Source organism: Saccostrea echinata, unplaced genomic scaffold (genome assembly GCF_033153115.1).
Source record: "Saccostrea echinata isolate AGI-Se365-2 ecotype Australia unplaced genomic scaffold, CSIRO_AGI_Sech_v1 ptg000003l, whole genome shotgun sequence".
NCBI classification, from domain to species: Eukaryota; Metazoa; Mollusca; class Bivalvia; order Ostreida; family Ostreidae; genus Saccostrea; species Saccostrea echinata.
This window is the reverse complement of record NW_026889752.1, coordinates 6640621-6784799: the sequence shown is the minus strand read 5'-3', so window position 1 is coordinate 6784799 and position 144179 is coordinate 6640621. Positions and strand designations below refer to the sequence as shown.

General features: G+C 33.3%; 2 protein-coding genes across 2 annotated transcripts; both read left to right on the top strand.

Annotated features, from left to right (window-relative positions):
- The first annotated feature begins 31146 nt into the window (after positions 1–31146).
- On the top strand, positions 31147–70394 carry LOC133178544 (uncharacterized). The gene is made up of 4 exons (XM_061313247.1): positions 31147–31388; positions 45990–46094; positions 68408–68477; positions 69485–70394. Exons 1-4 carry the CDS (start codon positions 31244–31246, stop codon positions 69627–69629), a joined length of 465 nt encoding a protein of 154 aa, XP_061169231.1. The 5' UTR covers positions 31147–31243; the 3' UTR covers positions 69630–70394.
- Positions 70395–80126: 9732 nt separating this feature from the next.
- Positions 80127–131210, top strand: LOC133178786 (uncharacterized). Its single transcript, XM_061313483.1, has 6 exons — positions 80127–80553; positions 98122–98204; positions 113675–113915; positions 123824–123928; positions 125858–126095; positions 130894–131210. The coding sequence occupies exons 1-6, from the start codon at positions 80127–80129 to the stop codon at positions 130985–130987; spliced, it is 1188 nt and encodes a 395-aa protein (XP_061169467.1). The 3' UTR covers positions 130988–131210.
- The last annotated feature ends 12969 nt before the right edge of the window (positions 131211–144179 follow it).

Here is a 144179-nt window from a genome sequence, read left to right as displayed (position 1 = left end):
GTTAAAAGGCGGGAGGATTTATTCATTAGTTGAGTAATATTTTCTGAGCAATATAGGTTTATAGATCTTTGTTTATATTTTTAATTGTGATTTCCTAAGTGATTGGGTAGTTAAGTAATTAAGGGTAATCATTTTCATTTTACACGAGAGCAGCTCGTTCGCCTTATTTGTATAGCATTCTGGCGATTATTCTTGTATATGCAAGTACATGTCCTTTTGCCGTATTTGTATACTTTCATCATAAGTATTATTTTTGAGTCTCAATCTCAGTTTAGTAACTGGGGGATCCAGTATCAGAAGAGAACATGTTACATAAGATCTCTTAAAACAATATATATATATATATATATATATATATATATATATATATATATATATATATATATATATATATATATATATATATATATATATGTAGAACAATTTTTGTACACTGTATATGTTAAAAAAGCTTGTTTTCACAGACCAAGAGTGTTATTCATCCGTATTAAAAACGAAAAATTGCTAACAGTCAGTACAGAATCCCCAGAAACAGCATGGGTAATCATCTTTTACTCGATAGATCTTTTTTAAAAAGTCAAACGTATATATAATAAATGAAATAAAAACAAAAATTAAAAAAAAAACATGATTATGATAATAAATAATGAAACAATAGCGAAATAACCTTGTCTTTTATTTCTTTCTTGGAACAGAATGCCAGAGAAATCTGACACCAGCGTTGCAAACAGTTTGGTTAATTCAAAAATCATGAATCCATGTAGTTTTCTGTCACTAACAGTATTGTTAATTAAATATGTTTGAAGTCAAAAAGATATTACACTGAACACGAAATAAAATTATTTCGAGAAGAAATACTTAAAGTCAAATGTAATATTATGACAATTATTATTATTTATTCTTTTTTTTTTTTTTTTTTTTTTTTTTTTTTTTTTTTTTTTTTTTGCACATGTATGCTATCGGAATTTTAGTTTGTTCTTAATATGTACAATGTAAATGCTTTGTGAGAACTTTCTTGATATCCATACTGTGCTTAAAAATAGTGTGTATCTAACTTATATCCTTTTCCTGCCCTACAATATGCAAAGGATTAAATATATTCTACATTTTTCATTACTATTGATATTTTGAGAAGAAACTCTGAAGAAAATCGAAAACAAATTTTTTACCCCTAATGTTAATCATAACTTAATCATCAGTGAATTTAAACATTTAGTTAGGCAGTGAAGCCCAAGCTTTGATTTTGGTGCTTAGATCTGCCATAATACCGAGTACATGAGAAAAGAACAAATATGCATGTTATCCCCTATCTTTCATGAAGATCAAGTCTGATTTGAATCTTAATCTTTTTCAATAACGAAGATATTTTCATTTTTTTTTTTTTCAAATTTGCTTGTTAGACTCGTCTGCTGCAGTTGTTAAGTCTTGATAAATCGTGCGATAATAATGCAAGATTCCATTATAAGAATTTGCAGAAGAAGTGTCTTGCATGGTCTAATATTTACCCATCTGCATCATTTCCTCAGTTGACACTTCATTTCATTTCATAACACTTCATTTATATGCAAAGTAAAAGGAAAATCTAACTTGCCAGATTATTAATTTGGATAATGCATTTAAATATGTATTCATTTGGATTATTGATCTGATGAAATAAAAGTTGACATACAAGTCGCAATGGTATATTTTAAAGAAAGGGGCAAGGGAGATTTAAAAAGTTTACTTTAACCATTCTGATACATATGTTGCATATTTGGGTATTTTTCAAGAAAAAGGACGTTAATGGTAATCTAAAAACAGAGCTTTGTGATAGACGTGATGACTTCAACTTTTTCTATCGTCAACTTCCCTTATAAATTTTAGGCAGTAATATATCCCACATCGCCTGCATATGTTTCCCGGTTGATTCTATACGCAGGAGCATGCTGTATGAACGAACTATTTCTTAAACGAGGAAAGCGATTGACAAATATTTTGGCAAAACCAGAATTGCCTTGATTAAAGTAAATTACAATTCGCAAGTTCTATGGTCGATACAATGACCTTGTTAGCAAATACAATTTTTCATTATCGAATGCTAATTGCCGTTTTTCATACTAATTGTTAGGCCATTATTTACACGTTTGTGGTGGTTTTTTTTTTTTGCGTTTGCAGGATCATGACAAATAGGACACCGCGAGTGTAACCAGTCGACAGGGGATGCTTACTCCTCCAGGGCACCTGATCCCATCTCATATGCATTTAGAGGTCCATGTTTGCTCTGCTCCCGATGTGTATTGTTTCAATGGAATTTTGAGCTTGATTACTGTTTGTTATCTCCATAAGGAAGCCTATTATAAGTCATTTGAATATGCAAGAGATAGGATGAGTCGGTTGGTTGATCGTATTTTGTTGTACTGTGTTGCACTTATAAAGAGACGTTGTCGTTGAAGGTCTTTAAATGTAGACCTATGCTGGGTACTCAAATCCATTGAGCAGTGAAGGTTCTTAATTGTTCTAACAACTACCTTGAACAGGGACCATGAGAGACCACGACCCGTGTCTTTGAATTTAAATGCCGGACACTTGGCAAAGGAACAGCCACTATGGATGTTTTAGCATTGACGTTGCGAACGAAATTAGAATCATGACGACCAGACCACGAAGGGAGAGCCCTTCCCCTATCCTACCGCGATCGGATAAGATGTAATGACAGAAAAATGAGCATCTCTGAAACAAAGTAATAAAATACTCTCAAAATAATAAATTGATATTTAATATTTCAAAGGGTCTTCAGCAAAATACATGCAGATGTTCACACGCCAATTTCTTACAATTCAATGGACATTAGGCTTATTGTAGTTACATTTTAAACAGCAAAAAAATTAACTTTTTCAGACCAGGATAAGAATCTTGGCCCCATGATCTTTAGACAAGGCGTTTAGCAACTGAACTATTAAAGTCTGCCTGATCACCACACATACATGTAGATATAGACAGAAAAGAAGAAAGGTACTCATGATCAAAGAGAAGGTGTCAGACTCAAGACTTGAGACAACAAAAAGAAGTTCCTATTGCAAACCCGCCTAAAGAACGTTTTTTTTTCATTTATTGTCTAATTTATAAAAAAAAAAAAAAAAAAAAAAACCTGACTGCAAACTCCAGATTCCACAAACAACGCCAACTTTCACACTATGTCTCAGGTATACTGTTTCCAAAGATTACCAAATATACACTGCAGTGTATTTATTAAGGATTGTCATCATTGCCTAATGTTTGAGTATATTATAGCTACTTTTTGTAAGTATGGGACAAGCAATATATTACTTAGTTGATAGATATTGTTACATGTGATTCATATTTTAATTTTCTCAAGGCATCATTTAAAAAAAAAAATTAGGATTATAATTACTATAAAACGCCCATGGCTTATTTTCATTAGTACAATACGTCTTTCTTTTTGAAATGCAGAGCTAAATAATTTTCTGTGTCATATTTTTCTCTGGTAATATAAATTGTAAGTTTTGCAGAAAAAAAAAATACTATTTTAGTAAATTAATTCTTAAATTAAGGTAACGACATAAAATACGCTCAGGAATTCAAATGATATTAACATTTCTTATAATTTAAATATGTACTTTCTTTTTTAAAAATCTGTTCAAGTTAATAACCTGTCAAAAGCTGAATATCTGTGTATGAAATCTTTACCCCCACGATCATGAAAAACAGCATGGAGTTTACAAGGATATATAACAATTGTTTAATTTGATACTTGCTAATAATCTAAGGTAGGTGGCGGGTTTGCAGGCCTTTTAAAAGTGTCCGAAAGCATACCATGAAAATTATTTATATGATTCCTCTACCTTTGTTTTACATTCTCTGAAAATTTTATAAAATTCGTCTGCATCGTTTTTATGAAATTAAATCCCAAAGATGTCATTATTGTAGTATCATTTTCGACGTTATTGTATAGAATTCTATAGGAAAAACGTCGATTTCGGCTCGTTTTCAGGCACGATTTTTTTTTTCTCAGAAAATATCATTAACTTTTAAATGGTGCAGACGAAATTGTTCCCCCTTTGCTATCTTAAAATAGAATTGATTTGAAATAAATCTATGTGCAAAAATTAATATCTCTTCGGGTTTGTTTTCTCGTAATTCAAATATAGATAATTGCTTTTATATCGCAAAATTTAACTTTTTAAGAACTACGTCATAAAATATCGCAACGTCACGCTTGACGTCGTGAATATCGATCTTGTATACAGAGCAGAAAAACAAATTAAAATATTTTTAATTCACGTCTCAGTCACAACTTCTCGAGCCTATCTGCTTTCATATGACCCACGAATCGTATCATAATAATTCAATAGCAATGAAATGATTATTAGACATGTTTCTCTTCTAATATTCTTTGTGCGTCTCATATAAGTGAAAATTATCTCAAGGGACGTAAAACGACAATCAGTCCTTTAGATCCTTTCTTTATGTGTTGCGTTCATATCGTTTCTTTTCTTTTTGTTTGTTTTCTTTTCTTTTTCGTAAATTAGTATCCTTTTTTTATTTATTTTTACATACAGACAAGGGATAACTCAAAAAAAAAAAAATCTGAACTTGATTTTATGATTATACATATAAGAATAGAAAAAAAAAAACCAACGAACGAAACATTTTTAGAGGGGTAAATGAGACGAGAATCTAAAAATTAATTTTATCTGACGTACTCAACATTTTTTTTGTACTATATGTTATCGATAATGTAACCCTTTTGTCTCTATAAGCTGTTTTTAAGTATATCGTTTCGACTGATACATAAAAAGAGAGATTTTCTCGTCGTTTAACTCACTTCTTAAACTTAAACTTCACATGATTATTTATCTAAAGCATAAGAAAACATGAAATATGCAGACATCAATATTTTTTTTACACATTCTTTTTCCGTTTCATATTTCCATTTAATTTTCATGTGTCCCCGATTAGTAAATATTTCGATTAAATCATCCGCATCTAAGGGCATCTTTACGGCCTAAGGGTAAATTGTCGGTATTAGAAGACAAAAATAGGAAAAAGGTGACTCGACCCCATTTTAAAGAGAAAAAAAAAAATGGAAAAGGGGAATCCATATCCCAAGTGCCTGTGTTTACTTACAGAAGGTCAGTGTCGCTCAAAAAATGTACTAGTTTATGTTTCATAGTACCTTAGCAGTTTTTAATTTGTGATTAACCTTTCAAAATATTTTTAAAATGTCCTTTTTAAAAAAAAAAGGTTAAACTTTTAATGTAATAGGTGTATTTGCTATTGTTTATATAATGATTTCTTTATTAATTAAACAAACTATTAATTCAAATACGTTCAAAGGAAAAGAGGTCAGTTGAAACTTGTGCCTATATCGTTTCGCGAAACCATGTGATATCGAATCAATCGCAATTTCGCGGACCTTTCCGACAAGCCGAAAATTCCGAGCTTTCCGGGATGCGATTGATAAAACATAATGAAACGCTTTCTAATACTTCCAGTGTTGGATTCGAATCATAATAAGTCTTCATTATATTTGATAACTTCAGTTTGTTCTATAAATAATATTACACTAAACTACCATTTCCAACAAAAGTTATATCGAAATATTGTGCTGACTATTCAAATCTTAAAAAGCCTTCATTATTTGTGATAAGTTGTGCCTTAAATAATATAACAATAATATACCAATTCTTTTTCATTGTGACGTCATAATCAAATGTGCACAAGAAAGTCGCCCAAACCATATGAATTGCGTACCCAGTTTTAATGACGTCAGCAAACCCGCGACCTCGGTTAATGCAAGAAGGAAAAAGAAATACTTTATCAAGATTGCCGAGAGACAGATAATGAGCACTCCAAATGTCAGATGTATGCAATCAACATATACAGTTGCTGAAAATGATGAAATATTTTTTTCACACACTAAACAAGAAAACCTTTGACGAAAGCGTCAAACGGATGGAAAAAATACTATCTTCCATTCATCACCAATCGTTGCTAGAAAAGAAAATACAGTATATGAATCAACTAAATGTATAACAGTAGAAATGATTTATTTATGTGTTAATGGAGCAGGCGTACAAAAAGTTCAAAAGTCAATGAATATATAAACATTCTTGTTAAATTTTGATATATTTTTTAAATAATGGTGTGCATATGGAGTTTTAAAGTTCAGTTTCAATATAGGGTACCTGCCAGGAAAAAAAAGCCAATGAATATTAGTTAACGCAAATAAGTGTTGATTACTTGCATTGAGAAAATACACCCAAGTAATAATTTCAATCATTTATCCTTTTCTAATATAATTTTAAGAATGCTTCACAAAATTTCAGATTGATTTCCAGTTTGTGCCAAGGGCAGATAACTCTCGCTACATAAAATTTATATAGAACTAAGCTCTTCATGACCTGCACTGAACAGTGTCTAAAGCTTCCTTAAATTTTGAATAAGAATATATATACATAATAAAATGGAGTAAGAATCAGCACAGAGGAGATGCATTGTTTAAACCACAAAATGTAATGATGACGAAAATGTAATAAACTGAGATTATTACATTTTGCATTATTAAATTTTGCGTCGAGATCAACACAAAGTGATATAACGCAAAATGTTATAACACGTTTTAGATTATTACATTTTGCATTATTCAATTGCGTGTCTATGTCAACGTTTATTGTAACAAGGCAAAATGTGATAACACACTTTTCTGGATATCACACTTGCTTTTTTACAAATTGCCTTCAGGTTTAGACAAAAAGGGTTAATACACACTCTAGATTTAATATTAGAAATTAGACATTATTTGAGATATTATTTTGAAAGATTGTATTTCCTAATACTATACTTTCATGTAAATTAGTTGAATCTGATTCGTCGAGAAACATTTGTTAAAAAACACTATTACCCGCTGAATAATGAAGCCACGCCCACCAGCGTAGCAACAGTTAACATTGCTTGACGACGGGTGTTATTCCAAAAAATAGCGACTGCGCAGAATTTATGCGCGCAAGGTTCACTGTTATATGTATTTATATAAAACATTCAGTATAATATAATAAATATTGCATGTAGTTGAGTGTAACATTGAAAATTTTCACCCCTCGAAAACCATTGTCAACCTCGGCTGCGCCTCGGTTGACAATGGTTTTCTTGGGGTGAAAATTTTCAATGTTACACTCAACTACATGCAATATTTGTATAATGTTTTGAGAAAATATACATACATGTGAATTCGCAATTTGTTTTTCCTAAAATACTGTGTCGAAATTTACACAAAAATTTTATTTACGCCAATTGAAATAATTATTTGTGTTAGTTAAGGTAAAAATACATCCTTCAAAATTCAGGGGGAAAAATTTCCGGAAATGAAATATGTTGAATCTACAATAAAAATAAAACGCTTAAGCATATAAGCGATAGATAAAATAAAATCGTATTCAAAAATAATAATTTGAGGTAAAAATGTTAGACTAATGATTTTAAACAAAACAGCTTCCAAAAGTTCGAAAAAATGGTCATCGTTTTGTTATAGAAATTAACAAGGATTATAACGTTTTCTTTTAATAAACTCTTCCTCGGGATCAATGTATCATGGTCCTCACGATAACACATGGTTATGAATGTCGTTGACATCCCCGACAAGAAAAAGGGAGAAATATATTGTTCTAGAATTTTAAGGAAAACTTTTGACATCGTTGATGCACGTAAAAAAAGGAATAAGCATTCATTAAATATTCTTTGTACCTCTTTTTTCGCTTTCGTTCATTTCGGGAAATCCATTTTTTTAACGAAATACATACTAGTCTTAAATACGAATTGAATAATGTCATCATTTACTTTATTTGGCAACTAAACAAAAATTATATAATTATTGCTTCCAGGCTATATCACCAAATATCACTCTTTAAAAGGCTAAAGCCCCAATGTACTCAAATGTATAGTGATTAGCATAAAAAAAAAAAAAAAAAACAAGATGTGTTTGTGAAGCACTGATGCCCCCGTACTGCAGCTTATGGCGAAGGTTGAAGTTTCTTAAATGCAAGTCAAATTCCAGGTCAAGAAATCAGAAATGTTGGTACCCAAAGAAAGGTCTTGTCTCGAGGAATAGACTTGTGAAATATGAAAGCCCTCGTACAAACCGTTGAAAAGTTATGGTGAAGGTTAAAGTTTTTTTTAAGTAAGTAAAATTGCAAGGTCAAGGGCAAATGGTGCACAAGGGAAGTTCTTGTCACCAGTGATACACATGATCGTGAAATGTGAAAGCCCTAGAACCAAACGTTCAAATGTTATGGCCAATGTTAAAATGTTTTAAAAGTAGGTCAAACTCCAAGGTCAATGCCAAAATTGTTGGTATCCAAAGGGAGGTCTTGTCACAAGGAATATACATGTGAAGTATGAAAGCCCTAACACTAACTGTTCAAAAATTATGGCCAATGTTAAAGTTTTTCAGAAGTAGGTCAAACTTCAAGGTCAAAGGGTCAAAGTTGTTGGTATCTAAAGGAAGGTCTTCTCGAAAGGAATCCATATGTGAAGTATAAAAATCCTAACCCTAACTGTTCAAAAATTATGGCCAAGGTTAATTTTTTTTCAAAAATTGAAGTAGGTCAAACTCCAAGGTCAAGGTCAAAAGGTCAAAGATGTTGGTATGCAGTGAAAGGACTATTCACAGGAAAAAACACATGCGAAGTATGAAAGACCTGCCTTAAATTGTTCAAAAGTTAAAGCCAAGGTTAAAGTTTTCTTCGACAGTAAGTCAAACTCCAAGGTCAAGGTCAAAGGGTCAGAGATGTTGGTATCCAAAGAAAGGCTTTTTCACAAGAAATACACTTGTGAAGCTTGAAAGCCCAAGCTCCAAGTGTTCAAAAGTTATGGCCTAAGTTAAAGTCTTAAAGTTAAAGTTAAAGTTAAAAAAAAGTTAAAGTTTTTGCGGACAAACAGACAGCTAGACAGACAGACAGACGGACGAACAGGGCAAAAACTGTATGTCCTCGAATCTTCCATTACGGGGGCATAAAAAAAACAACATTTCTTTGCATAGTTAATTAAATGTTTTTAATTTTTGTTAACTTCATTACAGTTGATATTTAAGAAATATTCCGAAATAACGCAAAATGTAATAATTCAAAGTGTGAGTTATAAGATTAAGCGTTATTACATATAGCGTTGATCTCGACGCAAAATGTGTAGCAAAGCAAACTGAAATAATCTCAATTCATTATCTTTTTGCCTTGTTTTTACATTTTGCATTGTAACAATGTATAATATTTAAGATATATGAATAACTACATCGACAGAGAAGTTGTTCACTTTTGACCCTCATATCCAATTTTCTCCTTGTTCTCATAGAATTCTCCGAAGAAAATCAAAAACATTCGTACACTAGATGCAACTGACAAAGATACCTGGTTAGAGTGTATTTTAAGACTTGCATAAGGAAATTGTGTTTTTATCTCTGTATTGCTCGAGAAATACTTGAAGATACATATGTATATTTATCATTGATATCATGCACCGAAATAAACTTATTCGAGAACAGTGCATGTTAGTATTAGTTATCCTTTACATCTTTTTTCACATATTTTGAATGTGTCAAATATCTCTTGATAAGCCTTTCGTTGGGTAAAGGGCTATATTCTGCCACGACAAATTCCACCCCCCCCCCCCCCCAAAGAGCGGCAGTAGTTAGATAAGTACGAATTAATTGCACTTATTTTGATGATTTTCAGAAAAAAATTAGTGTATTTTAAGTTAATATTATAAGTAGAATTTATGTAGTGCAGGTCTGCACAGACTCAATCCTTAGATATAACGTGTAGAATTATAATATCATTGAAATATGTGATTATTGTACCTTGGCAAAGTTCGCTCTATGAGTACCATAATAACAGATTTCCTTCGTTCTGTCCTCTTTCGTAGACATACATGTAGCGAAAATTCCTCTTAGTTTGTGACGTCAAAGAAAAAATACAAAAAATACAACTACTTGAACCATTATAGCTAATATATAATCCGGTAAGATTCAAACCAAACAGAAATGTAAATGCAAAAGGTACAGCAATATTCACGAATTCAAAACTTGTATTTATTTTACTGTATACATATATGAAATTGGTGACGTTATTTTTGACTTCTGAGAACGGAAGAATGCAATAAAGTTATCATGCAGAGCTGAAGTGGCAAAACTCGTTGATGACTTTGCGTTCATGTAAATCCAAATATACTGGGTTGAGTTTAGCAGAAGACAAAATTAGTCTGTGCTGTTTCAAAGAACTACAATATGTTCCCTTCGAATGTTTTCATGTACAATATCATACAACCCATGTGATCTTCGCTGTCTCTTGATTCATCTTCCTGCACGTTTTCTAATGTTATATGCTCTCTAATCTTTTGAAACACAAATGTCAATATGTAGAGCATGAGCAATACGGTCAGTACCATAGAAAGACATATCACACTAAATAGCATTGACTTTCCATAGTACGGAAAATACATGTGTTTCCTCGAACCTTTCACGTCAAGGATTTTTGCTTTCGTTACATATTCTATGATGGTCATCGAAGATGACGTTAGGGAATCGTTGTTGAAATCTGCAGTCACTTCCACAGTTTTCAAAGTAGTGCTCACGTACATATCTGTCGACCATTCTTTTGAGGATAAAAAAAATGAAAACAAAGACAATTCTGTAATATATATATATATATATATATAGAGAGAGAGAGAGAGAGAGAGAGAGAGAGAGAGAGAGAGAGAGAGAGAGATTAGATTCTAGGATAGTATAGACACAATTATTTACAAATTGAAATGTTTTGAAATTGTGATAATTTTTCTGTATCCTGCCATTTATTTCCGATTTATTTGTACAAGTGTATTAAATGTTCACATTAATTTTTTTAGTCTTTAATCCGCCTAGGACTAAATGATAGAATTTTTTTTTTGGAGTGCTTACCTTTTAAGGTTTTATTAACACATCCCGTAAAACTGTTACAGTTCCGCTCAAGACATGTACAGTTTTCTTTGCATTCTAAACCAAATCTTGGATACTCACAGGCTGTTTCAAATAAGAAGAAAGAACAGAAAGAACAAATAATAGCATATTTTGTAAGTTAATTTTTTTGGTTTTCTTTGAGGATAGTATAGAAATATTTCATTTTTCATTCGAGTAGTTAACTTACGCGAACACAATTTTTTCTCCATGTTGTAAACAAATCCTCGGCAACATACCAGTGGACTATGAAGAGAAATCAAAGTATCTTTACTTTAATATTAATTATTAATCATTTCATAGCTTTTCGAAAATTTCATAACCATTTTATAGATAAAGTCCCTGAAACGTTCTACTTTCCCATTTTTCAGTTCGCTCACCGTTCGTTCACCGTTCGTTCTCCGTTCACAGTTTTGCGTTCACCGTTCACCGTGCGCTCGCGTTCACCGTTCACAAAGCGTTCAGCCTTCGCTCCCCGTTCGTTCAAATTGCGTTCACCTTGCGTTCAGCGTTCACTTATCGTTCAGTCTTCAGTGCCATTCGGAAACCCGAAGTGAAAGGACTTATCATTTTGTTAGTAAGGATTTACAGTTGTTTTTTTTTTTTTATTATTTATTTAATAATTAACATATCGTGTTGAAAGAATTATTATCTCATGGGAATAAAAATTATCCACAATATTCTTATTATTTTTTTATTATTCTAACTTACATGTAGCTGTAAGGTAATTTACTCTGGAAAAAAATGTTGTTATAAGAATGTACCTATGTAGAACGATGCTGAAAAAATAAATTTAAATACGGGCAATATTAACTAAAGATACTTCAAGTTGTTATGTTAAAGACGACAAAATAATCGTTAATGGATGGATAATTATCAAAGTCAATTAATTTACAAACTGTAGCAAAATTACGAGAATATTTATTTCTAACACGTTTTCTTTTTCAATTACTACAGAAATACATGATAGAACTAGTTCTGAGAATTATACATAGTGCTGCGGATATCCTGTTTGTTAAATATTTTTGGAGCGAATTGAATTGATAGTGTGGTTAATTTTTTTTTTTCTCTACTTCTCTACTATAATATATAAAGTCTATAGTTATAGAGAAAATAAATTCTTCCTTCACAGTAACTTTATATGTTTGCCATTCGATATGAGTAAGAGCCCCCCCCCCCCCCCCTAAATTGGTTACTTAGTCAGTATTTCCAGTATATTTTCATTAACATTTAAAAAGAAGTTAATGTGTTTTGTAGCACAAACATTGCAGTCTCAAAACAACATGCATCTAAAAAAGTCATTTAACAATAGTAGTGCAAAATATAGTGTCGGCGGTGGTATTTTAAATTGGCAGAGAGTATGTTTCAAATTCAAGTGTTTATGCCCAATGTATTTTATTTTATTTATTTTTTTTTAATGTTGGAATCAAATCTAGGAATGATAAAAAAAAAAATGTTAAAACTTGTTGGAAATACTAGCACTTCGTCTTCGGTGTGACGAGACTCTCACACCTGCACAGTGTCGAATGATTTTGATTGACAGTACAAGCACGTGGAGTTCGTGTGAACTTAAAAGAAAAATGAGAATGACTGTCAAACGAATGGATTTGTTGATATAAAAAAGTTACTTTCATTGCCTGATAAATTTAGAAAGAAATTAAGATTTTTTTGTGTTTGATATAGGTACAAACATTTGGTGAAGCCTGAAAAAAGGGCAAAAACGCTCTCTCTCTCTCTCTCTCTCTCTCGTTTGTCTGTTTAATAAACACTATTACAGCATATTACTTAAATATCAAGTTCTGAAAATTGAATTTATAACAAATAATATGAATATGCCTCTTTGTATTATCTTGTCTGAGTATAATCACAGGTACATGTAGATGTAGAAGTCTGCTCAATAATAGAAATGACACATAAATATTTTTACATAATTAAGAATTTAAAATACGAGTGTATTAATGCAAATACGTCCACAGACCTTTGTTATTTTTTTTTTTTTTTCATTATTTTACACGGAATCGCCTTGGCACGGAAATATATGAATGGATGTTACAACCGTTGTAATTCATGCTATAAATTAGAAGTTTCCTCTTATTTGTACTGGTTATTTATATCAAATAAGAATATACATATTTATTTTCCAACTAAAATAATTTTATCTTTTATACGACAGCGTTCGGTAACAATTACAATGTTTCACAGCGGTACAAATCGTGTGATAAATTTGAAAAATTGAATTTAAACATCATACAAGAAAGATACTTTCTTAAGAAAATTCTGTAGCATTTATTTATTTAATTATTGATTTGTTTATTTATTTATTATTTATTTATTTATTTATTTTTTTTTTTTTTTGGCATCTGACATTAGAATACAATAGAATGGTTTCAATGCAAGGAAAAGATCAGAAGCATTCCGAATAAATCGTTCATCTTGCGTTCACCGTTCGTTCACCGTTCACTTTGCGTTCGCGTTTGCTCTCCGTTCGCGTTCTGCGTTCGCTCACCGTTCACCGTTCACACATCGTTCAACAAGTTGCGTTCAGGGTTCACACATCGTTCACTCAACGTTCGCTCTGCGTTTGTTCAGCGTTCGTTCACCGTTCGTTCAGCGTTCGCTCACCGTTCAAGTGGGAAAGTAGAACGTTTCAGGGACTGTAGCTAAAATATACAATTAAAAATTTTGTCCCGAGATATTTTCTGCCAAAAATATTTATACAATAAAAAAAAATAAAATAAATAAATAATATTAGGGGGGAAAAAATTTTAAAAACCGATCTAAATCTTCTTAAAAATTTTCTTGTCTATACAACAGCTAAATTTATGCAAAATTACGGATATCATCACTTTTACAAGTTAATTAGGCATTATGATTGTTTGTTTCTTCGTTGTTTAAAGTCCATTTCGAGAATTTTTCTCTCATATGGAGACACCATTTGCCGGTTGAGGACTGCAAAGGCTGACCTATACTTGGCACTCAGGGCCACTGAGCAGTGAGGAATCTTTCTCGTTCCAGTACCTACGGGACCGTGGTTAATACGGTCTCATTCGAAGGACCTGTCTCCACGTCCCGCAGTAGATTTGAACCCGTGATGTAAGGATAAACTTCCTACACCCGAGACTCTAGAGTAAACGACTAACCACTGCGCCAGGTGGGTAACTCAGGCATTATGTGAGTTGTAATTAAAATCAATTAAATAATACCATGTTTTTAAATTACATACCCGTCACATCGACCGTCTTGTCCATTAATTGACCGAACACAAATAAGTGCAATTACTTCTATCAGTCTGACCATCATGATACATGAGATAAATGCATCTCTTTTAATCAATTATCTTGTACTCAGTGCAATGTATATTACATGGAGATATAATCTATAGGAAATACGTAATGCAATCTATGGTGGTTTGTCGGTGTTATTTTTAGCACTGTTGGAGGAGTTTCTTTCTAAGTGGCGGAAATTTATTTTCCATTCTGATTTATGACATGTAAATTGTTGCAATATTTAATGTTTTCCATTTATATTCCTTAATATTCTATTTGCGCTGTATATTTCATACCTAGACGTATAATTTTTGTTCTCCAGTTAGAGGGGGTATAGTATAAAGGGCGTGTGTGGGTGGATGAGAGTGCAACAGAAGTTACACGTTATAATTTGTAGCGGGGTCGATGTGCTCTTTGGCGAGGGAATGCTTTGCTTTGCAGTGCCCTTGTTTTCTTTGTATAAAATTATGACTTTATTGTACATCTTTTTTTTATTTATATATTATAATTTTCCAATTTTATTGTATATCTCTATTTGTACTCTATATACGTGTCTATTTTCTTTATTCGTATTCCATAATTTTTCCATTTGTATTGTATTTCATGTTTTATTTCCATTGTAAAGTATTTATCTGTATTCTATATTTCGTTGTATATATCGTATAATTTCCATTTGTATTGTTTAATTTATGCCAATTGCATTCCATAATGTTTCAATCTCGGTTGTTTTTGAATTCGATTTGTATTTAAAATGACGTTTAATACCGAACACATCGTAGTGGTGTGCTCTATATTTAATTACATTTTCAACATCGAAATACTTTAATTCATTTTCCTACCTTCACATAGAGTGTTGTAAAAATACTTCCTGACCTGTAAAAGATAGTGTAAAAGATAGTCTGAAAACCCATCTGGACAGAAACTAAAATGCCAAAGTTTCTTCAAAAACGTTGTTGAAATCCATGTATACAATATTTTCAATCTCACAATTGCGTAGCTATGACTTCTTTCGCTCAACTTTGACGTCACAGCCTACGAAGTTACGAGACAGAGGCAAGTGGAAAAGTTCAAAGTAAATGTTATTGACAGGAAATTCAAAATTCAGAAATTGAGAATTTATTTCACTGTCATACATTATTATTATTATTATTTTTTTTTGAATATCATTACTCGTGCTTCGATCTCGTGAAAATAAAAATAAATTTCAAAGCCAATCATGAAATAAATTCCTTACCCCACTATAAACCATTAAACATATTTGATATATATTATACAATGGAAGTTACAGGCCCGTGGGAAGTAATTTCACTTTGAGGGGCACAACCATACATTTTCAGTCGGGGGGGGGGGGGCCACTATCCACTAAGAAAATTCCTTGACAAGCAATAAAAAGGTCATCAGACGTTAATATTGAGGGGGGCACAAGCATATACATGTAGTAACTATGTTTTCTATAGTATTCTAGATATCGGCAAAATTATTGGGGGGGGGGGGCACGCCCCCTATGCCCCCCCCCCCCCCGGTTCCTACGGCCATGAGTTAGACACTATGAATATGTGAATATAGAAAAAAAAATAATGTATATGCAAATTTATATAACAGAACTAAAAGAGATTATACAATGCAAATGGAAATTTATACAAATTGAATACAAATGGAAAATATCGATGATGATACGTGTACATGTATCATATGCTTTATCTACTGCCTCTTTTTTCAAACTTCATAAATTCTGTGTGATCTAATTATATATCTTCTCATATTTAATTACAGATTCCGCTTGATCGATTAATTTTTTGATTTTTTGGTTAATCAAACACTTAAAATACAAAAGTATGCGATGACAGTATAGCCAGATTGTTGTCCTATACAATACATTCAAGTAAAAAAAAATATTTACTGCACATAGATCTAACTATTTACAATACTTCCTTGAATATTTTCTATTTTGTGTAGAATTTGATGAATTCATCAATCCTCTTAAGTGTCCTTAATTGATAGCAGTAAATCCAAGGAAGTTTTTTGAATTAGCACATAGTACAACGTATATATCTATTTATGCATATAAGTATACACTTATAATTGTGACTGTACCATTTGACATTTTCAACAATACTCTTAATATGTCCTCATAAAACTCTTTTGGAAAATATTAAATGAAACGGCAAAAGCACCTTCGTCTGATTCAGCTATAAACCTATTAAACCTATTTGACTGATAATAGTAAATATGACTTGTTAGATTTTATTTGCGTGAACTGCTAGTAATTATTCTGGATTATTTTAAACTAACGTATGCGTTAATCAAGTTGCTTTAAAAACCTGTAATTCTTATTCGTCATTTATAGTCGTTATTTTAAGTAAGATCTCTCTTCAAGGAATAAGACATTTCCCGTATTAAAATAGCAAAACTATAGATGGATCTCAAAGGTTTGACAAAATGTCAAGTTATTTTTTTTTCTTGACATGCTTTGGAATTTCCAAGCAAAGCATCTTTTTCTAGATTTCGGATTGATATTGCTCTTTCCTTCCTTATTTTCGTACGAAAAGCTTGTTTTTATTCCATTTTATTGTTTCCGATTCCGAGAAAATAAACAACATAAGTTATAAAAACTTAATCTTTGTCATCAGTCTTTTTCCTTCTTCTACCAGTTTTCTTTTGACTAACATATAATTATATATTTTTAAAAACCACTCAATATTATTGGGTCACAAGTAATAGCTTTTCAAAAAGCTTGCCTGACTAATCAATCAATATCTATGGAACGTATATGCAGGAGAGGTGCTAAACGTTTCCGTTATCAAGGAGCGACATAGTTGCGATACTTCATACAAGATGTACAGTTGACTTTCTCAAATTTCATAACCAAATACTACAGATTAACAAATATCTAAGACATGCCACTATTTGGTCATTTATTAGTTAGCCCACGGGCTGACTATAGTTACGTTGGGATGAAACTGCAAGTGCGTTAGCGTAGATTATAATCAAAAGCGGATCCATCACAGGCGCGCCGGGCGTGCCCCCCCCCCCCCCACACCCCCCGTTTGAATTTTTTGTATGTAGAACTTATATATTCATTATCCTAAAATCAAGGAAAAAACACCTCTTATTTGTAAGAATTCGTCAGCTTCCGGAGGCTTCGCCCACGAACCCCCATCAGAGCTTTGCTCTGCTCTGGACCCACTGGGGTTTCAATACAGCCCCCAGACCCCCTGCCTTCTACTGCGCCCTCCCGTTATGAAATTCCTGGATCCGCCACTGATAATTCTTGGAAAATAGATGATTCGTTTTAAAGAAATTCATATTACATGTACTCTCACTTGAGGGCGCACTTCTTCATGGTCAGTGATAGATTGATGAGACGGCCTCTATTTATAGACTGGTCTGTTTTCCGCCGTTCTCGACGACGAAGTAAATTATGAACAGTTTTAACTGGGAAAGTTGTCTTGAAGTGTTTGAGACAAAAACGCTTCAATGCTACTCTAGAAATCAAAGTAAATAACCTGTACACTTTATAGCTAGCGCAAAACAAGATACTAATACCCCCCCCCCCCCGGACAAAACTCACGCGATGATGGTCTTACCATATACAAGTACATGTATTATAAATGAGCTTAAAATACATCTTTATATACAGTTTTGAAATTGTTAGTTTTTCTTTTCAATCGATTCCAGGACCTTTCTCATAATTAAAATAACGTTCTTTTTTATGAAATGAAAACCAGTACAGATCATGATGTTTTCTTCATTTTGCCGATTCTTTACTTAGAACCTTACGGGAGTGAAGCCCATTCCTCTACGGGTACTGGCCTACACTCTTGTCACTGTATTAAAAGGAAACCCTTGTTCATAACAAAGCATGAAATAATATGCTACTCGCTGACTTTCTAAGCTTTTTTAAAAAAACCTTACCTTGTAACGAACATTATTAATAAATGTAATGTTGAAAGAAAGGCTAGGTGGAAAACAGAATCAAGAAGGGATGTCCCATTTACTGGGTGGAGGGAGTTTGTTATGATTAGACTAGTCCACTTACGGAATAAATAGTAAGAATAATCAGCAAATCCATTGCTTTAGTGTTGCCTGTCCATATACAATGTTTTCCCTAAAAAAAGAGATAAAATATACTGTGAATAAAAATCTGGAGCTTAAGAATCATGTTAAAAGAATAAACTTTATTTATTTCCATAGAAGTTATCACACCCATTCAATAGAACAACCCAAGAAAAAGGCGCGAAGATAATTGACATGTGACACTTGGCGCGAAATGATGTGTCACCCCTTTCGTAGAAGGCAAATGGACTGATCCAGTAGTTTAGAAACGCAGAAAAAATGTTACACGGACATGTTCGTACAAAGAATCGCAAAGAATAAATATGTGCATGCAAAAAAAAAAAAAAAAAAAAAATGAAGGAATTAAACACATCATTATTTTGCATCAGTTATATGATTCTTTCTTCTGCAAACTGCATTTGTTTAAATGCAGGTAACAAATTCCGATGTAATTCAGCTTGCAGAAAATTTAGTTCATTAAGAATGAACGCTTAGTTTCGGATCCCTGAAATATTAATCCTTATACTGCCTGACGCACGTGGCGTCAGGCAATAATTTACAGAGATGACGTCGTAGAACGTCAAGGAACAGCAACGGACGAAGCAATAACTCCAGAAGAAACGCAAAAAAAAAAACCAAACAAAAAAAAAAAAAAAAACAAAAAAAAAAAAAAAATGAAGGAAGCAGAAAATGTATCAAAAGCGAGTCGTGCATGCATGTGTATGGAAATGGTACAAGTGGTATTTGAATGATAGAGAATCTGTTTATGACGAGTACAATCTGTGAGAAAAAGATTTTTTTGTAAAACTAAGCATTAACTTGAAGGAGTTGCCTAACAATTAGTATGAAAAACGTCACAAGCATTTTACTTAATGATAGATTGTATTTGCTGACAAGGTCATTGTCTCGAATATAGAACTTTAGGAATGATGACTCCATACGAGACTCTTGATATCCTTGCTTCATCAACTTGTTTATCACTGGCTTTCCTCGTTTTAGAAATTGTTCGTACATGGAGCATGTTCTTGCGTACCGGGGGAAAAAAAAAAAAAAAAAAAAAAAAAAAAAACTAAAAAACTAGAAGCAACCCCATATCCAGGTGATTAGTGTTTATTACTTTTGAACAGTGAAATACTGTAATTTATTTATTGAATAAAAATATTTTGTCACAGTGTGAAAGGATATCAAAATGATATTCTTTCACAGTGTGACAAATATCAGATGTGCGGTAAAACTCGAAGTTTTCCTAGGCCTTCCCATAACGAAAAGTGATGTAAAGAAAAAAAAAATGTTGGCCTTATGTAAGACAGAGAGAAAGAGAGAGTAAATAAACCATTCTGACAGAGAATGAAAATGACAAAGTTCCTCCACATATGTTGCTGAAATTCGTTCACAATGTTTTCAATCTTATATCACTTAAATATGACGTCTCAACCGCTCAACTATGACGTCATGTAGCCTATGACACTGTATTACAAAAAGACAAAGACAAAAGGGAAAATCAAAGAAAATGTAATAAACAGAAAATTCAATGTTTTGTGCATATTTTGTTTTCAATTGCTGTTCTTGAGAAGAAGATTTTTAATGATTTTTCCTATATATTTCTATGTAAAGCTTTGATCCTCCATTGTGGCCCCGTCCTACCCCCGGGGGTCATGATTTGAAAAAACTTGAATCTACACTGCCTGAGGATGCTTCCACATAAATATGACTCATCATGGCTTTGCTGTTCTTGAGAAGAAGATTTTTAAAAATGTTTCCTATATATTTCTATGTAAAGCTTTTATCCTCCATTGTGGCCCCGCCCTACCCCCCGGGGCTCGATTTGAACAAACTTGAATCTAAACTACATGGGGATGCTTCCACATGAGTTTCATCTTTCCTGGCCCTGTGGTTCTTGAGAAAAAGATTTTTAAAAGATGCTATTAGTTTTTCAGCAATTCTCTATTATCTCTCCTTGAAAGAGGGCGTGGCCCTTCATTTGAAGAAACTTGAATCTCCTTCACCAATGGATGCTTTGTGGCAAGTTTGGTTGAAATTGGCCCAGTGGTTCTGGAGAAGAAGATGAAATTGTGAAAAGTTTACAACGACGACAACAACGACAACGACAGACAACGGACAAATTTCGATCAGAAAAGCTCACTTGAGCCTTCGGCTCAGGTGAGCTAAAAAAGCGTAAACTGTTCCAACCCATTTTATATCGTATAAATTTGGTACATGTAGCTATTCATTTCATTCCTTATAATTTAATTTTTATTCATTTAGTGTAAGAAAAAAAAGATGATTGCCTCAAAAATGACTTCAAATTGTACAAAATTGAAATGTAACGTCAGGCGGATCGATACGTTTTTGACGTAAGTCATTGTGATGTAGGCAACCCAATTTATACGATATAATGTAAATTTTTTATCCAATCAAATACCGCGTAATAACTGTAATTAATTGATAAAACGCCGTCGATATATCTAAATGTCGAGTTGAAGGCCACACAATGAATTGAGTGTCTTCTTCTTCTCATGTATAAGATTTTGAATAAATTATTCTGCTTCATATTTATACAAGTAAATGTCTGCTAATAAGGGGGCGGAATTGGTACCCACTGAAATTCGGACAGATTGTTGGGAAACCTGATATCCAAAACCTATATAGAATGAGAAACTCAATAATTTTTTTTAATATCAACTTGAGAGTACTTGTGTGTACAATCAGAATGTTTTTTCAACAAAATAATTTTAAAATGACCAATGACAAGGTACATGTACGTAAATTTACGAGTTCCATTTTTATTGGACTTAAATTTATCGTGGGGAATGGTTGTATAAAGTGTTGAAAAGTCGCACGTTTTGATGTTATTGATTTTTGTAAAATTTTGTGATATTTCAAATTTTCTGAAGGTTCCTTATAGTTTTTAAGCATCCACATCTGATTTACACTACTTCTCGAATATATTCTTGTACTCCTGAAGTTTCTCCTTCATTGCTGTTAATACATGTATTTTAGTGAGGAGTAAAAAAAAAGAGGCTTGGTAGAATTAATTTAATGGAACCTGCTATGCACATTTGTTTGTAAGGATTTCTATGCATAGTTTAGGAATCCAGTATAGGTATGGTACATGTATTTCAAATTCAGTTTGATTGTTGGGAATATTAGAAATATTTAAAACTGACATGATCTTGAAGAATTTCCTCCTTAGAAAGGAAAATATGAGTACATATATACATAAATTATGTTGGATTACCACTTGCAGAACTAATAAATCCGAATTCCTCTAAAATACAATTAAAATAATTAGCCTTACAAACAAAGACTATATTGTTACATGTACCTGCTTTGTCAGCTGGGACAGTACATATTGATCAAAAATAAAAAATAAAAATGTTCATATTAAAACAGCCAAAAAGCCGGGAACCCCCCCCCCCCTCCGCATAGTACGGACCTGCTATGAGCGTTCATATCACACTGACAGGCACTTGTCGCTGTAATAAAGTTCCTAACCCATATATAATAATAACATGTTATTATCATATTATGGGTTAAGAACAGAAACAAAATTTAAATTTTACATGTAAGTGCCCGTGGTTCATACTATAAATAGGCCTACTTGGGTTGTGTATACACAGTATTTGGCCATCGCATGTGTATATCGTTCTGGAAAGAAAAGAATAAATAACATTCATGATTGTGCATAAGATAAGGAATACTGGTTTCTATCTGATTTACATCGGTACCAAGTGTGATAGGGTGATTTATTTCATATATTAATTATTATATTTCAGGATTAAATTAATTCAGTAAAATCATCATATTTATTTCTTTACAGCATTTCATTTATTGAATAAATCCACATGGAATTATTTACATCAATCTGTGTTTATTTATTATTTATAAGTTATTTATTAGTTATTTATAGATGTATGACATCACAGTGGTCATTTAAACCCTGTCCCTTTTCTATATATATCTTGTGTAGTGTCCAGGCCAACTTGGAGTTCATGGGTTGGTTTAAAAAAGTTTCCCTCTCTTTTGGTTTTTACTTAGTTAATTACTTTTGTTGGAGATATATTAGCGTTATCGTCGTTGTCGTTCTAAAGCTACTTGTAAATTTTTCTCATTTTTATCTTATCAAGAACCACTGAGCCATAACAACGAAAATTAACATAGAATATTTTTGGTAAAGTTTTGCTCAAATGAAGGGTCACATCCTCTTTTAACGGATACATGTAGTAAAAATTAGATGGGGTCCAGGCGCGGATCAAGGATTTTTTTCCACGGGGAGGGGGGTCCCAATAAAAAAAAAATATTTCAACCCAGAAATTTCTTGACGAGTCCAAAAAATAAACTCTTTTCCTAAACGTGAAAAACCTATTTCGTGTGTGTGTTTGTGTGTGGGAGGGGGTGTTGACTTAAAGCTTCATACCTAAGACTTTTCATACCATTTTAACACAGATCCGCGTTTTCGAGGAAGGGTCCGCGTTTTATAGGGGCGGGGTTCCATGGTCACTTTTACTTGGTTTAGTATATACATTTCACTGCCCCAACCCCCTCTAGATCCGCGCATGGGGTCATTTGAAAATAGTATTCTCAAGAACCCCTTGACTAGAATGAGAAAATTTCCAACATAGCATACATTCATTTTTTTTTTTCAAATCTTGATTCCGGGGAGAAGGTTTGGGCCGGAAAGAGTGTTCATAATTTAACATAGGAATTTATATATCCCACCAAACGAAGTGTGTGGGTTTGGGGAGGGGATGTTTTGAGTCTTTTGGAATCACACTGTCCGTCTGCCTAACTGTCCGTCTGTACGTGATAGTTTGCCCAGGATATAACTTTGTTATGAAGAAACTGGAAGGTCATACTTGGTACAAAAGTTACTAATAATCCGAGGGTGTGTCATGGTTTTGATCCAACATCATTCCGGTAAGTTCAAGGTCACTGGAAAAAAAATAGCAAAGTTTTGTCCGACCCATTTATTTGTAATAGAGAGTCACTGGAAGCTCATACTTGATACGAATTGCTTATGACAAAAGGGTTTGCCACGACCTTCATCCAAGCTCATTCCTGTAAGTTCAAGGTCACTGACAGAAAAGTGTAAGATTGCTGTATGTGCTATAATTCTGGAATCTCATACTTGGAACAAAGATTGCTTATGATCCACCGGTTTGAGATAAGTGGCAAAATTCGTGCCTGGATTATAAATTTCTAAGGGGTGGAGGAACACAGGAAACTTTTTCACAGATTGCTAGAGATGGGTTTGTCCTGACCTTGAACAAAGGTTTTTCCGGCAAGTTCAAGGTCACTGGCAGATAAATATTATTTTTTTTTTCATGCTATAACTTTGTAATATAAAATCACTGGAAGCTTTTACTTGATACAGAGATTGCTTATGATCCAAGGATGTGTTTTGACCTTGATTCAAGGTCTTTCTGGCAAGTTCAAGGTCACTGACAGAAAAGTGCAATATTCTTTTTTAGGAATATCTTTGTCATTGAGTACCACTGGAAGCTCATAATTTGTTCAAAGGTTGTTTTTGACCTAGCATAGGTCATTTAGGCAAGTTCAAGGTTACTGATATAATAAGTGTAAAATTCAAAAAGGTCTAGTCGCCCACGTTGCGCAGTGGTAAGAGTGTCTGCTCTAGAGTCGTGGATAAAGGAGTTGATCCTTACGTCGTAGGTTCGAATCCCACTGTGGGACGCAGAGACCGATCCTTCGGATGAGACCGTATAAACTGAGGCCCCGTCTGGCAGTAGGTGCTGGCACGAAAAAAGATCCCTCACTGTTCAATGGCCATGAGTGCCGAGTATAGGCCAAAGTTTGCAGATCTCCATAGGCAAATGGTGGCGTCTCCATATGATTGAAAAATTCTCGAGAGGGACGTTAAACAACATTCAAACAAACAAACAAAAAGGTCTATAATTTTGTAATAGAAAAAATTGCATGCATTTGCATTTCACTGAAAAGATGATAAATATATCATCCAGAGTGTGTAATGGCCTTGACTTAAATTCGAGATCACTTAGAATATGATGTTTTGGATGAATAGTCTGAAAGAATACATCACTGAATTTTTTATGTCGGTGACATAAAGATGGTGTTTGCTCTTAACCAGCTGCAGAATGTGTCATGGCTTGACGCAAGGTTATTTGGACAAGTTCAAGTTCACTGACAGGAGAATTTTACATTCTTTTACTGTCTTTCTACTGTTAAACATTGCAAGTTGATGCCCCTTACAGGATTGTTTATAACCTTAAAATGTTGCATGACCTTGACTCAAGGTCGCTATGTTCTGTCCGGAGCTCCGACGGAAGACCTATTCGTTGCATTGCAACGAGCTCGGCTCTAGTATAATTATATTATTCTGGAAGAGTTCAGTATAATTTGATCTCATTGTTTTATCTATATATTCCAGACTGTATATACTTTGTACATATTATTGATTAAGAAAGATAATTCTTAATGTTTTATCTATGAGCACAATTAAAGGGAAATGACTCTTCATTTGACCGTGCTATCTGGAAAGTGATCTACATGTATGTTTTGTTATAAAATATTTATGAATGTTTATATATATTTCAGAGCTGTGATAATACTGATTATACTGAGAGTGAATATATTTATTCACAACGACAGCATGATGTTTGTCTTTCTTTTCCTATAAACGAACCCCATTTCATAAGTAAACGACTTGACTTAAGATTTTCCGTTTCCGTTCCGTGTTTTCATGGTTTTTAGCAACACCCGACGTACATAGGCTACCTGCCTTCTAAAGACATGTTAGACCTAGATCGTTGAAATGTAGAAAAGAAAAAAAGACGGTAGGTGATTGTTAACATTTGATTGTCCTGGTAGTGTATGCCAGTAATTACGAATGATATATTCAGTTTCAGTATGTAGACCAGATGCAGCGCTTGAGTATTATCTCCATATTTAGCCTAATCATTAGGCTAATGATACAAATGGTTCTCCATGTTAACTGTTTGCATGCGCGGATCTAGAGGGGGAATCGAGAGAGGATGGGGTCGGCCCCCGATTTTTGCAAAGTTAACAGATGTATTTAAATATATATTCATAGTAAAGAAACTAAAAATAGCCCACTCACCACCAGAAAACGCAGACCCCTGTTGGCTTGGTAGGAAGAGCAAGTATAAACAGGTCCAGCACAATCTCTTGATTTAGCTATATAGCTTGAAAAAGCTATATAGCTTTATTAAGCTATTCAAAATAGCTTGATAAAGTTATTTATGTGCAGTTTTTCAGAAAAATGTTTTTTGTAAGAAATAGACAAAAAGTTGCAAGTATTTGACTATTTACATGTATATATATCTACTATGCGCTATCAAAACAACAACCGAAATCAAAGATAGTTCTAACATTGCAGCATTTGAATACTTTTAAGCAAAAGATGACTTTCCATTGTTTGAGTAACTGTACACCACCTTGTGTGCGTTAAGGTGTGGATAAGTATGATTGCTTCTCATTGTACTGAATTACTACCAATCAATTACATGTATCTTGTTGACCATAATTGGCTTCTTTTATAATTTCAATGAAGAAGTAACTGTATCAATTACTTTATTTAGCCCCTGGCCAAAACTTTTAGAACTTTGAGTACAAAATCTTTTAAGGACATACGCAACGTACCTTACCTACTGATAATTTTTCAAGATATTCTTAATTTAAGGTAATACTGTCATCAGATGTTTGTAGACAAAAAATCAGCCTGCATTACCAGAGGTTTTGAAAAGATATCAATTGATGAAAATTCTTGTATGATTCAACGAAAAATATACAAAAATTACTAAACATATATTCTAGATGTTTTGTTTATCCAAACTTGTTTCAGAAGAAGTGTACAACAGCGTATATAGAAATTAAAATGTAGCACACAGTTCCTTTAAGTATTGGAACTCTTCAACTCCAGGGAAAAAGACAATAATGTTCAAAGTACGTTGCGTATGTCCTTAAGGAGACGTAATTTGATGAGTGAGTTTTACATGCATTATTTTCAGAAGAGTTCAAGGTTGAATATTATCACTGCACCAAGGTGCGACTTTTAGTGCATGCTGAGAAAATAACACATCTAAGAAAAAAGTGTGATAAAATAGCTAAATCAAGCTATTCTGAATTGCATATTAAAGCTAATTCTACTACGATTATTGCCGAGATCAAAGAAATGCCGCGGACATTATTCTCCAATAAATCACGAACGTCATCAAAAAATTATCAGATCAGAAACACATGTCAAATCTGTTCAGTTGAAATAAATATTTTACTGTATAATCTAATACTTATTTAGACCACATCAATGTGTCGTCTTCCGCAGTCTAAACGTGTGTATTGCCTGAAACAGCTGATAAATATCCGTTTTTATAGCCAAGTGGGGCTGTTCTACGGACCTCCCCACAACATTTACACTCCCGTGATTTTACTGATAAATCAATGAAATAGACAACTGGTTTTATTATTTTTCATTCATAAAAATTAATCAACATATGTTACAAGCAAATTTATAAATAATTAAAGGATATTTTTAATCCAACAAAAGCTGAAATCGTCTGCATTTTATGCAATCGATTGACCCTTTGGTGTTAAATGGAACAGCGAAATTGCGACATGGTGACCTAATTCGTTTCTCTATAGAGAAAACGATCAACTGTATTTTAGAGCCGTTAGTAGAATAGAAATAAAGTCCTTGTTGTCGTGAATGATGCAGGATAACCTCCTCGGTCTCGAAATGTTGTCTGAAATATAAAAGCCTCGGCTAACGCCTCGGCTTTTATATTTCAGACAACATTTCTCGACCTCGGAGGTTATCCTGCAACATTCACGATAACGCGGACTTTATTTCTTAAATAGCTAAATCAAGCTATATAGCTAAATCAAGAGATTGTGCCGGACCTGATAAATGAAGGAAAATGGCCCACCACCAACCCCTAACCCCGAAAATAGTTTTTTTTAGGGGAGGGGGGGGGGGGGGAGAGCTTACATATTTGTTTGTTTCTTTTCTTTTTTTTTTTTTTTTGCTTGTCAACAAAAAATTTTCGGGTTTGATTTTATTTTTGACTGGGTTTGAACCCCCCTCTCTCCATGGAAAAGATTCTTGGATCTGCACCTGATTTCACTTTCCACACTCATGACACTGATATTTTAAAATTTGTAGATATGGTTCAAGGTGAATGAGATCGAACATTATAGATGACACATTTACAATGTTGCTTCTACTTATTTCTGGACTTGGACAGTGTTTAAAATATTTGTTATTGGTAAGTATAATGGACGACTTTCACTACAAGAGTTATTTCCCTCTACCGGGTCAATCTGGGCTCAATCGGTGTAACCTGTATCACTACAAACTTTATGGGGCAGTGTACACTAAATCTATATATATACATGTACATATATATAATTATATATAATATATACATGTTCATAATGTTTTCTATATTGCCCGGCCCATACATGTACTATGGCAATACATGAATGTACAAAATTGCCAGAAAGTGTAACTGTTTGAAAGATTAAAATATTTACAGTTATGTTACAAAAGATATATAGTGAGAAAAATGATTGTTAAGCTGACAAAGAGGGATATCTCTTAAGATTTGAAAGTTGTATATAATGTACATTTGTAATTTGTCAGTGTTTATGGTGCTCTGCAGGGCTTAATTAATAACCCTTGCATCCAGATCCTTTAAAAGGGTCCTAGCTGTCCCAACTTAAGTATGACTCTTTTCCCCCAAAATTTTGGGAAAATTCTCAAAATGACAAAGCAGGTTGAATTTTGCAGTGTTCTTTCTATTAAAAAAAAATTGAGTTGAAAATTGAAATTTAAATGATTCATAAAGATGTATGGAGAATAAGCCTTCAATGTTACTCTCTTCATTCAACAGTAATAATTAATATATATATTGTCTGCAACTCAATATTTCCAAGTTTTACCTTTTTTTCGATTTAAAATTCCAAATTGAAAGGGCACAGGACTCTTTTTTATAAAGAAAAAAAGTCAGTAATTCTTAATTACTTGTACTGGATAATAAAAATGTCTGTGTAGAGATTGTCAGTTAAGTCAGCCATTAAAGTTTTCTTTGGAAGATCTAAGATATGATTTTTGCTTATGTTAGCAATGCTGATTTTCATTGAATACTTGTGCACTTGCTTGCTTTTAAAATCAATTTCATGTTAATTCATGCTATATAGTTATACATGTTACAGATGTATGTTGATCCTATGCTGATTTGATCATGTTGATAATGTGCCAATGCTAACATAGAATCATTGATGCTTGGAAGACTACAGAAAGTACATGTAGAATGATGCAATAAATTTTAGCATATAGCATGTTTAGATATTATAACAGTTTTTAAGCACAAAAAGCTCTATAGATTAATGTGTTAAAACAGATTTAACTTATAAATCTTTAAATTGATTGAGCAAATTTTTATATATAAACATCTTCCAGAATTCCCTGAGTAACATAAATCCTTGCTATTATATATAATGATAGTGGACGAAGCATATATATGCGACCAAATTTGAATTCTTGTCAAGAGCTCAAAGGAACAACAATAATCGTGTCTTCTCTTAAAGACATGCACACCGCAAAGGCCTTTAATTGGTAAAAATTGCATTTTTTAGACATCTCTTTGGACTTCATGTTGGAAATACAACTTCTAACATGTGACAAGTGATGTGATGTCACAGTCTAGACCAAATGCCTATGGACATTCATCTGGATCTTTGTAAAGCTAAAAAGGGTATTATATACCGGAAAACCTGTCTAATCCAAATGTTATGTATAATTCTAAAATCCTGCTTGCCCTGTATAATAATGAAAATTTCCAATCTCTTTTGCTAAAGTCTATTGTTTTAAATGTTGTCTGTAATCATTTATTTCAATGGAACCAGTGTTATCCAGAGTAGAATGATACAACGACCTTGTCAGCAAATACAATCTATCATTAAGTCGAATGCCGACTGACATTCTTTGTACTAATAATTGGCCATTATTTAAACACTGAATCATCTATGGATTTTTCCATTTGCCCCATCGTGAGAATGAGCACATGGTGGGTATGACCAGTTGATAGAGGATGCTTAATCATCCATGGCACCTGATCCCACCTTGATGTTTTTTTAGAGGTCTGTGTTTGCTCTGCTCCCGGTTTGTATTGTTTCTGTGGATTTTTAGCTTGATTTCTGTTCATTATCTCCACATTCTGAAATATAATATATAATCTAAAATAAAAATAAAGTATTCAGTTAAAAAAAAGAAAAGACAAAAAAAAAAAAATTGCAGTCACCCAAACAGTTTTCTGTCACACTGTCAAGCATTTAAGGGAGGACCTATGTCGCAGAAGTCTTTGTGTGAAATTTTTGAAACTTTGATAATTTATTCTTTTCACATACTGTTTCGAGCAGTGTTATTGTGTTAATACAATGTATATATCATCAATGAACCATGCCTTCATGTGCTAAGCAACTCTGAGCTCTTAATACATGTAATAATGGATCTTGCTCTGAACTTATTGTGTAAAGAAAACATTCTAACCATTGCCCCATGCAGGCAACTTGTAAAGATGAGCAATGTGATAAATCATTGAAATTTAAGGTAGTATGGGATACCTCCACGTCATGACGTATTTCCGTTTGAAGTATTGTTTTGATTTGCATGAGTGCTTATTATCGGGTCAAAATTTGTAGATACACCGTTGAAAAGAACACTCTGAAGCCTATTTCAATGCAAGTTCTCACAAGTCGGTATTTTAAGTAAAAACAGACAAAAAAATCGCAAGTATATAAATTTACTTATAATTGTACAACGGACATTTAAAAAAGCAAACCCCTGTAAAAGGTAGTTTCAACATTGCTGCTTTTGAACACTTTTAAGCAAAAGCTGTATTTCAATTGTTTGAGTAACTGTACAGCACCTTGTGTGCGGTGAGGCATGGATAAGTGCGATTACTTCACATTGTGCTGAATTATCACCAATCAATTATCACGTTAACCAGAGCTGGACTTTTTTGTTATTTAATTCAAGAAGTAACTGTTTGGTCACAAATCAGCTAGCTGTTGTATATAGTCCCAAAACGTTCAGATGAATGCAATTGCTCTGAACAAGACACGTCCTGGAAAGCGATTGTCCATGCATTGTTTTCAAAACCGCTCAAAGTTGAAAACTATAGAGTGCGATTTTTTTTATGGTTGGGAAAAATGCTCATCATTTCTAAAATAGCACCCAGGTTTTTTCAACCCTTGGAAAATAAAGAAGGATAACTCTTCCGCTCGGATCTTTTAATTCAAAAAATTTTAAATGCATTTTATATTTTCCATTTATATATATATTTTCAATTTGTTTATTTCACTTTGCTAACATATTAAGATACATTCTTATTGTAGACTTTCATGAAATGTTATCCGTCTGTTTTCAAGAAATAAAGTTTTCCCAGTTTTTTACGCTTATTTTTTGTTGAAAATTAAAAAAATACTAAGACATATTTCTTGTCATTTTTGTTTTTATAAACACTTTATATTAGCAAACGCCTGCCTATAATATTAAGCTTATGAAAAAAGAATTATGCAAGAAAAAAAAATCGTTTTTGTATTTCTCATTAAAATAATAAAAAAATTATTAAAATTACACTTTAATATACTGAAAGGTGGGGGTATTTCAAATCCTTCTAATTTGGGTACATAAATATGTAGAAGAAGTTTCGTTTGGTATCCCATACCACCTTAAAGGAAAAGTATGGTTGACTAATCAGATTTAGGAGCTATATAGGTTTATTATCATTTATGGCTGTTGGCTTATTTGTGGATACATTTGTTTTCACATTTTCAGATTATATGTGTGCCACATGCACATTCTTCAGTGTTGGACTCTGAGTTTTGTGAAGCATCACAAAGTACACGGACTGAAGTTCTTAATTGCCCTACAGACAAAATGAAGTGGAGGGAAGCGGCAGAGATGAAGAACTGCTCACATTATGAGCATGCATGTAAAGGAAAACTTTCATATCATTGTGTCATAAATCCATGGCAGAATGCCACAGTTGAAGTGTGTGCACCAGAAACTCAAATTAATGCAGGTAATTTTAGACTTCAATAGAGCAATTGGACTAATTTCAACCAAACTTGCAAAAAAGCACCCTTGGGTAATTGGGATTCAACTTTGTTCTAATAAAATGCTAGGCCCTCTTCAAGGGGACATTTTTAGCTCTTCTGAGCCAAAGGCTCAAAGAGCTAATGCTATGGCCATTTGTGCGGTGTGCGTAAACTTTTTAGAATATGGGCCATAACTCAAGAACCCCTTGGCCAATTATTGTCAAATTTGTCACAGGTATCCTTGACCCAAGGGCTCCCTTTTGTACTAAAAATAGGGTTGTGACCCTTTAACAAGGGGAGATAATTAGGAAAATAGAAACAAAAGTACTGGTTGTTAAAAATCTTCTTCTCAAGAACCACTGGGCAGATTACCACCAAACTTACACAAAAGGATGAGGATATGTTGTAGATTAAAAATTGTTCAAAGCATCACCCTGGGGCAAAGGGCGTGGTCTCAAGGTCACTTCAAAGTTGACCAAAAATTACATTTTATTAAAATGTTGATATTTTGCTTACTATAAGGACTAGGATCATCAAATCTTGTCAGTGGATGCATCTAAGGACTTCATATCATGTTGACTCAAAAGTAGTTCACGGTGACCTACTTTTTAAATTTTGGGGCCATTCTTTTTCAAAATGATTTAGAGGCATATTTTGAACAATTTAAGGCCTATGATCATCAAACTTTGTCAGTTGATGCATCTTGGGTCCTCAAAGTAGGTCAACTAAAAAGTAGGTCAACTTGACCTACTTTTTGAATTTTATGGCTAATCTTTTTCGAAACAATTAATGTCATTAATTCGAATACCGAGAGATTTAGAAACATTAAATCTTGTAAGATGATGCATCTTGGGGCCATAAAACACATTTATTAAAAAGAAGATCACAGTGACCTACTTTTTGAACTTTGCAGGCATTCGATTTCAAAGCGTTTTAGAGGCATAATTTGGACATTTGAAGGCTTATGATCATAAAACTTTGTAAGTTGATGCATCTTGGGTCCTCAAAAAACGTCAACTGAAAAGTAGGTCACTGTGACCAACTTTTGAAAATTTATGGCTTTAATTAAATATTTCAGGTACTAATTGGCTTAGAATCATTAAACTTTGTCAGTTGATGCATCTTGGGTCTTCGGAGTAGGTCAACTGAAAAGTAGGTCAGTGACCTACTTTTGAAAATTTATGGCTTTAATTGAATATTTTGATATTAATTGGCTTAGAATCATCAAACTTTGTCAGTTGATGCATCTTGGGTCCTCGGAGTACAACAACTGAAAAGTAGGTCAGTGACCTTTTGAAATTTTATGGCTGTATTTTAATATTTTCGCATACTATTTCACTTAGAATCATCAAAATTTGTAGTTGATGCATCTTGGATCCTCAGAGTAGGTTGACTGAAAAGTAAGTCACCGTGACCTACTTTTGAAAATTAATGGCTTTAATTAAATATTTTGGGTACTATTTGGCTTAGAATCATCACATTTTGTCAGTTGATGCATCTTGGGTCCTTGGAATGGTAGACAGACACCTCGGCCCAACAACACCTCGGCCCGTCACGTTTGACACCTCGGCCCTGCCAGGTCGGCCCAAAAATATTGACACCTCGGCCCATACTGAAGACACCTCGGCCCAAGGAATTTTTTTTCAGAATTATTATCTGTATTCACTATGGTAATATAAATATATGTATGTTTATAATGACAATATGTATACAAAAAACAGAGGCAAATAATTTCAAAATAGATTAATGACATATAGATCTATGTCAGCTGCTGTATCTATTGAGTGGGAGATAGAAGGTCTATTTATTTATTTATTTTGTTGCTTATGAAAATGCAACCTTATTCATTTCATAATGTTAAGAATTCTTTTACTTAAAAATCACTTTTTAGTAGGGGCGTATTCTACACATGTTAACCTCACAGATAGAAATTACGTTAAAGCGACAGTACGGCTGCAAAATGTGTGCTTTTTCATCCAAATTTACCCAATATGTCATTAAGAAATAAGGTATAAAGTTGATGTAAGCAGTTTGAGAAACAGGAATATTCTCTACTCAATCAAAATTAACGTAATTAGAATCTGCCGGAAAATCAAGGATCGTACAAACTGGAGCAATCTTAGATCTGTTTATTTGTACCACGTGAATTCTAAAACGGCACGTGCCTACACTGTAGAGTTTACAGTTATAATGAACATGATGAATATTACGTGAAAGCAATTATCAAAAACACAAATTATCATAACATCCTGATAAAACAATCTAAAATAATAATCGTAAAGATTTTAGTCTGCATTTTGGCAAATTTAACAGAATTAAAAGTACAAATGTTGACGTTTTGTGTATTTGGGTCCGAGAAAGGAAAAACCAACTAATCATACGTTATCGCAGCAAATGTCAAACGAAATATGCTGAGTTTACACAATTTTTTTTCTTTGAAAGCGACGGAAAAATGAGAAATGATAACAAGTATCAACAAACCTGTCGAATAGAACCGTCGAGAGCCCTGTGTGAGTGTCGCCGAGTTCCCGTTTCTTCCTTACCCAGCGATTATATTAATCCCCAAACTAAATTTTAGTCAGGAAAGTTGCTTTTTCAAGTTCTACTTTCAGTTTCTTTTTATTTTTAGTCGACTTTGTCAATGTAGCAGGCCTACCGGGATTCCCTCTCTAACCATGCTGTTTTGTTTATGAAAACTACGCATGCGTGCACAGCATGGAATGTGGAACCCCGAACACGTTGCGATGTATATATTTACGTCCCATAAATAACTATTAATTTTAATGAGATAATCCAAATAATTTAATTGTAAAAGTTGTAATTTTCTGAATGTTTATACATTTATGAGTAGTAAAAAAATTCCAAATCTTGTCGGAAAATTTTATCTAGTCAGTTTTTTGATGAGATGCGCCGTACTGTCACTTTAACCTGATAGATCTTCGTTGCGTAATATTAGAGCATAATGGATATATTTCCCAAAACCAACCAAGGTAGATATGTGGTTTGTACCCAACAATTGGATTAATTTAACTCCTAATTGTCACCACCCCGTATGACACGCGCTTGAGACGCCAAAGGATGCACCGTGTCTTCTTTTTTTAATTACCGTCAATATTTACTCTCGGAAGATTATTCATTTATTTTCTTTTTTATTTCATGGATATATAATAATATACTCCGTCGCATTTAGTCCCTATAATAATAAAATACTTCAGAATATATTAAATAAATATGTTTAAAATAATACATTTTTGTTTGTGCCGAGGTGTCTTTTACGTGAGCCGAGGTGTCTCAAATCTTGGGCCGACCCGTCGGGGCCGAGGTGTCAATGGGCCGAGATGTCGTTGGGCCGAGGTGTCGTTGGGCCGAGGTGTCTGACATTCCTTGGAATACAGCAACTGAAATGTAGGTCACCAAGACCTACTTTTGAAAATTTATGGCTTTAATTAAATATTTTGGGTACTAATTGGCTTAGAATCATCAAATTTTTTCAGTTGATGCATCTTGGGTCCTTGGAATACAACCACTGAAATGTAGGTCATTGTGACCTACTTTTGAAAATTTATGGCTTTAATTAAATATTTTGGGTACTAATTGGCTTAGAATCATCAAATTTTGTCAGTTGATGCATCTTGTGTCCTGGGAGTACAACAACTGAAAAGTAGGTCACTTTGACCTACTTATAAATTTTATGGTTATAATTTTAAAAAATATTTTAGGTATTAGTTGGCTTAGAATCATCAAACTTAGTTGATGGGTCCTCAGAGAATGACAAATGATACGTAGGTCACCTGACCAACTCTCAGGTACTAGTTGTCTTAGAATCATCTTTGGTTCTCGGAATGTGAATTGGAATTTCAAGGGTTTAACTAAATATACAGGATACTTACAGGCTTCAAATAGAAGTGATAGGTTGTACAGTTTATCAGAAGAGTGATTCAAGGCCCTTGGGCCTCTTGTTAAATAAAAAGGATGAAGATAAGGTATGGTCATTTAACGGTGAAACTTCTGAAAATTATTTAAAAATCTCAAGAACAGCAAGACCATGATTAAAAATATTGCCTTCCATGAGCACTAGGCTTAGGGATATTAAATCTTGAAAGTTGATGCATTTTAGGACTTCCAGATTTGCTGACCTAAAAGTAGGTCACAGTGACCTACTTTTTGACTTGCAGCTATTCATTTTCCAATTGTTTTAGATGCAGGTCTTGGGCACTATGAAATCTAGGATCATCAAACCCTGTCAGTTGATGCTTGTTTGGCCCTTGGATGTGGCTTTCTGAAATTTACATCTTTGCATTATTAGGCCTAAAATCATCAAACCATGTCATTTATTGGGACCCAACTCCTGAAGTTTATTTTCAAAACATATTAATAGCTAAAAAACAGATATGCATGACAATAAGATGCTTAGAATCATCAAGCCTTTTCTGTTTATACATTTTTATGCCTTGGTGTTTCAAATAAAAAGTAGGTAACATTGACCTATTTCTGAGTAGGGTCACCAATGCTAAATTATTGATTCGTCTTGTTGCCCTGTTATGTTTTAATTCAAAAGTAGTCGACAGTGTCCTACTCTTTGAATTTCATCATTACTATTGTCAGATCAGTTTAACTTCAATACTTAAAGGACTTGGATCATTGAACCTTGTTAGTTGAGACATTTTGGGATATTAGGACCTATTTTTCAAAAGTAGTTCACACTGACTAACTTTTTAGCTCACCGGAGCGAAGGCTCAAGTGAGTTTTTATTTTTTTTTTTATCAAAATTTGTCCATTGTCTGTCTGTGTTGTAGTTGTGGTTGTTGTCATTGTAATCTTTTTTTCAATTTCATCTCAAATAACCACTGGGCCAATTTCCACCAAAATTGGCACAAGTATCTTTGGGTTAAGGGAAGTCAAGTTTGTTAAAAAAATTTGCTACACCCTCTTCCAGGGGGGAGTTAATTAAGAAATAATAGAAATTGGGTTGGGCATTTAAAAATCTTCTTAGGCCAATCAAAAAAATATGTGTGGTTCCGGTTACACCTCCAAAAAAAATTAGGGTAGGTAGGTAGGATTTTTTTTTTTTTTAACAAAATGATTTCAAAATGATTTTCTTAATTTTTCTAAATGATACTTATCACTACTTTGCAAATGATGTTTAGATGTGGTGTGATAATATACTAGACAATATTGGTAGGGGACACCTACATGCTACCTTGCTTTGGATTTAACACTAATAAACACTTGCAAGGGGGCCGTCATTGCTGAAACTAAAACTTAAACCGGAGCCATTGATGGAAATTGGGGAAAATTCCGGAAAAAGTATGAAAATTGCCAAAAAAAAAGTTTAGGATCGGGGGTATAAAATAGGGATGGTCGGGTAACCGGAACCACACATATTTTTTTATTTGGCCTTATCAAGAACCACTGAGCCAGAAAAGAGGAAATTCATATGAAAAACTCCTGAATAAGCGTAGATTCAAGTTTGGTGGGACCACTGTGGGTGATCAAAGTTTTATATGGGTATATATAGGACAAAATATTTTAAAATCTGCAAGAACAGCAAAGCCATGATCAGTCATATCTATATGGAAGCTTCCTTAGGTAGAGTAAATTCAGTTTTGTTCAAATCATTACACCTGGGGTAGGGTGGGGCTACAAATCAAATTTTTACATGGATATGAAAAGGAAAAATCTTTAAAAATCTTATTCTCAGGAATAGGAAAGCCATGGTTAGTCATTAATATAAAAATTTGGAAACATCTTCAGGTATTGTAAATTCAGTTTTGTTCAAATCATAATCCCTAGTGGTAGGGTGGGGATACAATGGGGATCAAAGTTTTCCATAGGAATGCATACCCTGGTAGAAAAAATATTTAAACATCTTCTCAAGAATAGGGAAAAGCAATGATTAGTCATATTTATTATGGAAACATCCTCAGGTAGTGTAGATTCAAGTTTGTTCAAATCATGACACCCCCCCCCCCCCCCAGGTAGGGTGGGGCTACAATTGGGATAACAGTTTTCCATAGGAATACATGTACAGTACCCGCATCGTTATTCTTTACAATTCTATCGTGTCCTATCGTGCGTTTATCCTATCGTATCGTGCGTGTATCCTATCGTATCGTGCGTGTATCCTATCGTATCCTATCGTATCGTGTTTTCCGTTTATCAGGTTTTGCGTTTTCTATCGTGTTTTCCGTTTATCAGGTTTTGCGTTTATCGTGAAGATCGTTTATCAGGTTCTATCGTGTATCGTGTTTTGCGTTTATCGTGTGCATTCGGAAACCCTCGCTTTTTATCTTTACTTTGAGAAGAAACACCCGAGGTATCCCGAGTTCATTTTTCGTTTTGTTAATTTATTTAGGATTAATTTAACTGTTGAACAGAATCACAAATTAATACTCTAACTCTGGTATATTTGTTTAAGAAAATAAATAAATAAATAAATAAATAAATAAATAAATAAATAAATAAATAAATAAACGTCTACTACCGTGACCAAGCAGAGAGTGTAAATCGAAAGCCAAATTCTATTTTTGGACATGAAATAATCCATCTACTAGTCTTTCGTTATTTTTTTGTCTTTAATTTGTCGATTTGTAAGAAACATTTTTTGTCAAAGATAGAAATATTATACTTCCTTTACACAGAGTCACAAAAGCAAGACATTTATTAACTTTGCTTTGATAATTATAGAAACATAAAGCAGTAGATATGTGTGTAAAAATAAACTATAAATAAAAAAAATATCAGCATCATTATTACATGTAAGTCAATCCTTTCTATCAATAACGGAAACATAAATTTTGTCTATGCGCGCAAGTTTTGTTGTTCCTTTTTATTTATTTGTTTCTCTGATGTGTCAACAAGTTAAATTACAATTTATTTTACATGAACATGCTCAAATTCAATTCATCATATGATAATTATATATTTTAATATAGATGTTTGCCATTCATATTTGACTACTGCATTTAGAAGATGTAAAAACAAAAAATAAATAATTAAAAATAAACAAAACCATACTAATTTTTATTATACAACTTACCTCATGTATATACCGTAATTAAGTGACAGGTGGAAGCGCTTCCGTGACAAGAGAACTGACACCTAAACGTACCTGCCTAATCAGTACACTGTCTTCTTGTCAGGTCAAGAATCCACCCCCCCACCCTTTTCACCCTACATGACCGGCCCTTGTGTATTCAACGTAGACATACCTGAACTCCTCTCTCACCTGGTGTCAGGTATTTACCTTGAATCCTACTAGGTTTCAATGAAATGCATCTTCGTATTTTCTGGATATCGTTTGAACAACACTTAATTAATAATTGAAGATTTTATACTAAGAAAATTGGTAAATGTACACTTCCGTTACAGATTAAAAATTTAATAAAAGAATCAAATAAAATATAGGCGAGTTTTTCCCCCAAACTCCGTTGATTTAGTTCATTCGTATACTTTTATATAATTTTTATAGGTTTACAGTATTAAACATTATTGGTGTGATCAAATTTAAAAAAAAAATGCGCTTGTGGTACTTCCGGATCTTCGGGTTTTCTATGTAAAATAAAAAAGAAACATTCTATTAATCAAAAAATATGGTAAATAATTCTTAGCAGAAAAATACGAACTTTGCCTCGCACGATTTTTTTTTTCTTATTAAAAAGGCGCCTCAAAGATACATGTAAAAAATTAAAAGAAATCACCCAGATCTGCCGTGATACACACGGCGAGTAAATACCTTGAATTTAATATTAATGTTTATCGATTGCATTTAATACTTGACTATGTTCAAGAAGTCAATATATATTCTTATTTATTTATTTATTTATTTATTTATTTTGCTCTTTGAATTGGATCTTTTTTTTGAGTGGTTATGGAACACCCCCCTTCTTCCCCGCTGACAATGCCTCAAGTGGGATTAAGACTTTCATAATTTATTACAAAGCTTTGTCTAATTTTGCCGATGTAGTTCTATATAAGATAAATTTTGTAACAATTAATACAAAGTCTAATAGCAATAATTTACAATTCTTCAGTCCGAAAATCCACTTTTCGTATTGTGGAAATTAATTTATAATTTTTTTTGTGTGTGTATGTTCTAATATGTTGTATACAAGAGTATGTAATAATTCAATGTTATTATTTAATACAAAGTTTAAGTACCCATAAAATATATTCACATACATTGTAAGCTTAGCATACACGCGTCTATAGTAGATACAAATTCTGTTATTGTAAATGTTTATAACACAGGCATGCGTAGAAAGCAATTTCATTTCTTTGGGGGCGGGGGTCTAAAAAGAAATGTTTTGAAAAGCAAACAAAAGAGGTTGAAGACATTATTATTGTTGATGGGCAATATTATCATTATATTTCTACTGTATACTACACATGTTGGTACACTGTAACTTTTTTAGGTATACGACTGCATGCTCCCTTCTTAATCTTACATGCCTATAGTATAAGAAATACCAGAGAATAAATACAAAAGAATGGAAATGCGGTATTTTTTTCGGATACTAGATGATGACAGATCTAGTGACGTTTATTAATTTTATTGAATTCGATTTCTTTCGGCCGGCCTCCTTCCACAGATATACATAATTTTATACAATGTATGTAGGAATACGTATATAAATACTTTCTATGTGCACGGGATATGTGTAACATATATATTTATATATAGGAGAGATTATTTAATCACAGTCCAGTGCTCAGTCTGTGTCAATGCAACTAGCAATTTCAGCAAGTCATGTGTTCAAAACGTAATAAAAATAAAAGTAATTTATATAAAATATAAATTTAAGTTCGTAAAAACGTTGAGGAGAAAGCATTAACATTAAATAATAATAATGTTTTTTATTGTTTTTTTTTTTCGAATCCCCCTCCCCCTTTAAAATTATGACAAGTAATTTTTTTTGTAAGATTTGAATTATTAAATACAGATTATTAAAGGCGATTTTGGATACATCACAAACTTCTAGCACAAGATATTGAATCTAAATATTTTCACTTTTTACATGGAGTTCTTCCGTAAAAATAATCAATGTTTGTTATGAATTTCACAAGGTTTTATTTGTTAAAATAATGAATATATTTAAAGCGTTTCGTGAATCTATTGACATGGGTGTAAAACTTTGCTTGTCTACCGAATTTTTGAGCCACCTATAAATTAAAATCTCCGTAATTAAACGATTCAAAATTCAAATTTAACGATTCGATGGAATTTCGACATTTGTATAATTACACAAACAATCGCCTAATTTCCATCATAGATTGGAATTAATCTTAAATAATTACAGTTTGAATTTGATGACGATCAGTTTTATTGACGGAAAAAATGTATCTTTTACAAAGCATCATTACTTCAGATGTTTTATCACGATAAAATTAATATATTTTATCATTTAGATATGCGGCTTGTAAGTAATTAAAATTATTATACTACTAAAAAGGAAACTTTTCGTCTTGTCAAAAAACGTTTCGCATTTTGAAACAATCCTATCAGGTTTTGCGTTTATCCTATCGTGAAGATCGTTTATCAGGTCTATCGTGTTTTGCGTTTATCGTATTTTGCGTTTATCGTGTTTTGCGTTTATCGTGTTTTGCGTTTATCCTATCGTGCGTGTATCCTGTCCTATCGTGCGTGTATCCTATCGTATCGTGCGTTTATCCTATCGTATCGTGCGTGTATCCTATCGTATCGTGTATCCTGTAAAGAATAACGATGCGGGTACAGTAAATAGGAGAAATCTTTTAAAAAAATCTTCTGATAACAGCGAAGCCATGATCACTCATATTTTTATGTAAGCATGTACAGGTAGTGTATGATCAGTTGAGTTCAAATCATGACCTCAGGGGTTAGGGTGTGGTCATTATGGGCAATAAAAGTTTTACAAAGAAATTAATAGGAAAAAATCTGTAAAAATCTTCTCAAGAACAGCAAACCATTATCAGTCATATTCAGATAGAAGCATCACTGGGTAATGTTTAAGTTTCTTCAAATCATGACTCCTGGGACAGGGTGGTGTCACAATGGGTGATCAAGGTTTTACATAGGAATACAAAGAAAAAATCTCTAAAAATCTTTTTCCCAGGAGCAGCAAAGTCATGACTCTCTGAGAGTCATATTAATATAGAAGCATCCTCAAGTAGTGTTGATTCAATTTTATTCTAATCATGACCCTTAGGGTAGGGTGGGGCCATAATTGGTGATTAATGTTTAACATAAGAATTCACAATATAAAGGAAATATCTTAAAAATCTTTTTGTCAAGAACAGGAAAGCCATGATTATTCATTTTTATTATATAAACATCCTCAGGAGTGTTAGGAGTAGGGAAGGGCCACAACAGGGTATCAAATTTATACATAGCAATATAAAGGAAATATTTAAAAAATCCTTTTCTGAAGAAGACCAAAGCCATGTTTAGACATATTTATACAGATAGGTCCTCAGGTAGTGTAAATTCAAGATTATTATTGTTGTAATCATTCAATGACCCACAGGGGTAGGACTTGGCCAAAATAGAAGATATAACTTACAGGAAAATTATCTCTAAATAACTAAAGACATGACTAGTCAAAGAAATATGCAAGCATCTAGACGTAGGACCATGTACCGAATATACGATACATACCGATATTTACTGCAGTTTACAATACATGCACTGAAATGCACAATACACAAAAGACTTATCAAAAAATTATAAAAATGAAAGTAGTTTTATGAAAATTGGTGACTTGTAAATGAAGCTTATAGATGATATTGATATTAAAAACAAGTCTTGCACTAAGAAGACATAGACATTGAAATGTTTTATCTTCTTTACAACCTCCAACTATCAAGATACGTATGATGTCTCAAGGTCTGTGTATCGTCCCACTCCTAGAAGCATCCTCAGTCACTTTAGACTCAAGTTTGTTCAAATCATGCACTCTCCCCCTCCCTACTTCTTAATAGGTTGTGATCACTTACATGTATATAAACTTTTCAATACTGAATTGATTTCTGCTTTTTCCTTAAAAAAATAGCTTGCCTAAGTGCTCAGGTGAGTGATGTTGCCTAGGGGTGCAACGATACACTAACCTCACGGTACGATACGTATCACGGTATTCAGTTCACGATACGATACGTATCACGATACATGACAAGGTTAAAAAGTCTTTCAAGTTTGTCACCATATTTTTTTTTTAAACTGGACAGGGTTATATAAAATGTTCATATTTTTTTGATGATAATTAAAATAAAATTTTGTTAACATGGATTGGATTGTTGGGTTGTTTGAGTTTTGACAATATTCTAAACCAATGATCAGTCTAGACGAACTCCAAAAACAGCGTTTCCGGAAGTAAGAAATTGAGACTGAAAAAGACTCCGAAAAAAGAGTCCGCGCATGCGCACCCATACAAAAATGGCGATTTTTCGGCAAAAATGATGGGTCTACAAAAACTGTCTGTGCAAAGTTTTGGAAAGTATGGCAATTATGACAGTACTCAGAAATGCTAAATAAAAGACTTGGGAAGAGATCGTATTTGTCAGATTTTTTATTTTATTTGCAAAAAAGAAGATATTTACTTTCAAAGTTGACGCTTGAAGTCAGATCAATCACAGAGAAAATGATACGTTTGAGAAGTAAATATGCATGATAAAAGGGATACAGTGCAGGAAACTAATTTTGTTACAGCATCGATGCTGATTTGAATGCTTCCTTTGCTTGCTGATTTAATGCTAGTAATCCTTATCCTGATGCTGTTTTATAATTAGGTCAGTCCTACCGGAAGTAGCATCATGCTACCGGAAGTAGATAAAGAATTTCAGCATTGCTGTTTAAAGCAATAAAAGTGCCTTTTACAATTATTTGATCATAATATCTCACTATGTATCAATAATGTGAATACTTTAACCAATATTCTTTCTTTCTTTTTTGATTTTTTACTGAATTAAAACTCATTGATTTTCTGATGCTAGTAGGATAATGCTGATTTTATGTAGGTCAATGCTGGTTTTATCCTTTGCTTGCTGATGCTGATCCTGGTAATGCTGTTTTTTAAATGCTGATGTTGATGCTAGCTCGATCCTGATGCTACTAATGCTTATGCTGATGCTGGTTTACGTAACAAAATTAGTTCCCTGCACTGTATATATGCAAAATGGAACAATATATATTGTTACTGTTAAAAACTTGACTGAATTTTACACATAAATTAGCAATCCGGCGTTTTATTTGAGTACGATATCTGAATTGAACACGTAAGTTATTACCATCGTTATTTACCGATTTTTTATCATATACGAACAAATATTATTGTGAAAACATTTTTTTTAACTATAATCTATCAATATGAAAACTATAAAAACCACTCTTATACAAATTAAGGTCACAACATGTCTTCTAAAAATGAACCTGTGAATATCTCTGCTCCGTGGTGAAAAATGCGCATTTTCTGATTAAAATAAACACAAGCTGGGTGTCTTCAAAAACAAATAAAAGCACCTGTATTTTAGGAATGACATAAAATTTAAATCAAGGGGACAATAAATCAAATAAGAAAATAATTCTTACCGGCAGTACTGAATTCGATGTCGTATATCCAATTACTATTATGCAAGAGTTTGAAGCGATAGATACGTAAGTCAGTATCCACAAAATAATTTAATAATGTATCCATTCGACAAAAATTAAAATAAAGTCACAATGCACTAAATACAGCCATTATGCAGCGTATATTTGGAGAAAGCGAACGACAATCCATCGTTTGTTTACATCGGACGCCATTTTATCGCAATGCATGATGGAGCCAAAGACTTCGTTTTCAGAGTTCATGCCATTTTTGGAGTTCGTCTATACTGATGATGAACATTTACAGGGAACTACGGGGACCTTTCCTTATAATCTTCCTTTTAAATTGGAATGAAAAAGGAAGACATTCATTCTTTTATTCCTTTTATTTACGTAGAAAACCAGTTGTCATATTTTTCGTGTTAACACGTTTTAGTCAACAAGACAGTGAATTTTCATCGAAATACACACGTGATGAAATATTGTATATTACCAAAGAGTACGTTTAGATCTAAAGGGTTTATCATTTGTCTTAACATCTATAACTTATAATCACATTAAGTCCTTCTCAGTGTTAAATCTGAGGTCTGTAACATGCTGGAGATAAGTTTAACTTCCGTTAATGCGTTATCGGCGACCTCACGTTTTGCGCGGTAGCCATTTTGAAATTGTAAAAAAGGAAACAAAACGAACGATTCGCATAATTCTGAACCGATTGAACCGAAACGCGATATCAGTTTAGGGTATCGTGAATTGAACCGTGGAAAAATATACCACGATATACCGTCAAACGGTTTATCGTTGCACCCTTAATGTTGCCCATTGTCCTTTTGTTTTGGCTTGTTTGAATTATAGTAATGTTAAAATGGTTTACTTTTGTCATCTTAAATATGTTTAACTTTAGATAAATACCTGGCACTTGTGCAATTGAGGTTTTTTTTTCTTTAAAAAAAAGTCCCTGGGAAAACGAGCTTGTAAAAAGATACACCATCATGATGATGTTCCTGGGCAACCAACAGACTAAAATGCTATAAAATCTCATTCTTCTTTATCTTAAAGTTTTAAACTTAGTTTTAGGATGTATCAGTATCCACACTGTCAATCATATATCTCTTCATAATTTAAAACACACCCACAAACGAAGAAAATCCAAAAAAAAAAAAAACTTTTAATCATGAAGATTATCTTGACCAATGCTTTATCATTTGTCACAAATATGCATTAGAATTTCATAAATACAAACCTTCTCATAATTTTTCTCTACTGGATGAAATTTGATATCAATGTGTGACTTACTGTTAGAAATTACAGGTAAAAAAAGTTTATTTTGATACCTTTCTTATTTTAGATAAGCCTACTTCCAATAAATAATGAAAAAAAATGTCATATTGCTTGGATATTTTTCTATAATTTGATTTCGTTTGTATTCTAGCCTCTGATTGGTTAATATCCAAAAAGGAACACAAATTATTTCTGTATAACCTGGTTTGGTATGGGGACCCCCCCCCCCCCCCCCCCCCCCGACAACCAGCTGAATCATCTGTATCCATACAATCCTCTCATTTCCAGTCCTCGGGATTCATGGAAAATTCCAGATTTAATAAATGTACCTTTAACTTCAAACAAAAATTCGATCTTACCACATGTAAACAAACAACAAGGCTGTATCAGTTTTTACCTCCCCTCGCTTCCCATCACTTCCGTTACTACAGTTGTATTATTGAGCGGCAAATTTGAACTGGTAAAAAGCAACGAAATTTTACACCCATAGTTATTTAATGATATTAAAATTAAATTATAAGGAATGACTCTAATTCTTGGCCAAATTATTCGAGTATAACCTGGTTTGGGTCAGTTTATGCTGTTTTATAATCTGCTTCACGGATTATAAAGCGTAAACTGACCCAAACCAGGTTATACTCGAATAATTTGGCCAAGAATTAGAGTCATTCCTAAAATATGTCAGATCTAGGTATTATATGGAAATGTTTTGAAAGACATGATATTGCTCAGATTTATATTACAGGATACTGTGCAGAATACAATCGAAGAGGTGGAAAAATACAGGAATTTTATAAGAAGTCCTGTGAAAATTGTGTGAATGAATACATCTCAACAGAAGCTTATAAATGTAAGTTGAATGCTTTTTATGCCTCCATAATTGGAGATTCGGGAGGAGGTGTATATATATACAGTACCGACCGGACACAACCTAACACCAGAGCGAACCCAAAGCGCACCCCGGGTTCGCTTTCTGGGTTCGCTCGGGGTCCGCTACGGGTCCGCTTTTAGAAATTTTGGGTGCGCTCTGGGTTCGCTCGGGGTCAGCTCTGGGTCCGCTAGAGCGAACCCGGCGTTCGCTTTCTGGGTTCGCTTTACGCACTCATGTGCGAAGCGGACCCCGCTTTAATCTTGACGCCAGTAAGCTCCGCCCCTTGTTTATTCCAAATACAGCAGTGAAATCGATCATTGTTGTTTTTGTGGCGATCGATACATGTGCATGTGCAGTGGCTGCAATGTTATTTTTGACAACATACACGAACGATCACGTTTTACACAAAATAGTTAAAAATATTTAGGAGTGGATATTTAAAAAAAAAAACCCCCAAAAAAACCCAAAAAAAAAACTTATTAATAGATATTTTAGATTAAAAATATTTACTGCTGCAATTAATCAACTTTGGAAAACTGGAAAAAAAAATTATATAAAAAAAAATATTTTTGAAACTACATGTAAATAAGATTTAATAGGTATTTTAGATTACAAATAAACATTAATGTAATTCTCCGACTCATGTTCTATCATATGATATAGATTGACTGTGAGTTTTGATTCTATTGGATTTTATAATATGCAGTATGGGGGTAAAAAAATTTTAAAAAGTGGCCTAAATAATGAATGAATACTTATATTCATCTTTCCATTTATGAATTCAAAAATCAGCATTTTTTTTTTAAATTCATTCATCTGCAGAAATTAAAATTATTATAAGTATCACGGATAAAAAGTAACCCCGACAATCATGTCGTGTACATTTGTCGACTAATTATTTATGTAAGTATTGGGAATTAATAATTTTTTTGTAAAAATGTACATTTCTGATGTATTGATATAAAAATATCATGACCACAATAAGCAGTTAACGTGACCCATCATCAGAGAAAAAAAAATCGTTAAACATCTTAACTATACGCTTAATCATTTAAAGTTACGCTATTTAAAAGAATACAATACTGTACGACTTATTATATTGCTTATTTACTACCGATAATTAGTTCGTTCAATAATGTACATGTAAATCGCGCGTTGTTTTTTTTTTTCCTTTTTATTTCAGTTCATAATAATAATAATAACTAGATGGTTCTCGTTGCGAGCAACGAGTGGGTCTTCCGTCTGATTCTGGATAAGATTAGTCAAGATCTTGACTGAGATATTCATCAATAAAAAGTAAAGGGATGCATAATGTTTAATACATTATTCTGAGCATCTTTTGTTCAATGTTGCTTATCAAAATATTTCCCCTTTTCGAGATATCAAGTGTCAAAGATTTTGCATTCTGGCCCCTTATGGCCCCTTATTACGTAACATATGATCAAAATTTTATAATATATAGCTGCAGAATGTTAAGATGAACATTTTTGCTTCAGTAATTCATAACAAAATATTCATCATTAAAAAGTTATAGATGAAAGACGTTTGGCCCTTCTGAGCCTCTAATTTGAGGGGTCAGCCCCTTTTTCTTGATATCAAATAAAAGGTCTTGTGATTTTGAACATTTTTTATTCAACAACTATTCAGAAATTTCCTTTCGTTTTAGAGATATATAGAATAACAATATTTAGGGGCCAGCCCTCCAAGTCCTTAATGGGGATGTCTTGCAAAAATTAAAGGGGTGTATATTGTTTAGAACATTATTCTGAACATCTTTTGTTCAATATTGCTTATCAAAATATTTCCCCTTTTCGAGATATCAAGTGTCAAAGATTTTGCATTCTGGCCTCTTATGGCCCCTTATTACGTAACATATGATCCAAATTTTATAATATATAGCTGCACAATGTTAAGATGAACATATTTGCCTCAGTAATTTATAACAAAATATTGATCATGAAAGAATTATAGATGAAAGAATTTTGGCCCCTCTCAGCCCCTAATTTGAAGGGTCAGACCCTTTTCCTTGATATCAAATGAAAGGTCTTGTGATTTTGAAGACTTTTTGTTCAATAACTATTCAGAAATTTCAATTCGTTTTAGAGATATATAGAATAAAAATATTTAGGGGCCAGCCCTCCAAGTCCTTAACGGGGATGACTTGCAAAAATTAAAAGGGTGTATATTGTTTAGAACGTTATTCTAAACATCTTTTGTTCAATATTGCTTATCAAAATATTTCCCCTTTTCGAGATATCAAGTGTCAAAGATTTTGCATTCTGGCCTCTTATGGCCCCTTATTACGTAACATATGATCCAAATTTTATAATATATAGCTGCAGAATGTTAAGATGAACATTTTTGCTTAGGTAATTCATAACAAAATATTCATCATTAAAAAGTTATAGATGAAAGACTTTTGGCCCTTCTGAGCACCTAATTTGAGGGGTCAGCCCCTTTTTCTTGATATCAAATAAAAGGTCTTCTGATTTTGAAGATTTTTTGTTCAATATGTTTTAACAAAATACTTCTATTTAAAATTTTATTATCAGAAATGTCTCTAAAATTCACTCATAACTCACGTCCTAAATTTTGACCCCTACCGAGCTTCCATACTTTGCACTTCCGGAAAATATGAAAACCAAGGTGCACATCTAGAACATGTCCTCTATCACCACTGAAAGTTTCAACACTCTAGCATTTGTCGTTCTTGAGTTTTTGTGCAGACACAAGGTCTATCTAAAAATCGATTAAAGGGCGATAACTTCTGACCGGAAGTGATTTTTCAAAAACTGACAAGCCTTATAAACTTCAGATACCAACGCATTAACCCTGAAAATTTGAAGCAAATTGATCGAGAGATCTCCGAGAAATCTTCTGCACAAAATTGGTAAGGAAAAAGAAAAAAATAATAATAATAACTAGATGAGATCTCGTTGCGAGCAACGAGTAGGTCTTCCGTCCGATTTTTCGATAAGATGAGATATGATTTTGACTATGATCTTTGTTAAAAGATAATTATATATATAGACTTCCATAATTAGATTTCAATCCTTTGATTTATATACATTATCAAAGAGCTATCGATGAATTGATTTTGGCCCCTCTGAACCCCTAGTTTGAGGGGTCAGCCCCTTTTTCTTGATATCAATTGAAAGGTCTTGTGATTTTGAAAACGTTTTGTTCAACAACTATTCAGAGATTTCTTTTTGTTGTGGAAATATGCTGAATGGAGATATTTAGGGGCCATCCCTCCAAGTCCTTAATGGGGCCGTTTGACAGAAATTGAAAGGGTGCATATTCTTTAAAACATTATTCTGACCATATTTTGTTCAGTATTGCTTTACAAAATATTCCCCCTTTTCGAGATATAAAACATTAAAAATTTAGTATTCTGGCCCCTTGTGACCCCTTATCACAAAAAAAATATGATCAGAATCTTATCATATATTGTTGTAAATCGTTAAGATAAGCATCTTTGCTTCAGTAATGTATTACAAATTATTGATCGTTAAAGACTCATAGGTTGAAGACTTTTGGCCCCTCTGAGACCCTAATTTGAGGGGTCAGCCCCTTTTTCTTGATATCAAATGAAAGGTCTTGTGATTTTGAAGACTTTTTGTTCAACAACTATTCAGAGATTTCCTTTGGTTGTGGAGATATGCTGAATGAAAATATTTAGGGGCCACCCCTCCAAGTCCTTAATGGGGCCGTTTGTCAAAAATTGAAAGGGTGCATATTGTTTAGAACATTATTCTGACCATCTTTTGTTCAGTATTGCTTATCAAAATATTCCCCCTTTTCGAGATATAAAGCGTCAAAGATTTAGCATTCTGGCCCCTTGTGACCCCTTATTATGTAACATATGATCAGAATCTTATCATATATTGATGTAATTAATTAAGATAAGCATCTTTGCTTCAGTAATGAATTTCAAATTATTGATCGTTAAAGAGTTAACGATGAAAGAGTTTTGGCCCCTCTCAGCCCCTAATTTGAGGGCCAGCCCCTTATTCTTGATATCAATTGAAAGGTCTTGTGATTTTGAAGACTTTTTGTTCAACAACTATTCAGAGATTTCTTTTCGTAGTGGAGATATGCTGAATGAAAATATTTAGGGGCCACCCCTCCAAGTCCTTAATGGGGCCGTTTGACAAAAATTGAAAGGGTGCATATTGTTTAGAACATTATTCTGACCATCTTTTTTTCAGTATTGCTTATCAAAATATTCTCCCATTTCGAGATATAAAGCGTCAAAGATTTAGCATTCTAGACCCTTGTGACCCCTTATTACGTAAAATATTATCAAAATCTTATCATAAATTGATGTAAATCGTTAAGATAAGCATCTTTGCTTCAGTAATGAATTTCAAATTATTGATCGTTAAAGAGTTAACGATGAAAGAGTTTTGGCCCCTCTGAGCCCCTAATTTAAGGGGTTAGCCCCTTATTCTTGATATCAAATGAAAGGTCTTGTGATTTTGAAGACTTTTTGTTCAACAACTATTCAGAGATTTCTTTTCGTTGTGGAGATATGCTGAATGAAAATATTTAGGGGCCACCCCTCCAAGTCCTTAATGGGGCCGTTTGACAAAAATTGAAAGGGTGCATATTGTTTAGAACATTCTTCTGACCATCTTTTGTTCAGTATTGCTTATCAAAATATTCCCCCTTTTCGAGATATAAAGCGTCAAAGATTTAGCATTCTGGCCCCTTGTGACTCCTTATTATGTAACATATGATCAGAATCTTATCATATATTGATGTAAATCGTTAAGATAAGCATCTTTGCTTCAATAATGTATTACAAATTATTGATCGTTAAAGAGTTAACGATGAAAGACTTTTGGCCCCTCTGAGCCCCTAATTTGAAGGGCCAGCCCCTTTTTCTTGATATCAAATGAAAGGTCGTATCATTCTGCACAACTTTTTTTTCTATATGTTTTAACAAATTCTTAACATGTATGAAGATATGAAAGAAAAGGTGTAAAATTTTGTGAGATGTTTCTGAGACATTTTTTGAGCCCTATCGAGCTTCGGCGCCTTTTGTGCTAGAGAGATTTGGACACCTGCCTGCAAATCTACAAACCTTCCCCTACCTTCACTGAAAATCTTGACTCAATATCTTTAGTCGTTTCAGAGGAGTTCCAGGACAAGCCGACCCTCTGAAAATCAGAAAATCCTAAATATCTCGAGATGGAAAGTGACGTCATCAACGAAAAAAATTTCCAACAAGGTTCAGATCAATACCTATCAGATCTGAAAGTTTCATGAAAATCGGCCAAGACGTTACCGAGAACTTGCGTGCACAAAATCGGTAAGAATAATAATAATAACTAGATGAGATCTCGTTGCGAGCAACGAGTAGGTCTTCCGTCCGATTTTTAGATAAGATGAGATATGATTTTGACTATGATCTTTGTTAAAAGATAATAATATATAGATTTCCATAATTAGTTTTCATTCTTTTGATTTATATAACATTTTCAAAGAGCTATAGATGGCATGCTTTTGGCCCCTCTGAGCCCCTAGTTTGAGGGGTCAGCCCCTTTTTCTTGATATCAATTGAAAGGTCTTGTGATTTTGAAAATGTTTTGTTCAACAACTATTCAGAGATTTCCTTCTGTTGTGGAGATATGCTGAATGGAAATATTTAGGGGTCACCCCTTCAGGTCCTTAATGGGGCCGTCTGACAAAAATTGAAAGAGTGCATGTTGTTTAGAACATTATTCTGACCATCTTTTGTTCAGTATTGCTTATCAAAATATTCTTCCTTTTCGAGATATAAAGCGTCAAAGATTTAGCATTCTGGCCCCTTGTGACCCCTTATTACGTAACATATGATCAGAATCTTATCATATATTGTTGTAAATCATTAAGATAAACATTTTTGCTTCAGTAATGTATTACAAATCATTGATCGTTAAAGAGTTATAGATGAAAGACTTTTGGCCCCTCTCAGCCCCTAATTTGAAGGGTCAGCCCCTTTTTCTTGATATCAAATGAAAGGTCTTGTGATTTTGAAGACTTTTTGTTCAACAACTATTCAGAAATTTCTTTTCGTTGTGGAGATATGTTGAATGGAAATATTTAGGGGCCACCCCTTCAGGTCCTTAATGGGGCCGTCTGACAAAAATTGAAAGAGTGCATGTTGTTTAGAACATTATTCTGACCATCTTTGTTCAGTATTGCTTATCAAAATATTCTCCCTTTTCGAGATATAAAGCGTCAAAGATTTAGCATTCTGGCCCCTTGTGACCCCTTATTACGTAACATATGATCAGAAGTTTATCATATATTGTTTTAAATCGTTAAGATAAACATTTTTGCTTCAGTAATGTATTACAAATTATTGATCGTTAAAGAGTTATAGATGAAAGACTTTTGGCCCCTCTCAGCCCGTAATTTGAAAGGTCAGCCCCTTTTTCTTGATATCAAATGAAAGGTCGTATCATTCTGCACAACTTTTCTTCTATATGTTTTAACAAATTATTAACATGTATGAAGATATGAAAGAAAAGGTGTAAAATTTTATGAGATGTTTCTGAGACATTTTTTGAGCCCTACCGAGCTTCGGCGCCTTTTGAGCTAGAGAGATTTGGGCACCTGCCTGCAAATGTACAAACCTTCCCCTACCTTCACTGGAAATCCTGTCTCAATATCTTAAGTCGTTTCGGAAGAGTTTCCAGGACAAGCCGACCCTCTGAAAATCAGAAAATCCTTAATATCTCGAGATAAAAAGTGACGTCATCAACGAAAAAAATTTCCAATAAGGTTCAGATCAATACCTATCAGATGTGAAAGATTTATGAAAATCGGCCAAGACGTTACCGAGAACTCGCGTGCACAAAATCGGTAAGAATAATAATAATAATAATAATAATAATAGGGAAAAAGAAACCGAACGAAAACAATAAGGTCTTCCGTTGGAGACGGAAGACCTTAATAATAATAATAGGGAAAAAGAAACCGAACGAAAACAATAAGGTCTTCCGTTGGAGATGGAAGACCTTAATAATAGGGAAAAAGAAACCGAACGAAAACAATAAGGTCTTCCGTTGGAGACAGAAGACCTTAATAATAATAAGAAAAGTGAAAAATCAACAATAGAATAATAGAAGGGTCTTCCGCAGAAGACGGAAGACCCTAATAATAATAAAAACTAGATGCGATCTCGTTGCGAGCAACGAGTGGGTCTTCCGTCCAATTTTCGATAAGATGAGATAAGAATTTTACTGAGATTTTCGTTAAAAAATAGTTATATAAATAAATTGTTAAGAAAAACAATTTCCCTTCAGTAATGTGTAACAAAATATTGATCAATAAAAAGTTATAGATTAAATACTTCCGGCCCGTCTTGGCCCCTTACATGAATGATCAGCCCCTTTTTCTTGATATCATCTTAAAACTCTCATGATTTTGAACACTTTTTGTTCAACAACTATTCAGAAATTCTTTTTCGTTTCCGAGATATATGCAAAAGAAATATTAAGGGCCGGCCCTTTAAGTCCTAAATGGGGACGTCTAGCAAAAATTGAATGATTGCATATTATTAAGAATATTATTTTGAACGTCTTTTGTTAAAATATTGTTTATCAAAATATTCTTCCTGTTCAAGATTTATTGCGCCAAAGATTATACAATCTGACCCCTAATGATCCCTTACTGCATAAGATATGACGTAAACACCATGTTATATACTAGCTAAAGAGTGTGAAGATGAACTATTTCGCTTCAGTAATATATTACAAAATATTGATGATTAAATAGTTATTGATTTAAGACTTTCGGCCCCTCTCGGCCCCTATTTTGAGGTGCCAGCCCCTTTTCTTCATACCACTTTAAAGCTCTTATGGTTTTGAACACTTTTTGTTCAACAACTATTCAGAAATTCTTTTTCGTTTCCGAGATATATGCAAAAGATATATTTAGGCGCCAGCCCTTCCAACTCCTAAATGGGGACGTTTAGCAAAAATCGAAAGGTTACTTACTGTTTAGAACATTATTTTGAACACCATTTATTCAATATTGCTTATCAAAACATTTCCCACTTTCGAGATATAAAGTGCCAAAAATTTGGACTTCTGGCCCCTTAGGGCCCCTAATTATGTAACATGTGATGTGAATATCATAATATATAGTTGTAAAATGTTAAGATAAACATTTTTGCTTCAGTAATGAATTGCAAAATATTGATTGTTAAAAAGTTATTGATTAAAGACTTTCGGCCCCTCTCGGCCCCTATTTTGTGGGGCCAGCCCCTTTTTCTTCATACCACTTTAAAGCTCTTATGATTTTGAACACTTTTTGTTCAACAACTATTCAGAAATTCTTTTTCGTTTCCGAGATATTAGCAAAAGAAGTATTTAAGGGCCGGCCCTTTAACTCTTTAATTGGGACGTTTAGAGAAAAATGAAACGTTGTATACTGTTTAGAACATTATTTTATACATCTTTTGTTCAGTATTGCTTATCAAAATATTTCCCACTTTTGAAATATAAAGCGTCAAAGATTTTGCATTCTGGCCCCTAATGGCCCCTAATTATGTAACATATGATGTGAATATTATAATATATAGTTGTAAATTGTTGAGTTAAACATTTTTGCTTCAGTAATGCATTACAAAATTTTGTTCGTTTAAGAGCTATTGACTAAAGACTTTCGGCCCCTCTCGGCCCCACATATGATGAGTCAGCCCTTTTTCTTTGATATCGTATAAAAGATCTTGTAATTTTACACAATTTCTATTCAATATGTTTTTAGAAAATCTCATAGTTTTAGAGATATGATAAAAAATGTCTCGAATATTCACTCCTGATTCATGTCCTAAATTTCGACCCCTACCGAGCTTCCATACTAGGTACTTCCGGAAAATTTGAAAACCCAGGTGCAAAACTTCAACATGTCGTTTATAATCGCTGAAAATTTCAGCGCTCTAGCTTTTGCCGTTTTTTAGTTTTTGTGTCGACAAAATGGTTATCTGAAAATCGATTAAAGGGCGATAACTTCCGACCGGAAGTGAATTTTAAGGATTTGAACAAAAAAGGATCATCTTCAGATCAAAAGGCATTACCCCTGAAAATTTCATGAAAATCGATCGAACCGTTTGCGAGATATCTTCTGCACAAAAATTGTAAAGAAAAAGTGGAATAATAATAATAATAATAAAAGTGAAAAAGAAACAATACAATAATAGAAGGGTCTTCCGTTGGAGACGGAAGACCCTAATAATAAGAAGCTTGAAAAAGAAACATAAGAATAATAGAAGGGTCTTCCGCTGAAGATGGAAGACCCTAACTAGATGAGATCTCGTTGCAAGCAACGAGTAGGTCTTCCGTCCGATTTTTCGATAAGATGAGACATGATTTTGACTATGATCTTTGTTAAAAGATAATAATATATAGACTTCGCTAATTAGATTTCATTCTTTTGATTTATATAACATTATTAAAAAAGCTATAGATGACATGCTTTTGGTCCCTCAAGGCCCCTAGTTTGAGGGGTCAGCCCCTTTTTCTTAATATCAGTTGAAAGGTCTTGTGATTTTGAAAACGTTCTGTTCAAGAAATTTTCAGAGATTTCCTTTCGTTTTGGAGATATGCTGAATGGAAATATTTAGGGGCCACCCCTCCAAGTCCTTAATGGGGCCGTTTGACAAAAATTGAAAGGGTGCATATTGTTTAGAACATTATTCTGACTATCTTTTGTTCAGCATTGTATATCAAAATATTCCCCCTTTTCTAGATATAAAGCGTCAAAGATTTAGCATTCTGGCCCCTTGTGACCCCTTATTACGTAACGTATGATCAGAATCTTATCATATATTGTTGTAAATCGTTAAGATAAACATCTTTGCTTCAGTAATGTATTACAGATTATTGATCGTTAAAGAGTTATAGATGAAAGACTTTTGGCCCCTCTAAGCCCCTAATTTGAAAGGTCAGCCCCCTCTTCTTGATATCAAATGAAAGGTCTTGTGATTTTGAAGACTTTTTGTTCAAGAACTATTCAGAGATTTCTTTTCGTTGTGGAGATATGCTGAATGGAAATATTTAGGGGCCACCCCTCCAAGTCCTTAATGGGGCCGTTTGACAAAAATTGAAAGGGTGCATATTGTTTAGAACATTCTTCTGACCATCTTTTGTTCAGCATCGCATATCAAAATATTCCCCCTTTTCTAGATATAAAGCGTCAAAGATTTAGCATTCTGGCCCCTTGTGACCGATTATTACGTAACATATCATCACACTCTTATCATATATTGCTGTAATTAATTAAGATAAACATTTTTGCTTCAGTAATGTATCACAAATTATTGATCGTTAAAGAGTTAAAGATGAATGATTTTGGCCCCTCTCAGCCCCTAATTTGAAGGGTCAGCCCCTTTTTCTTGATATCAAATAAAAGGTCTTGTGATTTTGAAGACTTTTTGTTCAAGAACTATTCAGAGATTTCTTTTCGTTGTGGAGATATGCTGAATGGAAATATTTAGGGGCCACCCCTCCAAGTCCTTAATGGGGCCGTTTGAAAAAAATTGAAAGGGTGCATATTGTTTAGAACATTATTCTGAACATCTTTTGTTCAGAATTGCATATCAAAATATTTCCCCTTTCCAAGATATAAAGCATCAAAGATTTAGCATTCTGGCCCCTTATGGCCCCTTATTACGTAATATATGATCCCAATTTTATAAAAAGGTAGTTTTAAATTGTTAAGATAAACATTTTTGCTTCAGTAATTTATAACAAAATATTGACCGTTAAAGAGTTATGGATAAAAGACTTTTGGCCCCTTTGAGCCCTTAATAGGAGGAAGCAGCCCTTTTTTCTTGATATCAAATGAAAGCTCCTATCATTCTGCACAACGTTTGTTATATATGTTTTTACAAAATATTTACAGGTATAAAAATATAAAAGAAAACGTGTCAAATTTTGCGAGATGCTTTTGAGCCTATTTTTCGAGCCAAGGCGAGCTTCGGCGCCTTTTGCGCCGGGAAGATATAGATGCAAAAAAGCAAATCTATAATCCTTCTTCCACCTTCACTGAAAAGCTCAACTTAATATCTTGAGTCGTTTAGGAGTGATTGCCAGGACAAGCCGACCCTCTGAAAATCAGAAAATCGTCCATATCTCACGACCGGAAGTGACATCATCAACGACGAAAATTTCCGACAAGGTTCAGATGAATATCTATCAGATGTGAAAGTTTGGTGAAAATCGACCGAGCCATTTCCGAGAACTCGCGTGCACAAAATCGGTAAGAAAAATAATAATAATAATAGGGAAAAAGAAACCGATCATACAATATGTTTTGAAATCTCTCAAAGGTCAAATAGAGTGAGATTTAAAGGATTTAAATTTTTCAAAAAATTTAAATTGCTTCCAAATGTTAAAACAAGGACTATCTCTGTATTTTGAAAGATGGAGAATATCATACAATGTGTTTTGAAATCACTTAAAGGTCAAATAGAGTGAGATTTAAAGGATTTAAATTTTTCTAAAAAATTAAATTGATTTCAAATGTTAAAACAAGGACTATCTCTGTATTTTGAAAGATGGAGAATATCATACAATGTGTTTTGAAATCTTTCAAAGTTCAAATAGATTGAGATTCAAACGATTCAAAATTTTCAAAAAAATCAATTTGTTTCCAAATGTAAAAACAAGGACTATCTCTGTATTTTGAAAAATGGAGAACATCATACAATGTGTTTTGAAATCACTCAAAGGTCAAATAGAGTGAGATTTAAAGGATTTAAATTTTTACAAAAATTTAAATTGCTTCCAAATGTTAAAACAAGGACTATCTCTGTATTTTGAAAGACAGAGAACATCATACAATGTGTTTTGAAATCACTTAAAGGTCAAAGAGAGTGACATTTAAAGGATTCAACTATTTCAAAAAAATTAAATTGAATCCAATTGTGAAAACAAGGACTATCCCTGTATTTTGAAAGACGGAGAACATCATACAATGTGTTTTGAAATCACTCAAAGGTCAAATAGAGTGAGATTTAAACGATTTAAATTTTTCAAAAAGTTTAAATTAAATCCAAATGTTAAAACAAGGACTATCTCTGTATTTTGGGAGATGGAGAACATCATACAATGTGTTTTGAAATCTTTCATAGGTCAAATAGAGTGAAATTTAAACTATTAAAATTTTGCAAAAAAAAAAATAAATTGATTTCAAATATAAAAACAAAGACTATCTCTGTATTTTGAAGGATGGAGAACATCATACAATGTGGTTTGAAATATCTCAAAGGTCAAATAGAGTGGAATTGAAACGACTTAAATTTAAAAAAAAAATAAATTGAATCCAAATGTTAAAACAAGGACTATCTCTGTATTTTGAAAGATGGAGAACATCATACAATGTGTTTTGAAACCTCTCAAAGGTCAATTAGAGTGAGATTTAAACGATTTAATTTTTTCAAAAAAATTTAAATTGCACTGAAATATTAAACAAAAGTCAACTTACATATTTTGAAGGAAGAGAACATCATTTGTTGCGTTTTTTATGTTTGTGGAAGCAATTTAAATTTTTTGAAAAATTTAAATCGTTTAAATTTCACCCTATTTGACCTTTGAGAGATTTTAAAACACATTGTATGATGTTCTCCATCTTTCAAAATACAGAGATAGTCCTTGTTTTAACGTTTGGATTCAATTTAAATTTTTTGAAAAATTTAAATCGTTTAAATTTCACTCTATTTGACCTTTGAGAGATTTCAAAACACATTGTATGATGTTCTACATCTTTCAAAATACAGAGATAGTCCTTATTTTAACGTTTGGATTCAATTTAAATTTTTTGAAAAATTTAAATCGTTAAAATTTTACTCTATTTTACCTTTGAGAGATTTCAAAACATATTATATGATGTTCTCCATCTTTTAAGATATAGAAATAGTCCTTGTTTTAACATTTGAATTTAATTTAAATTTTTTGAAAAATTTAAATCGTTTAAAATTCACTTTATTTGACCTTTTAGAGATTCAAAACACATTGTTTGATGTTCTACATCTTTCAAAATACAGAGACAGTCCTTGTTTTAACATTTGGATTCAGTTTAAATTTTTTGAAAAAAATTATATCGATAAAATTTTACTTTCTTTGACCTTTGAGAGATTTCACCTCATTGTATGATGTTCTCCATCTTTGGAAGCAGTTTTGAATTTTTTTTAAAAAATTTAAATCGTTTAAATTTCACTCTTTTTGACCTCCAATAGACTCCAAATCACTCTCATTCATGTTCTCATTATTTTAGATGTCCTTGATTTCATATTTTAAGGCTTTTAAATTATTCCAAATTTGAAAATTTTTGAAGTTTTAAATGCTGGAATAAAAATTCATCAAGTAGGAGCTTACCGCTTTAAACATTAGAGGATATATCAAAATCTTACGATTTTAAAGGTTTTAAAATTTGAAATTACAGTATTCAAAACTTTCAATGATTTAAATTGAATACACAAATTTTCATAATCACAGGTGCATTATGAAATCACTATCTCAGACTTAATTGAATGTCCTTGCTTTCTTCTAGGTCACTGTGTATTAAACGTCGCTGAAGAAAATCGATAACTTATACATGGGCCGTCAAAATTCTCTAACACACCTGAGCTCATATTTTCTTTAAAATTGCACCTAAAATTAGAACAAATATACTGTAAGAAAGGTCACAGGAAGACCTATCAGACGGTGTAAAAAGTTTTAAAATCGGTCAAGAAATAAAAGAGTAAAGATTTTTTAAAAATATAAGGATATCCGCCAAAGATGAAAGAGTACGGTCATCCACAAGTGTCCTTGATAATGAGTTTGACATGTCCTGTCAAAAAAAAGCTAACATACCTGAGCTCATATTTTCTTTATTAGTGCATTTACAAACAAAAGAAATATATTGTTGGAAAGGTCTCGTAAAGATCTATTTGATGGTGTATAAAGTTCAAAAATCGGTCAAGAAATAAAAGAGTAATGCTTTTTAAAAGAAATCAAAGGATATCTGCCAAAGATCAAAGAGTACGGTCATACGCAAGTGTCCTTGACAATGATTTTGACATGTCCTGTCAAAACAAAAGGCTACCTTACCTGAGCTCATATTTTCTTTATTAGTGCACTTACAATAAAACCAAATATACTGTTGGAAAGGTCTCGTAAAGATCTATTTGACGGTGTAAAAAGTTTTAAAATCGGTCAAGAAATAAAAGAGTAATGATTTTTTAAAGAAAAGTTCTTAAAGTACACTTGCACTCAAGTGACCTAACACACCTGAGCTTATATATTGTTTATTAATGTACTCACATGCAAAACAAATACATTTTTGGAAAGTTCTCGCCAAGATCTATTTGACAATATAAAAAAATTCAAAATTCGATTAAAATTTTTTTTTTGAAAAATTTAACTTTAAAATTTGAAAAATTTAAACATCTTCTTAAAATTTCAAAAGTCAGGTGCACATGTCAAGGTCACAATTCTATCATTCCTGAAAATTTCAAATTTCTATTTTGCGCAGTTTCTTCGGAGTAGGACAGACCGGAATTGCAGAAAAAAGTCAAAAATACGTCATATTTCGCGACCGGAAGTGAGATCATCAAAAATGAAAAAAACGTCCTGAGGGAACATCGTTCCCTATCATCTCCGAAAGTTTCATAAAAATCCACAAAACCGTTACTGAGATACCGGTGTAGAAAAAAAATAATAATAACTAGATGAGATCTCGTTGCGAGCAAAGAGTATGTCTTCCGTCCGATTTTTCGATAAGATGAGACATGATTTTGACTATGATCTTTGTTAAAAGATAATAATATATAGACTTCGCTAATTAGATTTCATTCTTTTGATTTATATAACATTATTAAAAAAGCTATAGATGACATGCTTTTGGTCCCTCAAGGCCCCTAGTTTGAGGGGTCAGCCCCTTTTTCTTAATATCAATTGAAAGGTCTTGTGATTTTGAAAACGTTCTGTTCAAGAAATTTTCAGAGATTTCCTTTCGTTTTGGAGATATGCTGAATGGAAATATTTAGGGGCCACCCCTCCAAGTCCTTAATGGGGCCGTTTGACAAAAATTGAAAGGGTGCATATTGTTTAGAACATTATTCTGACTATCTTTTGTTCAGCATTGTATATCAAAATATTCCCCCTTTTCGAGATATAAAGCGTCAAAGATTTAGCATTCTGGCCCCTTGTGACCCCTTATTACGTAACGTATGATCAGAATCTTATCATATATTGTTGTAAATCGTTAAGATAAACATCTTTGCTTCAGTAATGTATCACAAATTATTGATCGTTAAAGAGTTATAGATGAAAGACTTTTGGCCCCTCTAAGCCCCTAATTTGAAAGGTCAGCCCCCTCTTCTTGATATCAAATGAAAGGTCTTGTGATTTTGAAGACTTTTTGTTCAAGAACTATTCAGAGATTTCTTTTCGTTGTGGAGATATGCTGAATGGAAATATTTAGGGGCCACCCCTCCAAGTCCTTAATGGGGCCGTTTGACAAAAAATTGAAAGGGTGCATATTGTTTAGAACATTATTATGACCATCTTTTGTTCAGTATTGCTTATCAAAATATTCCCCCTTTTCGAGATATAAAGCGTCAAAGATTTAGCATTCTGGCCCCTTGTGACCCCTTATTACGTAACATATGATCAGACTCTTATCATATGTTGTTGTAAATTGTTAAGATAAACATCTTTGCTTCAGTAATGTATAACAAAATATTGATCGTTAAAGAGTTATAGATGAAAGACTTTTGGCCCCTCTGAGCCCCTAACTTGAGGGGTCAGCCCCTTTTTCTTGATATCAAATGAAAGCACTTATCATTCTGCACAACTTTTGTTATATATGTTTTAACAAAATATTTACAGGTATAAAGATATGATAGAAAACTTGTCAAATTTTGCGAGATGCTTGTGAGCCTATTTTTCGAGCCCAGGCGAGCTTTGGCGCCTTTTGCGCCGGGAAGATATAGACGCAAAAAAGCACATCTACAATCCTTTTTCTACCCTCACTGAAAATCTCAACTCAAAATCTTGAGTCGTTTAGGAGTGATTGCCAGGACAAGCCGACCCTCTGAAAAACAGAAAATCGTCCATATCTCACGACCGGAAGTGACGTCATCGACGACGAAAATTTCCGACAAGGTTCAGATGAATATCTATCAGATGTGAAAGTTTGGTGAAAATCGACCGAGCCATTTCCGAGAACTCGCGTGCACAAAATCGGTAAGAAAAATAATAACTAGATGCGATCTCGTTGCGAGCAACGAGTGGGTCTTCCGTCCGATTTTTGATAAGATGAGATAAAAATTTGACTGAGATTTTCGTTCAAATATAATGATATAAATAAATTGTCAAGACGAACAATTTTGCTTTAGTAATGTTTAACAAAATATAGATCATTAAAGGGTTATAGATTAAAGATTTTCGGCCCTTCTTGGCCCCTAATGTGAGTGGTAAGCCCCTTTTTCTTGATATCATCTTAAAGCTCTCATGATTTTGAACACTTTTTGTTCAACAACTATTTAGAAATTCTTTTTTGTTTTCGGGATATATGCAAAAGGAATATTAAGGAGCGGTCCTTCAAGTCCTAGATGGGGACGTCTAGCAAAAATTGAAAAAGTACATATTGTTCAGAATATTATTTTGAACGTCTTTTGCTCAATACTGTTTATCAAAATATTCTTCCTTTTCGAGATATATTGCGCCTAAGATTATGCAATCTGGCCCCTAAAGACCCCTTATTGCGTAGCATATGATATCAACATCATGTTATTTAGACAAAAAGTGTGAAGATGAACTATTTCGCTTAAGTAATATATTACAAAATATTGATCATTAAAGAGTTATTGATTGTATACTTTCGGCCCTCTCGGCCCTTAATTTCAGGGGTCAGACCCTTTTCCTTGATATTGCCTTTAACCGCTCATGATTTTGAAGACTTTTTGTTCAACAACTAGTCAAAAATTCTTTTTCTTTCCGAGGTATATGCGAAGGATATATTTAGGGGCCGGTCCTTCAACTCCATAATTGGGACTTTTAGCAAAAATCAATAGGTTGCATATTGTTTAGAACATTATTTTAAATATCTTTTGTTCAATATTGCTTATCAAAAGATTTCCCACTTTTGAGATATAAAGCGTCAAAGATTTAGCATTCTGGCCCCTTATGGCCCCTAATTATTTAACATATGATGTGAGTATTGTAATATATAGTTGTAAATTGTTGTGATAAACATTTTTGCTTCAGTAATGCATTACAAAATATTGATCGTTAAAGAGTTATTGTTCAAAGACTTTCGGCCCCTTTCAGCCCCTATTATGAAGGGCCAGCCCCTTTTTCTTCATATCACTTTAAAGCTCTTATGATTTTAAACACTTTTTGTTCAACAACTAGTCAGAAATTCTTTTTCGTTTCCGAGATATTTGCAAAAGAATAATTTAGGGGCCGGCCCTTCAACTCCTTAATGGGGACATTTAGCGAAAAATGAAAGGTTGCATATTGTTTAGAACATTATTTTGAACATCTTTTGTTCAATATTGCTTATCAAAATATTTCCCACTTTTGAGATATAAAGCGTCAAAGATTTAGCTTTCTGGCCCCTTAAGGCCCCTAATTATGTAACATATGATGTGAGTATTGTAATATATAGTTGTAAATTGTTGTGATAAACATTTTTGCTTCAGTAATGCATTACAAAATATTGATCGTTAAAGAGTTATTGTTCAAAGACTTTCGGCCCCTTTCAGCCCCTATTATGAAGGACCAGCCCCCTTTTCTTCATATCACTTTAAAGCTCTTATGATTTTGAACACTTTTTGTTCAACAACTAGTCAGAAATTCTTTTTCGTTTCTGAGATATTTGCAAAAGAAATATGTAGGGGTCGGCCCTTCAACTCCTTAATGGGGACGTTTAGCAAAAAATAAAAGGTTGCATATTGTTTAGAACATTATTTTGAACATCTTTTGTTCAATATTGCTTATCAAAATATTTCCCACTTTTGAGATATAAAGCGTCAAAGATTTAGCATTCTGGCCCCTTATGGCCCCTAATTATTTAACATATGATGTGAGTATTGTAATATATAGTTGTAAATTGTTGAGATAAACATTTTTGCTTCAGTAATGCATTACAAAATATTGATCGTTAAAGAGTTATTGTTCAAAGACTTTCGGCCCCTTTCAGCCCCTATTATGAAGGGCCAGCCCCTTTTTCTTCATATCACTTTAAAGCTCTTATGATTTTGAACACTTTTTGTTCAACAACTAGTCAGAAATTCTTTTTCGTTTCCGAGATATTTGCAAAAGAATAATTTAGGGGCCGGCCCTTCAACTCCTTAATGGGGACATTTAGCGAAAAATGAAAGGTTGCATATTGTTTAGAACATTATTTTGAACATCTTTTGTTCAATATTGCTTATCAAAATATTTCCCACTTTTGAGATATAAAGCGTCAAAGATTTAGCTTTCTGGCCCCTTAAGGCCCCTAATTATGTAACATATGATGTGAGTATTGTAATATATAGTTGTAAATTGTTGTGATAAACATTTTTGCTTCAGTAATGCATTACAAAATATTGATCGTTAAAGAGTTATTGGTTAAATACTTTTGGCCCCTCTCGGCCCCTAATATGACAAGTCAGCCCTTTTTTCTTGATATCATGATAAAGATCTTGTAATTTTGCACAAATTTTGCTCAGTATGTTTTAACAAAATAATTATACTTTAAAAGATATGATACAAAATGTCTCAAAAATTGATTCATGATTCGTGTCCTAAATTTCGACCCCAACCGAGCTTCCATACTAGGCACTTCCGGAAAATATCTAAACCCAGGTGCATAATGGCAACATGTCCTCTATCATCACTGAAAATTTCAGCACTCTAGCTTAAGCCGTTTTTGAGTTCCATCACAGACAAGGAGGTCCTCTGAATTTTAATAAAAGGGCGATAACTACCGACCGGAAGTGATTTTTCAAATTTTGAAAAGCCGGTACAAACTTCAGATGATAAGACATAAACTCTGAAAATTTGAAGTAAATCGATCAATTCATCTCCGAGAAATCTTCTGCACAAAATCGGTAAGGAGAAAAAAAAAGAAGAATAATAATAAAAGTGAAAAAGAAACATAAGAATAATAGAAGGGTCTTCCGCTGAAGACGGAAGACCCTAATCATAGGGAAAAAGAAACCGAACGAAAACAATAAGGTCTTCCGTTGGAGACGGAAGACCTTAATAATAATAGGGAAAAAGAAACCGAACGAAAACAATAAGGTCTTCCGTTGTTCAGTATTGCTTATCAAAATATTTCCCCTTTTGGAGATATAATGTGTCAAAGATTTAGCATTCTGGCCCCTTATTACGTAACATATGATCAAAATTTTATAATATATAGTTGCAGAATGTTAAGATGAACATTTTTGCTTCAATAACTTATAACAAAATATTGATCATTAAAAAGTTATAGATGAAAGACTTTTGGCCCTTCTGAGCCCCTAATTTGAGGGGTCAGCCCCTTTTTCTTGATATCAAATGAAAGGTCTTGTGATTTTGAAGACTTTTTGTTCAACAACTATTCAGAAATTTCCTTTCGTTTAAGAGATATATAGAATAACAGTATTTAGGGGCCAGCCCTCCAAGTCCTTAATGGGGATGTCTTGCAAAAATTAAAAGGGTGTATATTGTTTAGAACATTATTCTGAACATCTTTTGTTCAATATTGCTTATCAAAATATTTCCCCTTTTGGAGATATAATGTGTCAAAGATTTAGCATTCTGGCCCCTTATGGCCCCTTATTACGTAACATATGATCAAAATTTTATAATATGTAGTTCCAGAATGTTAAGATGAACATTTTTGCTTCAATAACTTATAACAAAATATTGATCATTAAAGAGTTATAGATGAAAGACTTTTGGCCCTTCTGAGCCCCTAATTTGAGGGGTCAGCCCCTTTTTCTTGATATCAAATGAAAGGTCTTGTGATTTTGAAGACTTTTTGTTCCACCACTATTCAGAAATTTCCTTTCGTTTAAGAGATATATAGAATAACAGTATTTAGGGGCCAGCCCTCCAAGTCCTTAATGGGGATGTCTTGCAAAAATTAAAAGGGTGTATATTGTTTAGAACATTATTCTGAACATCTTTTGTTCAATATTGCTTATCAAAATATTTCCCCTTTTGGAGATATAATGTGTCAAAGATTTAGCATTCTGGCCCCTTATGGCCCCTTATTACGTAACATATGATCAAAATTTTATAATATGTAGTTGCAGAATGTTAAGATGAACATTTTTGCTTCAGTAATGTATAACAAAATATTGATTGTTAAAGAGTTATAGATGAAAGACTTTTGGCCCCTCTGAGCCCCTAACTTGAGGGGTCAGCCCCTTTTTCTTGATATCAAATGAAAGCACTTATCATTCTGCACAACTTTTGTTATATATGTTTTAACAAAATATTTACAGGTATAAAGATATGATAGAAAACTTGTCAAATTTTGCGAGATGCTTGTGAGCCTATTTTTCGAGCCCAGGCGAGCTTTGGCGCCTTTTGCGCCGGGAAGATATAGACGCAAAAAAGCACATCTACAATCCTTTTTCTACCCTCACTGAAAATCTCAACTCAAAATCTTGAGTCGTTTAGGAGTGATTGCCAGGACAAGCCGACCCTCTGAAAAATCAGAAAATCGTCCATATCTCACGACCGGCAGTGACGTCATCGACGACGAAAATTTCCGACAAGGTTCAGATGAATATCTATCAGATGTGAAAGTTTGGTGAAAATCGACCGAGCCATTTCCGAGAACTCGCGTGCACAAAATCGGTAAGAGAAATAATAATAATAATAGGGAAAAAGAAACCGAAAGAAAACAATAAGGTCTTCCGTTGGAGACGGAAGACCTTAACAAGGTAAATCAAGCTTTACATTATTTTTTGTACAAGATAAATCAAAATAATACCATAGCAGTTTACGATTGGACATACTGTACATGTACATTTATGCTGTTCTTTATTCATTTTTTTTTTTTATGTATTTATTTTTTTTTTACTTTTTTTCAATTAAGAAGATTAATAATTTTGATGTTGATCTGGATTTAAACAAAAATGTAAATTAGAATTATAAAAATAAAATAATTGAATGAAAACACGTACATATACATACTCTTGTACAGTATCTTGAGATAATGAAATGTTGTAATTTGTCAAAATTCTTTTTTTTCTTTTTTTAGTAACAATTGTGATAACCATTATTTTCTTTTATACATTAAAGAACTTTTTGTCTGATAAATTTACATTGTACAATGTACGATTTACTGTTGGTCGTAATTAATTAGCGATAATTAATTCGTTCAATTATGTAAATCACACTTCACCAGAGTACACCCGATAGACCAGACGCAATTCATAGCGCTCCGGATTTCTTTGTTCACAACTGTTTATAAACTCCAAATTAAACATGTAACATTGTAAATATTTAGTGTTTGGTAGTTTAGTAGTAGTGCTAGTTGTTTTTGCTTCTCTATTTCCTTTGTTTTTATGACTTCTTAACTTTTTTCTTTGTCCTGAGGAAGGGACAGGTTGTCCCGAAAATTTGACAATTATTATTGTTCGTGTCGTTGGTCATTTTTAGTGCTTTATATATATATATATATATATATATATATATATATATATATATATATATATATATATATATATATATATATATATACATATATATTGGCCTGTCAAGCTGTTCTTGCTGCTAATCTGTTTGTTTGTTTGTACACCAAAACTTTAACTGTACCCATAAGTTTTGAACAGTCACTGCTAGGGTTTTCATATTTCACTTGAATGTGTATTCCTCTTGACTTTGAATACCAATATTTTGGACCTTTTGATCTTTACCTTGGTGTTTGATCTATTTTTGTAATACTTTAACCCACTTTACCATGTTTGATGTTGGCCATAAATCCTGAACAATTAGTGCTAGGAATTTCATTTTTCACATTTTCACATTAATATTCCTTGTGACAAGGGCTTTATTCGGGTACCAGTATTTTTGACTTCCTTACCTTGACCTTTGTGTTTGACCTACATTGGAAAAACTTGAATCTTTCCCATAACTTCTGAACAATTGGTGCTACATGTAGGGCTTTCATGTTTCACATTTTTATTTCTTGTGACAAGGGTTTTCTTTTGGAACCATATATTTTACCTCATTGCAACTCTTTTTTCTGAAAATCCCAGCAGGGTGTATTTGTCCATTCTAGACAGTTCTAGTTAGATATTTTATTTGTATTTTCAGATCAAGAATGTTACAGAGCAGTCTATAAACTCCGTGCAAATAAGACAAAAGATATGTTCAAAAGTAACAGGTAAAATATTTTATTATTTATTATATGAGAGCTTATTTTTTTTGTTTTCAGAAGTGAAAAACTTCAATTTGATCGTAACAATAAAGAATTTATTGATCTTTATATTCATCGATCACACCATTCAGTGAGAACTGTGCCCATGGAAGTATTGTAATTGATAACTGTGTCTTAAAGTAAGTAGAGTTATTCTCCATTATCTATTAGTTTGCTTTTACATGAAATATTAAATTATGGAATACTTTTTATTTCTATAAACTTAGTAAGTAAAAAATAGATGTCAAAGCAGTTTGTGCTTTTCTCTCCCTTGAACTAAAGGCTTAATTAATTTACTAAGTTTCTCTGAGCAAAAAGTGTCCTTTGCCAAAACTGTATTAAAATGTATAAATAAATATATATATATATATATATATATATATATATATATATATATATATATATATATATATATATATATATATATATATATATATATGGAGATAACGAACACAGTATTCAAGCTCAAAAGTCCATTAAACAATACAAAATAGGAGCAGAACAAACACGGACCTCCGAAACATCAGAGGTGGGATCAGGTGCCATGGAGGAGTGAGCATCCCCTGCCGACCGATCACCAGTCCTTGTCATGATCGGGAAATAATGGAAAAAACTGTCAACTTCAGTGTGTAAGGTCAAGGTCATTGTATCGACCATAGAATCTACGAAATGATGACTTAAAATGAGACTGCTGATATTCTTGTTTCATCAACTTGTTTTGTTTCATCAACTTGTTTGTCATGAAATGCAGGAAGTTTTGTACATGTAACATTTCAATAGGGACACAAGGTGTTTTTTTTTTTTTTTTAATTTTCAAAAGTTAAATAAATTTGAAATTCTGTTCTCAGTTGATGGTAAAATCTTCCTTATCTGTTCATCACCATGGTGACTCATGTGAATGTTGTGTCTCACATTTGTGTGTGAACCTCTTGTTAAATAATCATTTTATAAACAAAATATTCTTCTCTTTCCAGAATTCTTGATTCTAATAATGCAACGCAAGCAATGCAAGAAAAAGATGGATCAGAACAAGCTTTCCCCAGCATAGGCAACTACACTGGTGGACATTCTTTCCACGTGATTTTACTTGTCTGCTTTCTATTTGTATGCTTATGCTAAACCTTCACTAAAAATATTTATAAACGCAAAATTTAAGAGACTTGCAAATATTTTTGCCTCTGTTTAGTTCTATTAACAAAGGAAGACACAAATCAATATGTTTCAGTGTAGATTTTTAGCTCTACTGGTCAGAGACCAGAAGAGCTTATGCAATTGTAAGGTGTCCGCTGTCCATCCGTCTGTCTAGCTGTCTGTCTGTCCATCCGTCTGTAAACAATTTTTCAGAACGCTACTCCTTCTACAGTTTTGGTCTGATTTCAATATAACTTGGCATATACAGTCCCTGAAATGCTATACTTTCCAATTTTTCCATTGGCTCACCGTTCGTTCAGAATGTGTTCACCGTTCTTTCACCGTGCTTTCACCCTTCACTCTCCATTCACAGTTTTGCGTTCAGCGTTCACCATGCGCTCGCGTTCACTCTCCGTTTGTTCACTTTGCGTTCACCTTGCGTTCAGTGTTCACTTATCGTTCAGTCTTCACTGTCATTCAGAACTCCAAAGTTAAAGGACTTATCGTTTTGTAAGTAGACTACACTAAGATACATAATTCTCTGTATCGATTTTTGATTTCAATGAACGGTGTCGCCATGGTTACTAAAAGTAGAGATTACTGGGAAATCCTTTAAAAGTGCTACTCCTCCTACAGTTTTGGTCTCATATCAATATCAATCAGCACACAATTAGACTATACTAAGATACATAATTCTGTTTATCTGTTTTTGATTTCAATGAATGGTGTTGTCATGGTTACTTAAAATAGAAATTTCTGTGAAAAACTTTCAAAATCACCAATCCTCTTACAGTTTTGATCTGATTTCAATATAACTTGGCACAAATGTGGACTACACTAAGATACATAGTTCTATATATCAGTTTTTGATTTCTATGAACAGTGTTGCCATGGTTACTAAAAATAGAAATTTCTGTGAAATACTCTCGAAATGCTACTCCTCCTACAGTTTTGATCTGATTTCAATATAACTTGGCACACAAGTAGACTATACAAAGATAAATAATTCTGTTTATCGGTTTTTGATTTATGTATGATGTTGCCATGGTTACTAAAAATAGAAATTTCTGTGAAAAACTTTCAAATCACTAATCCTCTTGCAGTTTTGATCTGATTTCAATATAACTTGGCACAAAAGTAGACTATACTAAGATGCCTAATTCTATATATCAGTTTTTGATTTCAATGAATGGTGTTGCCATGGTTACTAAAAATAGAAATTTCTGTGAAATACTTTCAAAATGCTACTCCTCCTACAGTTTTGGTCTGATTTCAGTATATCTTGGCAAACAAGTAGACTACACTATGATACATAATTCTTTGTACTGATTTTTGGATTTCAATGAATAATGTTGCCATGGTTTCTAAAAATAGAAATTTTCTTGAGATACTTTGAATTCAAAATGCTACTCCTCCTACACGTTTTTTCTGATTTCAGTATAATGTGGCATACAAGAATACTACACTGAGATACATAATTGATGTTATTGTTTTTTGATTTTGTTGAATGATGTTGCCATGGTTACTTAAATCAAAATTTCTGTAAAATTGTTTTAAAAAGGCTACTCCTCCTACAGTTTTAGTCTGATTGCAATAAATCTTGCCACAAAAAGAGACTAAACCAAAGATCATTATTCTATTTATTGTTGTTACAAAGTTTCAAGTCCAAGTGCTACTTTTATCTTCCTTTATAAGTACAACCAGTAGAGCTACAGTTTTGTCAGAGACTTCTGGTTTTTAATTGACTCTAAGACTTATTGAACTGCAACTTTTTTAACAACTTCATTATCATATGACTTGTATGTTTGTTTTCCAAAACTACATGAAAAAATGTATGTTATGTTAAATTTATTATCTGAAAATTGATTTTTGTAGTTAGTAAAACTGAAAGGTGCATAGTAAACGTTTGTGTATCAGACTTACTGGCCTTTTAATATGGCATATTTCGGAGCTGACAAAGTTTTTAGGTCACATGAGTTCACTCAACTGCCCTATTGCTATTGCTTTTTGTCCACTGTCATGCAAACTTTTTCACTTGCTTCTGTGGAACCACTGAACCAATTCAACCAATTTTGGCATATAGCATTTCTGGGTAAAGGGGAATAAATATTGAGAAATTCATGGCCCCTGCCCCCTGAGGCTTGAGGGGCAGGGCTTAAACCATCAAAATTTATTGCAATTTTTAAAAATCCTCTTCTTTACTCCTGAACATCAAGAAGTCAAACTATTGGCATGATTGTAATAAGCATTGGTCTCTATACCAAAATTGTAAAATTCATGGCCTCAGGATCAGGGCTTCTTGTGCTAGGGATGGGCTCTGTTGAATATAAAGTGCAAATGCATAATTTATGAACAAAAATGTTCTCCTCGCCTCCTGGGTATTAAGCAGATGAAATAAATGCATAATTATAGAGAACAAGGGTGTCTCATCCAAAATTGTGAATTACGTAGCCCCTGGGTCGGGGTTCTGATGTTAGGGTCTGGTGTTAGGGTGGGGGTCTGTTGATTACATAGTGAACATGCATCAATTTTTGGAAATCTACTCCTCTGCTGAGGAACTAAGGCCACAGTGATGATGAGGAAGGGTGCAAATCTGTGAAAGGTGTGCCCCCTGGGTCAGGGGTTCCGAGGGGGGGGGGGAGGAGGGTGAGTGGGTTTATTTCTCATATACTGAAAAAGTAATAATGCTTTGAAAATCATCTCCTCTGCTCCTTGGTATGAAGCAAACAAACTAAATGCATAATTATGATGACCAAGAGTGGTTCTTCCAAAATTCTGAAAGATGTGGCCCTTGGGTCAGGGGTTTGGGGGGGGGGGGGGGGGGGTTACTTATAAGCTCTTCTGAGCCAAAGTCTTAAAGAGGTTATGCTGTGGCCATTTGTGCAGTGTGCGTAAACGTTTTGGAATGGGTCATATCTCAAGAAACCCTAGGTCTATTTTTGTCAAAAAACGAGGTCCGGTTTCAGTACAAATCTTGCCCTGTGTTTCTTCTTAAAAATAAAAGTGACATAAAATATTAAAACTCATGTTTCTGAATATTGAACTTCCATGCACAAAGATAATACAAATCATTTTTCTCACATGACCTTCTAAATGCTAATTGTGACATCATAAACTTGTGCATTTTCCCATATTTTCTTAAAAAATTTCAGAAGACACCAATTTTCTATGGAATTTTCTTTCAGATAATATTGGCCACAGGCATCACCCAAGATTTTGAGATATGTGATTATTAGCTCTACTGGTCAGAGACCAGAAGAGCTTATGTGATAGTAAGGTGATCGTCGTCTGTCCGTCTGTCTAGCTGTCTGTCTGTCTGTCTGTCTGTAAACAACTTTTCAAAACGCTTCTCTTCCTACAGTTTTGGTCTGATTTCAATATAACTTGGGACACAAGTAGACTACACTAACATAATTCTATGTATCGTTTTTTGAATTCAATGAACGGTGTTGCCATGGTAACTAAAAAAGAAATTTCTTTGAAATACTTTCAAAATGCTACTCCTCCTACAGTTTTGGTCTGATATCGGTATAACTTGGCACATAAGTAGACTACACTAAGATACATAATTCTGTATATCGTTTTTTTTTAATTCAATGAACAGTGTTGCCATAGTTACTAAAAATATAAATTTCCTTGAAATAATTTCAAAATGCTACTCCTCATACAGTTTTCATCTGATTTTAGTATAACTTGACACACAAGTAGACTTAACACTATGATACATAATTCTTTATACCAGTTTTGGATTTTGATGAACGTTGTTGCCATGGTTACTAAAAAATAGAATTTTTTTGTTTTGTCTGATTTCAGTATAACTTGGCATACAAGTAGACTACACTGAGATACATCATTGTCATTATTGCTTTTTGATTTTGTTGAATGATGTTGCCATGGTCACTTAAATTGAAGTTTCTGTAAAATTATTTTAAAAGTCTACTCCTCCTACAGTTTTATTCTGATTGCAATAAAAACAGACTAAACCAAGGATCATTATTCTATTTATTGCTGTTGCAAAGTTTCAAGTCCAAATGCTACTTTTATCTTTCTTTATAAGTACAACCAGTAGAGCTACAGTCTCATCAGAGACTTCTGGTTCAAAGAATTATACACAACATATCTGAAAATTAAAGTAGGTGACCGCTGTGGACGCTATTTTCTGAAGAAAATAACCCTTGAAATTGGTCATTTGAAGCTTTTTCTCTTTAAAATAGAGATATCCATCAAATTAATGACTTCATATTTCCAAATGATACTCCTTCATGCCATATTATTTCCTGATTTACCAGTCATGTACTCAAGTAATATTTAAGGCAGTTATATAACTTTTTGATGCCATTAAATTTTAGGGCACAATAAAGCTAAAACCGTACCTTCTTCTTTGTCACAGGGTATCCTTGGCCTAAGGGCCTTCACTTTATACTAAGAATAATCGTCGCCCGCATGGTGCAATGGTTAGAGTGTCTGCTCCAGAGTCGCAGAGTAAGGAGCTAATCCTTACGTCGCGGGTTCGAATCCCACTGTGGGATGTTGAGACCGGTCCTTCAGATGAGACCTTATAAACCGAGGTCCCATGTCACAGTAGATGTTGGCACGAAAAAGACCCCTCACTGCTCAAGGACCCTGAGTGCCAAATATAGGTCAAAATTTGCAACACTCCAGCGACAAGGGTTGCGTCTCCATATGATTGAAAAATTCTCGAGAGGGGCATTAAACAACAAACAAACAAACAAACAAACAAACAAATATACTAAGAATAGGGATGTGACCCTGAAACAAGGGGAGATATTTAAGGAAATAAAAACAAAAGTAATGTTTGCTATAAAATCTTCTCAAGAACCACTTGGCAGATTATCACCAAACTTAAACATAAGAATTGGGATATGTTGTAGATTTAAATTTTTTCAAGACATCACCCTGGGACAAAGGGAATAGTCTCAAAGTCACTTAAAAGTTGACCTAAAATTCTGTTTTGTTAAATCTTTGATACTTTGCCCACTTTAACAACTAGGGTCATCAAACCTTGTCAGTTGATGCATCTTAGGACCTCACATCATGTTAAAAGTAGGTGACCTAGTTTTTGAATTTTTCAGGTATTCGTTTTACCGCGGTAATTTGGTTTTGATGGATATCTTGGACACTTTGAATCCAACGAACATCATAACTTGTCAGTTTATGCATCATGGGCCTTTGATATGCGTCAACCAAAAAGTAGGTCACTGTGACCTACTTTGTCTGAATTTTATAGCTATTCAATTTCAAAACATTTAACGTCATTATTTCAGATACTTGGAGATTAAGAATCATCAAACTTTGTAGATTAATGCATCTTTGGGGCCTTGAAACATACTTGTCAAAAAGTAGATCACAGTGACCTACTTTTGAAATTATATTGCTATATTTAAATATTTCAGATACTAGTTGGCTTAGAATCATTAAACCTTGTCAGAAGAAGCACCTCGAGCCCTTTGAGTGTTTCAACCAAGAAGCTAGTCACCATGACCTTCTCTTGGAATTTCGTAACTATATTTAATTATTTCAGATTCTAATTGGCCTAGAATCAACATACAATTTTTGAATCCTCTAAGTGTGTCAACTAAAAAGTAGATTTTAAATAATATCAATCAGTTTGTCAGTTGATGCATCTTGGTTCTATGGATATGTTAGTCAAAAAGTAGATGATGTTGACCTACTTTTGGAATTTCAAGGTTTTATCTAAATATTTAGGATATTAAGAGGTTTAGATTAAAAGTGAGAGGGTTGTACAATTCATCATCAGAGCAATTCCAGGCCTCTTGTTTATTATATACTGAAAGGAATTTATACTTTTAAAATCTTCTCTGCTCCTTGGTATTAAGCAAACAACTAAATGCATAGTTATTATAAGCAAGGGTGTCTCTTCCAAAATTGTGAAAGATATGGCCCCTGGGTCAGGGTTTCTATGGGGAGGGGGCTTATTTATGTTATGATGAAAATGAATTAATGCTTTGAAAATCTTCTTCTCAGCTCTTTGGTATTAAACAAACAAACTAAATGCATATTTATGATGAGCAAGGGTACCTCTTCCAAAGTTGTGAATTTCATGGCCCCTGGATCAATGGTTTTGGTGTTAGTTAGGGTTCTAATGATTATGTAGTGAAAATGCATTAATTCTTTGAAAATCTTCTCTGGTCCTGGGTACTGATGTACTGAGTGCAGGTTTAGGATGAGCAAGGGTTCCTGCTCCAAAATTGTGAATTTCATGGCCCCTGGGTCAGGGGTTCTGGTGTGTTGGCGAGGCTCTATTCATTATATAGCGAAAATGCATTAATGCTTTGAAAATCTTCTCTGCTCCTGAGTATTAAGCAAACAAACTAATGCAATACTATAAATATAAATAAATAAATAAATGTGCCTCTTCTTTGCTCCATGGTATCTAGGGCCAAACGGAGTACAAAACTGTAACTTATTTGATTGATTGAGAATACAAGAAAGAATGTTATAGATTTAGGATTTTTGCCTGTAAAACAATATTAAAAAATTGACATCAAGATGATTCATTTAGCAGAATATCCAATTGTAAAATTGTACAGAGTACGGGTTTACTGTGGTGTCCTGTTTGACAATTGACTATGTTTTACTCTCAGGTAAAGTCATGGAGACCACGGGGTAGTTGGTAAGAGTTTGTATAAAGTTGTTTTACATTTTATCAAAGTAACCAAGTGATCACAGAGAGCCAGGATGACTAAGGGATATGCTGTAGATTGTGACTAGTGGCAAATAGCCTAGTGGTGAGTGCTGGTAACAATAATTACAAAGTAGTTTGTATAGCCAAGAGGCAGTGTTGGTAACATGTGTTACCAAGTGGCAAGCAGCCAAGAGGCATCACCTCGAGTAAATATACATGCATCATAGATTTATTTTTGTGTACTTAATTGTAGCTAGGCGAGTGACAAAGACATACCTGTATATATTGAATACCTTACACCCTAAGCCACAGGCCCTTAGATCGCTTTAAAAAATTAAGGTGTTAAAAAAAATAAAGGTATAGAACTCCTTACATAGGGCACCCACATTCGGCAATAAAATACTTTTAAATCAAATGATCTAAAACTTTACTTTCTATTCATAACAATTCACATATAAACAATATACGTTGCTACCAAAGTTCTTTCCGAAATTCCGTATACTTCCCGAGATATGCTGAAATCATATTCCAAAATTGACCTTATTTTTTTACTCGACATTAGCTAATTGTAAAGCAGGAACGACGGGATGAATTCTTCCCGGAATTTATTCTATACTCTCTGAATATTTGTTTATTAGCACTCAGTTTCTACAAAATTTTATCTGATTTGATTATATTGTCTTATTAAGTTACCACAAGATTTTTAGCGGTATATTTTTTAATAAAATCAAAAGGTATATTATACATTCCGGGAAAATTTTGTTCAACCATCTTTCAATCATAGTTCTTTTAGCATTAATTAATAAACGACATGGCTGTGAAGTTGTTGAAGCAAACGTTTTCTATTTTTTTTTTTTTTTTTTTTTTTCGCGAAAGTAATCAAAGGAATTATTACTGGTTTAACCTTACGATCTGGAGTAAAAAATCAACTTTAAAATGTTGAAAGATTGTGCAAATACTATTCAGCCAGGATTCTAATTAACGTTAGTCCGTTAGTCTCCGACTAATACATTTTCATTCGGACTAATAAAATCGTGACTAGTTAGTCAGAACGGACTAATAAGAATTTCTGGAGAAAAAAAAAATCAATAAATTACTGAGGTTCGATTCTCGACACTTTCACTGGAAAACACCGCATGTATTTTTAGCTTTCTAGCTTCTTGGTGGGAAGTTGGGTTATTCCGAGTCAAGTCAATTCAGCGCTGAATTAAGGTCTTTCGTCTTCAACGGATTTTTGTTTGTAGGTTGTTTAAAGTCCCTCTCGAGAATTTTTCACTCATATGGAGACGCCATCACTTGCTGGTGGAGAGCTGCAAATTTTGTCCTAAACTCGGCACTTACGGCCATTGAGCAGTGAGGGATCTTTTTCGTGCCAGCACCTTCTGTGACATGGGACCTCGGTTTATACGGTCTCATCCGAAGGACCGGTCTCCACGTCCCACAGTGGGATTCGAACCCGCGACATAAGGATCAACTCCTTACTTCGCGACTCTAGAGCAGACGCTTTAACCACTGCGCCACGCGGGCGACTCGTCTTCAACGGAAGACCTTCTTATTATTCTGTTGTTTCTTTTCCACTATTATTATTATTCTTCTTACCAATTTTGTGCAGAAGATTTCTCGAAAACGCCTCGATTAGATCTTTATGAAACTTTCAGCATTGATGGGAAATTAAATGAACTGGTGTCATTTTTAATCGTTTTGAAAAGTCACTTCCGGCCGCGAGTTATGGCCAAATTTCAATTTTTCAAATGAAGTTTTGTCTGGGCGTTTTCTCAGAAATGATTAAATATAAAGTCATGAAACTTTCGGGGATGGTAAGTCTTGATTTGTATATGTGCCTATGTACAAGGGGTGATCAAAAAGTTCGCGAACTAATTGAATTACTTCCTTAAAAGAAATAAAATGAGGTTTCAGTGCTCATTATTTTTTAAAGTAGACCTCTCTGATTATAATGCACATTTGCCATTGTTCTGCCCATGCGTGAATCACGCGATCAAGGCGGTCACGTGACATGCTCCGTGGCGTTCTGTTCACAAGAGTCTAAAGATTTGTCCGAGTCTTATATTTCTTACCATGCAAGCTATTTTTCATAAGAACAGACCATCTGTCAGAAATGGCCAAATCTCGGAAATAGGATGGGTGGATAAGGACATCCCTTCCCAAAATTAGCATGGTGATCATCAAAACCCGAGTCCTCTGACCCGGGAGCGTCGTTTATTTATTGTGGATAAAGTATGGACGACCTCTTTTTATCATATCTCATATGTTTAAAGTCTAAAGTAAACGATATTTTAGGGATTTAATAATTGTATTATTGTTAAGATATTCAATTATTTTTCAAATTGTAACTTGGCGTTCTTTCATGACAAATTGCCCAACTAAGGACACATCTTTTCCCTGGCTTGCTTTTGCTGGCAAACATCATTTCTAACCATCTCCCTGCCTTCACTAAAACAATCAATCCAATTAATGATTGAACTTCTGTTAAGTCTTTTGTCTTCATAAACCTTGTACAAATTATCATATTCTACTGCAAAGGAATTTCCAAGATATACGTTAAACTTTACAGTCGTTCGTTTCTCGAGTTCGACTGAGTCAACCATTTTTTGTCACAAGTCACCTACAATCTGACGTCATTTTCACATTGTGACGTCACAAACACGGAGCAAAGCATTATATAACACCTGCTATTTATAGAAAATGTGTATGACTATATGTGTGCCAAATTTCATTCTAATCTGAATTGTGGTTTTGTAAATATAGAGATAGTTCGCGAACTTTTTGATCACCCCTCGTAGCTAGCGTGTTTCATTTTTTCCGTCGACACTTCCGTTGTCAACCGGAAGTGGTTTGAAATATTTTTTTTAAGTTTCTAATGAATGTAAGTGTTCATAATAAAGTTTGAAAAAATGCTTCACGTCTGACCATTTCCACCGAAAGTATGTTTCGTCCAAACCGGAAGTGGTCGAAAATTGAGTATTTGTCAACGAAACTTTCAAGGATAACTCCTACACGCTCGATGTGGAAATTTAAGTAGTTTTGAGCACTTCCAGTCACACAGGAAGTGAATTATAAAGATTTAAAGTGTACTTCCCGTCCAACCATTTCCACTGGATGTATAGTCATTTAACCTATACGTGTCTTTCACACTCAATGTTTTGTTAAACATAACTAAAGCAAGAACGATCATCTACTCATTGCATAATGATAGATTAAAATTTTTTTCATGTCTTCCATATAGTGGGTCTTAAGGGTCTAGAATAGTAAGTGTTATTTCCCAAAACTGGAATTATTTTTAAAAGTAATATTGAACAAATGATATTCAAGACAATGCAATATTAATACAACTGAATGAAAGCTAAGGCAGTTTATCTATCAATCTAGTTAAGGTCATCCGTTTCCAACGAAAGACCTTATTGTTTTCGTTCGGTTTCTTTTTCCCTATTATTAAGGTCTTTTGAGTTCCTTCGGAAGACCTTACTGTTTTTTCTTCTGTTTCCTATTATTATTATTATTATTCCCTTTTCATAGTACACGCGATTTCTCAGAAACTAATCGACCAATTTTAAAGGTTTTTTTCTGGGATGATGCATCATTATAACATCTCCAGGCTTGGATTTCTCGAAAAAAAAATTAAGTTAAATCTCAGACTGAAGTCTTAGTTTTTACTCAAATTTCTGAGAAAAATCTCAAATTTGAGAAAACTCAAAATATTGCATTTCTCGAAAAAACTTAAGTTCTTTTTCTTACTCAAACTGAGGAAAAACTTAGGTAACCTTCATAGTAAACTTAAGTCCTTAAAAAAAATCTCAAACATGGCGGTGAACAACCGACGGCAGCGTCGTAGACGTCGACATAGACAGAGAGTTGCTCACAACAGGCTTGTTGACCGTGAAAATCCTTTAGAATTAATGCCAGAGAAGGAGATTTTCAAAAGGTATCGTTTTCGCCCGAACACAATTTTGTTCGTGGTGAATTTATTAAGACGATTTCTCGAGAGAGATACTCTGCGAAGCTGTGCCCTCACACCCCTTCTGCAGGTTATGGCCACACTGAGATTTCTCGCCACCGGAGCTTTTTATTCCTTTGTAGCCGATGCATTTGACAGCCTGTCCCCATCCACTGTGTGTAGGGCGGTTAAGGATGTTTGTCATGCTTTGTGTCAGATGTCATGGCAATTTATAAGGATGCCAGCAAGACATGCAGCTGATGGAGTGAAAAAGCATTTCTATTCCATCGCAGGTAAACAACAAAACAAGGGAAGTAATCACAGAACAAATGGATGCAAGTTACATCGTACCATAAATCCTTCGAATCAATAAAACAATCAAGCCGTTTTGTTTTCGCATACATCTTATACTTTGTTGCAATAAAACTTTAAAAAAAAATACAAAAAGAAAGAAAAGATATGGAACGATTTCTATTTATGCCATCATGTACACATAATTGGCCAAAAAAAAAAAAATAAATGGGAAAGGTGGGATTCACAGGTACCTGAAATGTGGACCCCCCTCCCCCCCCTCCACCCACACATACAATTATTTAAAAAATCGTAAGAACTTATACTTTCTCAAATATATAATATTTCCCCATCAATCACACTCAATCACGACCTATGCCGTTTCATGCAAGCAGATTGTACTTCTTACGTTTAGAGATTGGCCATGTACACTATATAATAAAGTTTATTATAACGTAAATGTATGTATACATGCATGGCCATTCTCTAAACTTAAGAAAATGTACAATCCTGCCTGTATGGAACGAAAAATGGGTGTGATTGACTGAGAAATCTCATATTCTTGAGAAGTTGAAGACTCTTACTTAATTTAAGAAGGGGGCATCCACACTTCAGGTGTTGGGGGGGGGGGGGGGGCACTACCTCAATAACAAAATTGAATGCAAATTAAAGAAAATAATTAAGAATACTCAAAGCCAAAATAGTGGATAATTTCAAAACTTTTCATATAGAAGATGGTTATCATTTTCCCTTATTAGTTGCAACATGCTTGATGGGTTTTTTTTAAATGTGTTCACATAGTTACTTATTTCATGGTCCTAGGTACTTCATTTGTAAATTAAAGTTTTGTTAAATTGAATAATTATTGAAATCAATATATATACATGTATATGGAAAGAAATCCCATTTTACGACAGCGGTGAATTCTACAAAATTCTATAAAAGTGTGATGCTAATCATCGATATTTCCCTAAGAGTGGCAAATTGGAGCAACTTTTGGGGTTTGGATCCAAAGGTTTTAAGATCTAATGAAAAAGATGAAGATAACGAACTGTGATCGATCTCATAAAAACTAGACTAATACAAACAATACAATTCTGTGAACAGGCATAAACAAAGAGTTGTACAAACATCAAAGCACCTGACATTTGACCCAAGTATTTGAAATGTCATTGTCATTCAATATATACCACATACGTTATCTATTTTATTACCGAGTGCATATGTTAAGGACCACCCCCCCCCCCCCCTTTCCAAGGTTGAAAAACCATTCTTTACTGCTATTGACATTAATTGCCTGGGAGCACTACCGTGGAAAATCACCGATTAGCGCTAATTGCACTTTTATTGAGTTCACTCAAAAATTAGAATAGTATTTTTTTTTTTTTTTTTTTTTTTTGCTAAAGTTTGATTAAAAGAGGGGGGCACAAATATGATAATTTCAAGTAATCTTATACCATTTCTTTATATTTAAGGACAATATCCAGGACTACTCTTGGGGGACTCTGGTTACTCTTGCAAACCCCACCTAATGACACCGTACCCCGTCCCTTCAAATGATGCGGAAGCAAGATTCAAGAACCAGAGTTGTCATCGAACAAACCTTTGGCATCTTGAAGAAGAGATTTCCATGTCTCCATAGCGGCTTGAGAACAACTCCTGAAAAGGCGAGTGATATCACTCTGGCCTGTGCAGTTTTGCACAATATAGGGATATTGATCGCAACGATATACTGGATATTGATGATGGTGTATACATACTACGTTCCATACTTGAACGGCTGCTGTTTGGACTTGCATACCGTAAATCTGGAAATTTTTACGTCGATTTATTTTTGCGAATTTGGGTCAAAAAGCTGTTGATTAATTTTTACGTTTCAAAATTTTGCGAATTGTCATTGGGGCTTAAATTAAATAGCGCTTAAAATTTTCATAATACTTTATAAGTTACGCATGTACATGTACATACAATATTAAACGATGCCAATGTTCAATAATCAGATTATAAATTACCCATGTGCATACAATAAATTACGCATGTACATACAATATTTAACAATGTCACCGTTCATTAATCAGATAAAAATATTAGAAGAAGTAAAACATCTAAACTGTTTAAAGTTTTCTTACACTTTATTAAATCAAATCTTGTTAACAATCTGTCGTAAACGGGTTTCTTAAAATGACCACTGCTTACGAATACTTGTTCGCCGGTTTGAAAATAGACACCCGCTGTCAGCAAAATTTCCGTTTACATATTTTGTTGCTGATTTATTTTTAAGAAAAATATTTTTGCGAATGCACTGCACGCGCAAATTCGCTAAAAATTTATCTACAGTAAAAATTTCCAGATTTACGGTATTCATTAAGAAATGTCCTTATTTTTTTAACAATATTTTTGCTCTCTTACCCTAAACCTTGGAGTTTGACCTTCGTCAAAAGCTGTCATACAGGGGGCATCAGTGTTTTAAAAACACATCTTGTTTTTTATTATGTATGCTTTGCAACCTTTTAGGTTATAAGTGGTAATAATAGTTTATTATGGCATTGAAATATAGATTTTTAAAAGTAAAAATTTTCAGTACAACGATGAACACTTCTAAAAAACATTTTTGAACTACTTAAAATTTACCAGTAATGATATACCGGAAATCAATAAAAGAAAACACAAGTAACTAATTATATAATTGTTTATTATATTATATTTATATACTAGCACTTCATTGACTTGTAATTATATATTTTTATGGAAAAATAAGACAGATACACTACATTGACACTGAACTAAATAAACTCAGTATGTACAACTTTATATAATACTGTTTTCTTAAATAAAAAAAAACAACATGTTTTATTAGTGTTCAGACCTTCCTTAAAATCATTGTAATGTGTAAAATAATTTAACAAAAATCAACATTATAGATTCGATGAAAACATTTATTAAAGAACTTTCACTTTGATGTAATGAAACACTGATATGATATTAAAGAATAAATCAATATGTATAATTTCTGCAAGATGTAATTTTCTGTAAAATTATTACAATATTCTTTTGACTCTTGTGTGGTATATCTCAGGAAGAAAATTTCCTTTTGTATTGCATAGAAAAAACTAATAAGAAGAGTTAATGAATAGGTGTATTAATTTGGCTAAACTGTACGTGGCTTGAAAATATTTACATATAGTACGTGGTTCGGATTTACATACAGGCATTTATGATAACTTTAATAAATATAATAATGTTTGTTTCGAATGATGCTTTCCTTGTCATTATTTCAAAATAACTTCAGTCTTCAATAGTTTACATTGTCAATTTTTTTTTCTCAAATGGAAGTTTGTCATACTTATAAATTAATAAATGCACCAGGTTTTAATGGCTACAATTTTTTGTTCATTCTTATTTCAGAAAATAATTGAAATTTCATTAAATTTCTCAAATGTTTGGTACCAACAATATCCCAATTTATAAATAACATATACATAAAAAAATTTAGTCTTCAAACAAAGCACTGATACATATATTAGTGCATATTTCAATTAAATAATTCATATTACTTTTGAATTACATGAAGTGTAGCATAAATCAAGTTTCAAATGTCTTAAACAGCTGATTTATGAAATCAATCTATTATCTGTAAAAATAGGCTTCTCTCACAGTAAAATCCAGATTTCAGAAAAAATAACTTTGCATATGAAACAGAATACAAAACAAGAAGACCATGGGACTTAAAGTGGATGTAAAATACTGATACAAGTATTTAGAACTCGAAGTTTATATTACATATATTTGTGTAAACTAAACTAGTTACTGCTTCAATGAAAAGACATGTGTTGCTTTGTAATTTTGCGTAATGATTAAAAAAAAAACTAGTTACTGTATTTCTTGTTGACACAACAACAGGTGATTCCACAAAGAGTGCAATGTCCATGAAATTGAAAAATACAATTAAAATATTTAATATTCAAAGTTAATTAATATCTGTAAATTTGATTAAAGACCATGAATGACACAAATTTATCAGAAATATTCAGTAATTCTTGGAAAATTGTACCATCAAATTATCACTCAGCAGCAATAATAATTTAAAGTCAGGTACTTGTTCACTTGCATTTAGAATAAAATGTACCACTCTAAATAAATCTTGAAATGACCTACTTGTATTAAATCATTTCAGAATATAAAGGCTCATATGGACAAATGAAAGAAGGAATAAGTGTCATATGTAAAAGACCTTGACCTGCAAAACAAACCTCAAGTAACTTGCTTATTATTCATGCATAGAATAAATTGAACTATTGAAAACTATTGCAATTTAGAAATGATTCCTACAAGGCTCTTATTTTCGGATATTTCAAGAATATCATGATATACAAGATTAAAATACTTGCTTTGTGTATCTGAAATTTTGGCAAGAATGGTCAGTATCTTATCGAAGCAATGAAATATTTTCAAAAAATTTAATTTTGTTTTTAACGCGTCATTTGTTTGGATAAAAAAATTAATCTAAATGGTATAACCTGTGTTGCCTACGTCACAATGACTTATGTCAAAACCGTATTAATCCGCTTGACTTTACATTTGAAATATGCACAATTCGAAGACATTTTTGAAGGAAAAATTGTCTTATTTTCTAAATTTAATGATGGAAAATTAAATTACAAGGAATGAATTTAATATAGTTACCCAAGTTATACCGATATAACCTGGGTTGGAACAGTTTACATTTTTTTATAAACCGCTTCACGGTTTATAAAGCGTAAACTGTCCCAACCCAGGTTATACAGTATAACTTTGGTAGCTATTAAATTCATTCCATTTCCAAATATATTCCCCGAAGATTCCTTTCATATACGCAAACAATTCATTTTCTCATGTACTACTACATGTACCATGTATGATTCATATATTTGTCGTGGACAAAGATGTATGACCGGGACCAAGATTTCATCTTGAGCCCCTGAATCACAAGTCATGGGGCTCTACCAACTGAGCTATCTGTCCAGTGACAATAAAATCTGCCGAAATGCCACAATGTAAGTGGAATGACCCTGGTCTTTGATTTTATATTTTATCTGAAGAATGTTTCAATTATGATACTTATTCCTTAATGAAATGGGAAGAAACACACTGAACGACAGACTCATTGTTCAGAAACCTTGTTCCTGTGAGACAATTTCATCTTTAGATACATAGTTTTAACTTTGTAATATTCTGTTTCTTCTTTTAATTTTTTTTACTTCCTGATTGTATTTCTCTCTCTCTCTCTCGGCAAGAAGAGTAAGTATTTCTTCATCCTCCATAGTTTTCCTTCGCTTTGATGTACTTTTACAGCTGGAGGATGAAGGGACGGATATTGGCTGCACATTGCTCAAGTCCAATAGGGTAAGAGTGGTGTCATCTATCAAATAAATACAGACACATTATTTTTTTTGTTTGTAATAAAAATAAATTTCTAAAATTTGTCATAGTCATTCTGATACGGACTCATTTTCAGACTGTGTAGATTCAAGTTTGTTCAAATAATGACACTTGGGGGTAGTGTGGGGTTCCAGTTGGGAATAAAAATTTTACATAGCAATATACAGGAGCAATATATAGGAGAAAATATGCTGATGAAAAAAAAGTCATGTTATCACAGGTGAGCATTGTGGTTCACAGGCCTCTGTTGAATTTATCAACATGATCAATTGTTCTAAATTTACGTAGATGCTGGCCTATATTCAAAAGTTGAACAGAACTTAAATATGTCATTCATTTTTTTCACAAATTGTAACCCGGACCCCATCCACATTGAAATTGGTTTTCCATGCCCTGGCAAAAGTTTTGAATGCAATATCAAAATATATTCAGATAAATTACAAATGTTATACCATTAAAATTTTCTTCATTGTTGGTGGCAAGTGAACAAGTACCCGCTACACCAGTGGCAGTACTGCTAAAGTCTAATGTCGATAGTACAATGCCAAGATTACTGAAAATGAATATTACATTGTTTTTAAAAATTTTGACATTCATTTTTGAAATATTAAGACAATTCATCTTATAGTAACATTAGTTGCACACTCTTTAGTTCTTATTTCTCATGTAAAAACTTAACTGTTTAATAAATCTCTGAACAATACAATATATATATTTTATGCAAATTAAAAATCAAAATTTATGACAGTTCTTGTTCCAAATACCTTCCTCTGTATCATGACCAGAGGAAAGACCACAAAGAGTTGGTCTGTCATCCATGCTGTTGAGCAACTCGGTCTCAACTGGGGTAGGCGAGGGAGGTTTAGGACCCCCTCCAGTTGATGGACGGCTCATAGCATCCGACTTCTCTTTTGCTGTAATTATGCATTAAAAATAGATAATTTTGTATAATCATCTCATATACTGGATATTCATATACTGTAGGGAGAAAACTTTTTGGTCGGAAAATTGTGTACATCACTATGATATGCTAAAGATAACACAATTCTTGAGATATCTGATAAATCAGTCTATTCTTTTTCTTGTAATATATACTTGGAGATTGAGTACAAAATGTATTAGTTTTTTTTTTTTGTTCAGTAGTAATGATTATTTGGGAAATATTTTTTGCGTCATTCGTATATACGATCATGTGCCGATATAATTGGTGTTGGGGTTGACATTTTTAGATCACCTGAACTGGAAATTCAAGTGAGCTTTTCTGATCACATTTTGTCTGACCGTCCCTCTGCCTGTAAACTTTTCACAATTTCAGCTTCTTCTCAAGAACTACATGTACTGGGTCAATTTCAACCAGACTTGCCACAAAACATCCGTGAATAAAGGATATTCAAGTTTGTTCAAATGAAGGGATTTGTACTCTTTCAAGGGAAGTAGATAAGAATTAGAGAAAATTAATTTAGTAACATCTTTTAAAAATCTTCTCAAGAATCACAGAGTCAGAAAAGTTTAAACTTATGTGAAAGCTTCATTATGAAGTGTAGATTCAGTTTTATGCTGATCATGTCCCTCGGGGGAAACGTGTGGCTACAAAAGGTGATCAAAGCTTTTCATAGAATATTTAGAAGAAAAAAATTATCATTTTTTTCAAGAACTATTGGGTCAGAAGATATGATTCTTATGTGAAAGCTTCATTACATAGCGTACGTTCAATTTTGATGTCCTAGCTGGCACGAAAAAGATCCCTTACTGCTCAATGACCCTGAGTTCCCAGTATAGGTCTTTATTTGCAGTCCTCCACCGGCTAGTGGTGACGTCTACATATGAATTAAAAATTCTCTCGAGATGGACATTATATCAACCAAAAAACAAAACAAAACAAAACAAACAAAAACAAAATATTTTTTTTTTTTTCAAATCATGACCCCAGGGGTAGGGTGGGGCCACACTGGGTGATCATGTTTCATAGGAATATATACAGAAAATCTTTAAAAATCTTCTTGAAAGCCGGACAGATGTAGCATCGGCGCTACACCCCTCCTTCCCCCCCCCCTTCCCGCCTGGTGGTTTGATTTTTTTAATTTAATCATTTATTCGATTTTATTTATTTATATATTTATTTATTTTTTTGCTTTGGCAAATTCTGTTTGTCAAACAGATCAACTTGTGAAAAGCTTCATTACATAGCGTATGTTCAATTTTGATGTCCTAGCTGGCACGAAAAAGATCCCTCACTGCTCAATGACCCTGAGTTCCCAGTATAGGTCTTTATTTGCAGTCCTCCACCGGCTAGTGGTGACGTCTACATACGAATGAAAAATTCTCTCGAGATGGACATTATTACAACAACTACAACAAAAAAACAAAAACAAAAAACAAAAAACAAAACAAAACAAAACAAAACAAGACAAAAAAATAAACAAACAAACAAACAAAAACAATTTTTTTTTCAAATCATGACCCCAGGGGTAGGGTGGGGCCACACTGGGTGATCAAAGTGTTTCATAGGAATATATACAGAAAATCTGGACAGATGTAGCATCGGCGCTACCCCCCCCCCCTCCCCCGGTGGTTTGATTTTATTTTTATTTAATCATTTATTTATTTATTTTTATTTTTATTTTTTTTTGCTTTGGCAAATTCTGTTTGTTTAACTTGTAAATACTCTGAATTTAGTCCACAGGTAAGATTTCATAATTTACTTAACATATACAGTAACACATCATTACATACAACTTTCATTTTTTTGGCTTGTCAAAAACAAAATATTCTGAACCGCACATCCCCCTCCCCACCCCTCAGTTCTGAAATTTCTGGATCCACCACTGAAAAACAGCAGTAAGCCCGTGATTAGTGATGTTTATATGGAAGCATCCTCAGGTAGCATAGATTCAAGTATCTTCAAATCAAACCGGGCCTAAGGTGGGGCCACAATTGGCGATCAAAGTTCCACATAAGAATATATGGGAAAATTCTTTAAAAATTATCTCATCAAAAATAGCAAAGCAATGATTAGTCATATTTATGTGGAGCATTGCTGTGCATTGTCTTGCGACATGTTCTGATGGACGACAATATGCGCAGTGAGGGTAGGTACACATTGTCGTCGACGACAATATGAACAGGACGACAAAATGTACCGTCACAATCACGCTGGATGAAATGGCATACGAGAAACGTCTGTGTGATTCACGCACCAATTACATTCACAAAACTACCAAAAACAACAAAAGAAAACTTTAAGCTACAATATCTGTGGGGCGACAATATGTATAGTGAGGTTGAGGTACATAATGTCGCCAGCGACGATATGTGCATGTGTAATTTTTCAGACGGCGACAATATGTTCCGATGAAAGACAATATGTGCAGTGAGGGTAGGTAAATATTGTCGCCGACGACAATATGTACAAAACGACAATATGTACCGTCACATGGGTGTCCAAATCTTTCTAGCGCAAAAGGCGCCGAAGCTCGGTGGGGCTCGAAAAAATGACTCCGAAACATCTCACAAAATTTTACACGTTTTCTTTAATATATTTTTACCTGTAAATATTTTGTTTAGACATATATAACAATAGATGTGCAAAATGTTAAGAACTTTCATTTGATGTCAAGAAAAAGGGGCTGACCTCTCAAATTAGGGGCTCAGAGGGGCCAAAAGTCTTTCATCTATAACTCTCTTACTATCAATAGTTTGTTATCAATAACTGAAGCAAAACTGTTTATCTTAACGATTTGCCACTTAATATTACAAAATTAAGATCATATTTTGCGTAATAAGGGACCAAAAGGGGCCAGCATGCTAAATCTTTGACGCTTTATATCTCAAGAAGGGGAGATATTTTCATCAGCAATATTGAACAAAAGATGTTCAGAATAATATTCTGAACAATATGCACCCTTTCAATTTTAGCAAAACGGCCCCATTAAGGACTTGAAGGGTTGGCCCTTAAATAGTTCTATTCTACATATCTCGAAAACGAGAAGAAACTTTTGAGCAGTTGTTGAGCAAAAATGTTAAAAATCACATGTCCTTTCATTTGATATCAAGAAAAAGGGGCTGACCCTTCAAATTAGGGCCTCAAAGGGGTTAAAAGTCTTTAATCTATAACTCTTTAACTATGAATACATGTATTTTGTTATCAATTTTTGAAGCGAAAATGTTTATCTTAACAATTTGCAACTATATATTATAAAATTTTGATCATATATTGCGTAATAAGGGTCCAAAAGGGGCCTGTATGCTTAATCTTTGACACTTTATATCTCGAAAAGGGGGAATATTTTCATAAGCAATACTGAACAAAAGATGGTCAGAATAATGTCCTAAACAATATGCACCATTTCAATTTTTGTCAAACGGCCCCGTTAAGGATTTGGAGGGGTTGCCCCTAAATATTTCCATTCGGCATATCTCCACAACTAAAACTTTTCAAAATCACAAGGACTTTCATTTGATATCAAGAAAAAGGGGCTATCCCTTCAAAAAGGGGCTCAGAGGGGCCAAAAGATTAATATGTAATTCTTCAATGATCAAGAATTTGTTATAAATTACTGAAGCAAAAATGCTCAACGTAAAAAAATGCAACAATATGTTGTAAAATTTTGATTCTCTAGGGGCCATAAGTGGCCAGAATGTTAAATCTTTTACGCTTCATATCTCGAAAAAGGGAAACATTTTGAAAAGCAATGTTGAACGAAAGATTTTCAAGATATGTTTTATAAATCAAAAGACTTAAATCTAAGGAGGGAAATCTTTATATTATTGTCTTTTAACGAATACTTAATCAAAATCACATCTCATCGAAAAATCGGACGGAAGACCTACTCGTTGCTCGCTACGAGATCTCATCTAGTTTTAGACTGATTGGTATATAATTAAACATTTTAGCGATTATGATTTAGTATGACACATAATGAAAGATGTCGGACGTTCGGATGCAATGTATAGAGAAAAACGAACGAGATCGGAAATACTATCGTAGTTCCTGATAGCGAGATTTCAACGAATCTTGGAGTAAAACATTTCACGGATATGCTTTGTTTATTTCAAAAAAAGTATAAAAGGTACATTGCAATGTTCATTTTTAAAGTAGCCGTTACAAAACATTGTTTTTTTTTTTTTTGTTTTTTACGGACTCATAAAATCGCGTGCGGACTAGTAAAAGTAAAGAAGCACTAGTCCGGCCGGACTAAAGCCTAAAAATGATAGTGTCGAACCCTGGCAGCTGTTCGCTGCAGGTCAAACACCGTCTGTATACATGTGAATAATCAGGGCCTAACCCAGAAGCTAATGTCGACTTAAATAGTAGGTTAATTTTGGAATTGATTTCATCATATCTCGGGAAGTACATGAATTTCGGAATGAACTTTGGTAGTAATATAGATTGATTATATATGAATAGAAATGAATAGAAAGTAAAACTTTGAGCATTCGAAAATATTTTATTAGCAAAAGTGGGTACCCTATGTATGGTGTTCCAGACCTTTATCTAAAAATCTTCTTCACACTGGTCCAGGAATTATAAAACTGATGTGGAAGCATCGTGAAGTAGTGCAGATTTAAATTTGTTCAAATCATGACTCTGAGACTCCGAGGTGGGATGGGGTAACGATGGGCTTTCAAAGTTTTACACATGCAGGAAGATTCTTTAAAAATCTTCTGCTCAAGGACAACAAAGCCATAATTGGTGATATTTATATATAGAAATATCCTCAGGTAATGTAGATTCGAATATCCTCAAATCATGACCCCCTATGGTAGTGAGGGGCCAGAAAGGACGATAAAGGTTTTACATAGGAATACATAGTAAAATATTTAAAATAAATCTAATTCTTCTCAAGAACATCAAAGTCAAGATTGGTCATATATATGTGGAAGCATTTTCATGTGGTGTAGATTTAAATTTGTTGATATAATTACCTCCGGTTGTAGAATGGGACAATAGGTGATCAAGGTTTTACTTAAGGAATGAATTTAATAGCTTCCCGATTTATACGGTATATTTACTGGGTTTGGGTAGTTCATGCTTTAATTATAAAAATCGTGAAGCGGTTTATTAAAAAAAGCGTAAATTGGGTAGCTATTAAAACCGTAAAAGCGTAAACTGGGTAGCTATTAAATTCATTCCTTTTATTTCATTTTCATTCATTTAGTGTAAGAAAAAAAAAAGATTATTGCCCCTAAAAATAACTTCAAATTGCTCAGAATTTAAATGTAACCTCAGGCGGATCGATACGTTTCAGACGAAAGTCAATGTGAAGTAGGCAACACAGTTTATGCGATATAAAGTAAAATTTTTATCCAATGAAATGGTGTTTTACAACCAAAATTTAATTATATAGGGATGCATAGGAAAATTCTTGAAAAATCTTTTTCTCAAAACCAGCAGAGCTATGATTGATGATATTGATATGGAAGCATCCTCAAGTAGTGTTGGTTCAAATTTATTCAAATCATGACCCCTTGGTGTAGGAAGGGGGCGCAGTGGGAGATCAAAGTCTTACATGTGAATGCATAGTACAAATTAAAAAAAAAGTGTTTCAAATGATTAATTGATGCTTCAAATCCCTTCCAAAGGCTTTGACGTTTACATGAACATGCACATTAAATACATTTTGATGACACTCAGTAATTTTATAAACATTAATTGCGTATTTTGTATTGATGTCTAGAAGAAAGAAGGATAACTTTGATATAATATAAAATATTATTTGAAATCCATGAATAGATAAATGCACTAGGACACAATAGAGATGCTTTGCGTCTTGTGTGTCAAGACTATCGTGTATTTTTTTTTTAATTTTTAATTTTGGTTTTAATTCACGCGAAACATTTCCATGGAAATAAAACTAAAAGCATCTTAGTTGCTATAATAAGCAACCTTTGAAATGTTATTTAAATGTATGTACAGAATACTATTACCTAGAAACAAGATGTATCTGTGAAACACTGATGCCTCCGTATGGCAGATGGTGAAAGTTAAAGTTTAAACCCCTAGGTCAAGAGATCAAAAATGTTGGTACCTCAAGAAAGGTCTTTTCTCATGGAATATGCCTGTGAAATATGAAAACCTTCACACCAAACGTTGAAAAGTTATTGGGAAGGTTACAGTTTTTCAAAAGTAGGTCAAACGTCAAGGTCAAATGGTAAAAATTAATGGTGCCAAGGAAGGGTTTTGTCACAAAAAATACACATGTGAAATATGAAAGCACTAACACCAACTGTTCAAAAGTAAAGACCAGTGTTAAAGTTTTTTAAAGGTGGTCCAAGTACATCACGATAAATATAATTTTATCAAGTTTTTTAAATGTCTGTGAAGTTGGTTTGGTATGTTATTCAAAAATTGATTTAATCGTGTATGTTTACTTACAATAGTAACAACGCTCATATATTAAATACACATTTGCAATTGATACAGTATACCTCTTATAATGTGGTAAAAAAAAAAAAAAGACGCTGTCATAAAATACTTTTGACACATATGTGATCGTAAGTGACCTAGTCCGTCAAAACTTAATAGTTTTAACAAGATTGAATGCATACCATTGTGGCTTTCACTTTTCATCCAATTACTGTCACATTCATAATGTATCACTTAAATGATTATTGTCAAATGCGATTAGAAAAGTGAATTTTTTATGCACTATACACTTAAAACTGTTGAAAGTGACGTGGACCGGATCTACTAACACAAGATAATGATACGTCTAATAGATTACTGATTAACAAATATTCATATTGCATAAAATTTAATTATATATCTGAAATTTAAAGATAAAAGAAAAAAAACCCAGTAATTTATATCAGTAATTTACGTTCCATCGGATGCGTTCAATTTTTTATATTTACATTTGCTGTGTTTTTCTACTAAGCCAACTGTGAAATTGATTTGAAAGTCATTTTTGTGTATACTCACGCGTAGAAATATACCCGGTGAAACTCGTGCTAATGTGACGTCACAATGAGGCTACAGAGATGTAAATAAAAATGTAACGATATAGGACAGTAAGAAATTTAAATATTGAGTATATTACTGGTGCTTTTAAATTTGTAAAATGTAAATATAAGGAATGTTTTTAAGTTTAGTGTGAATTATTGGTGTGTAAATCACACAGACTTGCACGTAGGCATATTTTTCATGAAGCGCTAGCGCGCTTCATGAAATATGCCTACGTGACTGATACACTGATCAACGGAATAGCCCCCCCCCTCTCTCTCACACACACACACACACACACACACACGTGGGCACGCACGTTTCTAATTTGCAACAACTATGATTTGAATATCAACTTATTTTAAATGGCCGATGAAATCAATATAATTATGATGAAATCAGATCTAATGTGAGAATTTGCATATGTTTATTTTTCTTTTGTTTTCTTTTCTCTCCGTTTATTTTCTTCATACATAACTCTGTTGAAAATTATTCTCATCTGACTGATCAAAAAGTGTGTTAATACATCTTACCTTATTGCATTTTGCTTATTCTCGACGCAAAATGTAACAACGCAAAATGTAATAATCCAAACATAGTGTTATTATCACTTTTTGCGTTATTACATTTTGTGTTGATCTCGACACAAAATGTAATACCGGAAAATGTAATAATCCTAATTTTTTTTTTTTTTTTTTTTTTTTTTGGGGGGGGGGGGGGTTGCGTTATTATATTCTACGTTGATATCGACGCAAAATGTAATAACACAAAAAGCAAAATTCCGGGTTTATTACATTTTTCGTTGTTACATGTATTACATTCCGTGTTGTAACAGTGCGGAAACTTACCAAAGTTTTTGAGTCCTGGGTAACAGGAAAGATAACTCTAAAAATGAACTTTGTTTCAAAGATTTTGAATTTTTTTTCTAAGTCACAAAGTCTGATTTTAATTCATTTTTTTTTTTTGTAATTTAATTCAATATATGTTTCTTCTATGCTATCGGGAGTCTTCCTTTTTTTTTTTCTCCATGTATGTTAAAGAAAATGAGTTATATTTATTTTTTTATCGCTTTCATTAATTTCTTTAAAAAATATGATGACTAATAAAATAAGATTTTTGGTTCTTTTCTGACCTTAAGGAGGGATTCTTATCTGGTTTCTGACTAGATGAAATATTCGAAGTGTCATATATATTTACATGTAAGTAATTTAAAAAATCATATTTTTCTTTCCTCATCATTGTTGTACAACTTTAAATAGAAATGGTAAACTGAGTTTGAAATCTAGGAGGGACTATATTTTTGGCGGAATGACGGCGTATGAAAAAATCTCCTTTTCTGCTTCTCAAAATTACTACATAACAATGAATTTAATAAGAATTTTCAAGCAATCAAAGACTTCCAAAAAATTCAAATGTAAGCAAAATTAATAATAATGGACTGAGGTTTTAAAATACATCAAATAAATTTGATTTTACAAACAAACGACAATTTTATTAGCTTTAAAAAGCTTTCAATCTAAGTAAAGATTTGAGCAAAAAATCTGTAAAAAGTGTTTTTCTCCCTTAGTAAATGGAGAAACTTTTTGTTTTGTATCAATTTGTATCTTTATATGACTGCTTTATCATATGTAAAAATATGAAAAATTTAAATATACGAAGCTTATAAAATGACTAAAATATCCTAAAAATTTAAGAAAAATTTAGGAAATTTGGATTAGCCAGTATCTATTTTAGTTCAATTATGCATGTCAATTTGGTAGTATCGTCTGAAAGAACCTATATGCTAGTATTTTTTTACGCAAAAAAGAAAAAAAAAAAAACTTTTGAAGTAGAAGTAGACATCGCATGTTTGGAAACAGTGTTTTCTTTATTGTTAAAATGAAGGAAAAGATATGACATTGACCTGACCTTGGATCTAAAATAATACGGTCAAATTTAATCTTAATGATACCATCACTTAGTGATTATGTCTTCTTGATTCTATGAAAATTTCATCAATTTTTAAATACAAGAAATATGAGAAGAATCCCTCCTTAATGATATTAGCAAGGGAAAAAATGTTGTGCTACTTATAAAAAAAGGTGGGAAAAAGTCTTAAAACTGATGAAATTAAATTTAAAAAAAATTATATTTCAATTCCTTGCCAGTTTTTAATGGTTGATTTGCTTGTTAATGGTAATGCTCAGTAATATGAGAACATGATTTGGGTGTGTGTGGAGGACCCTTAAAACCTTTTTTGTTGCCTCATCTGGTCCGTCACATTTTCTTCCTTCCTGTTAGAGTATATTCGGTTTAACTGGAAGTTAAAATTTTTATTTTCCAATTCTGTATGAGAATTATTCTGTTTCAAAGTCATCAATGTTTAATTATATAAAATTTAACTAATTTGCTGTTTGCTAAACATTCACACTTTTTATTTCTTTTCTTCCGTAACATTTCAATTTTGAAGGATATCAGTACTGGGAGAGTCTGTTCACTACTATCGGACTGCCAAAGGTCAAGTTTTAGACTGCAAGAATAAAGGAATGACATCACAACAATGATATAAGTTTTAAGATATATATTCACTCCATATGTATTTTGAGCTTATTTTCGTCCCCTTGAATTTTATTTTTAACTTAACAGAACCCAAGCGCATAAACAACGTAAAATTTTGACATGCGTGATAAAGTCAGTTATAAAAGTGTTTTGTGCTGATAATAATTGCATGAGTGAAATAAGCGGAAAATCCCTTTCACAAAGGAAGTGTTTTAAGTAACTCTTAACTTGAAAAATTTAAAATTCAGTTGAATTTGTGTTTGTAGTACTTCAAGTATATTAAAAAAAACCTTAAGTTCATGAAGGTAAGACAAATATTATATAAATCAAAATTTTCTAAAACATTTAAAGTACCGTTTTTAAAACATATCATCAAAATGTTCTAATTTAAATAAGTTTATTTACTGCCTTTTTGTTTAGTGTTGGGAGTGTTGTTTGTAAGCCCTTCCTAATAAACTTCATGTAATTACACACAGCTACGTGACTGTTTCCATTTCAAAAACTTTTAAATACCAGGAGTTTATAAACAGATTACAAAAGAACGAAAGTTAAATGTTGAAATAAAATGTTAATTGGTACTTATACTTCCCATGCAATTAATATCTTAACAGATGGGCAGTTTTATGATGTGTTCAAAACTCGTTTGAAATTTCTTAGATACTATAGTACACTGTAACAAACATGTTATTGTGATGCATTTTTAAATCTTTTTGTGCTGTGTAATTTGCTTCTTTACTTTAATGACATTGAACTCATTTGAATTATCATCGAAGTAAACTTTCATATTTTACTGTACCTGCAATTGTTATATAAATTCGCCAAAACTGAAAGTTTCAAGGAATTCATATATATAACGAGTTTTTATCTTTTTTCAAGGTCAGTTTGTTTTAGTGATCATATTTTACTGATAATTCTACCAAAATTGACTCAATCTATCTTAATGCAATATCTTTTATGTGGGGAAAAAAGGTGTATTTTCCCCATATTCATAGGAATTCTTCGTCTAATTTGGATTGATAATAGAGCGATGGCGTTTAGAAGTACAGCAAGGAAATAACACATCTGTCAAAACAGTTCACATGCATATGAAATTTTTCCTGAATATTTTAAAAATCAAAGTTCTTCGGGAGAGGTTAGAAAATTCTCAGTTTCGTAAAGTAGAACTAGGGAATCAGAAATTCCTTAAAACGAAAACATGGTAGATTTCAATCAAATACTTATGACAGTTTACGATATATATCTTCTAATAATAAACATTCAGATTTGTTCATTGCACACAGAGCTGGATGGTTTCATATTACAGGTTCAAATTCTTACATAGAAATCGTAAAGAAGAAAATCCTACGAAATCTTAATACAGTAAGAGTTAAGACTTATCAAATATGCATGTAACCTGTACATGTGGTGAGGCAATGAAGATGTTCTAAATTTTGCTTCAAGATTTACCGCAATTAAAGATACAGGCCTTTCTTTTAGAGAACAAATCTATATCTTGTATGTGTTCAAAACATGAACTGGGTCTGTAATGTTTTTTTATTGGCATTCTATACATCGCATATATAATTCATCTTTCTTTGCGTTTTACATTCGATGCTTGTAATCTGATAACAACTTATGGAAAGCCTTCTGATTACATTTTTGATTTCAAAAAAATAAGGTGTTATTTTTATAGGAAAAGAATCAAAAGAGGACTCAAAGATGAAAGAAAAATGTGAATTGATATCGTATCTCCTAATATATTCAACACTTTTACAGGTAAGCACTCCCTCCACAACACACAAATAAAAAAAATATATATATAATTCAAAAATATATTCATATCCTTGGCCTTCAAACAAGGCGTAATCAATGAATGTTTTTTCCTCAGTTTTATTTTATTTTGCCTTGGACTACCCCTTAATTCAAACAGTCATTGTCTTACTTCGACTGAGGATATAATATAGTGTAAATTATTCATCATTATTTGTAACTTCCTTCGAGGTCATACTTGGATGGTCTCTTGAATCATATACTACTTTCCAGTACGCTTGAGAGGGATGCTCAAAATTAACATTTAAGATTTCCAGAATCAAAAAATAAAAATATATTGTTTGTTTTAGGCTCTGTGTATCTAAGTTCTCTTAACTTACTAGAAACAAGATGTGTTTGTGAAATGGCAGCTTATGCCGAAGGTTAAAGTTTCTCAAATGCAAGTCAAACTCCAAATTCAAGATCAAGAGATAAAAAAATAAATGTTGTTACTCAAATACGAGGGGTGATCAAAATGTTCGCGAACTAATTGAATAACTTCCTTAAAAGAAAGAAAATGAGGGTTCAGTGTTCATTGTTTTTTAAAGTAGTCCTCTCCGATTATAATGCACATCTGCCATTGTTCTGCCCATGCGCGAATCACGTGATTCAGGCGGTCACGTGACACGCTTCGTAGCGGTCTGTTCACAGAAGATAAGAGATTTTTCCTAGTCTTATATTTCTTACCATGCAAGTTATTTTTTAAAACAAGAACATTTCTTTCAGAAATCTCGGCAATAGGATGGCTTGATAAGGATATCCCTTCCAAAAGTTAGCATGGTGACCATCACATACCGAGCCCTCTGTCTCGGGGGCATCGTTTATCCAATGTGGAAAAAGTATGGGCGCCTTCTTTTTGTCATATCTGACATTTTTAAAGTTTAAAATAAACGATATTTTAGGGATTTGATAATCAATTTATTGTTCAGATAATCAACTATTTTTCTAATTGTAACTCGGCGATCTTTTCAAACAAATTGCTAAACTAAGGATACATCTTTTTACCGGCTTGCTTTCGCTGGGCAACAGAAAAAACCCCATTATTTTAAACCATCTCGCTGCCATCACTAAAACAATCAATTCAATTAATAATTGAACTCCTTGTAAGTCGTTTGTCTTCATAAACCGTGTACAAATTATCATATTCTACTGCAAAGGAATTTCCGAGATATATGTTAAACTTTACAGCCGTTCGTTGCTCGAGTACGACTGAGTCAACCATTTTTTTCACAAGTCACCTACATATTGACGTCATTTTCACAATGTGACGTCACAAACACGAAGCAAAACATTATGTAACATCTGCTATTTAAAGAGCATGTGTATGACTATATGTGTGCCAAATTTCATACTGATCTGAATTGTGGTTTTGTAAATATAGAGATAGTTCGCGAATTTTTGATCACCCCTCGTACAAGTCTTTTCTCAGGAAATATTACTGTGAAATACAAAATGCCCTAGCACCAATTTATGGAGAAATTTATTTTTTTTATTTTTTTTAATTTTTTTATTTATTTATTTATTTATTTATTTTTTTTTTTTTTGAAAATCAAATTAAACTCAAGGTCAAATTAGTCAAAATTAATGGCGCAAAAGGGAAGAACTTGTTGCCCTAGCACAAACCAATCAAATATTATGCCCAAGGTTTAATTTTCAAAAGGAGGTCAAACTTCAAGGCCAAGGACAATAGGTCACAATTGTTGGTATTCAAGTGAAGCCTCGTCACAAGAACATCAAATCCCTAGCACAAAACGTTCAAAAGTTATGACCAATGACTAAAGTTTTTTTGAAATGTACGTCACACTCCAAGGTCAACCCCAAAGGGTCATAAATTGGTCTTGTCACAAAGAATACGCATGTGATTTATGATAGCCCTAGCACCAACTGTCCAAAGTTATGACCAAAGGTTAATTTAAAAAAAAAATACGTCAAACTATGAGGTCAAAAATATTTATACCCATGGAAGCAGCTGCAATAATGTAGCCCTCTCCATTTTTTTTTTTAAATCCAATTTATTCATATGAGGGCTACAATTACACAGCATCTCCGTAATGGTGCAAATATATATATTTTTTTAGACACGGACGACCGCAGGCAAAATGACTTTGTTTTTGCATTCAAATAATTTCCAAAAAGATATTCATTCATTATCAACAACATAGCCCTTTATACGCAAAACCGTGTAAATTAAATCTGCGTGTTTACCAGTTGTTATCCTCAGCAGCCTTGACAGTTCTTGCATGTTGTACTAAGAACTTGCGCTTGAAATTTAGAATAACCTGATTAAGTAAATTTCGGTGTTGGTTAATGATTACGTTGTATGGTATCACTAAATATCGATAAAATAAAAGCATTCCATGTGATATTTTTCTTTTATACAGCGATATTTATGCTTACAATAAGGGAAATCTTAAATAGATCCGCTCCCTATACCTCAAATTCTCATTAGCTGTCCCAAAATAAAATCGATCAAGGTCAGTAAACATGGCGGATAAATTCAACTTGTGATATTGACATACACGAAAAATAACCAGTATATGGATTGTTCTGTATATATTTGGATAAATTCATGTCTTGCATAACATCATTTTATGAGTTCAGGTAAGAAATGATAATAAAATAGCCATATACTGATAATTTGAGCCGAAATCTGTGCGGGAGTGATTCACTCCCGCACTTGCACCATTACTTAGATCCTTAAAAAATTGGAGAGGGCTACATTATTGCAGCTACTAAGGAAGGGTCTTACCAAAAGAAATACAGATGTCAAGTATGAAAGCCCTAGTTCCAACTGTTCGAACGTTATGATCAAGGTTAAAGTTTGCTAAAATTTTGCAAAAGTGGTTCAAACTCAAAGGTGAATGTGAATGTCAAGTGGTCATATATGTTGGTACCCAAAGAATTGTCATCACAAGGAATACACATTTGAGGTATGAAAGCCATGGTTTATTCAAAAATTATGGACAAGGTTACACTGTTTCGCAGACAAACAAACAGACAGCCATGAGCTACATAATTGAATTTAAGACTCTGAAAAAAAAAAAAACAACAGAAAACAAGAAAATCAGTAGAAATGATTATGGGGAAGAATAATAAATATAATATCAGTCATGTTCTCCTTATTTTGCTATTTTTAGGTCACCTGAGTTTACTGAGGTAACCTATTGTTGTCTCTTTTCGTCCGTTGTCCGTCATGTGTTAACATTTGAACATTCTCAGCTTCTGCTCTGGAACCACTTTCAACTAATTTTGGCATATAGCATCTATGGTTGAAGGGGAACAAAAATTGTTAAATTCATGGCCCCTGTTCCCGAGGGACCTGAGGGGTAGGGCTAAAACCATAAAAAATAATGCAATTTTTAAAAATCTTTTTTTTTTCTCCTGGACATCAAACAGTCAAACTGCTGGCATGATTGTAATAAGCATTGAGTCCTCTACCAAAGTTGTGTAATTCATGGCCCCTGGGTCAGGAGTTCTGGTGCTAGGGCGGGACTCTGTTGAACATATAGTAAAAATGCATTATTTCTTTTTAAAATCCTCTCCTCTGCTCCTGGGTATTAAGGAAACAAATTAAATTCAAAGTTATGATGAGGAAGTTTACTTCTTGCAAATTTCTGAATTTCATGGTCCCTGGGTCAGGGTAATGGTTATTTTAGTAAAAATGCATTAATTCTTCAAAAAATCTTCTCCTCTGCTCTAGGGTATTAATGAAAATAACTAAATGCATTGTTATGATATGGAAGGATGCCTCTTCCAAAATTGTGAATTTCATGGCTCCTTAGTCAGGTGCTCTGGAGATAGGAAGGGGCTCTAATGGTTATATAGTGAAAATACATTAATTCTTTGAAAATCTTCTCCTCTGCATCTGGATATTAAGCTAATGAACTAAGTACATAATTATGGTGAGGAAGAGTGCTTCTTCCAAAATTGTGAATTTCATGGCTGCTTGGTCAGGGTTTGGGGAGTTAGGGTGGGGCACTAACGGTTATATAGTGAAAATGCGCTAATTCTTTGAAAATGTTCTCCGTTGCTCCTGGGTATCAAAGAAAAACTAAATGTATAGTTATGATGGGGACAGATGCTTCTTCCAAAATTAAAAATTTCATGGCCCCGGATCAGGGATTCTGGTGTTAGGGAGGGGCTGTAATGGTTATAAAGTGAAAATGCATTAATTCTTTGAAAAATCTCTCCTCTTCTTCTGGGTATTAAGGAAACAAACTAAATGCATACTTATAATAAGGAGGAGTGTCTCTTCAAAAATTGTGAACTTCATGGCCTCTTGATCAGTGCTTCCCCGGAGGGGGTTGGGTTATTTAATACATACTGAAAATAAAATAATGTTTCATGGCCCCTGAGACAGGGGTTCTGGTATTTGGACAGGGCTCTATTGAGTAAACAGCAGAAATGCATTTAATACTTTGAAAATCTTCTCCTCTGCCCCAGAGTATTAAGCAAAAGACTAAATGCAAACATAAAAATGTAAATGATTAAATTCAAAATAAGTAAATGTGCCTTTTCTCTGTTCCTGGGTATCTAGGAGGTAGAGTACAGAATTGTAATAAGTGAAGCAAATGAGAGTTACTTATATATATATATATATATATATAATATATATATATATATATATATATATATATATATATATATATATATATATATATATATATATATATATATATATATATATATATATAATTCTTTCTTGTATATATATATATATATATATATAAAGCACTAAAAACCAACAACACTGTATATCCTTAGTGTCAGATCTACTAAGTAGATACAAGGTCACGGATGGAAATTTATATAAAGCACTAAAAATGACCAACGACATGAACAATAATAATTGTCAAATTTTCGGGATGATCTGTCCCTTCCTCAGGACAAAGAAAAAAGTTAAGAAGTCATAAAAACAAAAGAAATAGAGAAACAAAAACAACTAGCACTACTACTAAACTACCAAACACTAAATATTTACAGTATTACATGTTTAATTTGAAGTATATAAACATTTGTGAACAAAGAAATCCGGAGCGCTATGAATTGCATCCGGTCTATCGGGTGTACTCTGGGTAAGTGCGAGTTACATAATTGGACGAATTAATTATTGCTAATTAATTACGACCAAGCAGTAAATCGTACATTGTCTTATTCTCTCAAAATAGCGTAACTTTACATGATAAAAAGAAATTAAAGATAATATGGAAGGGTAATTTTAAAATATGAATTTGGATATATTATAAATTTGGAAATCTGATAAAATAAATAAACAAAAATGTAAGCTGTAAATATTTGGTAGGTTGTTCCAGAATTGCTAATGCGAATTAACGGTAAAGTTTACACTATATAGAGAGAATGAACTTGTTTGTTACAATCCGGGATTGGGTCTAGTTTATGTTCATCCTGGTGAAGTCTAAGCTTGTTAATACCTTAAGGGCGGAATGACTTCAGCCTGTTCATCCAGAACTGTTCCTTGCCTTTTCTCTGAGCGTCTGTCCATCTTGGATTATGGTCAGTAACCACTACTGTCATGTCCTCCCATTTGTGACCTTCAAGGTTGAAATGTTCCCCAACGGGTTCATTGAGTTTTTTGGTCCTAATGGTAGAACGGTGATTATTGACTCTCCTGCGGAGATCTCCTGTTTCACCAACATACTGTTTGGAGCAAACTTTGCAACTGATGAGATAAATGCAGTTGTCTCACTACTGGACGAAAAATGTGCTGAGAATCCCAAATTTTACTGATAATGTTTGATAATTACTGATACGGTGCTGTTCTTGCTGATAAATACTGATATTTACTGTTATTATTACTGTCGTTGCTGATAATTTTAGTTGTTTCTGATAAATACTGATAATTACTGTCGTCTTTACTGTGGAGTCTGATAAATACTGATAAATACTGTTGATGTGCTGTCGATGCTGAGATTTACTGATAATTACTGTGGTCTTTGTTCTTAAGCTGGGAAGGGCTAAAGAAGAACTGAGGGCTGTAAAAACCTTCAATTATTTCTTTCTTTTAATTATAAATTATCATTACGACATTTTCATATTTCTTTAAATGTTCTGCTAGTGACAAAAATTACGCTGATCTCATTTACTTCAATACGGTTGTGAAAATGTTGACAATAAATAAATGAAACATTCCGCGTATATTTAGCATATGTTTTCTACCAATCTATGAAAATAGTATAATTTATCTGTAAGCAAGATAGATGGAATTTTAATAATGTACTGTAAACAAAAAGAAAATAAGGCTATCGTTTAAAAAGATTCATCGCCGCCATCTGCCGACTCCAAGATATTTGGGTAAGGAGGTCGGGGATGTTTTGTTTTGTTTTGTTTTTGTTTTGTTTCTTTTTTTTTTTTTTTTTTTTTTTTTTGTTTTTTGTTTTTTTTAATAATAATAAGAAATAGTTCTTAATGGGTGGAAAAAAATTCGGGATAAAAAATATTTCCTGCAGGTTAGAAAAGTTTGATTCGCACGGTTTCATTCCGTCAACTGGTCAAGAGAGGACGACATTTTCTTTTTAAAGATGACCTTTCATATAGCTCTCTCTTTTTTTCTTTTTCAAAGACATTTTTTTTCATTTTTAAATGTTCGGTTTTCTGGTCTCTGTCAAGATATTTGAAAATTTGTTCGAAAATTAGAATTTTTTTGCATTTTTAAATTTAATAAAGAGATGAAAATAGAGATGAATATGTTCAATCTGGAGGCACAGATTATTAATTAATTTATTTATTTATTTAATATTAATTTATTTATTTATTTATTCATTTATTTATTCATTCATTTGAACGTAATACAGGCATTCTAGATTCTTCCAGAATATCTCTTCTACATCTACATGTACACGATACATACATGTGCAACCGGCAGATTGGGGGCTGATTAAAAATAAGTGCATGGTCAGAATCCCAAGTGTCAGAGCGAAGGTACACATGTGTTTATGTTATTTTGACGGTGGTCTCTTAAAATTTCATGACACGAAACATTTTTATTCAATAAGTTTTAAAATCTCATTAATTTAATTTTTTTGGAATGTGAAATAAGAAATGAGACCTAATATAATATGTTTACTTAGTAAAGTACATGTATATGATCAAATTGATCGATTTTAATCTATTGTGGTCAAAATTTGCATAGAATAAATTGATCTTCATTGATCAAAAATCGAAGATCAGTCTGATTTGGCTGTATTGTGTACAAGTCTTCCGCCCCGGGGTAGAACGGGGTAAAACTTGTATATTCCATGTAAATTGTAGGGGTCAGCGTAACAATGGGCACTAATTACCTATTGTTCCTCGTCTGCGGCCACCGGTGTACATAATAAACAAACTACCTACACTGTACATGTACTTTCTTCTTTGAGCAGGAAAATCTTTACGGTCGCACGGAAAAAAAAAATTATCCTGTAATATTCAATTTCTTGACGAATAAAATTGAAAATTGAAAAAAAGAAAACTATTTAGCAAAATAGGACAATGCAGTACTAAGATAAAAAAAAAAGAAAGAAATGAAGTTATATACGTTTACTTTGTACAGACTTAATATTCAATAATTATTTTATTTCACATAAATCTATCTTTGCTCAGTATTTAATCTTATTTGTGAGTTTTATGCACATTTCTTGACATGCTTGAGATAAATTTAAAAGAAAATCCCGGGGAGGGGGCTACATGTATTTTCAATTCTGAATCTCGGTTAACGATGGTTTGGGGCCCGTGAAACGGAGACGAGAAATTGATACGGAGCATTTGACTTCATCTTATAATTAAAACATTATGCAATATATATATATATATATATATATATATATATATATATATATATATATATATATATATATATATATATATATATATATATATAATAGATGGTTTAGTGAAAGCAATTATTGAAATTATTTTAGCACTAACTGTTCACAATTCAGAAACAAGGAATTAAACTCCACATCGCTCAGATTCCGTGAAGGATCTTTTATGAATTTTGAATGACAGTAACATGACGTTGTTTATCGCACTCATGAATAAATGTTATAGTTCTGAGTTTGGTATCGTTCACTGATTCTCTAAAATAATTTTATTCATGTATATAAAAAATATGCAATAAGATATTAAAACATGTATGACTTATTAAACATAAAACTAAAGAATCAACCTTGCGCATATCAGTTTTAAGTTAACAGTATCCCCCCCCCACCCCTTTTTGTGCTACAATAAAGCATTATCAAGTCGGTAAGCGCCCAGCCTGTACGTTCGTTTATACAAAGGTCTCCGACAAGGAGAAAATGGAATAAAAAACATTATAATCTCTGTACAAAACAATTTCTAATTTTATAAAATTCATGTCGCACGATACACAGAATGTACTAATGATTGACCCGATTCTCAAAACGAAAGTAGAACTTTTACACGTGGTTGACATGTGTGTTCCAGAACAGCAATTTAGCTAGACGGCATTAATGGACGGAAGTAACTTCAAGTTTTGTTTTATTTTATTTTGTTTTTTTTTAACTGACTGACCGCGTATAACATGTATAAGCAGTTATTTATTGATCTCCCTGATACTGGCGTATGTCCATAGACCTAACGCAGATTTATGTACTATTATCAAAGAATTAAAGAAAGACTGTAATTCATTGATTGAAAATCACACTGCATAATATTTATAGTGTACGGATGGCTTAACAAATAAAATAAAAAAAAAAACGTAAGATAGAAAGCGTCGATACCACACAATGATATCAAATTCGCATCCAGGACATAATCAGAGAACTACAGCGCACTGGCTATATGTATATAAAAGAGATTATTCTACAAATTAAAGATGTTTTATTTTTATTATCTAAACCTGTCACATTCTTCAATAAAAGGACAAAGTGTACACAACATAAAATCAGAATAGATTTTTTTGTGAGATATATTTAATACTGGCCAAAGTGTCTTCTTAAAATGAGAGTTGTATGTAAATCGGGTGGGGGGGGGGGGTCTCAGCTTATTGAGCCCATACATGTTCAGTTCTCCACACGAAAAAATAAATTGACAATAACAACCATTGACTATATTAAAGATGCCCTCTAAAAGCTTTTGATGACAGTACAAATACAGGTGGAAAAATATGAGATGGGATTTTTTTTTAACGTTTAAAAATAAAAACTTTTCCGAAATGAAAAGGTAAAGAAAAACACAAACATTTATGATCTAATTTGAACATTATGATGTAAAAATGATTATAATAAAATTAATACATGAAATATGAAAACAAATAAAATGTGACTTTTTTTCTAGAATAATTTTTTTTTGTTAGAATACTGTAATGATTTTGTTGATAAAATACTTTCTTTAAAACAAATAATCATTTCTTAGGCTATTTTAGTTCCTTCCCTGATTAAAAACAATGACCACAGTAATTATCAGTAAATCTCAGCATCGACAGCACATCAACAGTATATATCAGTATTTATCAGACTCCACAGTAAAGACGACAGTAATTATTAGTATTTATCAGAAACAACTAAAACAGTAATAATAACAGTAAATATCAGTATTTATCAGCAAGAACAGCACCGTATCAGTAATTATCAAACATTATCAGTAAAATTTGGGATTCTCAGCACTCTTTTCGTCCAGTAGTGTCTGTTTGACAGGACAAATTCCCTAGTATTTTGAAGCTGCGGTCTGTAACGGGGCTGTTAAAGCTGTCTGTGTCAGAGCTGTGCTTACAGAGAAGACATCTTCTGATAGAGCAAGTTTTAAAGCCCCCGTTAGGTAATGGATTGTCCAATCTGGTTCTTACTACCATGTCCTTTAGGTTCCTCGGGCGTCTGTATGCAGCCAATGGGGGCTCCCTAAAGACCTCTGCCATTCGTTTATTTGAGTGGAGAATTGGCAGGTTCTTTTGAAGGATACCGCTGAGGTTCTTAAGGACGGGATGGTATGTGGTTACCAGAGGGACCCTGCCGCTATTGTCTTTTTCCTTGTAGCGTAATAGGTTTTGCCTGTCATGTCCCGCCATCTCATCAATAGCAGTTTGTACGGTGCGGGCATTGTAGCCTCTCTTGCATAAGTGGGACTTCAGGAGACCGCTTTGTTCCTGATATAAGGCAGGGGATGAACAGATGCGCCGAATTCTGGTGGCTAGACCCACAGACACATCCTTAAATGTGTGTGGGGGATGACAGCTAGTTGGCATAAGATGCAGATGGGAATCTCTGGGTTTCGTGTGGAGACTGAACTCGATTTCACCATCAGTCAGGGTAGATGTAGTATCTAGGAATATGTTTTTCGAATTAGATACGTCTACTGTAAATTTGATAGACTGATGAAAGGTGTTGGCAAACGAAATGAATGCCTCGAGGCTCTCGCGACATTCCACCCACTTCATCTCTATATCGTCAATGAAACGCAACCAGCTAAGGGGCCTAAATGGTGCTTGAAGTAGCAAGTTGCGTTCAAGTCTGCCCATGAAAATATTGGCATAAGATGGTGCCATTTTCGTACCCATAGCATTGCCATTAACCTGCAGGTAATGTTCTCCATTAAACATGAAGTTGTTATACTTGAGAACATGTTCAAGGAGCTAGGCAAGGGACTCGGTAGAAGGAATTTGTATGGATCTACTATCCCAGACTTCTCTACAGGCTTCGATACCCTCATGGTGCGGAATATTGGTGTACAAAGATGTGACGTACATAGTCACGAGAAGGGTATGATCTGGAAGGCCAGTAGAGGGCGTCTTGTTAATGTAGTCCGTGGTGTCCTTGAGATAGGATGGTAAATTCTCTACGTGTGGACGGAGATGTAAATCAATGTATTCAGAAATTTTCTCCGTGGGGTGTCCAATTGCGCCAACTATACGGCGGCCTGGCATACCTTCTTTGTGTATCTTAGGAAGCAGATAAAATTGTCCTGGTCTACAGTCAATAGGATTGAGTGTCTCATAGACGTTGATACCAATCTCGTTTTTCTCAAACATTTCGTCAAGAGTTTTGGTGATGGCGGTGAAGAATTCTTTAGTAGGGTCAGAGTCCAGTTTCTTATAGAAACGTTCGTCTGAGAGTTGTCTATGGGCCTCCGCCATGTACGTCTCTTTAGCAAGTACTACTACTGCCTTTTTCTGCTTTCTTGATTACTATGTCACTATCGTCCGTCCTTGGCGATTGTCGTTAAGCGCTTGAAGCGTGTTCTAAACAGTTGATGTCACTCTGTCTTTCTTGGGATATCCACAAGTTAGGACAATTTGAGAGTGATATCACGTCTTTAGAATCATCCCTCACTGATAGCATGTCCCAAGCTGATCTTGATGAAGCCCATAATATTATTGACACCTATAATATGGCCCTAACAAATGAATTCAACGAGACTCAAAGGAAGAAATTTCTCCGAGACAGTGTTCCACAGACCAGGAAAAACCGGTCAGAGGTCCGAGTTAACAAAACACATAAACCCCGCTCGAGACGCTTCAAGTGCTTAACGACAATCGCGAAGGACGGACCCTCAGAAACTCCTGACGTCTGCCCAGTGCTCAATAAATCTAGTGTTCCTCTCTCCGAATCGGAGACCTCACTTCTTTCCAAGGGGCGGAATTTCTGTCCCACGCCACATGAGGTCGACGAAAAACAAGTCAGAGAGGACACCCGAGCATTCTTTCGGAGTCTTCGGTTGAAGGAGCACTTTTCTAGAAAAAACTCCGAAGTTGACTCATATGACTCTTCTCAGCCACAATTGCACGACCTAGAGGAACACAAACTCTATCGGCCCAAAAGTGACTGGGAACCTGCACCGGGCAAATGCGGAGCCCTTGAGTCGTATATTGACGCCGTTGAGTCAGACATAGAAAAACTCCTTTCAATGCCAGACAAGGCTCCGACAATTTGAGTAAGGAAGAGAGATCCGCCTTATTATCATTAAAGAATCGGGATGACATAGTAATCAAGAAAGCAGAAAAAGGCTCTACAGTAGTAGTACTTGCTAAAGAGACGTACATGGCGGAGGCCCATAGACAACTCTCAGACGAACGTTTCTATAAGAAACTGGACTCTGACCCTACTAAAGAATTCTTCACCGCCATCACCAAAACTCTTGACGAAATGTTTGAGAAAAACGAGATTGGTATCAACGTCTATGAGACACTCAATCCTATTGACTGTAGACCAGGACAATTTTATCTGCTTCCTAAGATACACAAAGAAGGTATGCCAGGCCGCCGTATAGTTGGCGCAATTGGACACCCCACGGAGAAAATTTCTGAATACATTGATTTACATCTCCGTCCACACGTAGAGAATTTACCATCCTATCTCAAGGACACCACGGACTACATTAACAAGACGCCCTCTACTGGCCTTCCAGATCATACCCTTCTCGTGACTATGTACGTCACATCTTTGTACACCAATATTCCGCACGATGAGGGTATCGAAGCCTGTAGAGAAGTCTGGGATAGTAGATCCATACAAATTCCTTCTACCGAGTCCCTTGCCTAGCTCCTTGAACATGTTCTCAAGTATAACAACTTCATGTTTAATGGAGAACATTACCTGCAGGTTAATGGCAATGCTATGGGTACGAAAATGGCACCATCTTATGCCAATATTTTCATGGGCAGACTTGAACGCAACTTGCTACTTCAAGCACCATTTAGGCCCCTTAGCTGGTTGCGTTTCATTGACGATATAGAGATGAAGTGGGTGGAATGTCGCGAGAGCCTCGAGGCATTCATTTCGTTTGCCAACACCTTTCATCAGTCTATCAAATTTACAGTAGACGTATCTAATTCGAAAAACATATTCCTAGATACTACATCTACCCTGACTGATGGTGAAATCGAGTTCAGTCTCCATACGAAACCCAGAGATTCCCATCTACATCTTATGCCAACTAGCTGTCATCCCCCACACACATTTAAGGATGTGTCTGTGGGTCTAGCCACCAGAATTCGGCGCATCTGTTCATCCCCTGCCTTATATCAGGAACAAAGCGGTCTCCTGAAGTCCCACTTATGCAAGAGAGGCTACAATGCCCGCACCGTACAAACTGCTATTGATGAGATGGCGGGACATGACAGGCAAAACCTATTACGCTACAAGGAAAAAGACAATAGCGGCAGGGTCCCTCTGGTAACCACATACCATCCCGTCCTTAAGAACCTCAGCGGTATCCTTCAAAAGAACCTGCCAATTCTCCACTCAAATAAACGAATGGCAGAGGTCTTTAGGGAGCCCCCATTGGCTGCATACAGACGCCCGAGGAACCTAAAGGACATGGTAGTAAGAACCAGATTGGACAATCCATTACCTAACGGGGGCTTTAAAACTTGCTCTATCAGAAGATGTCTTCTCTGTAAGCACAGCTCTGACACAGACAGCTTTAACAGCCCCGTTACAGACCGCAGCTACAAAATACTAGGGAATTTGTCCTGTCAAACAGACAACTGCATTTATTTCATCAGTTGCAAAGTTTGCTCCAAACAGTATGTTGGTGAAACAGGAGATCTCCGCAGGAGAGTCAATAATCACCGTTCTACCATTAGGACCAAAAAACTCAATGAACCCGTTGGGGAACATTTCAACCTTGAAGGTCACAAATGGGAGGACATGACAGTAGTGGTTATTGACCATAATCCAAGATGGACAGACGCTCAGAGAAAAGGCAAGGAAAAGTTCTGGATGCACAGGCTGAAGTCATTCCGCCCTAATGGTATTAACAATCTTAATGACTTCACCAGGATGAACGTGAACTAGACCCAATCCCGGATTGTAACAAACAAGTTCATTCTCTCTATATAGTGTAAACTTTACCGTTAATTCGCATTAGCAATTCTGGAACAACCTACCAAATATTTACAGCTTACATTTTTGTTTATTTCTTGTATCAGATTTCCAAATTTATAATATATCCAAATTCATATTTTAAAATTGCCCTTCCATATTATCTTTAATTTCTTTTATCATGTAAAGTTACGCTATTTTGAGAGAATAACACAATGTACGATTTACTGCTTGGTCGTTATTAATTAGCGATAATAAATTCGTTCAATTATGTAAGTCGCACTTACCCAGAGTACACCCGATAGACCGGATGCAATTCATAGCGCTCCGGATTTCTTTGTTCACAACTGTTTATAAACTTCAAATTAAACATGTAATACTGTAAATATTTAGTGTTTGGTAGTTTAGTAGTAGTGCTAGTTGTTTTTGTTTCTCTATTTCTTTTGTTTTTATGACTTCTTAACTTTTTTCTTTGTCCTGAGGAAGGGACAGGTCGTCCCGAAAATTTGACAATTATTATTGTTCGTGTCGTTGGTCATTTTTAGTGTTATATATATATATATATATATATATATATATATATATATATATATATATATATATATATATATATATATATAGAAACAGAATAAAAATGAATGTATGTTTTAAACGAGCTAGGCATGCTCAAAGACGAATTTTGCTTTGCAAGCGATATAAAGGATTGACAAAAGATTTTTTATGTACCAAAGGGCTAGTTGTACTTAATATGTGTACACTGGGGTGTCCTGTTTGATGATAGAAAACGTTATGTTCAGGTGAATTCGTGGAAATAGGAGTTTAGATTGCTAGAGTCTGCTTGAAGTTGCTAATGCTGGTAACAAGTATTACCATATTGGCCAAGAGGCAAGTGTTGGTACCAAGTGGCAAGCAGCTAACTTGTTTGTGAAGCCAAGAGGCACCACATCGAGTAAATATACAGGCATTAGAGATTTCTCTCTGTGTACTTAATTGTAGCACTAGGCAAGTGACAAAAACAATATCTGTATATATTGAATACCTTACACGCTAGCAAGTGTCCGTTGTATTTGTATGTTTTGCGTTCATAATCATCCCTGTAAGACTTGGGAAAACAAAATACGATCCCAAAGAGATCACTCGGGTCTCATTTGTTACAATAAGTAAGGGTGATTTTACCAGATTTTTGAAATTCTTTGGCAAAATAGCTTCAATTTTCAGTTATTTTTTAAAATATTTCTATGGATCCTTTACAGTGCTGTATTATACTCAGGTGACTGTTAAGGTCCTTGGGCCTCTTGTTGATAACAAGATGGAAGTTCCTAGGTGAGCAGACTATAATTAGTAAACATTTTGTTTGAAACGTTTTGAAATATGTCGTGCATTGGAATCTTTGATGTGGGAAAGGGAAGAAGGAAAAGAACTCTGAATGAGAATATATTGAATGCATTGTTTTAACTTCTTGCGTGTGTCAAATGTCGGATCGATTCTGACAACGTATGTCTTCATCTTTGATTATTTTTGGTATTTAATATCTTAGAATACTGAGTATATAGTCGCATGATTCTTAAATGTTTTTGGACTGAACAACATTTCCTTATTTATTGTATACGTGTGGTTATCTGAGATCCTTTTTCATTAATTTAAATCATGCTTAATGTTTAGGTTACAATTTTGTCAGCTAATAATGTAGTTGATTCTGAGTACTGTGGATTTTCCAAATCAACACAAAAAGCAGTAAAATCATGCCCTAAGAATAAAGCATCATGGAGTAAAGCTGCAATTAAGCTGGGCTGTTCGAACCATAAAGACAAATGTGGCGGAAATTTGAAATATCACTGCGTTATTAATCCTTGGCAAAATGAAACGGTGGAAGTTTGTGCTCCTGCAACAAGTATTCGTTCAGGTAACGTTTAATTCTTGACATGTGTTAAAATCTCAAACACTTAATACAGAATTTTCTTTGTGCTTATGATTGCATGAACGGGTTCATAACGTCATATTACAAATTAAGATGTGCGTTATTTCCGAAAGCTTAATGTTCTTATCTTTTTTCAAAACTATTTTCTTTACCCTTTTTACATCTTTTCTGGCCCAGTGGTTCTTGAGAAGAAGAATTTTGAATGACCTTTTCCAACTTTTATTATTTCATAATTATCTCCCGTTGAAAGGGGTTGTGGCACTTCCGTAGAACAAATTTTAATTCCCTTTACCAATTGATATTGACTGCGCCAAGTTTGGATAAAATGGACCAGAGTTTTTGGAGAAGATGAAAATGTGATAAGTTTACAACAATGACAACAGACTACATAAAAATTGTTGTTCAGAAAAGCTCAATTTTTATTATTTCTTAATTATCTCCTGTTGAAAGGGGTTGTGGCACTTCCTTAGAACAAATTTTAATTCCCTTTTCCAATTGATACTGACTGCGCCAAGTTTGGTTGAATTGGTCAAGAGTTTTTTGGAGAAGATGAAAACTTGATAAGTTTACAACAATGACAACAGACTACATACAATTTTTTGTTCAGAAAAGCTCACTTGAGCCTTTGGCTCAGTTGAGCTAAAAAGGTACTGACCAGCTATTTAAAGAAATAAATAAATGAATAATAGTACACAAATTATGGTTTGAATTTCGCATGTGAGTTAAGGCTAGGTATAGGCGTTTCTATGCAAATGAGCTAATAAAAATGCATAAGAGTTATATTTATTTTTCAGAGAAAGTTTTGATTTATTTCCTTATGCATTCTTAGTACCCACGATATGTTATAGCCAGTACACATTATGACGTCATATTATGACGTCACTGATCTAACCTACTGAGGTAATAAATCACATCAACAAAATAGCTTCGGTGCAAGGGATTACCCTATTTATTTTTATGTAAAAATTGTATAAGAAATTGGAGAATATTCTATAGATTAATAAAACTGCTGCACAAATCCTTGGCATTTTCTCATTTGATCGGAATTTGAAGAAACTTATACCGGACGGTACATTTTTACCCTTATTCAACTAAAAACATTACGAATAGAAATTATACAACTGAGCTGTTGATATTTGTGCAGCAATACCAGCGAACTTTGGAATATATTGCTTCTTAATACACCTTGTTTCAGTTAAATAAAATAGAGCATGCCCTTGCGTCGAAGCATTTTTTTTTTATTTCCATTATAATCTTGTGTAGTAAAGAACAATGACGTCATACATGTAGATTGACGTCATAATGTGTACTGGCTATCTCAGGTCGTGGTTTCCAAGTATGTGTTAGACAATAAGTTTAAACTTTCTCTGTATAATAGATATAGTCCTTAGGCATTTTAATTAGTTTATTTGCATACAAATGCCTAAACCTAGCCTTAACCCACCTGCGTTAAAATATTGCAACAGAATGTTTTGGTACTCGCATTCAGGTTGTATGATTTTTACAAGCAGAAAGAGGAAGTGTTAAGGGTTTATTATTTAAAATCAGCAATACGAAAAATACTATTGCTGTCTTTCAAGTAAATCTTTCTGATCATTCAAGGTAACACTTTTGGGGCCAAAGCTACATTATACATATATCACATGGCCTCGAGGGTGCTAAAATGTTTGCCCCAAGGTTACAGGAAATTCTTGGAGTGTAATGAATAACATTCCAGGACTTTCCTGTCACCGAGAGGCAAACATTCTGGTATAGTCACCAAAGAAACCATGTGGTATATGTTATAAAACATTTTTAAAATTTAAAAATCGTCTTAACTGTTTAAGTATAGACAATTAATCCAAAATGTTTTCATGACGTTAAGAATTACGCTCCGTTGTTTACGTTCGCTTAACAAGCGACGTCATTAAATCTCAACCCCGAGCTACAAATGCGTAACACAAAACACGTGAAAGTGATCGAGAGGGTGTTATAACTCACTGCTTCCGGCGTGTGACAATAAACATATATCACATGGCTTCGAGGGTGACATACAAGAATGTTTGCCCCAAGGCGACAGGAAAGTGCTGGAGTGTTATGTCACCCGATGCTGAAGGTAGAGGGTGACATAACACTCCAGGCCTTTCCTGTCACCGATGGGCAAACATTCTGGTTTAGTCACCCGAGAAGCCATGTGGTTTAGTCCCCCGAGAAGCCATGTGGTATATGTTATATAACATTTTTAAAATAAAAAAAAATCGTCTTAAATTGTTTAAATTTAGACAAATAATCCAAAAATGCTTTTATGACGTTATGAATTACGCTCTGTCGTTTACGTTTGCTTAGCAACCGATGTCTTTAAATCTTGAACCCGAGCTACAAATGCGTAACATGAAAACACGTGAAAATGATCGAGAGGGTGTTATAACTGTTTCCGTCGGGTGATATAACTGTTTCCGGCGTGTGACATAACTGTTTCTAGTGTGATTCAGCATTAATCAGAGTTTATAGTGAAATGAAATATATGGAGATAACAAACAGTATTCAAACTCAAAAGTTCATTAAACAATACAAAATAGGAGCAGAGCAAATACGGACCTCCAAACATTAGAGGTGGGATCAGAAGCCATGGAGGAGTGAGCATCCCCTGCCGAGCGGTCACATCCGCCCTGTGCTCCTTGTCATGATTGGGAAATAACGGAAAAATCCGTCGTGTGTAATTCAGTGTGTAAATAATAGCCTAACAATTAGTATGAAAAACGTCAGTCAGCATTTGACTCAATGATAAATTGTATTTGCTGACAAGGTCACTGTATCGACCATAGAACGTACGAAACGATGACTTTAAACGAGACAGCTGATATTCTTGTTTCGTCAACTTTTTTGTCAATAATTTACCTCGTTTTAGAAATTGTACATACGTAGAGTATGCTCTTGCGTATCGAATCAACTGAGAGATATATACCACTTATGCAGGTGATGAAGGTATATTGCTGCATAAGTAGGGGAAGTTGACGATTGAAAAGTTAAAGTCATCACGTTTATCATAAAGCTTGGTTGTTAGATTACCATTAAAGTCTTTTTCAATTAAAATATCCAAATATGTAACAGATGTGTCAGACTCTGTGGTATCTTTTATCTCAAGCTCACCGGTATATATCGTATCGACATAAGAATGGAAATAGCTATTGTTTATTGACAATACGTCCTCAATATATCTAAATGTCGAGTTGAAGGCCACAGCAAGTGTTTTCTTCTTTTCACGTTTAAGAATTTGGACAAATTCTGCTTCATATTGTAACCAAGCGGAGATGGAAAACGCAGGTTCAGTTTATAAATTTATTAGGAAAAGAAAAAGCAATGGCAGATCTACAAATACAAAAAAAAAACAAACATATATACCATATCATAATACACACAGACTCTGAGACAAAATACTTTTATTTCCTATTAACTTCAAAAATAAGAAAATTTAAGTGTACTAAGCCCAAAACGTCATTTTCATAGTTTAAAATACCCTTCTTTCAAAAATATGAAAAATACTTGAGCTTATAACTTGGACTTAATAAATCAAATACAAAAAAATTAATAGATTAAGAAAATTACCTTTCAAGTGGTGACAACGGGCAGCTGGTAATAGGTAAATTAAATTTCCCGCACTGACAGGGATGGGCCCATGCGTCAGTATATATAGCAGAAAAACCGGTTATACAAGGGGGTACAAATTTATTGGCCAATGAGATTTTGTGAGTAGAATTCATGAATGGAGACTACTACCAAATATGGCATAAAGTAAATTATGGCTCAGTAAGTTATTCAATAAAGATAAAAAATTATTTTAAATAAATATGACTCTGCCACAATATGAATACAAAAAAGTCTGCTAATAACGGGGCGCAATTGGTACCCATGGGAATTCCAATAGATTGTTGGAAGACCTCGTCTCCAAAAACCACATAGATATTGTCAATCAGAAACTCAAGCATCTTTTTAATGTCAACTTCAGAGTACTTGTATGTACAATCAGAATGTTTTTTTAGCAAAATAATTTTGCAAATGACCAATGACAAGGTAAGTAAATTGATGAGTTCCAGTTTTATTGAAAAAGCAGCGGTCAATGATATCAAAAAGCCTTGACTTTAATTTATCGTGGGGAATGGTTTTGTATAAAGTTGAAAAGTCGTAACTTTTTAAGCTGTTGATTCTGGTAAAATCTTGTGATTTCAAATTTTCCAAAAGTTCCTTGGAATTTTTAAGTATCCACATCTGATTTGCACCACTTCTCGAATATATTGTTGCGCAGTACTCTCACTACTGGACGAAAAAAGTGCTGAAAATCCCAAATTTTACTGATAATGTTTGATAATTACTGATACGGTGCTGTTCTTGCTGATGAATACTGATATTTACTGTTATTATTACTGTCGTTGCTGATAATTTTAGTTGTTTCTGATAAATACTGATAATTACTGTCGTCTTTACTGTGGAGTCTGATAAATACTGTTGATGTGCTGTCGATGCTGAGATTTACTGATAATTACTGTGGTCATTGTTTTTAATCAGGGAAGGAACTAAAATAGCCTAAGATATGATTATTTGTTTTAAAGAAAGTATTTTATCAACAAAATCATTACAGTATTCTAACAAAAAAAAATTATTCTAGAAAAAAAAGTCACATTTTATTTGTTTTCATATTTCATGTATTAATTTTATTATAATCATTTTTACATCATAATGTTAAAATTAAATCATAAATGGTTGTGTTTTTCTTTACCTTTATATTTCTCCTTTCACAAAGTTTTCAATATCATTGTGTTGTTATTGCAGTGGTTTTTCTCCCCAAGTACTTTTTAAAACAAGTTTTTATTTTTAAAGGTTAAAAAAAATCCCATCTCATATTTTTTCCACGTGTATTTGTATTGTCATCAAAAGCTTTTAGAGGGCATCTTTAATATAGTCAATGGTTGTTATCGTCAATTTATTTTTTCGTGTGGAGAACTGAACATGTATGAGCTCTATAAATTGAGAACTCCCCCCCCCCCTCTATTTACATACAACTCTCATTTTAAGAAGACACTTTAGCCAGTATTAATATATATCACAAAAAAAATCATTCTGATTTTATGTTGTGTACACTTTGTCCTTTTATTGAAGAATGTGACAGGTGTAAATAATGAAAATAAAACATCTTTAATTTGTAGAATAATCTCTTTTATATACATGCATATAGCCAGTGCGCTCTAGTTCTTTGATTATGTCCTGGATGCGAATTTGATATCATTGTGTGGTATCGACGCTTTCTATCTTACTTTTTTTTTTTTTTTTTTTTTTTTTTTAATTGTGAAGCCATCAGTACACTATAAATCTTATGCAGTGTGATTTTCAATCAATGACATACACGTTTTTCTTTAATTCTTTGTTAATAGTACATAAATCTGCGTTAGGTCTATGGACATACGCCAGTATCAGGGAGATCAATAAATAACTACTTATACATGTTATACGCGGTCAGTCAGTTAAAACAAAATAAAATAAAACAAAACTTGAAGTTACTTTCGTCCATTAATGCCGTCTAGCTAAATTGTTGTTTTTGGAACACACATGTCAACCACGTGTTAAAAGTTCTACTTTCGTTTTGAGCATCGGGTCAATTATTAGTACATGTATTCTGTGTATCGTGCGACATGAATTTTGTAAAATTAGAAATAGTTTTGTACAGAGATTATGATGTTATTTTATTCCATTTTCTCCTTGTCGGAGACCTTTGTATAAAAGAACAGTACGGGCTGGGCGCTTACCGACTTGATTATGCTTTATTGTAGCACAAAAAGGGGGGGGGGGGGTAAAATACTGTTAACTTAAAACTGATACGCGCAAGGTTGATTCTTTAGTTTTATGTTTAAGAAGCCATACATGTTATAATTACTTATTACATATTTTTTATATACATGAATAAAATTATTTTAGAGAATCAGTGAAGGATACCAAATTCAGAACTATAACATTTATTCATGAGTGCGATAAACAACGTCATGTTACTGTCATTCAAAATTCATAAAAGATTTTTTTTTTCACGGATTCTGAGCGATGTGGAGTTTAATTCCCTGTTTCTGAATTGTGAACAGTTAATGCTAATATAATTTCAATAATTGCTTTCAGTAACCATCTATTTTTTTTTTTTTTTAATTTATATGTACATTATGCATGAAATGTTTTAATTATAAGATGAAGTCAAATGTTCCGTATCAATTTCTCGTCTCCTTTTCACGGGCCCCAAACCATCATTAACCGAGATTCAGAATTGAAAATACATTTAGCCCCCTCCCCGGGATTTTCTTTTAAATTTATCTCAAGCATGTCAAAAAATGTGCATAAAACTAACAAATGAAATTAAATACTGAGCAAAGATAGATTTATGTGAATTAAAATAATTATTGAATATTAAGTCTGTACAATGTATATGTATAGAACTTCATTTCTTTTTTTTTTTTTTTTTTTTATCTTAGTACTGCAATGTCCTATTTTGCTAAATAGATTTTTTTCTTCAATTTTCAATTTTATTCGTCAACAAATTGAATATTACAGGATATTTTTTTTCTGTGCGACCGTAAAGATTTTCCTGCTCAAAGAAGAAAGTACATGTACAGTGTAGGTAGTTTTTTTTATTATGTACACCGGTGGCCGCAGACGAGGAACAATAGGAAATTAGTGCCCATTGTTACGCTGACCACTACAATTTACATGGAATATACATGTTGTACCCCGTTCTACCCCGGGGCAGAAGACTTGTACACAATACAGCCAAATCAGAGACTGATCTTCGATTTTTGATCAATGAAGATCAATTTATTCCAAGCAATTTTTGACCACACAAGATTAAAATCGATCAATTTGATCATATACATGTACTTTATTAAGTAAACATATTATATTAGGTCTCATTTCTTATTTCAAATTCCAAAAAAATTAAATTAATGAGATTTTAATACTTATTGAATAAAAGTGTTTCGTGTCATGAAATTTTAAGAGACCAACATCAAAATAACATAAACACATGTGTACCTTCGCTCTGACACTGGGGATTCTGACCATGCACTAATTTTTGATCAGCCCCCAAATGTGCCGGTTGCACATGTATGTATCGTGTACATGTAGATGTAGAAGAGATATTCTGGAAGAATCTAAAATGCCTATATTACGTTCAAATATAAATGAATGAATGAATGAATAAATAAATAGATAAATAAATAAATAAATAAATAATCTGTGCCTCCTAATTGAACATATTCTTCTCTGTTTTCATCTCTTTATTAAATTTAAAAATGCATAAAATTTCTAATTTTTGAGCAAATTTTCAAATATCTTGACAGAGACGAGAAAACCGAACATTTAAAAATGAAAAATATAAATGTCTTTGAGAAAGAAAAAAACAAAAATAGCTACATGAAAGGTCATCTTTAAAAAGAAAATGGCGTCTTCTCTTGACCAGTTAACGGAGTGATACCGTGCGAATCAAACTTTTCTAACCTGCAGGAAATATTTTTTTATCTCGAATTTTTTTCCATCCATTAAGAACTATAATTTCTTATTATTGAAAAAAAAAATCACCGACCTCCCTACCCAGATATCTTGGAGTCGAGAGAGGACGGCGATGAATCTTTTTAAAAGATAGCCTTGTTTTCTTTTTATTTACAGTACATTAATAAAATTCCATTTATCTTGCTTACAGATAAATTATCATATTATTTTCATAGATTGGTAGAAAACATTTGCTTAATATACGCGAAAGGTTTCATTTATTTATTGTCAATCTGCCGGTTGCACATGTATGTATCGTGTACATGTAGATGTAGAAGAGATATTCTGGAAGAATCTAGAATGCCTATATTACGTTCAAATGAATGAATAAATAAATGAATAAATAAATAAATAAATTAATATTAAATAAATAAATTAATTAATTAATAATCTGTGCCTCCAGATTGAACATATTCACCTCTATTTTCATCTCTTTATTAAATTTAAAAATGCAAAAAAATTCTAATTTTCGAACAAATTTTCAAATATCTTGACAGAGACCAGAAAACCGAACATTTAAAAATGAAAAAAATGTCTTTGAAAAAGAAAAAAAAAAGAGCTATATGAAAGGTCATCTTTAAAAAGAAAATGTCGTCCTCTCTTGACCAGTTGACGGAATGAAACCGTGCGAATCAAACTTTTCTAACCTGCAGGAAATATTTTTTATCCCGAATTTTTTTCCACCCATTAAGAACTATTTCTTATTATTATTAAAAAAAAACAAAAACAAAACAAAAACAAAAAAAAAAAAAAAAAGAAACAAAACAAAAACAAAACAAAACAAAACATCCCCGACCTCCTTACCCAAATATCTTGGAGTCGGCAGATGGCGGCGATGAATCTTTTTAAACGATAGCCTTATTTTCTTTTTGTTTACAGTACATTATTAAAATTCCATCTATCTTGCTTACAGATAAATTATACTATTTTCATAGATTGGTAGAAAACATATGCTAAATATACGCGGAATGTTTCATTTATTTATTGTCAACATTTTCACAACCGTATTCTAGTAAATGAGATCAGCGTAATTTTTGTCACTAGCAGAACATTTAAAGAAATATGAAAATGTCGTAATGATAATTTATAATTAAAAGAAAGAAATAATTGAAGGTTTTTACAGCCCTCAGTTCTTCTTTAGCCCTTACCAGCTTAAGAACAAAGACCACAGTAATTATCAGTAAATCTCAGCATCGACAGCACATCAACAGTATTTATCAGTATTTATCAGACTCCACAGTAAAGACGACAGTAATTATCAGTATTTATCAGAAACAACTAAAATTATCAGCAACGACAGTAATAATAACAGTAAATATCAGTATTTATCAGCAAGAACAGCACCGTATCAGTAATTATCAAACATTTTCAGTAAAATTTGGGATTCTCAGCACATTTTTCGTTCAGTAGTGTCTTGAAGTTTCCCCTTCACTACTGTTAATATCTTAGTGAGGAGTAAAGAAAGAGGCTTGGTTGAACATTTATTGGAACCCGCTATGTATCTTTGTAAGGATTTTTATGAAGTTTCGGAATCCAATATAAATATGGTAATTCAAATTCATTTTGATTGTTTAGAATATTAAAAATATTCAAAACTGACATATGATTTTGAAGAATGTCTTCCTTAGAAAGGAAACTATGAGTATAAGTTGAAACTTATTGCATTTGTGATATAATGGGAAAACCTTTTCAAAAATGTTATATATATGTATATTGTGATGAAGAGGATAATCTTCATGTCTTTCAATGTCTTTTAATGCTAGTTTCCAAAAAACAGGGGGGAAAAAATGAAAATTGTGAAAACTCAAAAATCCCTATTTCGTGGGGAAGGGGTTAAGGGATTGCACTGTTTTCAACATGATAAACATTTCCGTAAATAACTTAGGATGATCTGACCTTACAAGAAAATGGAGGAGGATGGGGTTGTGACTTTCAATTAACATTTCTATGGTATTAATTAGGGGACAACATTCTGATCGGAAGAAATGAATCGGAGGGGGGACAGACATGACTGTATTTCTGAAAGATTACCTCTCTGTTATAACATACTAACCTTAACTCATAAACCCTTGAATGATATGTATATAAACTAGAAACTGTTATAGACCATCGCCCTTTAGAGTATCATGACCTTGAAATAAAGGTTAAATCTAAATGTTAAAATTCACAGGGAAAATGAAATATTGAAAATTCTCGTCGGTCAAAAAAAAAAATGTACATATTTTATTCGGCAACCCTCTGCTTGATCAGATTGTATTCACACTATTCTTGTTGAAGCTTAAACATTTTATAAAATATTTACTTCAACTAAAGATATTTGTTTTCAATTCTTATAGGTCACTGTGCTGAGTACAACACAAGAGGAGGGAAAATACAAGAATTTTACCTTCAGAACTGTAAAACATGCAAAAAAGACTACATGTCAGCTGAGGCATATAAGTGTATGTATTCTGTTTTATACATGGGGCGCGTGATCATTTAGAGGTGGAAATTTGTAATTTGAATTTCGTGCCATTGTTTTAATTTTATTTAAATTTTATTTAGAGCTCATAAGATCAAGGAAGTAGGAAATTTGACTCGTTCTATTTTCAAGTTTTTACACATATTCAAAGAAATATTCACTATTAATATGGAACTTGTTTTTCATTGCTTGTCGTTGATTAAAAAAAATATTGAATATTTAATATCGTTTAGTTTAATTAATATATATGTTTCTTGTTTACTTTTCATAGTGATGAAAAACAATAAATTCTTCATATTAGATTTTCCAACACGAGTGCTTTTTTTATAGTAATAGAAATAAATTTCAAATTTCCTTATTCTTTTAAACAATATTTCTTTGTATAAAAAATTTACTGCAATAAACTATAGCTTGCAGTAGTGAACTTTAATTATCTCGAGCGATAACGGAAAGTATCGAAAGTTTAATTACCTCTTGTGATAACTTTTACACGTCTGCCAATACAAAGAATAGAAGTGAATAAAAGCTTATTTTTAGCGAATGATGTAATAGGTTATATTTTAAAAATGTTCAATTTATGAGATGTAACATTGGTTATTGGGACATGAAACAGGTGAAGATAACGAACAGTGATTGATAACAAAAATCTAGAAACAATACAAATCTTTGAACAGAACACATAAAACGCGGATCATCAGGAATTAGAGAGCATAACATATAAAGCGTACTCACGCTATAAACATTAAATTTGAGCTTCAAACAAGTTAAAACTGTATATCTTTCAAACTCGAGATCAGTTGGAAACGCAGCTATGTTAAGGCTTCCCGAAGCTTTAAAATGCGCTCAAAGCATAATATGTCATTGCGAGGTCGGTTTTGGTTTTAATTTATAAGCATTTAACTTTAGTACTTCCAGTTTATATAGAGGGTTTCCTCGGCTATATATTAACATATTTATTATAACATTACATGACTTTGTTGATCACGTGAAGGTCATTTCCAATTTTTTGAAGTGTTTCATATAAATCGCTTCGGTGCAGCTGATTAACACAATAATTATTAATATTTTGTTATATAAATAAACTCATTGTATCCTTTTGTATCCGAAATGCGCTTGGGAAAAGTCATAGTATTACTTAGATACAAAATATTTCCTGAGTACATGTAATTCAACTTATCTACAAATTTGAGGGTATTTTTCACACAATATCGTAATCTGTATTAAAACAAAGCCAACGCACATTTTCCCAAGCAAGATTCAGTTAGAGAACAACGTCTTCTTACAGATTTCCACAAAAATTCTCAAATTAATCCTCATTAATCACCTGCGCCAGACTCTTTTATACACACAAAATAAATTCTACCTCCAACCACGGGTATAAAACAGAGTACATTTCAAAAGTATATTTTTCATAAGCATTTTGAACATGCTGAATTTCAATCAAGGGTAGGTAAGCGGTGTATTTTTAAAATATTCGGACATATAAGACTTAAAAAAACCTTTAACAACCCGTGAGTTTTGCAATAGCTAAATAGCATTTTAGATGCAGTTCGAAATAAAGTGTAAAGTTCATGACACTCTCCCCGTCATATCACCTCAAGTTTGCAGTGACTTGACGTCATTTTCCATTATGACGTCATATGTTGGTAGTTCAGAGATGTGAAGGTACAGAGTGCACTGTGATATCCTACGGGAAGCCTTAACTTGCCTGCGAATTGTTTTACAATTTTCTATTAATATTTTCTGCTATAAAATTTCAATCATAAAAACATGTGTTGCACCATATTTTTGAAGTAAACGTATAAAGTTGGACACTGTAAGGTAAAATAACAAGTAGAAATAGATTTCTACAATATATATTTTATAACTGATGATAGCAATCGATGCAATCTTGAACATTGTTTTACAGACCAAGAATGCTACTTAGAAGTGTACAAGCTAAATCAAATGCAAACAATAGGGACCCATCTTTTCAACAAGATCACCAAAACACATTCTGAAAGTGAAATAATGTACACATTTAAACAGAAAATGCCCCAGCAATATACCAATCCAACCAATGAGGAAAACAAACGAGAACAAGAGCAATCAACAACAAGTTTTATTATCAACAAGAACTACAATAAACATCGGGAAATTGAACTTGGGTAAAGGTTTTTATACCCCACGCAACAAGTTGCGTGAGGTATAATGTTTTTGACCCGTCCGTGCGTCAGTCAGTCAGTCAGTGTGTCAATCAGTCAGTCAGTCAGTCCTGTTTTTTTTTTTTTTTTTTTTTTTTTTTTTTGTCAGCGTAACTCCTCATAAACCGCTGCACAGAAAAAACCGTCAAACTGCAGATATTTAGCACACAATGTGTAGATGTGCATATTACCAGGAAATTCCGATTCCTTTATTTTTTCTGGGAATTTCGGCACTTTTCAACTTAGATTTTTGACCATATCTTGAATATAGATATGAACAGTTTGTCAGCTTTACTCCTCTTAAATCGCTGCATAGAATTTCGTCAAACTTTGCAGAAATTTAGCACACAATGTGCAGATGTGCATATTATCAGGAAATTCTGATTCCTTTATTTTTCTGGGATTTTCAGCACTTTTCAACTTAGGTTTTGGCCATATCTTGAATATAGAGATGAACAGTTTGTTAGTGCAACTCCTCTTAAAACCGTTTCACAGAATTTCGTTAAACTTTGCAGATATTTAGTACACAGTGTGTAGATGAGCATTTTACCAGGAAATTCTGATTCCATTATTTTTGCCCTAAGAGTTTTGCCTATTATTGAAGAAACTTTTTAGCTAAGTACATTGTAATAAGGAAATCCACTGGAATCAGCTTTTGTAATGAAATTTTATGTGAAATATTTTATGACCTTAAAAGACCCCTATTGATTTTGAGATCAAAATATTAATGATTTAACACACACACACACACACACACACACACACACACCCTCACACACACACACACACACACACACACACACACACACACACACACACACACACACACACACAATCTTGGATAGTTCCCTCCTCCCCCCCCCCTTCAAATTGGTGCTTTGCTTTAAATAATTTCATAAGTAGAGTGTATAAACAAATTCATATGACTTCAATCAGTTATTTAAATGTGTAAATTGTCATGTGTGGGACATGGACTTACAATCATTAACAAATCGAAATCACTGAGGAATTTAGATAACAGTTTGTCAGCATAACTCCTGCACTGAATTTCCTAAAACTCTGTAGGTATTTAAGACATAATGTATAGATTTGTATATTACCAAGAAATTTTGCAAGTAATGCCCCTTTTTGAATTATACTGTGTACCGGTATTTAAAATGCACTGTGCCATTCATTACGTGTTGCATTGTCGAGTTTTGGGGGAGCGTGGGGTATGTGCTTGCTCACTTTTTCTTTTATTTAGGGATCATTTCATTGCAGAATGGCTATAAAAATATTGCTGACAGCTCAAAGTTCTCCATGGGCGTTAAACGTGGTGGCCCCGTCATAGTTAAACACCTTAGCACCTCAGTAAAAAATCAGAGTCATAGCTTCCCCACAGTAAAATATCGCCGCAGTAAAATGAAAATGAACCTTCAAATTATATACTGTTTTTTCCGGTTCTAATGCTTAACCGTTATTATTATATTATTATACATGTAATTATAGGGCCCATTATTTGGCTTGCACAATTAAGTATCTTCTAAATCTTGCTGGACTTTTCCCAGTAATGAAAAGAAACTAGTTATTTTTTTACACTTCCAAGTAATTGCAAATGAAATTTTTAATACCAATTAATTACTTAGCTTTACAGTACATTACTCGTCTCTAAAATTGTATTGACACTGTTAGTCAAAAATCGTACGTGTATCGTATTCTTGTGTTGGTGTAATATTGACAATATTGACGATATTAACGATAGATCCATTAGATAAGTATTTTATGACTGAATTTGAATTGATTTTCAGGTCACCTAAGTCACTCAGGTGACCTATTGCTATCCGTTTTTGTCCGTCGGCGTGCGTCGTGCGACGTGCGTCGTGCGATGTGCGTTAACATTTGAACATTTTTAGCTTCTTCTCTGAAACCGCTCAACCAATTTCAACTAAATTTGGCATATAGCATCTATGGGTGAAGGGGAACAAAAATTGTGAATTTCATGGTCCCTGCCCCCCTGGGGCCTGAGGGGTGGGGCTAAAACCTCCAAAATTACTGCAATCTTTAAAAATCTTCTTTTTTACTCCTGGACATCAAGCAGTCAAATTGTTGGCATCATTGTAATAAGCATTGAGTTCTCTACCAAAATTGTGAAATTCATGGCCCCAGGGTCAGGGGTTCTGGTGCTAGGGCGGGGCTATATAGATCATATAGTGAAAGTGCATTATTTCTTTGAAAATCTTCTTCTCTGCTCCTGGGTATTAAATAAACTAACTAAGTACATAGTTATGATGAGTAAGAGTGACTCTTCCAAAATTGTGAAATTCATGGCCCCAGGGGCAGGGGTTCTGGTGTTAGGGTGGGGCTCTATTGATTATATAGTGAAAATGCATTAATTCATTGAAAATCTTCTTCTCTGCTCCTGGGTATTAAATAAACTAACTAAGTACATAGTTATAATGAGTAAGAGTGCCTCTTCCAAAATTGTAAAATTCATGGCCCCAGGGGCAGGGGTTCTGGTGTTAGGGCGGGACTCTATTGATTATATAGTGAAAATGCATTAATTCATTGAAAATCTTCTTCTCTGTTCCTGGGTATTAAGTAAACTAAGTAAGTACATAGTTAGGATGAGCAAGGGTGCCTCTTCCAAAAATGTAAATTTCATGGCCCCTTGGTCAGGGGTTCTGGTGTTAGGGCGGGACTCTATTGATTATATATTGAAAATGCATTAATCCTTTGAAAATCTTCTTCTCTGCTCCTGGGTATTAAATTCAGTAACTAAGTACATAGTTATGATGAGCAAGAGTGTCTCTTTCAAAATTGTGAATTTCATGGCCCCTGGGTCAGGGGTTCTGGTGTTAGGGTGGGGCTCTATTGATTATATAGTGAAAATGCATTAATTCTTTGAAAATCTTCTTCTCTACTCTTGGGTATTATTGAAACACATTAAATACATAGTTATGATAATCAAGGATGCCTCTTTCAAAATTGTGAAATTCTTGGCCCCTGGATCAGGGGTTCTGGTGTTAGGGCGGGGCTCTATTGATTATAAAGTGAAAATGTTTTAATTCTTTAAAAATCTTTTTCTCTGCACCTGGGTATTATTTAAACAAACTAAGTACATTGTTATGATAAGCAAGGATGCCTCTTCCAAAATTGTGAAATTCATGGCCCCGGGGAGAGGAGTTCTGGTGCTAGGGCGGGGCTATATAGATCCTATAGTGAAGGTGAATTATTTCTTTGAAAATCTTCTTTTCTGCTCCTGGGTATTGCTTAAACAGACTAAAGTACATTGTTATGATACACAAGGATGACTCTTCCAAAATTGTGAATTTTATGACCCCAGGTTTAAGGGTTCTGGTGAGGGGGGGGGGGGGGGGCTTCTATTGATTATAAAGTGAAAAAGCAAAATTTCTTTGAAAATATTCTTTTCTTCTTCTGGTTAAAAAAGCAAAGAAGCTAAGTGTATAGTTATGATGAGCAAGTGTGCTTCTTCCAGAGTAGTGAATTTCATGACCCCTGGGTCAGATGTGCTGGTGTGAGGGTGGGGCTCTTGATAATTTAGTGAAAATGCATTAATTCTATTAAATAATCATGTTTGCTCCTTAGTGTAAAGCAGATAAACAAAGTGATGATGAGCAAACATATGGTCCCAGGGTCAGAAGCTCTGGTGTTTTGGGGGTGGGGGGTTGGGGGGTTGGGGTTGGGGGCTCTATTGATAATATAGTGAATCTGTAGTAAAAATGCATTATTTATTTAAAAATCTTCTCCGTACCTGGGCATATCTGAGGCAAACGGAGTAAAAGTTTTTATAAGGAAGGGAATTTTTACCAGATTTTTGAACATCTGGACCATTTGGTCAAGTGTTCTGGTCCTGGCCAGGGCTCTATTAGTTTGTATTCTACTGAGAGGAGTTATTCCCCTTTGCCATTTACTTTTCATAATTTATCACTGTAAATAATGTACTTGAAAGGTAAATAGAATAAGAGAATTATGCAAAAACTTTTATTGTATAATACAAAAAGTACTTTCATAGTTTTAATGATCAGATAGACTTGTAAGTAGTAGATAAATAAAAATGAGACAAAATTAACTTGTCTTATTAAATATTCATCAAAGACCAAGAGATGCCAATGTAAGAGATTTCAACAAGGAATTAAAATAGTACAGAAGCATTGATAAGTTGTTAATATACTGTATAGTGATAGTGATAAATGGGGAACAGATAAGAACCTAATTTATGAACTGTTAATGAATATTAAGACCAATTATTTTGTTGATCACGATCACCCTATTTTTCTTGCTTTTGGGCAACAATGCTTCACCTTTCAGTTCATTTTATACTCTATGCATCCTTGAAATTGTTGTATCATTCTCAGGTGACCGTTAAGGCCCTTGGGCCTCTTGTTATATTTGCCATATGATTGATATTATTTGTGCATTAAAATAGCGACTAGTTTGAGACTCAACAGATTTATTTTCAATTTATTTCTTCTAAAATTCGGTTGCAAAATGACTGAAAATATTAGGGCATTTACTCTTGCGTCAGACTTAATTTCAAATGGTGGTAAACCCTGTGTCTTATTCATATACTGAGTATGAAAACACATTGTAGTAGGAAACCTATATTTTAACTGGATAAACTATACTTTGTTCATTTTTTGTGTCTATACACCACTATTAGTGCTGTAATCATCGAATGTGAAAATATATAGTCGTTCTTTATTCTATAAATATTTCTTTTTCTCCAGCGAAATGATTATCCATTTGATTTTGTTTGTTACAGAATCATGGCTAATATCCATAGCGGAAACGGTGTCATCAAAGGGAAGATGTTACATCTGTGCGTCATTCTGCTACATTTTAGGGCTTTGTTTTAAATTTATCGTTTTCATATATCATTGTACATAATTCTTTAAGTTGCATAGGATATGATAGGCATAAAAAGATTGATTTGAAGAGAAACCTACGAAATTTTTAAATGTCTACAGTCGTATTTCTTTCATTTACTTTTTATAAAGACTGAAAAACAAGGGGATAACTTTTCTCGAAATAACGATGTCAAGTACTAGCAAGTATCATCATTTCAAATTCAATCAGGATACATTAATTCTTTGAATATTAGATTTGTGTCTATTAATGGTACTTTTTTGTTTTCCCATTTTTTGTCGTAGTTTGAATCAATTGACTAGTTTTTTTTAAATAAAACCTTACGAATGGCTTCTAGTATATGTGATATCAAAATATTATTATAACTGTAAAAAAAAAAAAGAGTTACTTTTGTCTTTCTTGCAACATAAAATAACTTTTTCAAAAGCAAATGAGTTGATTATATTTGTAAGCTTATAGCACAGGAAACAACTTTATTAAATCGAAAAAATAAATTGCAACACTTTGTCATCTTTATGATACATGGAACTCTGTAATTTGTTTTTTACAAAAAAAAAAAAAAGAAAGAGGAATTTTTACTATATCAAATTAATCTTGATAGCTTAACATTAATTTCACATTAAAGATAAAAGATTGGTCATCCAGTACCTACACATGTATGTAATTTAATTTGACAGTCTATAATTAATAAATTACAAATTACCTCAAAAACTTCGTATGCAGGAGGGTATAATGATACAATAGAAATGTATGAATGAAGAATAAGTAACTATATTTTTTATCATGTAGAAGCTTACAAAAATAAGTTAAAAGAGCAAAGTGCACTCATCATTATTCTATCGGCAATTCTAGAAAATAAAGGATGTATAAAGGTGTTAACATGAGATTAAAAAGAATATCACATAATTGCATGTACATAATGTATATTAGTAAGCACCAATATAAACAAAAAATGTTTTAAAAAACATATTTCATTTGATTAAGAAAAGGATAAAATTGTAGATTAATTTTTTTTGTGAGTAATAAATATCACAAAAGGACAACAATATGTCAAATTATGAAAATATGCATTAACGATTTAACTCCAGCTCTGCATTTTTAACACGTATTTCAGCCATAAAAATTAAAAGCTAGTAACTTTATTTCGTATGTAGTGCATCTCGCGAATCTACACAATAATAAATTCCTCACGTATTTATAGAATCTTGAGTATTATTATGTGTAATCCAGAAAAGACAATGTAGTTCACTCCTGCACTATCGAGACTCTTAAGTCAATGACACGATAATGCCATGATGTAATAATGATGACGCGATGCAGCGATGACGATGATGCAATGACAAAATGATGCAATGACGCTGGTGTGATACAATGTAGTACAACAGGGCGATAGTGATGGATCCATCGTATCGCTATCATATCATTGCGTCATCGCACTATCGCTTCATCGTATCATCGCATCATCATTACCAAATTATCGCGCCACCGCATCATAACACATAGTGGCTTGTCTTCCGAACTATGAAATGTAAAATAAATTAATAAAATGTTGTTTCTACTTCAATACACTTAAAAACTTATTTCAATAAAGATTTTGACACTTTCAGACAAGAAAAAACATTAAAAGGAAAACACCACACCTATATACATAAACTCTGAAAGGGAGGCAATCTGCTATCTTAGAAAATATACCCCATCCACTTAGCACCTGTTTCTGTACTCTAATCTTAAAATTTATTTCATTATCAAAGTGGGCTTTACTACATCGCTAATTTACCTAAATGCTGGTGTGGTTGTCGGTCATCGCACTTGACAAATCAAAAGAAAAGGGAAAAAAATTCTTCGATTCGAAGGCTCATCTTGTTTTGTAGAATTGAGAGACCTATGAATTAATGTCTTCCACGAAATGAAATTCAAATATAAAACAGCCAAGCATTTCCTTCAGTCACAAATCTAATCCCCTTGAAAAACTTTATTTTTTTAAACCACGAAAAAAATGCCCCCGCAAAAATTTGTGGTCCAAAAATATACCACATTTTTATTTTTTGGATAACCCATGCTCATTAATGTATGAAGAGTTATATCACCATGTGTTCTTGTTGATGGCGTATTTTGGAGAGGAATGCTATTTTAAATATCATTTCTTTTTAATTGAAAAAAATGTCATTTTCAGTGTTTGGAGCTATCAATGGAAATGGAATCCTGTGCTGATAATTTTGCATTTCTCTTGTTCTTCTCAGTCACCTTATGTCAATAACAGTCAATAACAGTAAGTTTGCAAATAGGCTATCCCTAATGTAAGAAATAGTGCAAAAATTCTACATTTCCTCGACAGTGTGCATTATGTCCATTTTTAGACGAGTATATTTAAGAATATTTCCATTTCTATTTGTTTTCTCTCTGATAACTCTTTGAAAGTTAGGTGAGTTGATTTCTTGATCATTCTAAATGAATGCAAATTTTGCCAAGCGAAAGGTCAGTAGCTAAGAAGGCCTAATATGCATGTAATTCTCGTGCAGCTGTCTTTGTGTCTGACTCTAAGGAGGCCTAATATGCATGTAATTCTCGTGCGGCTGTCTTTGTGTTTGACGTCAGTGGGCGGGGACTATTGAAATTGACATGTCAGGTCTCGTGTAATTTAAATCTATTAGTCTACATTTTTAAAATATAAATTTACAATTTTATTTCACAATGAAATGGAAATATAAGGAATCAATGTCTAGTTAGTAGAGTATGCCAGGGACATCAACGATAGTTGGAAACGTGGGATAATTTATGCATAACGGGCTTCGCCCGTTATGCAAATTATCCCACGTTTCGCCCGTTATGCAAATTATCCCACGTTTCCAACTATCGTCCTATCATACTCTACTAACTAGACAGTGATTCCTTAAATAGAAATAGAAACATCTGCTGATCATTCTGAATTTTAGTAAATGCTGTCTTGTTCTTGTCTGTCCTTTATGTCAACAACAGTTAATAACATTTAATATGCAAAATGTCCATCCCTAATGTGAGAAATAGTGAAAAAATCTACATTTCTTTGATTATTTGCAATATGTCTATTTTTAGACATTGTTGCTATGAATAGAAATGAAAACCCCTCTGATAATTCTGCACTTCAGTTAATGCTGTCTTGTTCTTGTCAGTCAAATTATTATACCTGCACTTTCTAAAGAAAGTTCGGGTATATTGTTGCTACTCATGTCCGTCCGTCCGTCAGTCTGTCACACTCTTCTTTCTCAAACTCCTCTTACATTTTACACAGTAGCCTAGTCATCTTTTAAGAGGTGGTTGGTGGTGTCATGTAGATGTGCAGTAAGGTTTCGGAATTTTCATTTTCACTCTGGAGGTCACCTGGGGGTCAAAAAATAATGTTTTCTATTCAAAAAGCAACTGGTTAAATTGGGGTCATAAAATGACGCTTTTTATGCAAAAAGCCCCTGGTTCCCTGAACTCCTCTTACATTTTACACAGTAGCCTAATCATCTTGGAAGATGGTTGGTGGTGTCATGTAGATGTGCAGTAAGGTTTCGAAATTTTCATTTTCATCCTGGGGGTTAAATTGAGGTCATAAAATGACGCTTTTTTATGCAAAAAACCCTGGCTCCCTGGACTCCTCTAAGATTTTACACAGTAGGCTAATCATCTTTTAAGAGATGGTTGGTGGTGTCATGTAGATGTGCAGTAAAGCTTCGGAATTTTCATTTTCACTCTGGAGGTCAAATGGGGGTCAAAAAAAAAAAGATGTTTTCTATTCAAGAAGCAACTGGTTAAATTGGGGTCATAAAATGACGCTTTTTATGCAAAAAGCCACTGGTTCCCTGAATTCCCCTTTCATTTTACACAGTAGCCTAATCATCTTGTGGGAGATGGTTGGTAGTCTCCTGTAGATATGCAGTAAGGTTTCGAAATTTTCATTTTCACCCTGGAGGTCAAATGGGGGTCAGAAAATGATGTTTTCTATTCAAAAAGCCACTGGTTCACTGAACTCCTCTTACATTTTACACAGTAGCCTAATCATCTTGGGAGATGGTTGGTGTTGTTATGTAGATATGCAGTAAGGTTTCGGAAGTTTCATTTTCACCCTAGGGGTTTAATTGGGGTCATAAAATGACGTTTTTTTTTTATGCAAAAAGCCCCTGGTTCCCTCAACTCCTCCTTCATTTCACACAGCATCCTAATCATCTTTCAAGAGATTGTTGGTAGTATCATGTAAATGTGCAGTAAGGTTTCGGAATTTCCATTTTCATCCTGGGGGTTAAAGAGGCTGGGGGGTTGTGGCCATTTTTAGACTATATTGATCTCCTTTAGAAGAAGAGCTCCATATGAAGATATAGAAAATGATCAAATTTTAAAACTAAAATTTTTGAAATTTTTCTTTGCCAAATGATAGTTGACAGCTTAAGATATCATATCTAAAAAATTAAGTTAAATCTGGTGGTTAATTTGTTGACCCCCAGCCTCCTTAAATTGGGTTCATTAAATGACGCTTTTTATGCAAAAAACCCTGGCTCCCTGGACTCCTCTAATATTTTACACAGTAGCCTAATCATCTTTTAAGAGATGGTTGGTGGTGTCATGTAGATGTGCAGTAAGGTTTCGAAATTTTCATTTTCATCCTGGGGGTTAAATTGGGGTCATTAAATGACGCTTTTTATGCAAAAAACCCTGGCTCCCTGGACTCCTCTAATATTTTACACAGTAGCCTAATCATCCTTTAAGAGATGGTTGGTGGTGTCATGTAGATGTGCAGTAAGGTTTCGAAATTTTCATTTTCATCCTGGGGGTTAAATTGGGGTCATTAAATGACGCTTTTTATGCAAAAAACCCTGGCTCCCTGGACTCCTCTAATATTTTACACAGTAGCCTAATCATCTTTTAAGAGATGGTTGGTGGTGTCATGTAGATGTGCAGTAAGGTTTCGGAATTTTCATTTTCATCCAGGGGGTCAAATGGGGGTCGAAAATGACGTTTTTTTTATACAAAAAGCCCCTGATCACCGAACTCCTCTTACATTTTACACAGTAACCTAATGATCTTTTAAGAGATGGTTGGTGGTGTCAGGTAGATGTGCAGTAAGGTTTCGGAATTTTCATTTTCATCCTGGGGGTGAAATGGAGGTCGAAAAATGACTTTTTTGTGCAAAAAGTCCCTGGTTCCCTGAACTCCTCTAAGATTTTACACAGTAGCCTAGTCATCTTTTAAGAGATGGTTGGTGGTGTCATGTAAATGTGCAGTAAGGTATTGTGGCCTACCCTACCCATGGAGGTCATTATTTGAAAACTAGAAATATATGTCCATGGGACATGAATGCCCTGTCGAATGTATATTACTAAAGCAATATGAAAATTTGTATGAGTGTATGAAGTTTGATGAGAATGTCTTGAACAGTTTTTTTTTTAATTTGAAACTAAAATTTTAAAACATTGGATATAGATGATAAATTCTCACCAAATTATCTATAAGTGCATGCTTACATAAAAATATCTTAAATTGTTTCTTTTAAACTAAGCAAAATACAAATTAAAAAGAAGGGAGGTCAAGGTCACAGATCACAGGAAATTGCGAGGTGAAAAGTTTTTGATCCAGTAGAATAGCTGTCACTAATACATATCAGCATATTAGGTTTGATAAAGATATCGTGAATGATTTATTTAAAACTGAGCTTAACACGTATTTAAGAAAAGAGAGGTCAAGGTCAAAGGAAAGGTTGGGGTCAAAATGTTGATGCAGTTGAAAAGCCTACATCAGTATGTATTTACTATTAGCATATGAAGTTTGATAAAAATATCATAAATGGTTTATTTAAAACGTAGATAAACTCTAGTTTAAAAAAAGTGAGGTCAAAGGAAAAGTCAAGGTAAAAAAAGTTGATGCAATTGATAGCTCTCAGCAGTATGTATCAGCATATGAAGTTTGATAAATATATCTTGAATTGTTTATTCAAACCTGATCTAGACATAATTTAAGAAAAGTGAGGTCAAGGTCAAAAGAAAGGTCAAGGTCAAAAAGGTTGATGCAGTTAAATAGCTTTCATCAGTGTGCATCAAGATATGAATTTTGATTACATTATCTTTAATGTTATCTTTAAAACTGAGCTAAACACTAGTTTAAGAAAAGTGAGGTCATTAATGTCAAAAGAAAGGTCAAGGTCAAAACATGTTGATGCAGTTGCATAGCTCTTATCAATATATATCAGCATTTGAAGTTTAATAAAAATATCTTGGATAGTTTCTTTGAAACTGAGCTTTGAACTGAGCTAAAAGCAAAGCGCAACAGGACAGACAGAAGGACAGACGGTAGGTTGGAAGGACGGACATGACAAACACTATATGCCTCTGCCATATTCATGGCGGGGCATAAAAAACTTCAATCTACACTATAAGGATGTTTCCATATCAAAATGACTAACAAGCAAATTCAAAGAATTGTGGTCCCCTGTTTTCCGCGTCTTTGTGGATGGGATGCCATTATTTATGGCATATTGTTTCAAATATGCACGCCCTATCATATGTCATTCAAAAGTAATCACCAAAATTAAATTTTCAGAAAAATAAATAAAACATCAAGGTCAAGGGGTAAAAAAATCATAGCATGTTCGGAAACATCTTGTTACAGGTAATGTACATGTCAAACATGAAAGTCCAATCTCTCCTCAATCAAAAGTTATCAGGAAATATACCATTTTTGAAAAGTAGGTTAAATTTCAAGGTCAATGTCACAGAGTCAAAAGTCATGATATATTTAGAAAGGTCTTCTCACAGGTAACACATGTTTAATATGAATGCCCTATCTTTACTCTTTCCTAATCATCAATTTAAAATAATTGTAATTTTTTTTTGAAAAGTAGGTTAAACTTCAAGGTCAAGGTCATGGGTTCAAAATTAAAGTATATTTAGAAAGTTCTTGTAGGTAATGTACATGTGAAATATGAAAGCCTTATCTCTTATTATTCAAAAGTTATGACCTAGGTAAAATTTATTGTGACAGACGAACAGACTGACAAGTTGACAGACTGACAGACAAATAAGATTTAATGTCCCTTAGGTCCCTTTCTCGAAAACGGGGGACAATAATGCCCTTGCTGTTCTTGAGAAGAAGATTTATGATGGAAAAAATCCCCTGCATTTTTCTATGTAAATCTTTGGATCCCCATATGCGGCCCCACCCTACCCTAGTGGGTCATAATTTTAACAAATTTGAATCTACACTAATTCTATGTAAAGAAAGTTTCATCTTTTCGGGCCCAGTCAGTGGTTCATGATAAGACTTTTTTAAATGATACCACCAAATTTTCATTAATTCTTGATTATCCCCCTTGAAAGAGGGTGTGACCCTTCATTTGAACAAACTTGAATCCCCTTTACTCGAAGATGCTTTGTGGCAAAGTTGGTTGAAAATGACCCAGCGGTTCTATAGTGAAGAAGACAAAAATGTGAAAAGTTTACAGACGGACAGATGGATGACAGACAAAATGTGATCAGAAAACCAGAAAAAACTCAAGTGAGCAAAGACTTATGATCACAAGTACTAGGAAAGAGTTACAGTATTTGAAAACCATTTTTTCATGCATTGTTTTCAGAAGCTGAAAATGTATGATGACCTGTATCCATGTTGAAAAAACTGCACAATTCAGAAAACAGTATTATTAAAAATAGTTAATCAAGGTGCTTTGAGTAGCAAAATATGCTAAACTGGTATAGCTAATTCAACCACAGAGCTTAGTCAATTTTAAGATGCACAACCTTTTCAACTCTTAATCATTCTAAAAATATTTATATCATCATTTCTGATTCAAGGGAGAACTAGAGATATGACCAGACAAGCGCGTAGCCAGAATGGAAGTGAAGTGTACACAGAGAACGAAAGTGTAAAGTCCTCCCGGGTGGGGACCCAGGGGACGAAGCTGCAGGGTTTTTTTTTCCAAATATTTCAATCACTTTCTTGCAGGAAATATGCTGCTTCGCTAAAATAAATTAGTTATATTGTTTTTAACGCAAACTTCAACTTCCACGGAAATTTATTATACGTATACTTGTGGCTGGATATCTTACCTATAAATTAGTATCTTCTGCATTTTTTTAATAGTATAATGTTCAGCAATAAATATAATAAATGTTAGTAAAAAAACTATTGTATTTAAAATATATACTATTTGATAAAGTCATTCAACGATATGATTAAAATTTAATTTCTCAACAAATCTCTTAAAAATTGTCAATCTGTTATAAAACACTTACAAACTAACGAATAATTTATTTGGATTTGGTAATAATTTAATAATAGATTTCAAATTTGATTTTATAGACATGATACGTATTGCAATAATTTATTCGAAATAATATGACCAAAAAATAATTTGATAATTTGAAAATAATTTGAAACAGAAATATTTGCTGGTTGATGTTGCGACTCTCTCTCTCTCTCTCTCTCTCTCTCTCTCTCTCTCTCTCTCTCGTAGATTTTGTTGTTGTTGTTATTGGGTTTTTTTTTTGGTTAAGATTATGTGTGCGCACTTGCGTACTTGCGTATAGACAGCTACGCGCCCGCCAGAAGTATATCTGTTGACTAATAAACATGTACATGTAAATTTTGTTTTTTAAGTCATTTGTTTGTTTGTTGTTAAATGTCCCTCTCGGGAATTTTCACTCATATGGAGACATCGCCACCTAGAAATAATGAAGACCTACAAGTCGGATTTGAGGTTAACATTCATTTTAGGAGCTTTTAACAATTAAGACGTAAAGAGATAACTCCTTCCCCTCGCCCCTTCCCAGACCCCTGTTTGTTCATGTATGCAAACTAATGCTTTGTTTTGACATTAAAAAAATGTGAATATATACAAATAGTTTAATGGTGCACTTCTTTGAGTGATTTTCATTCTTAATACTAGGAGGGTACATGGGTTGACCCAAATTCATGAATGAAATGTCAAGCAATCTTATCATTGTTGCACTTTTATTTAATTTGAAGTAGTCATATTGTGAACATTACCAGTTTATTAAGAGAGTGGGGATGACCTCCAGGGGTTCATACCCTTAAACCACTAGATGTATATAACATAGTAACACAAGAAACAAGATTATGTATAGTCAAATAGAAAAGTTTTCTATTATTTTTGAGTCACATAATCATTTGTCATTTCAGGGACAGGGAGCGGCTAGGGAGATTGGACCCCCCCCCCCCTCGAATTTGCAGAGTTATTTAAGTAGGATATTATATACTGATTTACAGAAGCAAATAAGAGATGACTTTGGAGACCCTCCCCCTTTAAAAACATGGACCCCACCATCATTGTTTTTGTTTTGTTTGTTTTTTTTTTAATTTGCTTCTCAGGAAATTCAGGGCTGGAAATATTTTTGAATGAGGTGTGGAACCCCCCCCCCCTCCGGAAAAAAAAAATCCTGGATCTGTGCCTGTAAGTGAGTGTAATGTCGACAACGGGAGATAACTCCGACGAATGTGAAATTCGTCTTTTGTGGCATCCGATGAACTTTCATCCTTTTTAAACTTTAACCTAACCCTTTGTATTTCGGTTTATTAAACCCCAATCTATACTTAAACTTTTACTTACCGACTGTCATATAGGTCCTGTCTACTTTATGAAATATAATCCAATTAAAACACAAAATGTATTAATTTCTACTGATATACATGTGTACACCACACTGCACCATATGTAATCTAAAATTGATAATGGTAAAACTAGTACTAGTAGGGTGACGCAAGCTCAATGTGAAGTAAAAATTTTCAAAAAGATGTTCACATACACATGCAGTACAAGAACAATTTTCAATTTATCACAACAAACGATGTTTTAGCATAACTTTGCCATCTAGGCCTATTTCCAAAAACAGGCAAATTGTGTCCGTGTGTTGAAAGGGGGGGGGGTGACAAAATTAATTGGGTATGGCTTTTCAAGGAGGTTTTTGCCTAATCAAATACTATAAAAAGTTTGCACATTTTGATAAATTCATCAAAAACGCTTTTTAATAAAATAATGTTATTTGTTGTTGAGAAAATAAATTTAAAAAGTTTCAATTATGGGCCAAAAATTTATATCCCCCCTTTTATCAAAACCTAATTTACATCATTAATTAAATTTTGTTATTTCAGACCGGTAATGAATTAAGTAAAGGAAATACCTATAAGAGGCTCATAGGTCATATGGTCACCTGAGCATTTTATGCTCGATTTGACGGAAACATGTACTGTGTACATTATATGATTATTTTGACTTTTTCCTTGGTAAGCCCAATATGAAGGAGTGTGCATTTAGAGGCAAACACCTTAGTGCGGGTATTACTGTCTCATGACAGCATCTAGTGTTATAGCATTGAATAACAGTTATTCTGCAAATTTTCAACCCCCGGTGTGAGAAATAGTGCAAATATCTACATTTCCTTGATAATTTTTCATATGCCTATTTTAGATATTTGTTGCTTTAAATAGAAATGAGAGCCCATCCTCAATATTGTGTGAATTATTGTATTATCGCGTGTTCTTATTGATCATATGTTGGTAGGTGCAGAATGTTTGTAACTTATTTATTACTATTATTATTATTCTGAGTTTCTAATTGATAGGAAATAGTGTTTTTCCATATCTTCTGACACATATTTATTTTTAGGCATTTATAGTTTTAAATAGAAAATGGAAATCCCGTAAAACAATATGCATAATAGTTGGTGGTGTCCAGTTTCTATCATTAGCATATTGATTTTTACAGTTCATTTCCTAAATACCTAGCAATGGCATCATAAACTCTGCCCAAATTTGATTTTTTACAATTTTTTGAAACATGTCTATTTATAATTACATATACATGTTACTATTAAAAGTAATGACATCCCAATGAAATTATTTCATGAGATTACACAACTACATGTAATTCTGAAGTATAAAAACACAAAAAAAATTGAAAATTTTCCAGAGACTTTTTTTCACCTTAAAGTTCTCAAAATATCCCAATTTTCACATTTTTAACATTTTCAGAAACAACGTCATTTTGCAGGACCTGTTTCTTAGAGTTGGAATATTTCTGGAATAATGAAATATATGGAGATAACGAACAGTATTCAAGCTCAAAAGTCCATTAAACAATGCAAAATAGGAGCAGAGCAAACACGGACCTCCAAACATCAGAAGTGGGATCAGGTGCCATGGAGGAGTGAGCATCCCCTGCCGACCGGTCACACCCGCCGTGTGCTCCTTGTCATGATCGGGAAACAATTATGTGCCCAGTAAAGCGTACGAGTTGATGTTTTCTTATGATACAATGATTTATATTTGAGGTTTCTACATAAAGATAAAAACTACTTGACATTTACTCAATTTTCATATTATTATTTTGTCAAAAAGGACAAAATTTAATGAGGCACCGTGTAATTCATGGACTGGAGGCATGGAGTGGAGTTATGGAGTAGAGTCTGGAGTGGAGTTTGGAGTCAAATTTTGGAGTCTGATTTTTTTTTAAATTTGAGTTTTGCTAATTAGAACAAAATTCTTCAGGTGACAACTCTGTAGTCTTATGATATTCCCATGTTGCTATAAAGCACTGGTCAGCTATTGCAACGTTTAACATAACTCCTGTTACTAAAATTAGATTACGAGTGTCTTGAATCACCTTAAAATCTGCTCAAAAACAGACAAGTGATGTTTCTTTCTACTTTTTCAGATGGTGTCATTCATGCCCTTTTGATACTCCGTAATCCATTTTAATGAATTTTTCTGCTCCTTTGGCCTGAAATTTTCCGATTGTTTAAGCAAATATATTCTTTCTTGCAATACCCCCAAAATAAGAGTTACTGAATGTGAGCTTTACATTCATCAATCTTGGTATAAATATGAGATTTAATCTGTCTTACTGATGTATAGAATAAAGAAACAAAATTCTTCAGGTGACGATTCTTTAGTTTTATTATATTCCCGTGTTGCTATTAGAAGTGATGCGTGTGTTCCTTGGAAAAGTGTAGATGAACATTTTAGTTTATATTTAAGTAATTTAAAACCAGAAGTATTTCCATAGGACATGAATGCCCCGTCTAGTGTATATTAGTAATGCAACATGAAAATTTGTATTAGTGTATGAAGTTTGAAGCGAACATCTTCTTTCATTAAAGAAACTTCTATAGTTTCTTTAAAATTGAAATCTAAAAAAAATTGGATATAGATGATAAATTTTCACCAAATTATGTATAAGTGCATAAGCTTTCATAAAAAAATATCTTAATTGTTTTTTAAGACTAAGCAAAATGCAAATTATAGAAAAGTGAGGTCAAGGTCACAGGAAAACGCAAGGTTAAAAGATTTCATGCAGTTGAATAGTCCTCACTAATAGGTATCAGCATATTAGGTTTGATAAACATATCTTGAATGGTTTATTTAGAACTGAGGTAAACAGTGATTTAAGAAAAGTGAGGTCAAGGTGAAAAATGTTGATGCAGTTGATAGCTCTCATCAGTATGTATTAGCATATGAAGTTTGATGAAAATATCTTAAATTCTTTATTTAAAATTGAGCTGAACATTATTTATCAGAAAAGTGAGGTCAAGGTCAAAAGAAAGGTCAAGGTAAAAAATGTTAATATCAGTATGTATCAGCGTATGAAGTGAAGTTTGATTACACTATCTTGAATGGTTTCTTTAAAACTGAGCTAAACACTAATTTAAGAAAAGGTCAAGGTCAAAGGAAAGGTCAAAGTCAAAAAATGTGTACACAATTGAAAAGCTTTCACCAATACCTATCAACATATGAAGTTTTATAAAAAATATCTTGAAAAATATCTTTGAAACTGAGCTCTGAACTGAGCTAAATGCAAAGCTTGACGGAAGGAAAAGAGGGACGGAAGACAGATATGACAAACTCTATATGCCCCAGCCATATTCATGGCGGGGCATAAAAATTTTATAAAGTAGACTAGTGGTATGCTTTTTTAAAAAATATTTATATGAATTATTAAAAAAAATATCAATTTTGACGATTTTTCATAATAATCATTAATCAAATTTCTTAGTAATATCAATTAGGGCTTTTTTTCACAACCAAATCTATACTTATGAAAGACATTGTATCAGTCATATTTGAAAGCTTATGTTCTAGGATTTGAGATAATAACAAATATTCATTTAAGATATTGATTGTTAGAACAAGTCAGTCGAAGATCACATTATCTATTAC

Coding starts and splice junctions, on each gene's coding strand:
- LOC133178544 (XM_061313247.1), top strand. CDS start 31,244: ATGAAGTGGAGGGAAGCGGCAGAGATGAAGAACTGCTCACATTATGAG. Junction 31,389..45,989: donor AGAAACTCAAATTAATGCAG/GTAATTTTAGAC, acceptor TTTATATTACAG/GATACTGTGCAGAATACAAT. Junction 46,095..68,407: donor CTCAACAGAAGCTTATAAAT/GTAAGTTGAATG, acceptor TTGTATTTTCAG/ATCAAGAATGTTACAGAGCA.
- LOC133178786 (XM_061313483.1), top strand. CDS start 80,127: ATGGCGGTGAACAACCGACGGCAGCGTCGTAGACGTCGACATAGACAG. Junction 113,916..123,823: donor TGCAACAAGTATTCGTTCAG/GTAACGTTTAAT, acceptor CAATTCTTATAG/GTCACTGTGCTGAGTACAAC. Junction 126,096..130,893: donor CATCGGGAAATTGAACTTGG/GTAAAGGTTTTT, acceptor TGTTTGTTACAG/AATCATGGCTAATATCCATA.